This window comes from Myotis nattereri (genome assembly GCF_964212035.1).
Source record: "Myotis nattereri genome assembly, chromosome: 3".
Taxonomy (NCBI): domain Eukaryota; kingdom Metazoa; phylum Chordata; class Mammalia; order Chiroptera; family Vespertilionidae; genus Myotis; species Myotis nattereri.
Genome location: NC_138077.1, coordinates 110,730,467 through 110,874,645, shown reverse-complemented (window position 1 = coordinate 110,874,645; position 144,179 = coordinate 110,730,467). Strand labels below are relative to the sequence as shown.

At 39.9% G+C, this 144,179-nt stretch overlaps 1 protein-coding gene across 1 annotated transcript; it reads right to left on the bottom strand.

The window, feature by feature from the left end:
* Positions 1 to 41,007: 41,007 nt before the first annotated feature.
* Positions 41,008 to 131,882, bottom strand: LOC308515452 (phospholipid scramblase 2-like; the record flags this gene model as incomplete). The annotated part of the gene is made up of 7 exons (XM_081086032.1): positions 41,008 to 41,079; positions 44,038 to 44,199; positions 83,011 to 83,172; positions 85,639 to 85,859; positions 128,397 to 128,439; positions 130,809 to 131,032; positions 131,816 to 131,882. The coding sequence occupies 7 exons, from the start codon at positions 131,880 to 131,882 to the stop codon at positions 41,008 to 41,010; spliced, it is 951 nt and encodes a 316-aa protein (XP_080942158.1).
* Between the last annotated feature and the right edge of the window lie 12,297 nt (positions 131,883 to 144,179).

Sequence of the window (144,179 nt, the reverse complement as noted above, 5' to 3'; positions counted from 1 at the left end):
GTGTTTGTTTGCATTTTTTGGATTAGTTGATATTTTGGAGTTTTCTCCCCATATACATATATTTTTCTCCTTCTTTTGTCTTCTCTTTCTTTTCTCTCTTACAATTTTTTTTCTTTTTCTCAATATCATTTGGTGCCCTGTGCATTGTGTCTTGTTGTGTTGCAGGAGAGAGAGAGCTACATAACTAGACACCCTGAGAGGAGCAAAAATGAGGAGACAAAGAAACAGCCCGCATGCAAAGAAAAGGAAGAATCACTGGAAGAGGAAGTAAAGGAAATAGAGGCAAGCAATATGTCAGAGAAAGAATTTAGAACAATGGTCATAAGGATGCTGAAAAGGATGGAAGACATATTCAACAATATGTGTAAGAACTAAGAGGAAACGAGGAACAACCAAGAAGAAATGAAAAATGACATCACTGCAACAAAGAACACAATATAAAGCATCAACAGTAGACTAGAAGAAGTGGAGGACTACATCTGTGAGCTAGAAGACAAGGTAGGAAAAAATACCTACAAGCAGAGCAGCAACTAGAAAACAAACCTTAAAAAATAGAAGGAGAGCCTAAGGAAACTTTGGGACAACATGAAACGAAACAACATCTGCATAATAGGGGTGCCAGAAGGAGAGGAAACTGAGCAAGGAATGCAAAACCTCTTTGAAGCAATAATGACAGAAAGCTTCCCTGATATTGGGAATAAAAAACTCACACAAGTCCAAAAAGCTCACAGAGTCCTAAACAAGATGCACCCCAAAAGACCAACACCAAGACACATTATAATTAAATTGGCAAATACCAAAGACAAAGTAAGAATCTTAAAGGCTGCCGGAGAGAGACAGAAAGTTACCTACCAGGGATCTCCCTTCAGACTATAGACTGATTTCTCAACAGAAACACATCAGGCAAGAAGTGAATGGAATGAAATATAAAAAGACATGCAAACCAAGGGTCTGAATCCAAGAATACTGTACCCAGCAAGGCTATCAATGAAAGTTGACGGTGAAATCAGGAGATTCACAGACAAAAAAGGACTAAGGGATTTTATTACCAGAAAACCAGCAATGCAAGAAATGCTGAAGGGTCTGCTGTAAAAGGAAGAAATATGTAGGAACGAAGGAACACTTGCATAAAGAATAAAAATGGCTGTATGTGTTTGGCTGGGGAGCCAATGGGGTGAAACTACCATCTGTGGGATTATGACTGAATGCCTGTAAGTCAGACTCCCACCCAGGAAGAACAATAAGGGAGCACCGTCGAGCCTTGGTTGGCCTTGGATAGACTGTCCCTCACTTTCCCTGCCAGCAGGCCATCATGACCCCACCCCATCCTCCCCTTGTTGGGACCAGGGTTTGGTGCAGAGAGCCCTTCATCCTGGGAAATGGGGTGTGGCCTGAATGGGGGCTGCTCCTTTCCCCTTTATGCAACACACCTCTGTGGGGAACCTGGTGCTAAACCATTTGTGGACAACCTGATTCTGTGTCAGAGTTTCATACGTAGCAGAGCACCTCCCTCGCTGCAATCTATCAAAAGTCAGCCCTCGACACCAGGGTTTGTCTTGCTCCTGGCCTCTCTCCTTCCCTGGGGCACAGTTAGCTGCCCAGCTGCTGCGAAGGCAGCAGCGCAGTGGTGGAGGGAAGGAAAGGGAGGGGGGGAAATGCACATGCGGAGCCAACAGCAGCAGCTTCAGTTCCTTCCTTTCACGTCCTGGCATGGTGACAGTCACTTCCTCTTGCGACCACACTGGGGCCTTTAGAGCCCCAGAATGGGATGGAGAAGTGGGGGTGGGTGGTGGTGGATACAGCCCCTGTCTCAGGGGGGTCTGAGGGCTGGCACCCTCTTCTCCATTTTTTCTTTCCCCCTAAAAAAAAGGGGAAAAAAAGGAAGAAGAAAAAATGGCGACAAACAAGTACCTATCAATAATATCTTTAAATATAAATCGATTAAATGCCTCAATAAAAAGAGACAGGGTAGTTGAGTGGATAAAAACATGACCCACATATCTGCTGTCTACAGGAGACCCACCTCAGGACAAAGGACTCACACAGACTGAGAGTAAAAGGATGGAAAAAGGTTTTTCAGGCAAGTGGAAATAAAGAAAAAGCTTGGCTAGCAATACTTATATCTGACAAATTAGACCTCAAAGTGAAGGCCATAACAAGAGATAAGGAAGGCCACTTCATAATACTAAAGGGAGCAATTCAACAAGAAGATATAACTCTGGTAAACATATATGCACCCAATATAGGAGCACCCAAATACATAAAAAAAAAACCAAAAAAAACTACTGGAGGATATCAAGGGAGAGATTGACAGCACTACAGTCATAGTAGGGGACATAAATACCCCATTAACACCACTGGACAAATCATCTAAACAAAAAAATCAGCAAAGAAACATCAATCCTAAATGATTCACTAGATCAGATGGAATTAATTGACATCTTTGAACATTTCACCCCAAAGTCAAAGAATGTACATTCTTCTCAAGTGCACATGGGTCATTTTCAAATATAGACCACATATTGGGACACAGGTAAAGTCTCTTTAAATTCAAGAAGATAGAAATCATAACAAGAACCTTCTCAAATCACAGTGGCATAAAATTAGAAATCATCTACAATAAAAACAATAAAAAAATCTAACACCTGTAGGCTAAATAGCAAACTATTAAACAATGATTGGGTTTCCAAAGAGAACAAAGAACAAATAAAAAGCAGCCTGGAAAAAAATGACAATGAAAACACAACAATCCAAAATCTATGGGACACAGTGAAAGCAGTCTTGAGAGAGAAGTTCATAGCTCTACAAGCCTATGTCAAAAAACAAGTTTTGCTAATAAATTATGTAACCCTATGATTCAAAGATTTAGAAAGAGAGCAAAATAAAAAGCCCAGTGTTAGCAGAAGAAAGAAAATAATAAAGATCAGAGTGGAAATAAATGACATAAAGACCAAATACTACTACTACTACTACTACTACTACTAATAATAATAATAATAATAATACAAAATATCAATAAAACCAAGAGCTGGTTCTTTGAAAGGATAAAGAAGATTCATGAATCTCTAGCCAGGCTCACCCTGAGGCAAAGAGAGAGGACACAAATAAACAAAATCAGAAATGAAAAAGATGAAATAACAACGGATCCCACAGAAATACAAATGATTATGAAAAAATACTATGAACAACTCTATTCCAACAAAATGTACAACCCAAATGAAATGGACATAATCTTAAGAAAAATACAAACTTTCAAAACTCAATTAGGAGAGTCAAAAAACCTGAATAGCCTGATAACTAACAAAGAAATTAAATCAGTGATCAAAAATCTTCCAGCAAACAAAAGCCCTGGTACAGATGCTTTACAGGGGAGTTCTACCAAGCACTGAAAGAACTAAAACCTATCCTACTCAGACTAATTCCAAAAAATTTGAGAGGAAGGCACACTTCAAAGCTCTTTCTATGAAGCCAGCATTACCCTAATCCAAAAACCAGATAAAGACACCACAAAAAAGAGAACTAAAGGCCAATATCTTTGATGAACATAAATGCTAAAATCCTCAAGAAAATTCTAGCAAATTGGATTCAGAATTACATTAGAAAGATCATACATCATGACCAAGTGGGATTTATTCCCAGGATGCAAGGATGGTACAATATCCACAAATCAATAAATGTGATACATCACATAAACAAATTGAGATACAAAAATCACATAATCATATCAATCCATGCAGGAAAAGCATTTGACAAAATCCAACACCCTTTCTTTCTTTTCTTTCTTTTTATTTTTTGTGAATGATTTTTTAAAATTCTTTTTCTTTTCTTTTTTCTTTTTTTTTAATTTCTTAAAGTATTACAAAGAGTATTATATATGTCTCCTCCCCCCCCCCCGCCCTTGACAATCAATCCCCTGGCCTCCCCTACCCCCCAGTGTCTTATGTCCATTGGTTATGCTTATATGCATGCATACAAGTCCTTTACCAATACCCTTTCTTGATAAAAAAAACAAAACTCTCAACAATGTGGGAATAGAGGGATCATACCTCAACATAATATAGCCTTATATGACATAACTACAGCTAACATCATACTCAATGGGCAAAAACTAAACTCATTTCCCCTGAGAACGAGAATAAGACAGAGATGCCCACTTTCACCACTCCTGTTGATAGTACTGGAAGTGCTAGCCATAGCTATTAGATAAGAAGAAGAAATAAAAGGCATCCAAATTTGAAAAGAATAAATTAAACTGTCCTTATTCGCAGATGACATGATACTATACATAGAAAACTGTGGGAAACTGATATAGGCTTGAGCCTCGGACTGACCTGCTGGCAAAGTCACAAACAAGTCCAAGCTTAGAGGGCTCAGTCCTCTTAGCATAATTAGGCTTGACCTTATAACACTCCCCAGATCTTACCTGGGAAGCTAATGGGCCGAGGGAAGTGCAGGGAGTGTAAACATGATCAAAACAGGTGAAACAAGAACTGTAACTATGGTAACCACTGCATTGTTTACCTCAGACTATAAAAGGTCGGTGTGGACTGAGCACGGGTGGAAGTCCTTCCTCTTGAGTTGGACTTACCCGCCTGGTCCCCCAATATTTCCAAATTATCTCTTGTCTTTTCTATTTCATTTGTGTGTGGCTCCTCTTCCAGATATTGAACCCTGAACCACACAGGATGTGGAAGGAAACATTTACCAACACACATGATCTCCCTCATGTGTGGGATATAAACGCAAAAGACTCCATCAAAAAAACTACAAGACCTAATAAATGAATTTGGAAATGTAGCAGGATACAAAATTGACACCCATCAATCTATGGCCTTTTATACACCAATAATGAACTCACAGAAAGAGAAATGGAAAAAAAATCCCATTTACTATTGCACCAGAAAAATTAAGATACCTAGGAATAAACTAAGGAGGTAAAAGACTTGTACTCAGAAAACTACAGGACATTGAAAAAAAAAGATAGAGGAAGTCATCAACAAATGGAAGAATATACCATGTTCATGGATTGGTAGACTCAACATCATTAAAATTTCCATACTACCCAAAGCAATCAACAGATTCAATGCAGTCCCCAATAAAATACCAATGGCATATTTCAAAGATCTAGAACAAACTCTCCAAAAATTCATCTGGAATAAGAAAAATACCCCAAGTAGCCACAGCAATCCTGCAAAAGAATAACAAACTTGGAGGGATAACAATACCAGATATCAAGCTATATGACCAAGCCACAGTTCTCAAAACTGACTGGTACTGGCACAAGAGAGACATAAAGATCAATGGAACAGAATAGAGAACCCAGAAATAGACCCAAGCCATTATGCTCAATTAATATTTGACAAAGGAGGCTAGAGCATACAATGGAGTCAAGACAGTCTCTCCAATAAATGGTTCTAGAAAATTTGGTAATATGCATGCAAAGAAATGAAACTATTCACCAACTTACACCATACACAAAAACAAACTCAAAATGGCTGAAGGACTTAAACATTAGACGAAAAACCATAAAAATCCTACAAGACACCATAGGCAGCAAAATAGCAGACATATGCTGCAGCAATATAAAGATACAAATGTAGCAATATACAGACACAAATCCTGGGGCTATGTAGACTACGGAGAAAATAAACAAATGGGACTACAACAAAATCAAAAGCTTCTGCACAGCAAAAGAAACCATCAACAAAACAACAAGAAAGTCCACTGCATGGGAGAACATATTTGCCAATGATATTCCTGATAAGGGTTTAATCTCCAAAATTTACAGGGAACTCATACACTTAACAAAAGGAAGGTAAACAATCCAATCAAAGTTGGGCAAAGGATCTAAATAGACCCCTTTCAAAAGAGGACATACAGAACCCAGAGACATATGAAAACATGCTCAAAGTCACTAATCATCTGAGAGATGCAAATCAAAACAACAATGAGGTACCACCTCACACTTGTCAGAAGGACTATCATCAACTACATGCTGGTGGGAATGCAGACTGGTGCAGCCACTGTGGAAGATAGTATGGAGTTTTCTCAAAAAGTTAAAAATGGAACTCCCATTTGACCCAGTAATCCCACTTCTAGGAATATATCCCAAGAAACCAGAAACACCAATCAGAAAGGATATATGCACACCTATGTTCATAGCAGCACAATTTACCATAGCTAAGATTTGGAAACCGCCTAAGTGCTCATCAGCAGATGAGTGGATTAAAAAACATCTACACAATGAAATACTATGCCGCTATAAAAAAGAAGGTACTTTTACCATTTGCAACAGCATGGATGGAAGTGGAGAGCATTATGCTAAACGAAATAAGCCAGGTGGAGAAAAATAAATATCACATTATGCAAGACCACCTATTGTCTTCACCTGCTGATAAGCATAGACATAGAACCCAGAAGGCTGGTGATCCTTGAAGCCCTTGCAAAGGCCGGAGCTGGATGCCACCTCTGTTTGTCCAGACAGTGGTAGCTGAAGAAACTTCCCCATTTATTATTATGTAAATCCTTGCTGATGGGCTAGTCTGCCTGTTGCTGGGGGTCGCCTGCCTAAGGGCTATGCTATGGGTGTATCCCAGTTGAATAAAAGCTTGGTGAGGCCTGAGCACCAGAGGAAGAAGTCCTTCTCCTTGAGTGGGACTTGTCTGCCTGGTCCCCCAATATTTCCAAATTATCTCATGTCTTTTCTCTTTCATTTGTGTGCGGCTCTTCTTCCAGATCCCAAACGCTGAACCATGCAGGACGTGGATGGAAACATTTACCAACACACATGATCTCCCTCATGTGTGGGATATAATGATCAACATAATTTGATGAAAAAGAATGGATCCAGAGACAAATGGCAGTTAAGGAGGGGAGGTTAGAGTGCTACCAAAGAACTTGTATGCATGCATATTAGCATAACCAATGGGGTGGTGGGGGCTTTCCTGGGGTGGGAATGGCTGGGGTGTGGAGGGTCAATTGGGGAAAAAGGAAACTTATGTAAAACTGTAGACAATAAAAAAGATAAGGAAATACAATAATCAGTATCAGCTTAAATAGTTTTTTATTGCTTGAAGCACCAAGTTTTTCATATTCCCAATCTTATTTCCCTCCTACATTTGTGATAAGTAATGGTCACAAATGTACTGTATCTGGTAAAATGAGTCAATTCCTGCTATGAGTACCTACTGCCAATTTTACAATAGCTGGAAAAGTAAATTTTTAAAATGTTATTCTGTGTTTTAACTTAGGCATAACTTTAGGTAAGGAAAACTTATTTACAAAATACAAGCCATTTCAAAAGTAATACCATTTTTTTAAAAGAAAATCTAAGAAAATATCATACACACATACACACAAAAACCCAAATCACATTTGGAACCAAGAAAAGGTGTTTTTTATTTGTTGATTTTTTTAAAACTGGAATTTTACCAAGGAGAAAGGGAGAAATGGGCATAAAGGAGGATATCCAGGACACTTTCTTGCCCTGAATGAGCAGTGATCATATAGAGACCTATCAGATAAATACACATGGATGGGTTAGTGGTCTTGCAAAAATAAAAACCCATGTTTGTAAAATAATATATTTTAAAAACATTTCAACATTGAAACATATGTAGAAATGTTACATGAATGATAAATTTCCTAAATATTTATACTTACATAATTGTTTAATGTCTTACCTTTTAACTACATGGTAAATGATGTTAACAAACTAATACATCTTTTAAATTATATGTGTGTATGTAGTAATGTAGAGAAATAAATTTACATTTTCAAACTTCTTTCCATCAAGAAATATTACATCTCATTTGGTAAGACCATGGTTTTCAAGTGTGAAGGCCAGATGAGTGGGATCAGTACCACATTAGAAAAGATTAGAATGCAAATTCTCAGGCAGCAACTTGGGTCTACTGATCATAAACTCTGAGAATGTGCCCAGCAATCCCTATTTTATCAAGCTCTCTTGGAAGTTCTTATGCATGTTGATGCTTGACAATAATCACTGTGCCAAATACCCTTAGCTAATGGGTTAGGTGTAGTGAATAAGATGTTTCAAAGTGAACTAGAAATTACATTTTTAAGGCTTTCTTAAAGAGCGAAGCAATTGAATAATTTCCAAAAAAAAACACACACAAAATATGTAGGTATGATAGACAATATCAGATACTAACTTAAAAACAGCATTTGACTTGAAAAGGGAAAAGTCAGTAACACCATTGTAGTGTGAACTACAACAGCAGGGCATGGTTCTAGGAACTTTGCATACAGTTACTCATTTCATCCTCACAACATCCCACTGAGGTGCATGGAGATTATTTAGAGTGATAGCCACAAATGAATGAATAGATTCTTCCTATTAATACTCCCATTTTATAGATGGGGATACTGAGACAAAAAGCAGTTACATGACTTGCCCAAATCCAGAGCTGGTAAAAAGAAACAGAGGCACAGAGTTAATAAGTGGCAGAGGTGGGTTACTACTAACTCTAATTGGAAATTTCCATAGTCTGCACATTTAATAACAAGGAAATGCTGATGCTAATAATAAATTGTTTTAACTACTTAAATTTTATTCATGGACACTTTGCTTCTGAAAAGTAAGTAGTGCTTAGTCGTGAAAACACTATTAGTAGGTGGGTGCAAATGGAAACTTTTTGACCTAATTAGGTGAGGGTTTGGCTAACAAAGTAGTTTCTTTGTTTTTAATTTGAGAAATATTAGGGTGGGCTGCACTGCCAATCCCTCTTCTATCCCTCATTCCTTGAGGTCTTATACCTGCAGCCCCACAACTTTATCTTACTTGCCTAGTCCCAGGAGGCAGTTGAGCAATGACTACTGGCAAACTGGTCAGTATTCACCTTAAACAAAGTTCTAAAAGTCACAGCACAGATGATGGAATATTTGTCCTTTATTCATCTCCTGGCATGAAACTTACTTTATGTGTGGCTACTACTCATTCACATGAGGAGTTTCTCTGTGGGAACTTCATGCTATTCTCCCTAGAAGTCTGAGTGGGATTTCATATGAGTAACAGTGAACAAGAAAACAAAGAAGAATCAGCAGGAGCTGATTGACAATTCAAGTCCATAATGTATATATTTTATATTTTGAGTCATGGATTGAAAAATGAGCCTAGCCAGTTTTGCTCAGTGTATAGAGCATCAGCCTGTGCACCGAAGGGTACCAGTTCAATTCTGGTCAAGGGCACATACTTCGGTTGCAGGCTCCTCCACGGCCCAGGCCCTGGTTGGGGCTCGTGCAGGAGGCAAATAGTTGAGGTGTTTCTCTCACATTGATATTTCTCTCTTCCACTCTCCCTAAAAAACCAATGGAAAAATATCTTTGGGTGTGGATTAACTAAAAAATAAAAAATAAAAAAAATAAAGAAACAAACAAAGAAACAAAGAAAAATGAGCCATGGGCATACCTGATGCAAATCTCACGTGTTTTTTTTCCTAGTGATGGATAAAGGGGTGTTTATGAATATTTGTTTTCCTTCTTTTCCTATCCTTTACTAAGATATAGGTGATAAATAACATTGTGTAAGATTAAGGTGTGCAATGTAATCATTTGATATATGTATACTTAGAGGCCTGATGCACAAAATTCATTCACTGGGGGGGAGGGTGTCCCTCAGCCCAGCCTGCACCCTCTCCAATCTGGGATCCCTCAGGGGATGTCCGCTGCCGGTTTAGGCCCGATACCACACACACAAGAATTGGGCCTATACCCAATAACCACTGTGCTAAAATACCCTTAACTAATGGGTTAGGTGTAGTGAATAAGATGTTTCAAAGTGAACTAGAAATTACATTTTAAGGACATTCTTCTCACAATCTGGTATTGCTGGCTCCCAACCACTTGCGTGCCTGCCTGACTGAATGCCCCTAACCGCTTCTGCCTGCCAGCCTGATCACCCCTTAACCACTCCCTGCCAGCCTGATCGATGCCTAACTGCTCCCCTGCTGGCCCGATCGCCCCCAACTGCCCTCCCCTGCAGGCCTGGTTGCCCCCAACTGCCCTCCCCTGCTGGCCTGGTCATCCCTAACTGCCCTCCCCTACAGGCCTGGTCACACCAACTTCCCTCCCCTGCCAGCCTGGTCACCCCTAACTGCCATCCCCTGCCAGCCTGGTCCCCCCAACTGCCCTCTGTTGCAGGCCCGGTTGCCCCCAACTGCCCTCCCCTCCTGGCTTGATTGCCCACAACTGCCCTCCCCTACTGGCCATCTGTGGTGGCTGTCTTGTGACAACATGGGCACAGCCACCATATGACCATGCGGGCGGCCATCTTGTGACCACATGGGCATGGCCATCTTGTGCAAGGGCATGATGGTCAATTTGCATATCACCTCCTTATTATATAGGATTGTTATTCAATTTTATTTTATTTTTCATTTTCACCTTTTTCTTCCTCAGGTCTCCCTCTTTCATGCTGATTTTCTTCTCTTTTCTCTGCTTTAGCTTTTCCTTTTTGTTTCTTTTTACTCCTTGTTAAAAAGTGATCTTCCTTATCTGCATTATTGATGTGTTATTATTATAGTCTCTGTTGGCTTATTCATATATCTAATTTCCTCTTCCCTGCCCTTATTTCATTTCTCTTTCTCTTTTCTCTTCTTTGCTACTCAAATTTGTTTCTCTTTCTTCCCTATCCTCTCTTGCTCTTTTCTGCTCCTAATTTTTTAGTGTCACTTCCCAAATTCAGGCCTATCTGCTCTCTCCTCTATTTGCTTTTTCAATACATAGATAAATAATTTTATTTATTTTTTCCTCATAATCACTCATTCTCTTTCTCCCTCCTCTATGCTAAACTGTGGTCCTTCCCATATTTATTAAATTCCTTAACCTTATTTTCTGTCTTTAAGCTCTGCCTCTACAGATTCTATTCTCCACCTTACCGCCTCTTCTGGATGTTTCTTTATTTGCACTTTTTGGCTTGTTTGTTTTATTGTGCTGTCTCCCCATATTCATTCTTTTTTCTCTTTTCCCTTTCCTTTTTTTTTTTTTCCTTTTCTCACGATCATTTTGCTCTCCTTTCTCTCTCCTAAATGTCTCTTTTCTGGTGGTCACTTCTATTGGTGTTATAGGTGTCATGAGTACATTTGTGTTCCATTTATTTTGTGTCATATCTTGTGTTGTATTTTGTGCTGTTCAGTCAGCACCTCCACAACAGTTGACACAATGGGGTAGAGACTGAGCCACATAACCAGACACCCTGAGAGGAGACTCCATACACAAAAGGGAAAATAACATTAAAGACCCAACTACATCAAGAGAAGCCAAATCTCAAGTAGGGGAAATTACTAGAAAAGCTAGCCTAGAAGACCTGAGAGATTAAACCACTGGGTCCCACAAAACATCCACTATTCAAAAAATCCAGGTGGCCCTAACTGGTTTGGCTCAATGGATAGAGCATCAGCTTGTGGATTGAAAGGTCCCAGTTTCTATTCCAGTCAAGGCCATGTACCTTGGTTGTGGGCACATCCCCAGTAGGAGGTGTGCAGGAGGCAGCTGATTGATGTTTCTCTTTCATCGATGTTTCTAATTCTCTATCTCTCTCCCTTCCTCTCTGTAAAAAATCAATAAAATATATTTAAAAAATATCCAGGTGGCATAGCAGTTTGATGTAATACATAGAAACAATTACAAAGGTACAGCAAAAATGGGGAAAGAAACAACCTACATATGAAAGAAAAGGGGGATTCACCAGAAAAGGAAATAAATAAAATGGGAGCAAGCAGTATGTCAGAGAAATAATTCAGAATGATGGTTATAAGGATGCTGAAAAGGCTGGATGAGAAATTCAGCAACATGTGTAAAAATCAAGAGGAAAAGAAGGTGACATCGCTGCCATAAAGAACCCAAGGGAAGGTTTCAACAGTAGACTAGAAGGCTGAGGACCAGATTGGCGAGATAGAAGACAAGGTAGAAAAAAACACCCAAGCAGAGCAACAACTGGAAAAAAAAATGAAAAAGCAGGAGAGGCTAAGGGAGATAAGGGATAACACGAAATGAAGCAACATCTGCATAATAGGGGTGCCAGAAGGAAAAGAAGCTGAACAAGGCATAAAAAACTTGTTTGATGAAATACTGACAGAAAACTTCCCTGATTTTGGGAAGAAAAAATTTCACACCAGTTCAAGAAGCATACCGAATTTGAGAGCGGACTCTCATAGCCAGTTAGCCTGGAGGTCAAATCACCCCCGGTATTGCTGACAACAATCAAGGCTTAACTACAACAAGACTGCGCACAAAGACCACTAGGGGGTGTACCAAGAAAGCATAAAAAAATGCGGAGACAAAGAAACAGGACAAAACTGTCAATGGAGGATATTGAGTTCAGAACCACACTTTTAAGGTCTCTTAAGAACTGTCTAGAAGCCGCCGATAAATGTAGTGAGATCTTCAAGAAAACTAATGAGACCCTCGATGTTATGATAAAGAACCAACTAGAAATTAAGCATACACGGACTGAAATAACAAATACTATACAGACTCCCAACAGCAGACCAGAGGAGTGCAAGAATCAAGGCAAAGATTTGAAATGCGAAGAAGCAAAAAACACCCAACCAGAAAAGCAAAATGAAAAAAGAATCCGAAAATGTGAAGATAGTGTAAGGAGCCTCTGGGACAGCTTCAAGTGTACCAACATCCGAATTATAGGGGTGCCAGAAGATGAGAGAGAGCAAGATATTGAAAACCTATTTGAAGAAATAATGACAGAAAACTTCCCCTACCTGGTCAAAGAAATAGACTTCCAAGTCCAGGAAGCGCAGAGAACCCCAAATAAAAGGAATCCAAAGAGGACCACACCAAGACACATCATAATTAAAATGCCAAGGGCAAAAGACAAAGAGAGAATCTTAAAAGCAGCAAGAGAAAGAAACTCAGTTACCTACAAGGGAATACCCATACGATTGTCAGCTGATTTCTCAACAGAAACTTTGCAGGCCAGAAGGGAATGGCAAGAAATATTCAAAGTGATGAATACCAAGAACCTACAACCAAGATTACTTTATCCAGCAAAGCTATCATTCAGAACTCAAGGTCAGATAAAGAGCTTCACAGATAAGGAAAAGCTAAAGGAGTTCATCACCACCAAACCAGTATTATATGAAATGCTGAAAGGTATCCTTTAAGAAGATGATGAAGAAAAAAAAGGTAAAGATACAAATTATGAACAACAAACATGCATCTATCAACAAGTGAATCTAAGAATCAAGTGAATAAATAATATGGTGATCATAATAGAATCAGGGACATAGAAAGGGAATGGACTGACTATTCTTGTGGGGGAAAGGGGTGTGGGAGATGAGGGAAGAGACTGGACAAAAAATCGTGCACCTATGGATGAGGACAGTGGGTGGGGAGTGAGGGCGGAGGGTGGGGCGGGAACTGGGAGGAGGGGAGTTATGGGGGGAAAAAAGAGGAACAAATGTAATAATCTGAACAATAAAGATTTAATTAAAAAAAAAAAGAATTTGAAACAAGATGAACCCAAAAAGACCTACACCAAGACATATTGTAATTAAATTGGCAAACGTCAATGATAAAGTAAAAATTTTAAGGCTACCAGAGAGAGACAATTAGTTACCTAAAAGGGATCTCCCATTAGACCAGCGGTCACCAACTGGTGGTCTGTGGACCACTAGTGGTCCATGAGGTCTGAAAGGTTGACAACTGCTGGTTTAAGGAAACCTTGGGAGCAGTGGTCACCAACAACTGGTGGTTCGTGAGGTCCGAAAAGTTGGCAACCACTGCATTAAACTGATTTCTCAACAGAAAAAGTCAAGCAAAAAGGGACTAGAATGAAGTATACAAAGTGATGCAAAGCAAGGAACTGAATCTAAGAATACTCTATCCAGTAAGGCTATCATTCAAAATTGAAAGTGAAATCTGGAACAACACAAACAAATAAGGCTAAGGGAGTTTATTAACACAAAGCCTGAAATGCTAAAGATAAAGCTCTAAAAAGGGTAAATAGAACAAGAAAAAGGAACGTAGGCATAAAGAACAAAAATGGAAACAAATGAGTACCTATCAATAATAACCTTAAATGTAAATGGATTAAATACTCCAATCTAAAGACATAAGGTGGTTGAATTGATAAGAACACACACACACACACACACACACACACACACACACACACACACACATATATATATATATATATATATATATATATATATATATATATACTAGAGGCCCGGTGCACAAAAATTTGTGCACTTGGGGGGGAGGGGGGGTCCTTCAGCCTGGCCTGTGCCCTCTCGCAGTCTGGGATACCTTGGGAGATAATGCCCTGCTGGCTTAGGCCTGCTCCCGGGTGGCAGAAGGCAGGCCCAATCCCTAGGTGCAGCCCCTGGTCGGGCTCAGAGCAGGGCCGATTCGGGAGTTGGGGTGCCGCCCCCTGTCATGCACAGAGCAGGGCGGATCGGGAGGTTGCGATGCCACCCTCAGTCACGCACAGGGTAGGGCCGATTAGGGGGTTGGGGCACCACCCCCTATCACACTCAAGGCAGGGTCGATGGGGAGGTTGCGGCGCCACCCCCTGTCATGCACAGAGCAGGGCCAACCCGGGGATTGGGGCGCTGCCCCCTGTCACTCACAGAGCAGGGCCCATCAGGGGGGTTGGGGTCCCTTACCCTGTCACGCACAGATCAGGGTCGATCAGGGATTTGTGGAGCTCCCCCCTGTCACTCACAGATTAGGGCCGATAGGGGAGTTGGGGCACTGCCACCTGTCACACACAGAGCAGGGCCGATCAGGGGGTTGGGGTACCAACACTGTCACACTCAGGGCAGGACTGATGGGGAGGTTATGGCTCTACCCCATCACACACAGAGCAGGGCCCATGGGGCGGGTGGGTTTGGGGCACTGCCCTCTATTACCCACAGAGCAGGGCGATCAGGGGGTTAGGGAGCTCCCCCATATCAGGCACAGAGCAGGGCTGATCAGGAGGTTGGGGTGCCTTCCCCTGTCACGAACAGAGCAGGGCGGTTAGGGAGGTTGTGGCCCCGCCCCCTGTCACACACATAGCGGAAGGGCAGTCAGGGGTTTGGGGCGCTGCCACCTGTCACGCTGATCCCGGTGCCGGGAGACCTCTCAGCTCCTCTGATCCCAGTGCTGGGAGGCCTCACGGCTCCGCTGATCCCGGTGCTGGGAGGCATATTACCCTTTTACTATATAGGATAAAGGCCTGGTGCATGGGTGGGGCTGGCTGGTTTGCCCTGAAGGATGTCCTGGATCAGGGTGGGGGTCCCCACTGGTGTACCTGGCCAGCCTGGGTGAGGGGCTGATTGCTGTTTGCAGCTGGTCACACCCCTTCAGGGTGGGGGTCCCCACTGGTGTGCCTGGAAAGCCTGGGTGAGGGGATGATGGCTGTTTGCAGCTGGTCACACACCCTTCAGGGTAGGGGTCCCCACTGGGGTGCCAGTTCGGTCTGGGTGAGGGGCTGAGGGCTGAAGATTCCAACTGCTCCTTTTTTTTTTTATTCTGGGCCAGCTTTAGCTCTGGCTCCAGCTCTGAGGCCTCTGCTGCTGAAAGCAGGTATCTGGTGTGTTTGGGTTCTATAATCAAAACAATGTATAACTCCAGCTCTGAGATCCCGGCTCGCTGAAAACAGGTTTCTGGGGTTTTGTTTAGCTTCTATATTTGTTACAATGTTTCCAACTGTAGGCTCAGAGGCTGGCAAGGCAGGCGGGGAACGTTGGTTTCCTCTGTCACTGAAGCAAGCAAGCCTCATGTTAGTTTCAAGCTGCCTGGCTGCCAGCCGCCATCTTGGCTGGCAGTTAATTTGCATATCTCCCTGATTAGCCAATGGGAAGGGTAGCGGTCGTATGCTAATTACCATGTTTCTCTTTTGTTAGATAGGATAGTTTGCAGGAGACCCACCTCAAAACAAGGGACTCACATAGACTGAAAGTGAAGGACTGCTCAATTTTTTCAGGAAAATGGAAATGAAAGAAAAAACAAAACTGGTATAGTAATACTTATATCTGACAAAATTGACCTCAAAGTGAAGGTCATAACAAGAAATAAGAAGGCCAATTCATGATACTAAATGGATCAATTCATCAAGAGGATATAACTCTGATAAACATATATGCAGCTAATACAGAAGTACCCAAATACATTTTTAAAAAAAATTTTGGAAGATATCAAGGGAGAGATTGAGAGCAATACAATCATAGTAGGGGACTTCAATACCCCATTGACACCACTGGATAAATCCTCTAGACAAAATATCAGCAAAGAAATAGCAATCCTAAATGACTCACTAGATCTAAGGGAATTAATTGACATCTTTAGAACATTCCACCCCATAGCTAAGGAATATACATTCTTCTCAAGTGCACATGGAACATTTGTAAAGATCACATATTAGGACACAGGATAAGTCTCTACAAATTCAAGAAAATTGAAATCATATCAAGCATCTTCTCAGATCACAATGGCATAAAATTAGTTCTCAACTACAATAAAAACAATAAAAAACAATAAAATATGTGGAGGCTAAATTGCATGCTATTAAACAATTAATGGGTTACGAAAGAGATCAAAGAATAAACAAAAAACATTCTGGAAACAAATGAAAGTGAAAACACAACAATCCAAAATCTATGGGACACAATGAAAGCAGTCCTGAGAGGAAAGTTCTTAGCAGTACAGGCCTAACTCAAAAAACTGATAATAATTTAGCTAACTCAACAACTGAAAAACCTAGAAAGAAAACAACAATAAAAGCCCAGAGTAAGTAGAAAGAAGGAAACAATAAAGATCAGAGCAGACATAAATGAAATAGAGACCAAAGAAACAATACAAAAGATCAATAAAACCAAGAGCTGGTTTTTTGAAAGGAAAAACAACTATGATGAGCCTCTAGCCAGGCTCACCAAGTAACAGAGGGAGAGGACCCAAATAAACAAAATCGGAAATGAAAGAGGTGAAATAATAACTGACCCCACAGACATACAAAGGATTGTAAAAAAAAATACCAATGGCATATTTCAAAGACCTAGAACAAACTCTCCAAAAATTCATCTGGAATAAAAAAAGACCCCGAATAGCCAGAGCAACCCTGAGAAAGAACAAAATTGGAGGGATCACAATACCAGATATCAAGCTATATTTCAAAACAACTCTTCTGAAAACTGCCTGGTACTATCATAAGAACAGACATATAGACCAATGGAATAGAACGGAGAACCCAGAAATTAACTAAAGCCATTATGCTCAAATAATATATATTTTTAAAATTATGTTTTATGGATTTCAGAGAGAAAGTGAGAGGGAGAGAGAGATAGAAACATCAATGATGAAAGAAAATCATTGATGGGTTGCCCCCTGCACACCTCCTAGTGGGAATTAAGCCTGCAACTGGGGCATGTGCCCTTTACTGGAATCGAACTTGGGACCCCTCAGTCCCTAGGCCAATACTCTATCCACTGAGCCAAACTAGCTAGGGCATGCTCAATTAATATTTGACAAAGGAGACAAGAGCATACAATAGAGTTAAGACAGTCTCTTCAATAAATGTTGTTGGGAGAACTGGACAGATACATGCAAAAAAAAAAATGAAATTAGATCACCAACTTACACCATACATAAAAATAAACTCAAAATGGATAAAAGCCTTAAAACATAATATGGGAAACTATAAATATATTAGAAGAATCCATAGGCAGCAAAATATCAGACATATGTAGTAGTAATATCTTTACTGATACAGCTCCTAGGACAATGGAAATTACGGAGAAAATAAACAAATGAGAATACATCAAAATAAAAAGCTTCTGCACAGCAAAATACATCATCAACAAAACAAAAAGGGAGTCCACTTCACGGGAGAATATATTTTCCAATGTTACATCTGATAAGGGCTTAATCTCCACAATTTATAGGGAACTCATACAACCTTAACAAAAGGAAGATAAACAATGCAATCAAAAAATGGGTAACAGACCTAAATAGAGACTTCTCAAAAGTGAACATACAGAAGAGCAAGAGACATATGAAAACATGCTCCAAGTCACTAATCATAGGAGAGATGCAAATAAAAATTACAACAAGGTAACATCTCACACCTGTCAGAATGGCTATCATCAACAAATCAAAAAACAAGTGCTGGCCAGGATGTGGAGAAAAAGGAACCTTCTTGCACTGCTGGTGAGAATGCAGACTGGTACAGACACTGTGGAAAACAGTATGGAGTTTCCTCAAAAATTAAAAATGGAATTCCCATTTTATATAGTACTCCCACTTCTAGAAATATATCCCAAAAAATCAGAAACACCAGTCAGAAAGGACATATGCACCCCTGTGTTTATAACAGCACAATATACAGTTGTTAATATTTGGAAACAGCCTTAAGTTCCCATCAGCAGATAAATGGATTAAAAAACCATGGTACATCTATACAATGGAATACTATTATGCTGGAAAAAAGAAATAACTCTTACAATTTGCAATAGCTTGGATGGATCTGGAGAGCATTTATGCTAAGCGAAATAAGCCAGTCAGTGAAAGATAAATATCATATGATCTCACTCATTTGTGGAATTTAATGAACAACATAAACTAATGAACAAAAATAGATCCAGAGACATAGAAACATGGAACAGACTGAGGGAATGCAGGGGAGGGTGGGAGAGGATAAGAGATGAACCAAAGTACTGGTATCCGTGGATATGATGGACATAGACAATTGGTGGGTAGGAGAGGGAGAGGAGAGGTCAATGGGGGGGGGGGCGGGAGGGGAGGAGACATATGTAAAATTTTCAACAATAAAGAATTTTTTAAAAATGAAAGATCTGCCTTGGCTGGTGTGGCTTAGTTTGTTGGGCATTGTCCTGTGCACCAAAAAAACTCTCCAAGAAAAAAAGAAATAAAACAAAAGAGAAAATGTAAGGGGAGATATTATAACTAATATCACAGAAATACAAAAACTAATGAAACTACAATGAACTACTGTATACTATAGAAGTGGATAAATCCCTAAAGCATACAAACTACTGTGCCTAAATCATGAAGAAATAGAAAATCTGAGCAGATTAATTTCTAGTGAGGAGACTGAGTCAGTTAACAACCTCTCAACATACAAAAGTCTAGGACCAAATGGTTTCACTGGTGAATTCTACCAAACATACAAAGAGTAATGAATACACATACTTCTAAAATAAAAAGGAAGAAAGAAAGAAAGAAGGAAAGAAGAAAGAAAGAAAGAAAGAAAGAAAGAAAGAAAGAAAGAAAGAGAGAGAGAAAGAAAGAAAGAGAGAGAGAAAGAGAGAAACAACCCAAAACAATTACCATCAACAACAAAACCCCCTGGAAGATATGGAATACATACAAACTCATTTTATATAGAAAGCATTACCATGATACCAAAACCAGATAAAAACACTACAAGAAAAGAAAGTTACAAATCAATATATCGAATGAACATAGACAGAACAGTTATGAAAAAAATATTAGCAAACCAAATTCAATAATACATTAAAAATTATACACCATGATCAAGTAAGATTTATTCCAGGGATACAAGGATAATTCAAAATCCACATATCATCTGGCTGGCGTAGCTTAGTGGTTGAGCATCAACCCATTAGCCAACAGGTTACTGGTTAGATTCCTGGGCAGGGCACATGTCCGGGTTTTGGTTTCAATCCCCAGTAGGGAGTGTATAGGAAGCACCTGATGAATGTCGCTCTCTGATCCATGTTTCTATTTCTCTAACTCTATCCCTTCCCCCCTCTCTCTCTAAAAAAAAGAAAAGGAATAACAATCTGAAAATTAATCCATATGATACACACATTAATAAAATAAAGGGTGAAAACTTTGTGATAATCTCAATAGATGTAAAAAGCATTTGACAAAATTCAATATCCACTCCTGGTGAAAACTCTCAAATATAGAGGAGATGTACCTCAACATAACAAAGGCCATAATGGCAAACCCATAGCTAATATACTCAATGGTGAAAAACTTAAAGCATTTCCTTTAATATCAGGAACAGGACAAGGATGTCCACTCTTGCCACTTTTATTCAAAATAGACTGGAAATTAGAACAATTTAGGTAAGATAATAAAAGGCATTTAAATCAAAGAAAGAAGTAAAACAGTCTCTATTTGCAGATGACATGATTATCCTAAGGAAAACCTAACACTACATAACTGAAATGTTATAACACTATTCAATGAAAAGGTTAAATTGCAGGATTCAAAATCAACATGCAAAAATCACTTCCATTTCTAAACATTAATAAAAAACTATCAGAATGAGCAGTTAAAAAACAATCCATTTACAATTGAATAAAAAAATACCTAAATTAGATTTAACCAAGGAGGTGAAATACCTGCACACTGAAAACTATAAGATACTGAAAAAAGAAACAGAGAAAGACAGAAAAATGGAAAGATTTTCTTATGAATTGGAAGAATTGATATTGTTCAAATGTCACCATACTACACAAAACAATGCAACCCCTATCAAAATACCAATGGCACTTTTCACTGAAAGAAAAAAAAATTCTAAAATTTGTATAGAACCACAGAGGATACCAATAGCCAAAGCAATCTGAAGAAAGAAGAACAAAACTGGAGGCATTACCTTTTCAAATTTCAAACTATATTACAAAGCCATAGTAATCAAAAGAGTATGGTGTTGGCATAAAATCAAACACATAGATTAACGGAACACAATAGAGAGCCCATAAATAAACCCACACATATATATTCATTTGATATATGACAAAGGAGCCAAGAATATATAATGAGAAAAGGACAGTCTCTTCAATAAATGGTGCTGGGAAGACTGTATTACAACATTCAAAAGAATGAAACTAGACCTCTATCTTATACCATATACCAAAATCAACTAAAAATGGATTAAAGACTTGAATGTAAGACCTGAAACCATAAAACCCCTAGAAGAAAACACAGAAGGTAAGCTTCTTGACGTAGGTATTGGCAATAAATTTTTGTATTTGACACCAAAAGAAAAAAAATTTAAGTAGTATTTTATCCAACTAGAAGTTTCGTAAAGGAAACCATTGATAAAATAAAAATACAATGTACGAAATGGGAGAAAATATTTTCAAATCATATATATGATAAGGTGTTAATACCCAAAATATATAAAGAAATCCTGCAACTCAGTAAGAAAAAACAATTGATTAAAAAATGGGCAGAGAAGAAGAGGAACCAAGATGGCAGCATAGGTAAACGCCTGTACTTGCTGCCTCCCACAACTACATCAAAATTACAACTAAAATACAGAAACAACTATCATCCAGAACCATGGGAAAGCTGGATGAGTGGAAGTACTACAACTACAGAGGTAAAGAAGAAAATGCATTGAGACTGGTAGGAGGTGCAGAGGCGCAGAACGAGCTGGTCCGGCACCCATGTGTCACTTTGCTTTTTTTAATTGGGAGGGAGATTGCCTCTTTGGAAACCAGCCTCACACCAGACCCCAGCCCAGGGTTCTAGAGTTGGGGAAAGAAGTGCCTATGGGCAGTAAGAACTATGGACTGTAAAAACAAGTGTGGATTATGGCTGAGTGACACACAGGCTGTTGGAGACCCAGCTGCTCCTCTTAAAAGGCCAGCACTGCCACCTGAATTTAAATGCTCCCACTTGCTTTGAGCTCCATGCTGGGCAAGGCGCCGGGGGACCCAGAAACATATGGGGAGAAACTGGACTGTCTGGCATCAGGGCAGGAATGCGGGGGCAACTTTCTTCCTGATGGAGGTACTCTCAGTGGTCATTGTTCCCATGCTGGGACCTCCCCAGTTCTGACTTTGCACTTCCTTGGAGATACAAGAGCTAGTGCACCCATTAGTCAGTGTGAGACCATACAAGATTACAACTCTTCACATCCATAAGTGACACACTCAAGGGGAAGACTCAGTGAGCACCAAAGCCCCACTGAAGCAATCCTGCTCCTTCATAGCAGCTCTCCCACTGTATTCACAGCTGCCCTCCACATCCAATTGTCCTAGAGGTTAATTCTTCCCGGTTATACCAACAGCAATCAAGGCTCAAGTATAAGACTGAGCACACAGCCCACAAAGGAGTGCACCAAGAGTGGCCACTTCAGGTGACTGGGGAAGCTGATCCACTGGGCCCTGTAGGGCACCTACTACACAAGGCCGCTCTATCAATTCAAGGAGACTTAGCAGCTACCCAATACGTAGAAACAAACACAGGGAAGTATCCAAAATGTGGAGACAAAGAAACATGTCACAAATGAAAGAAATGGAAGAAAGCAAACTACTGGATATAGAGTTAAAAACCACAGTTATAAGGTTACTCAAGAATTTTCTGGAAATCTCTGAGGAACTTAGTGAGACCTTCAAGGATCTTAGTGAGAATGCCAAAAAAAAAAAAAAAAAAAAGGAAAAGGAAAAGGACCAGCCAGCAATTAAGCATACACTGACTGAAATAAAGAATAATATACAGGGATTCAACAGTAGACTAGAGGATCCCAAGAATAAAGTCAATGATTTGAAATGTGAGGAAGAAAAAAACATCCAACAAGAAGAGCAAAAACAAAAAGAATAAAAAAATATGAAGATAGGACAACTTCAATGTACCAACATCCGAATTATGGGGGTACCAGAAGAAGAGAGAGAACAAGATATTGAAAACCTATTTGAAGAAATAATGACAGAAAACCTCCCCTACCTGGTGAAAGAGACTTACAAGTCCAAAAAGTGCAGAGAACTCCAAACAAGAGGAATCCAAAGAGGACCACACCAAGACACATCATAATTAAAATGCCAAGGGCAAAAGACAAAGAGAGAATCTTAAAAGCAGGAAGAAAAAAACAGTCAGTTACCTACAAGGGAGGACCCATACGACTATCAGCTGATTTCTCAACAGAAACTGTGCAGACCAGAAGGGAGTGGCAAGAAATATTCAAAGTGATGAATAGCAAGAACCTACAACCAAGATTACTCTACCCTGCAAAGCTATTATTTAGAATTGAAGGTCAGATAAAGAGCTTCACAGACAAGAAAATGCTAAAGGAGTTCATCACCACCAAACTAGTATTATATAAAATGCTGAAGGGTATTCTTTTTTAAAAAAATATATTTTATTGATTTTTTACAGAGAGGAAGGGAGAGGGATAGTTAGAAACATCGATGAGAGAGAAACATCGATCAGCTGCCTCCTGCACACTTGATCAGCTGTCTCCTGCACACTCCCTACCTGGGATGTGCCCGCAACCAAGGTACATGCCCTTGACCAGAATCGAACCTGGAACCCTTCAGTCCACAGGTTGACACTCTATCCACTGAGCCAAACCGGTTAGGGCTGAAGGGTATTCTTTAAGAAGAGGGAGAAGAAAAAAGTAAAGATAAAAAATTATGAACAACAAAGTGACAACAAATACATATCTTATCAACAAGTGAATCTAAAAATCAAATGAATAAAGAATCCGATGAACAGGATAAACTGGTGAATGGAATAGAATCAGGGGCATGGAAATGGAACAGACTGGCGATTCTCAGAGGGAAGGGGGTGCGGGGAGCCTGCGGGAGGAGATTAGACAAAGATCTTATATGCATGTATGCAGTGCCTATGGACACAGACAATAGGGTGGTGAGGGCCTGGGGTGGGGTGGGAACCTGGTGGAGAGGAGCTATAGGGGTGGGGGGAAGATGGACATCTGTAATAATCTCAACAATAAAGATTTTTTTAAAAAAAGGGCAGAGGATCTGTATAAACATTTTTCAAAATAACACATACAAATGGTCAACAGGCATATGAAAATCTACTCAGCATCACTAATCAAGTAGATGCACATCATAACCACAATGAGATATCACCTCATACCTATTAGAATGGGCAATTCAAAAAGACAAGAAATAACATGTTAGCAAGGATATGGAAAAAAGGAAACCCTTGTGCACTGTTATTTGGAATGTAAATTGGTATGACCGCAAAGAAAAACAGTATGGAGATTACTCAAAAAAAAAAAAAAATACCATATCACCTAGCAATTCCAGTTCTGGGTTGTTGTTTTTTCTTTTAAAATCAAAATTATTATCACCATATATTTTGAAATTTAGCTTATTTTAAATTTACCAAATGATACAAGAATACACTGCTAAAAAATTCCAGGTACACTAATAAACCTGAAGTTCCCTTTAGAAAATCCTAATTTCAGTCTCCTTCCAACGTAAGTACACAATACTAGCCAGATTTTTATTATTTTCATTTTTTTGTTAATCCTTACCCAAGGGTATTTTTTCCATTGATTTTTAGAGAGAGTAGAATGAAAGAAGGAAAGGTGGGAGGGAGAAACATCAATGTGAAAAAGACATATCAATTGGTTGCTTCCTGCATGTTCCCCAAATGAGCTGGGCATCAAACCTGCAACCCAGGTACCCCAGAACAACGATCTAACCACTTAGCAACAACAGCCAGGGCACTAGCCATATTTTTAGATGTGTGTATTTTATACAACTACAAAACAGTTCTGGATATTTATCCAAAGGAACACATCATTATCTTGAAAAGATATAGGCATGCCCATGTTTATTGCAGTGCTACTTAAAATAGCCAAGACATGAAAGCAACCTAAGTATCCATGGACAGATGAATGGGTATGAATGTTATATGTATGCAGGGTGGGGTAAAAGTAGGTTTATACTTTGTGAGTTCTGTGAGTATATTAAACACAGAGTTTACTCTTTTATTATTTTTTATTACTACATTATTTTTCATATGAACAACTATAAGTTTACTTTTGCGTCACCGTGTGTGTGTGTGTGTGTGTGTGTGTGTAATTATTCAGCCATAAAAAAGAAAGCAATCCTACTATTTGCAACAACATGGATGAACCCTGAGTGCATTATGCTAAATTAAATGAGATAGAGAAAGGCAAATACTATATGCTCTCACTTTCATGTGGAATCTAAACAAAAATAGAATTTATGCATTGATAAAGAAAACAGATTTTTGATTTCCAGAGGTCATGGTTAGGGGATTGAACAAATAGGCGAAGGTGGACTGATGGTACAAACTTCAAGTTATAAAACAAATAAGTCCCGGGATGTAATGTACATCATGGTGAGTATAGTTAACAATACCGTATTGTGTATACGAAAGTTCCTACTTTTCAGAGTAAGTCTGGAAAGTTCTCATCACAAAGAAAAGAATTGTAATGTTATGAGGTGATAGATGTTGATTGAATATTGTGATAAACTTTTTGCAATATATACACACTAGAGGCCTGATGTATGAAATTCGTGCAAGGGGCTCGGCCCCCTGCCCCGCTGGCAGCTGCCTCTGCCTCAGCCCTGCCGCTGTGGCTTAGTCTGGAAGGTTTTCTGGTCTAATTAGCATATTACACTTTGATTATTTAGATATAAAATCATATTTATACTAAATCTAATAAAATATTATTTATTAATTATGTTTCAATAAAACTTGGGACACATTACTTCACCAAGTGCTGTCCTAAAGGATGTGTCAAGATTCTGGTGATGCTGTGACTTACTGCATCCTATCAGATGGTACTCAGTTACACTTTTCCCACTACTGAAGATGAACACTTCAATCACCTGATCACTAGGCTCTGCTGTAAAAGTTACTCTTTCACCTGGCTGGTGTGAATCAGTGGTTGAGCATCCACCCATGAACCAGGAAGTCACAGTTGAATTCCCAGTCAGTGCACATGCCTGGGTTGCATCCCGCCCCTGAATCCCCAGTAGGGGGCGAGCAGAAGGCAGCCGATCAATGATTATCTCTCATCATTGATGTTTCTTTCCCTATCTCCCTTTCCCTTCTCTCTGAAACTAATAAAAACATATTTTTTTAAAAAAGTTTCTCTTTCCCTCTTTAAAATTAAAAGAATATTGTGAGGATGTAATTTGAAATTATATGTATGTTTTACTCATCAATCTTTTAATTTATGCATTTCTATCAGTAGGGATGTGTGGTGTCCTAATTTATTCAATAGGTAATGATCTCTTCCTATAAATATTTTGCTGCTCATATTTCCTTAATTTTCCTGATGGGAGCCCTTTCAATTTGGTATCTTCACCCCTTTAATACCCCACCATTATTCCTTGAACATCTCCTTGGCTTTTCCATAAGTTTTTCGAGATTCATCTTATACTTGTGCCTGACTCATTTCTGAGTATGACCAGAGAGTCCAATTCTAGTGGAGAATGGTATTTAGACCCAAGATCTAGGACTTGGTGGGCAGACAATGATTTGAGATATGCTTTTTCTTTATTCTCTTCAGGGTAGAAAAGACAGGGAAATGGAGCCCCTGTTCTGAGTCCATGACACCACATCTCTATATGTCACATCATTCTGAGGTAAGACTCCCCTCAAAGGCAGGCGTAGAAAATGGGAGCAAGGCATTAAGCACTGTTGTAGGATTTACCTTTTTTGTTTCACATCGTTTGGTCCTTTTAAATGCCTGTGATTACAGTACTAAATTGATTAAGCACTTTTGGTGAGGTAAGAAAAAATGAGCTAGTCTGGGGACAATCATGGACATTAGGCCGTAGAAACCATTCTACTAAGGCCTAACAGTGTCTGCATAGGGAAGGCATGTAGTAATTGTTTTATAAAAAATAATCATAAATAGGCATTTTAATGAATTTTTCTGATATATGCTAAATCTATTCACCTAGAGAGTGTAGTCTGTACTTTTTTCAAATAAGTTTTCTTACTTTTTATTTTATTATTATTCTCTTGGCTCCATTGATTTCTGCTTCTGGAATTCCTGCTGTGCGTAAATTGAAGTTGATGTATTTGTTCATCCAGAATTACCTTTCTCTCTGTACATTGTGTTTATCTGACTTCTGGAAGAATTTTGAAAATATTTTACTTTCTTGTGTTATCTTTATAATTTATGCAATAATTTTTCTTCATTACAATTTGAAATGTGGTAATAATATTTTTCAAATTCATTAAAATGGTATTACAGCAGAGCATTCCTTTTTCTGAATAGCCTGTTCCAGAAACAAATATGCAATGTTCCCTCAAACCTCATTGAGATTATTAATTTTCAGACATTTGTGGCAATTCATGATAATTTTTTCATTTAAATTCTAATTTCTCATGTTTGAGGATTTTTCTCTTTGTAAATATTTAATGAGATTTGTTGAATATTTGAACTTAAATGGATTCTGAAGAAACTATGTAGCTCAGATCTTCTTCACATAGTTGAAGAAGGGTGCACCTGTTTATATTGGTTGCAGTTTTATTTTGCTAAATAAGAGTTGCTGGATCCAATACAAAGAGGGTGAAGGCAGGAGGGAGTGAATGAAAGCAAGATGTAGCTGTCACAGAGATAATCTCAATACCTTTCGTCTTATTTTGAGTATGTGTGGTACCAGATAGATACCCTGGAAAGCCCTCTCCTTCTTCAACTGGCATAAATAATGCCACTAGGATCCTGCTATGCAAGGACCTCACTTTACCTGGCATGCTTGTCTGTACCAACTACAAACACAATGTGAGTGCATGGTAACTTTTCATTGGCGTTTGTCATCTGGTGAATTATTTGACTAATTAGACTTAGCTTTTCCTATAGCGCCCCTGACATCCCAATGTTCTCAACATTAGGAGCTAGTGGTGTTGGTTGTATGTTGTTGTTGCTGATGTTTACCATTAAGAGTGGTGCCTATTAGTGGAGTTCTGCTAAAGATGAAAGGGAATCTCTCCCCAAGGCTCTGATTTTCTAAGCACACTTTTCCTTTGCATGAGGGAAATTGTGGGTTGGACTTCTCTCTTAATGCAATCTTCCACACAAAATAGATTACAAAATTTCCTTTAATTTTTAATAGGTAGAACTGGTATTGGTTTTACTAAGTGGTATCACAAGTTTTTCTCTTTTAAAGAAAGTTTGAAAGGGAAAAGGGGGTAAATATGCAGGGTTCATAACACCACCTGAATTGATTGTTCATTTTTTTTTTCAATCAAAAAATACAAGATGGAGAACAAGACAGGGATGTCTGGTTTCACCACTTTTTTTTTTTTTAACTTTGTAAAGTATTTTACTATATTTTATTGTTGACAGCATTACAGATGTCCCTCAATACCCACCCCCCTTAGGACTCCTCCTCCCAGGCCCTGGCCCACCCCAGGCCTTCACCACACTACTTGTTTTCATCACTCTTATTCAACATACTACTGGAAGTTCTAGCCTCAGCAATCAGGCAAGAAGAAGAAATAAAAGCATCCAAATTGGAAAGGAAGAAATAAAACTATCATTATTTGAAGATGACATGATACTGTATGTAGAATACCCTAAAGATTCTTCCCCAAAATTACTAGAACTGATGAATGAATTCAGTAAAGTAGCTGGATACAAAATAAATATCCCAAAATAAGTTGCATTTCTATACAACAATGAACTATCAGAAAGGAAAACTAAGATAATGATCCTATTCATAATTGCTCCAAAAATAATAAAATACCTAGGAATAAATTTAACAAAGGATGTAGAAGACCTGTACTCAGAAAATTATAAGACACTGAAGAAAGAAACTGAAAATGATACAAATAACTGGAAGCACATACTGTTTTCATGAATAGGAAGAATTAATATCATTAAAATGTCCTTACTAACCAAAGCAATCTAGCCAAAGCTACCGATGGCATATTTCACAGAACTAGAACAAATATTCTAAAAATTTATGGAACACAAAAGACCCTGAATAGCAACAGTGATCTTGAGAAAGAAGAATAAAGTTGGAGGAATCATGCTACCTGATATCAAGCTATAATACAAGGCCTAAGTAATCAAAACAGGATAGTTCTGGCATAAAAACAGACATATAAATCAATGGGACAGAATAGAGAGCCCAAAAATAAACCAATGCCTCTATGGTCAATTAATATTTGATACAAAAGGCTAAAATGTACACTGGAGAAGATGGCGACCGGCAGGAAGGTAGGGAGGGAGAGAGTGTGAGAGCGCGAGGGAGTGATAGAGGAGTGTGTGGACATGTGTGGTGTGTGTGTGTATGAGCTAGGGACAGTTAGATTCTTCAGGTCTTCTAAGGGGCTGCTAAACCAGGCAGTCTTAGACAGTGGAGCCCCGCTCCAAGCTTGGACACTCCTGGGAGGCCAGCGTGGGCACAGAGATCATGCCATCTTGAGAAACAGAGCTGCTTAATACTAGGATCCTGGCCTCAGAACCACCCAGTCTGGTCTCAGATGCAAACCAGGACCCTGCAGCCACTGGGGACAAAGACCTGTGACCACAGCTACAGACCCACGGACAACAAGAATCCAGACATCCCCCGGCAGATCTCTGTGAGTAACAGAGCCCACCCTCCTCCCTGCAGGCTCACAGGCAGCGCCATAGTAACTGATAGACCCACCGCTTGCCAGGCCTTAGTGCTGCTACAGGAACTTTAGCCTGGAAACGCGTAAACACCAGGAACTTGTCCCGCACAACACGGGCTACAGGAACCTTAGCCAGGGAGCTAACGCACGAACACCAGGAACTTGTTCCCCGCAGCACGGGTCCTGGGACCCCGATTGTTTGAGCAGGAGGCAGCACCAAGCATCAGTGACTTCTCTGTGTTTCTTCTAACCTGCGCCTGGGATTCCTGATTCCCTGTGCATTCACATAAAGAGCCAGTGACTCCAATTCTTGGTACATGTGCATACAGGAACCCTGATTCTCAATGTGAGGCCATGCGAAGCAACAAAGACTCTGATACTGGATTCTTGGGGAACTCTGACTCCAGGCGCACACTAGGGGGCTCTGATTTTCAACACACTCCAGGGGGGTTTCTGTTTCAGCATGGTGCAGGCAGGGTCCCTGATTCTAAGTTTGCACATGAGCCCATATTGAGTGCTGGTAATGCTGACTCTGAGCGAGCCTGGTTCCCACCAACCCACAACAACCACACATCTTAGTGTCAGAGCTCTTCAGTGACACTAGGGTGGTGTGAAGCTTCCACTGCATATGGCCCAGGCCGATGCAACTCGACGTTTGAACCATCTGGAGATAGTCAGAATGGGGAGACGACCCAACCCCCAGAGCAAAGAAAATGAAGAGTCGCCAAGAAAGGAAATTAATGAAATTGAAGCATGCAACATGACAGAAAAAGAATTCAGAGTAATGGTTGTACAATTCATTCACCAGATGGATGAGAAAATCAACAACTTATGCTAGAATCAGGAAGAAATGAAAAGTGATATAGCTACAATCAAAAACACGATGGAAGGTTTCAACAGTAGACTAGAAGAAGCAGAGGACCAAATTAGTGAGTTAGACGATAAGGTAGAGAAAGCAGCTCAATCTGAATAGCAACTGGATAAAAAATTAAAAAGCAGGAGGAAAGCCTAAGGGAGCTTTGGGACAACATGAAACAAAGTAACATACACATAATAGGGCTGCCAGAAGGACAAGAAGAGCAGCAAGGATTAGAAAATCTATTTGAAGAACTAATGACAGAAAACTTCCCAGATATTGGGAAGAAAAAAGTTACACAAGTACAGAGAGTCCCAAGCAAGATGAACCCCAGAAGACCAACACCAAGACACATCATAATAATGATGGCAAATGTACACAACAAAGAGAGAATCTTAAAGGCTGCAAGAGAGAGACAGAGACTTACCTACAAGGGATCCCCCATCATATAATCAAATGATTTCTCAACAGAAACACATCAAGCTAGAAGGGAATGGAAGGAGGTACACAAAGTGTTGCAAAGCAAAGGTCTGAATCCAAGAATACTATACCCAGCAAGACTATCAATCAAAATTGAAGGGGAAATCAGGATCTTTGCAGACAAAAAAAGGCTAAGGGAGTTTATCACTACCAAGCCAGCAATGCAATAAATGCTAAAGGGAATGCTGTAAAAAGAAGAAATATAAAGGTAAGAAAGAACACAGGCACAACAATAGAAATGACTACAAGCAAGTACCTTTCAATAATAACTTTAAATGTAAATGGACTAACTGCTCCAATCAAAAGACATTGAACGGCTGAATGGATAAAAAGACATGACCTATATATATATTGTCTACAAGAGACCCACCACAGAACAAGGGACTCACACAAACTGAAAGTGAAGGAATGGAAAAATATCTTTCAGGCAAATGGAAGAAAAAAAAACCCTGGGGTACCAATACTTATATCAGGCAAAAAAGACCTCAAAGAGAAGGCCATAACAAGAGATAAGGAAGGCCACTTCATAATACTAAAGGGATCGATACAACAAGAGGATATAACCCTGATAAACATATATGCACCCAATGCAGGAGCACCCAAATACATAAAAAACCTCCTGGAAGATAACAAGGGAGAGATCAACAACAACACAATCATAGTAGGGGACTTAAACACACCACTGGCATCACTGGATAAATACTCTAGAAAAAAAAAATCAGCAAAGAAACAGCAATCCTAAATGACTCACTAGATCAGATGGACTTAATTGACATCTTCAGAATATTTCTCCCCAAAGCCATGGGATATACGTTCTTCTCAAGTGCACATGGGTCATTTTCAAAAATAGACCACATATTGGGTCACAAGCAAAGTCTCCCCAAGCTAAAGAAGATGGAAATCATACCAAGCATCTTCTCAGACCACAATAGCATAATATTAGAAATAAACTACAATAAAAACAATCCAAAAAATTCAAACACTTGGAAGCTGAATAGAATGCTACTACATAATGATTGAGTTACCAATGAGATCAAAGAAGAAATGAAAAACACCCTGGAAACTAATGACAATAAAAGCACAACAATCCAAACTCTATGGGACACAAGGAAAGCAGTCCTGAGAAGGAAGTTTATAGTACTACAGGCCTACCTGAAAAAAAACAAGAAAAAATGGTAGTAAATCATCTAACTCTACAACTCAAAGAATTAGAAAGAGAGCAACAAGAAAAGCCCAGAGTGAGTACAAAGAAGGAGATAATAAAGATCAGAGCAGAAATAAATGACATAGAGACCAAAAAAAACAATACAAAAGTTCAATGAAACAAAGAGTTGGTTCTTTGAGAGGATAAACAAGATTGATGAACCTCTAGCCAGACTCACCAAGAAGCAAAGATAGAGGACTCAAATAAACAAAATCAGACATGAAAGAGGCAAAATATCAACAGACCCCAAAGAAATTCCAGGAATTGTTAAAAAAAATACTATGAACAACTCTACTATAACAAGCTAGACAACCGGGAGGAAATGGACATATTCCTAGAAAAATACAATATTCCAAATCTCAATCCGGAAGATTTTAAAAATCTCAATAGGCCAATAACTATGGAAGAAATTGAAGCCATCAACAAAAAGCTCCCAGCAAACAAAAGCCGGGGCCTGACAGCTTCACAGGGTAATTTTACCGAACATTCAAGGAAGAACTGAAACCTATCCTCCTCATACTATTCCAAAAAATTCAAGAAGAAGGAACACTTCCAAGCTCATTCTATGAAGCCAGCGTTGCCCTAATACCAAAACCAGATAAAGACAACACAATGAAAGAGAATTATAGGCCAATATCCCTCATGAACATAGACGCCAAAATACTCAACAAAATACTAGCAAATCAGATCCAGCAATACATCAGAAAGATCATACACTATGACCAAGTAGGATTTATCCCGCGATGCAAGGATGGTACAATATCTGAAAATCAATAAACGTGATATATCACATAAACAAATTGAGAAATAAAAATCACATAGTCATATCAATTGACGCAGAAAAAGCATTTAACAAAATTAAACCCCGATTCTTGATAAAAACTCTCAGCAAGGTGAGAATAGAAGGATCATACCTCAACACAATAAAAGTCATATATGACAAACCCACAGCCAACATCATAATCAATGGGCCAAAACTAAAACAATTTCCCCTAAGAACAAGAACAAGTCAGAGATGCCCCCTCTCACCACTCCTGTTCAACATACTACTGGAAGAACTAGCCATTGTGATCAGACAAGAAGAAGGAAACAAAGGCATCCAAATTGGAAAAGAAGAAGTAAAACTGTCCTTATTTGCAGATGACATGATACTGTACATAGAGAACCCTAAAGACTCCATCAAAAAAATCATTAGACTTAATAAATGAATTCGGCAATGTAGCAGGATACAAAATTAATGCCAAGAAATCTAAGGCATTTCTTTACACCAAGAGTGAACTTACAGAAAGAGAGACTAAAAAATCAATCCCATTTATCATTACACCAAAAAAATTAAGATACCTAGGAATAAAAACTAAGGATGTAAAAGACTTATATGCAAAAAACTACAGGACACTGAAAAAAGAGATAGAGGAAGACATAAACAGATGGAAGAACATACCGTGTTCATGGGTTGGTAGAATCAACATCATCAAAATGTCCATACTACCCAAACCAATCTATAGATTCAATGCAATCCCCAATAAATTACCAATGGCATATTTCACAGATCTATAATGAACGTTTCAAAAATTTATCTGGAATAAACAAAAACCTTGAATAGCTGCAACAGTCCTGAGAAAGAAGAACAAAGTAGGTGGGATCTCAATACCAGATATCAAGCTGTATTACAAAGCCACTGTTCTTAAAACAGCTTGGTACCGGCACAAGAACAGACATATAGATCAATGGAATAGAATAGAGAACCCAAAAATTGACCCAAACCACTACGCCCAATTAATGTTCGACAAAGCAGGCAAGAGTATACAATGGAGTCAAAACAGTCTCTTCAATAAATGGTGTTGGGAAAATTGGACAGATGCATGTAAAAAGATGAAACTAGACCACCAACTCACACCATACACAAAAATAAACTCAAAATGGATAAAGGACTTAAACATAAGACAGGAAACCATAAAAATACTAGAGGAATGCACAGACAGTGAAATCGCAAACATATGCCAAAGGAATTTCTTCTCTGATACTGCTCCTAGGGCAATGGAAACTAAAAAGAAAATAAACAAATGGAACTATTTCAAATTAAAAAGCTTTTGCACAGCAAAGGAAACCATCAACAAAACAACAAGAAATCCCACTGCATGGGAGAACATATTTGCCAATGATATCACCAATAAGGGTTTAATCTCCAACATTTACAGGGAACTCATGCAACTTAACAAAAGGAAGATAAACAGTCCAATCAACAAATGGGCAACGGACCTAAATAGACACTTTTCTAAAGAGGACATACAGAAGGCCAAAAGACATATTATGACTTGCTCAAAGTCACTAATTATACAAGAGATGCAAATCAAAATGACAATGCAGTATCATCTCCCCCTGTCAGAATGGCTATCATCAACAAATCAACAAATAACAAGTGTTGGAGAGGATGTGGAGAAAAAGGAACCCTTGTGCACTGCTGGTGGGAATGCAGACTGGTGCAGCCACTGTGGAGAACAGTATGGAGTTTCCTCAAAAAACTAAAAGTGGAACTCCCATTTGACCCAGCTATCCCACTTCTAGGAATATATCCCAAGAAGCCAGAAACACCAATCAGAAAGGATATATGCACCTCTATGTTCATAGCAGCACAATTCACCATAGCTAAGATTAGGAAACAGCCTTAGTGCCCATCAGCAGATGAGTGGATTAAAAAACTTTGGTACATCTACAGAATGGAATACTACGCTGCAGTAAAAAAGAAGGTACTCTTGCCATTTGCAACAGCATGGATGGAACTGGAGAGCATTATGCTAAGTGAAATAAGCCAGTCAGAGAAAGATAAATACCACATGATCTCACTCATTTGTGGAATATAGAGAACAACATAGACTGATGAACAGGGACAGATCCAAAGACAGTGAAACAGTGATCAGACTATCAATCCCCAGAGGGAAAGTAGGGGAGGATGGGGGTAAGGGGAAGAGATCAACCAAAGGACTTGTATGCATGCATATAAGCCAAACCAATGGACATGGACAACAGGGGGATGAGAGCATGAGTCGGTGGGGGGGAGGGATGTTGGGGGTTAGTGGGGGGAGGAGGACACATTTGTAATACCTTAACTAATAAAGAAATTTAAAAAAAATGTAACAAATGCAGACACAGGAGAAAATGCAGTGAGCTTATTGTAAACAAGGCCTTTTCCCACTTAAAAAAGATAATAGTTCATTATTTTGATTATTGTAGAGTGGGAGATGCAGATAAGCCTTTCATGTCTCTGAAATAGAATTTTTCTGACCCATATCTCCCTCATTGCTTGCCCTCAATTCTTTAAAAAGAAAAAAAAAACCTTCCTACCTTTTCTTCTGGAATAATTGTAATAATAACTGTAATAATAATGTAATGTGATAAACAGTGCAAGTAACTTTTAAAAAAGAATGTACAGTGGAGTAAAAATAGTCTATTCAATAAATAGTTTTGGAAAAATTGGACAGATATATGCAAAAAATGAAACTAGACCACTGTCTTACACCATACACAAGAATAAAGTCAAAATGGATTAAAGACTTAAATGTTAGACTCAAAACCATAACAATCCTAGAAGAAACATATGCATTAAAATCTTGGACTTTTTTGTAGCATTTTTTTCTCATATATCTTCTCAACCAAGGGAAACAAAATTAAAAAAAAAAAATGGAGTATGCCTGGGTGGTGCTCAGTTGGTTGAGTGTTGACCCATGTAGCAAGACATCACTGGTTTGATTCCCAATGAAGATACATGCTTCGATTATGGGCTCAATCCTCAGTAGGGGGCATGTAGGAGGCAGCCAATAGATCATCCATGTTTCAATCTCTGTCTCCTTCTTCCTTCCTCTCTCTCTGAAATCAATAATAATAAATAATATAGAAAATAAATGAGCAAAGGACCTTAATAAAATACATCTCTAAAGAGGATATACAGATGTCCAATAGACATAAGAGGAGATGTTCAGCAAACCCAAGGAATCAGCCAAAGTGCAGAGATAAATAAACAAGTTACAAATGAAAGAACAGAAGAAATCTCCAGACAAAGAACTAAGTGAAATGGAAGCAAGCAAACTACTACTAGATACAGAGTTCAAAACAATGCTTATAAGGTTGCTCAAGGATCTTAATGAGAGCTTCAAGGGACTTAGTGAGAATTTCAAGGAAATAAGTCAGAACATCAAATACATGAAAAAGTACCAGTCAGAAATGAAGGACATACTAACTGAAATGAAGAATAATTTACAGGGAATCAACAGTAGAATAGTGGATACCAAGAATCAAATCAGTGATTAGGAATATGAAGAAGTAAAAAACACCCAACTAGAAGAGCAAAAAGAAAAAGGAATAAAAAAAAAAAAAGTGAGGATAGTGTAAGGAACTTCTTAGACAACTTCAAGCATACCAACATTTGCAACATGGGGGTGCCAGAAGGAGAAGAGAGAGAGCTAAATATTAAAAATCTATCTGAAGAAATAATGACAGAAAACTTCCCCTACCTAGTGAAAGAAATAGACCTACAAGTCCAGGAAGCAGAGTCCCAAACAAGAGGAACCCAAAGAAGCCCACACTAAGACACATCACAATTAAAATGCCAAGGGCTAAAGACAAAAGAAAATCTTTTTTTTTTTTTTTAGCTAATCATTAAAATAATGAAATTTTTATTTTTATGTACTTGTGTGAAATAAATGTAAAGCTATATTATTCAGTGACAAAAGCAAAGTATATACAAAGATATACACACAGTATGCTGCCATCTTACCTAATAATAAACAAACATATAAATTGACCATACCTTCATTATGCTAACCAGCCAATCAGGAGAGCATGCAAATTAACCTAACAAAGATGGTGGTTAATTTGCATACATAGGCTCCAAGAGGTGGAGTGAAGCCTGACGGCTCAGGGGCCAGAGAAGCGATGGTCCCGGGGTTGGGAGAGCAGCAAAAGTCTCATGGCCCCTAGGCCGGCTCCGGCTGGAGGCCGGCCAGAGCGAAGGCCTGGGTGCTGGGTGCTGGAGGAAAACCGGCGCCAGAAGCCAGGGTAAAGGAAAGCCTATTACATGAATCTCTTCATGCAACAGGCCTCTAGTGTATTAATAAAAGTTATCTCTGACAAAGAGAAAATCTTAAACACAGCAAGAGAAAAACAGTTAGTTACCTACAGGGAGTGACCTTACAACCAGCAGCTGATTTCTCAACAAAAATTTTCCAGGTCAGAAGGGAGTGGCAAGAAATATTCAAAGTGTTGAATAGCAAAGAACCAAGATTACTGTACCCAGCAAAGCTCTCATTTAGAAATGAAGGACAGATAAAGAGCTTCACAGACAAGAAAAAGCTAAAGGAGTTCATCACCACCAAACCAGTATTACATTAAATATTGAAGGTATTTTTTAAGAAGAGGGAAAAGAAGATAAAAAATATGAGCCATAAGATGGCAATAAATACATATCTATCAATGATTGAATCTATAAATCAAAATAGGCCTGGATAGGTGTCGGCTCACAAACTGAATGGTCCTGGGTTCAATTCCAGTCAAGGACATATACCTTGGTTGCAGGCTTGATTCCCCGGGCGCCCTGGTCCAGGCATGTGTGGGGGGCAACCAATTGATGTGTCTCTTTCACATAGATGTTTCTATTTCTCTGTCTCTCCCTCTCCCTTCCACTTTCTCTAAAAATCAATGGAAAATTATCCTTAGGTGAGGATTAACAACAACAAAAATAAAAATAAATGAACAAGCAATGTAATGAACAAAATAAACTAATGAATAAAATAGAACCAGAGGCATGTAAACAGCAATAGATTAATAAATCACAGAGGGAGGATGGGATGGTGGGAAGGAATTAAATAAAGAATTTATATGCATAAATGCATTACCCGTGGACACAAACAATAGGGTGGTGAAGACCTGGGGTGTGGCAGGAACCTGGTGGAGAAGGGCAATGGGAGGGAGGGAAGCCTCTATAATACTCTCAATCATAAATATTTTGGGGGAAAAACAAAAAATAGAAATACAAAATAAAACCACAATGAGATATCACCTCACACCTGTCAGCAATATATATATAAGCCTAATATGCAAATTGTTCCTGTGGGAGTTCAACTGATCGCTTGCTATGACATGCGCTGACTGCCAGAGGGTGGCGCAGAATGAAGGAAGGCCCCGGCCGGCAGCCAGAAGTCCTCCATTGGCCCTGATCACCGGCCATGTCTAGGGACCCTACCCATGCATGAATTTTGTGCTCTGGGCCTCTTGTCATCAATAAATCAACAAACAACAAATATTGGTAAGGATGTGGAGAAAAAGGAACTCTAGTGCACTGTTGGTGGGAATGCAGACTGGTATAACCACTGTGGAAAGCATTGTGGAGTTACCTCAAAAAATTAAAAATGGAACTGTCTTATCACCCAGTGATTCCACTTCTGGGAATATATCCGAAGAAACCTGAAACACTAATTCAAAAAATATATACCCACCCCTATGTTCACTGCAGTGTTATGTATAAGAGCCAAGATTTGGAAGCAGCCCAAGTGTCCATCAGTAGATAAATAGTTAAAAAAGCTGTGACCCTGGCTGGTGTGTCTCAGTTGGTTGTGCATGGTCCTATGCACCAAAGAGACACCAGTTCAATTCCTGCTCAGGGCACATACCCAGGTTTCAGGTTGAATCCCCAGTGGTGTGCCTGCGGGAGATAACTGATCAGTGTTTCTCTTTCATATTGATGTTTCTCTCTTTCTGTCTCCCTCTCCCTTCCAGTCACTTTAAAATCAACACACACACACACACACACACACACACACACACACACACACTTTTTTTAAGCGTTGGTACATTAATATAATGGAAAGGAAATCTGACCCTTTGTGATAGCATGGATGGACCTGGAGAGCATTATGCTAAGTGAAATAAGCCAGTCAGAGAAAGACAAGTACCATATGATTTCATTCATATGGTGGAATCTAATGAAAAAAAAAAAAAAAAAACTAGCAAGCACAGTAAAAACAGACTCATAGATAGAAGGCAGTCTGACAGCTGTTGAGAAGAGGTTGTGGGGCTAGGTATAGGGGATGGGATTGAGCAAAAAAGAAAAATAAAAGAGAAAAAAAACTCATGGACAAGGACAAGTCTGGTGATTTCCTGGGGCAGGGGTCCTCAAACTATGGCCCGCGGGCCACATGCAAATACAAATATTGTATTTGTTCCTGTTTTGTTTTTTTACTTCAAAATAAGATATGTGCAGTGTGCATAGGAATTTGTTCATAGTTTTTTTTTTTTTTTAAACTATAGTCTGGCCCTCCAATGGTCTGAGAGACAGTGAACTGGCCCCCTGTTTAAAAAGTTTGAGGACCCCTGGGGGGGAAGGAGTGAGGTGGAAGAAGGTTATAGGGGGAATAAATAGTCATGGAATGAGACTTGATTTGGGGTGCTGAACACAGTATAGTTTAAGCAGATTATGTGTTGTGAAATTTTGCACCTGAATCCTGTATTATTTTGTTAACCAGTGTCACCCCAATAAATTAAATAAAAAATAAAATATATTATGAAATATGTCATCAATTTTTTATTTCAGTTATTTGATTATTATAAACTAGAGGTCCAGGGCATGGAGTTTGTGGGTGGGTACAGTCCCTAGGCCTAGCCTGTGATCAGGGCCATCTTCCCTGGCTGCTGGCATCCAGCCACGCCCCCTGCTGCCACCCACCCAGGTTCCCAGTTTGCCAACAGGCTATTGGAGCCTTATGGCTGGGGGAGAGGGACCAGAGGTTGGCCGGTCCTGCCTGCTCCTGGCCCACCCCCTGCCACAGGTCATTCTCTGTGAGTGGGGCAACTGGCGGGGCGGGGCCTTGGTCTGGCACAGCCCACATACCCTGCCACCCATCCTGGCTCCCCGTACACCATCAGGTGATCGGAGCCTGACGGCTAGGAGGAGGGACTGAGAGGTCAACCATTCCAACCGCTCGCTGGCCCCGCTACCCACCGCCACCCATTCTGGTTCCCTGTTTGCCATCGGGCAATTAGAGCCTGCCAGCCAGCGGGAGGGAAGAAGAGGTTGGCTGTTCTGCCTGCACACCGTCTCAACTCCCACTATGGGTTGTCCTCTTTGTGTGGGGCGACTTGGCAGGGCAGGGGCCTTGGCCTGGCGCCGCCTGCATCCCCCGCCACCCACCTCCAGGTCCCTGTTCGCCATCTAGGAATTGGAGCCTGCCGACTGGGGAAAGGGACCAAGAGATGGTCAGTGCACCTCATAGTGACTGGTCAAGCAGTAGTTCTGGTCATTCTGCCATTATGGTTGCTAGGCTTTTATTATATAGGTAATAATAGACTACTATTGAAGTTTTTACTCTGTGAAAGAATATGCATATCTATTAACACGTAGAGTTTTTTATGTTCAATGGATGATAGAATGTAGGAGCTAATCATTCCATATTAAAAATTACTTCAAAAATTATAACAATACCCCAGTTTTAGAGTGAGTCTTTAAAATGTGTCCTTCTTTGGAACAGAATCATGTTTTTGTCCACTAAAAACCATAAAAAATTGGTAACTTACTGTCATGTCAGTATGAAAATTTTATTTATAATACCAGATTAGATTATAGAAGAAGTTAAATATAGTGAAAATTCTGAATTTTATTTTGTTGATAATATGTATATTAAGTATTATTTGAACATAATTATAAAGGAGACTAAAATTTTGTTAAATATTTAACTCTTGAATATGCATGATTTGCAAAATAATATTACTTGTTATAAATGAAGTAAATTATAACGATTTAATAAAGTATAATTTTATAAATTAGTAATAATCTATTTTTTATTATAAAAGTGGAAAATAAATTAGACTATAATTCAAAGTAGTTTTGCATAAGAAGTTTCATGTTCAAAGGTAAAATATCCTATGTCATTTCTCCTGAATACATAATGGACATTCAAAGAAAATGTATAAATCTTATATAAGCAATAATACAGAAAATAAACTATATAATTTAAAAGTGAAATCACATACCTGGACTATAGGAATCACAGAGTAATTCACATATTGTATAATTATTTTTAAAAAATCACTGATTTTTCTTTTAGACAGTCCCAATGAGTATAGAACTTCAACTTTTTAGATACTCATTAAAACACTAACACAATCTTGCTTTCAGGAATGAACCCAGTATTTGAGGACATGAATTATTTTCAAAAAACATAAAATCCTAGATAAAAACAAAAATACAGAAATGAGTTTTCAGCAGCAAAACAGGTAATCATTTGATGTAGAAATGCTAAATGTTCTGAGGAAAACAGTAATATGTCTGTTAAATAAGAAAATTTAACTGTAATAATTAAATCTGTGAAAAGTCCATAGCTATATAAGCTCTACCGTCAACACTTTATTTTATTAGCAATTAAATCCTGTAATTCTACTCATTTGTTGATATCTGCATTAATTTAATGATCTGGTAATTTCAATATATTTCCTTTTTTCTAGTTCCCTAGAAATCTTCCTCTTTCAATTTTTCTTACTCAACTTTTTTAGTCCCTCTCTATTAACAGAACTTTTTCTATGACTAGAGATCCATGTAAAATTTTAAAAAAATTGTCATAAGAATGACAGCTTTCTTAAGAGATAGAATGTTTGTGTTAGTTTCATTTGTCTTCCAATTTTTCCACTGTGTTCCCAGCTTATTTTATTTCATTAGTATCAATACAGACCCTACCCTGATGGCTTCAGCCAAACCCTGTGGAATTCACAATTCCTAAATCTATCATTTTCCTTTATACCTTCAACAGAAATAATTTTATCCTTATTGTCAATTACTAGCGATTACACTATTGCAATTTTACCTCTCAAATTCATTTCTCACACAGACACCAAGATTTATATTTGATTTACATTATTACATTATACCTAGCTTAAAATCAACATTTAATGAAACAATTTTAATGAATTACAACTCTATAAAAAGTTGCCTGATCTTTGAAGGCCCTTTAGAGGAAGCCCTTAGTAATTTACTAATAAACCCACCACCACCCCAGTCTCATTTCCCATCAACCCAAACATCTAAGACTCTCTTCCTCAAACACATCATATATTTCACATTACCCAGCTGTTAGTTGAACTGTTTCCACAAGGTTAGATTTGACTTTTTATGTGAAATGAACGCTTATTGGAAAATTTTTTACAAAGAACCTTGGTTATATTAAGATTAATAGAAAATATTAAGCATATCCCAAATTAGGTGGAATACCATAATAAAGTCCCAACAACCCTTTGAATAATCTTTACTGATTAACATGACCAATATTGGTTCAACAATTACTGCACCCCCTATGTCTCCCTGCCCTCACCCCATTATTAAAAAAACAAACCCTGATATACCATTTTATACTGGTTTACTTCAATATGTGCCCCTCAAATATGTGGATGGTGTTTTGCTTTCACACAACCACAATGTCATCACCACAGCTTAAAAAAGACCTTAATTTTTAGGGGAGGTTGGAAGGATGAGCGATAAACATGAAAGGGATTGAGTACAAATTGCTAGTTATACAAATGGTCATGGACATGTAGAGTACAGTATAGGTAATATAGACAATAATATTCTAATAAATATATATGGTGCCAGCAGGGTACTAGACTTATTGTGAAAGTCACATCATCCTATCTAATAAAAGACAAAAAGGGTAATTGACCGTACCTTCGCTACACTTCCCATTGGCTAATCATGTAGATATGCAAATTAACCACCAACAAAGATGGCGGTTAATTTGCATATGTAGGCTCCAAGCGGTCGAGCCAAGCCAAACGGCCCCAAAGCCTGCCGAACAGCGAGGCCTCATGGCCCCAGGATCAGAGGAGCAGTGAAGCCTGACAGCTGGAGGGGGGCTCTGGCCGGAGCCCAGCCGGAGCGAAGTCCTGGGTCCCGGGTGCCAGAGGAAAACTGGTGCCAGCAGCCAAGGGAAGGGAAGGCCTATTGCACAAATCTCTTCGTGCAACAGGCCTCTAGTTAAGTATATAAATGTCTAATAAGTATATTGTACACCTGAAACTAATATAATATTGTATGTCAACTATATTTGAAAAATAAATTTAAAAACTTTTAAAGTTAAAAATAAGAACCAAAAAAATTCAACCTTAATTCATTATCATTAAATCGCCAAGGTTCAAATTTCCCTAAATGCATTGTAAATGTTTTTTAAATTGATTTATTCAAATCAATATGCAAACATGGTCAACAAATTTTACTAGGCTGAATTTTATTTTTATCTTTTTATTTTCCTGACATTTATTTGTTGAAGGAACTGGATCCTTTTGTTGTAAATTCTCTCATGTTTTATCTTTTTTTCTGAGTGCATCCCCAAATAAATATTTCAGATATTCATTTAGTGGTTCCAAACCATGCTTGAGTGATTAAACCAGTGGTGCCAACCAGTAGTCCGCGAGGTTTGTGAGGTCTGAAAGGTTAACAGCTTAAAGCTTGGTCCCATCTCCAGAGATTTTGATTCACTATTTGGGTGCAGTCTTGATACAGGGAGTTTAAAAAGCTACCCAGGTGTTTTTATTGTGCAGCTAAGTTTGAGAACTGTTGCTCTCTCCCAGGTGTCCTTGATTTTGACTGCATATTGAATCACCTTCGGAGCAAAACAACAAATGTGTGAGCTTCTGACTTAATAGAATGGGGGTCTGATTTGGTACTTGAGGTTTTTAAATTTTCCCTAAGTCATGGAAGACAAGTGTAGAATCACTGCTTTATCCCATGTGTGTCAACTGGCAGTTCCATCTGATGGCCGGATTGGATGCACTTTTAAGCAGTTTTCACTTAAATAGTAGAGCATTTAATTTAATAACGAACCAGGGTGAAATCTCCCCATTTCAATGGGTTCTACTCCACCTTAGTCCATATCTGAGTGCACCTATTTTGATTTTTAAATAGAAGCCCCAAAGACCAGAGCCTCTTCTATTGCCATGTGAAACTATAGAATTTCCAGAGGAACTAGTCACCTGTGAATCCAGACCATCAGGAGAAAATGGAATTTCAGAGCTAGGATTAAATGGGGCACCCTTTGAATAAAACCTATAAGTTTAAGCAGTTCATTTAAAAAGATACACTTTACTGAATCTTTCAGAGTGATATTTAAAAAATACCCAAGATTACCAAGAATAGACTTACAATGAGGAAACACGCACCAAGCATCACAGCTTTCATTTTCACGTCAAGGTCTAAAGGGAACTGGATGTCAAAGTCACTGTAATCTGTACATGCTTCTCTCACAAAACCAGTCCACTTCTTGGAAATCTTGCCAATCACATTTTCTTCATTAAGAGATTTGATCTAAATTGAAAAAAATGACAGTCTTAAAAAATTCTAGAAAATACTAAATCAACTTTCAAATTTGGAATAAAATGAAACAAGTATTTTATTAAATTTACATGCAATATTTTATATCACTCATTAGATGCATATAAATTCCTGTGCCTATAGATACATCAAAAAAAATTGTTTCTTTGCTATAGAAAACTTACATGAAAGTTGTTTCACTGAAATATGTAACATTTTATATTGTACATTAAGACACAGTACTAAATCCTTTGAAGTGATCTAAAACAAAATTTAAGCAGGAAAAGATACAAACATGAAATGTTTCTTAGATTACATTTCTGAAGCTATCAGGAGGGTAGCAAACTAAACCCCATGTGACATCTGCTTTAAGACAAGCACAGAGTTTACATAGGCTGAGTGATTACCTGTGATGGGAAGAACATTACCACTCAATGTCAGTAGACAAACAAAAAGTGCTAAGGGCCTGGGAAAGGGGACTGGCAGTTTTGAGTGAAGGAAAGTATGTAATAAGTAACTTAAAGGGATGCCACAGGTTGAGTGAAGGAAAGTATGTAATAAGTAACTTAAAGGGATGCCACAGGTTCAGGTAAGACTGGACAACATGCGAGTGAGGGAACAACAAAATAGGAAAGGTGTATGAAAAAAAGCTCTGAAGTTATTTTTTTTTTTATTAGTGTCACCTGGAAATCTTTTTAAAATCCTGATTTCTGGGCCTCATTCTGGAGGATTCCCAGGTGATTCTAATGTGCAGCCAAGGTTGAGAACCACTGTTCTAAATAAATGTGGGGAAACTAAAAACAGTTGACTCATTTCATTCCGGTGTGTGCGCTTAAGTTCTTAAACCTGAAATATGCTTTTAATATGAAAACTGTGATAGCATGGGTTGCTGTTCATCAATATTCATCCACCCCTCCCACTGTAGGCCCAGTATTCTTCTCTGAACATTGATACTTAGGGTTGGCCATGTGACTTGTTTGACCAATGGAATGTTAGTGTATATGACAGTGAGCAGAGACCTTAAACATGGCTAAGCGGTTTGGCCTGGCTCTTGCTCTCCAGTGATCAGCCACCATAAAATCATGTAGTTCTTGCTAGAGCTCTAGAATGAGCATACTTGGAGCAGGCCCGAGGCCAACTTCAAGCCTAAATCAGTGCCATCTAGCTGAGCCTATGTGTATCCACTGAGACACAATTGACCTGCAGACTCACAAGCATGATAGCAAATGCCTGTTGTTTTAAGCCACTGATCTTTAGGGGTTTTATGTTATACAACACTGTTTTGGGAAAACAGACTAAATCTTGTGCACCCTTTAGTGTTTTATCTGCTAATAGCTGTAATCTAAATATTTGTAGCTTGTAAAGTAATCTTATTTTGTTTTTTAAGTTTATTTTTAATTTTGAAAATGAACAATACAGAGGATAACTTATGAGACACAATAATGCTGCACTAGATTTAACAGATATTAATATTTCCCTTTTTTATTCCTATAGCAAGAAATTTCAAACTTTACCAATAATCATGCAAAAAAGTAAAAAAACAGAGGGTTTTTTTGATGGGAAGAATAAGAAATATGAATAGTGACAACTGAAAAGATATCAGAACTAGGTAATCTTAAACTAAGTTCTAGTTAACCTTTTAAAAACAGAAAATCCATATAATAAAGTTATTTCCACCTTGAAATAGTAAATTCATATTTGTGTCACAATAAAAAATATATTTTTATTTTTATTTTTAAATATATTTTATTGATTTTTTACAGAGAGGAAGGGAGAGGGATAGAGAGTTAGAAACATCGATGAGAGAGAAACATCGACCAGCTGCCTCCTGCACACTCCCCACTGGGGATATGCCCGCAACCAAGGTACATGCCCTTGACCGGAATCAAACCTGGGACCCTTCAGTCCGCAGGCCGATGCTCTATCCACTGAGCAAAACTGGTTAGGGCAAGAAATATATTTTTAGTTTTTGTTTTTGGTTCCTGAGATAAAGCTCTAAAACACTTATAACTTTTTGAGATAAGAATTATAGGAGAGCCTTTTGTTATATTTGGTCTTTCTCAGTTTCCTGGCACACAGATCCTAAAACTTGTGGATTCTCTGAGAATCTTTTGAGGGTAATGAAATGACTGGTGGCTACAGGCCCTTGATAGCTTCAGGATGGGGGCTGGTCACCAGATAGTTCAAGCAATGATTAGAGACTTGACACTTTGACCCCTTCCTTGACCAGTGGGGAGGAGACAGGGGCTTAGAGATTGACCTAATCAACAATGACCAATGATCTAATTATTCATGCCTATGTAATGAAACCTATATAAAAGCTCTAGATGATAGGGTTTGGAAAGCTTCCATATTGGTGAATGTATCTATGTTCTGGAAGGGTGGTGCACCCCAACGCCACGGGACATAAGCTCCTGAACTCAGGATGTTTCCAGACCTCACCCTATATATTTCTCCATCTTGCTGTTCATCTGCATACTTATAATATCCTTTATAAAAACCTGTAAACATGAGTGAATTATAGTTTTGAGCTCTGCCATCTATTCTAGCAAATTATTGAATCTGATATGGGGGTCACAGGAACTCTAGACTTATAGCTAAGTCAGAAGTGCACAATGTCTAGGACTTGTGATTAGCATCTGGAAAGGGGGGCAATCAGTGGGACCAAGCCTGTAACCTGTGGGGTTTGCATCAACTCCGAGTAGTATTAGTGTCAAAATTGAATTGAGTTGTAGGACATCCATTTTATGTCCAGGAAGTCGGAAAATTGTTAGGTATGGGAACTAGGGCCACCATACATTTTGTATCAGTAGTGTGGACACCATTATGGTATATTATATTTGAATTAAATGTATAAATACATAAACTTAATACCAATAATCCTATCTAATAATAGACAAATATGGTAATTAACCATACCTCCAACACACTTCCCATTGGCTAATCAAGGCGATATGCAAATTAACTGCCAGCCAAGAAAGGCGGCCAGCAGCCAGTCAGCTTGAAGCGAAAATGAGGCTTGCTTGCTTCAATGACAGAGGACCCCAACGCTCCCTGCCTGCTGCTGCCGGCCTCTGAGCTGCACTCTAAGAAACACTGTTGCAATTATAGAAGCCAAACAAACCCAGATACCTGCTTTCAGCAGCTGAGGTCTCAGAGCTGTAGCCGAGCCTCAGAGCTAAAGCTGGCTCTCAGCTCCAGTGACAGCCATAGAAGGTAAATAAATCCCAGAATAAAAAAAAAAGAAAAAAAGGAGAGGTTGGTTGCTTTAGTCACCCGCCAGCCTGAAAACGGCCCTCAGCCCCTCACCCAGACTGGGCAGGCACCCCAGTGGGGACCCCCACACTGAAGGGAGTGTGACCAGCTGCAAGCAGCCATCATCCCCTCATCCAGGCTGGCCAGGCACCCAAGCAGGACCCCCACCCTGATCCGGGACATCCTTCAGGGCAAACCAGACGCCCCCACCTGTACACCAGGCGTCTATCTTATATAGTAAAAGGGTAATATGCAAACTGACCCTAACAGCAGAAAGACTGGGAATGACTGGTCACTATGACACACACTGACAACCAGGGGGCAGACGCTCAATGCATGAGCTGCCCTCTGGTGGTCAGTACGCTCTCACAGAGGGGAGCTCTGCTCAGCCACAAGCCAGGCTGATGGCTGCCAGTATAGCAGTGGTGGTGGGAGCCTCTTCTGCCTCCTCAGCAGCGCTAAGGGTGTCTGACTGCAGCTTAGGTCTGCTCCTTGCTCGCAAGTGGGCATCCCCCGAGGGCTGCTGGGCTGCCAGAGGGATGTCTGATTTCCATTTTAGGCCCAATCCCCCAGGGAGCAGGCCTAAGCTAGCAAGTGGTCACCCCCGAGGGATCCCAAACTGTGAAAGGGCATAGGCCGGGCTGAGGGACCCCCTACCCCCGAGGGCACAAATTTTTGTGCACCAGCCTCTAGTCTTATATAATAAAAGCCTAATATGCAAACCGACTGAACTGCAGAATGACTAGGGGAATGACTGGTTGCTATGACACACACTTACCACCAGGGGGCAGATGCTTAACACAGGAGTTGCCCCCAGCCTGCAAGGCCCCAGGCCAGCCAAGGTGGGTGCCAGCAGGGCCCCTCCACCCGGTTGCCCTTCTGGTCACTCCACAGATCGGCCCTGATCGCCAGCCAGACCTACAGACCCTACCCATTCACAAATTTCATGCACCGGGCCTCTAGTTTAACAATAATTGTTAAAAATATTCTTTTTATTTATTGTCTAAAGTTTTACTAGTACATATTCTCCATTTTCCCTGATTGACCTCCCCAATGTTAAAGGTATTTTTAAAAGAATAGTGTAGATTCACCTATAATGTAAATACAATGCAACCCCCCAAAACAAACCCAAATATGGCACTAGCACATATACCTAGATTAGCATCAAAACAATATACTGTATAAAGTATAAAATACTAGAAAATTGATGCAATTCAAAACAAATGCTCATATCACTGGCTGCTGAAAAGATATTTTATTATTTACTAATTAAGGATTTATATAACATTTAACATATGCATGACATACAAAGACTTTATGATTGACAGGTAATTTAATGCTCAAAATAATCTTGCAAAGTATTTATTATTATTAGTTGAAAATTTCACAAAACAATTGAAAAAGAAAGGTTAAGTACTTTATCCAACATTACACAGATAAGAAATTGTGGAGATGGGTTTCAAACCCAGGCATTCTATCTTCAAAGTCTGAACTCTTGACCACTATAATATTCTTCCTTTTAAAAAGTTAAGTTTCAATTCCTAATAAAAATCTCAGTTGGGAGTCAGCAAATAATGGTCAGTGGGACAAATCTTCTTTCCTTGTGTTTTTAAATAAAGTTTTATTAGCAGACAAATATGTCCATTCATTCATATATTGTCTATGACTGCTTTCATGCTACAATGGTAGAATGAGTAGCTGTGGCAATAGCCATATGTCTTACAAAACCTTAAATATTGTCTACATGGCCCTATACAGAAAAAAGGTATGTTGATTCTTGCTCTAGGCAAAGTAGGAAAAGGAAAATGACATGAAAAACAATAGAAATGTCTTTTTAAATTATGAAATATTTTAAAAGTAATATTTTTCTAAATTATGGAATATTTGCTACTGTGAAATCATCAACTTGATAGGTATTCTCACTATTGTCATCATCATTATAATTTTGCAGTATAAGTAGGCTGAAAAAAACCAAGTCTATTTTATATAATAAAAACATAATATGCAAATTGTCCACTCAGGTGGTAATTCGACCAAGAGACCAGGAGTTCGACCTCTCGCTATGATGTGCGCTGACCACCAGGGGGCTGAGCGGAACATGGCGGGCATTGGCAACACAGTGCTGGCAGTGGGCAGCAGTGGAGGCGCTGCTGGCCCCAATGGGCCCTAATGAGAGCCGGACCATGGGAGGATAATGAAGCAGGCCAAGGCGGGTGCAAGTGGGAGCCCAATTGCCCTGCTGATCGATCTGTAGACAGTGACCAGTGGTGGTGCAGGGAGCGGGGCTGCTTCCCGAATCCCAGGTGCTGAGGGAGCTGGGTGGAGGCCTAGCTCTGATTAATCGCCCTACAGGTGGGATGGTAGAGCAGGTGAGGGGACAGTGCCAGGCCTCGGTAGAGTGCCAAGCCTTGGCAGGGTGCCAGGTGGGGCTGCAGGACTGCCAGGCTGGGGGTGCAAACTGGGACCTGATCCCCACAGCCACCCTGAGGCACCCCACCTGTGCATGAATTCATGCATCGGGCCTCTAGTTGGTATATAATTAATATAAGAGTTACCATAATCTCATTTGCACTGTGATTTTATACTTAGAAAACCCACGTAAATTAAGCACAAACACCTAAATTTAATACTAGAATACTGTTAAATAACTAGATAGAAGGTAAATAGAAATAAATAGCTTTTCTTAAGTAATCAGCCCCTAAAAATACACGTATTCTTCCCTATTGGTAATAAATGGCTATAAATTACTCAAGATTAAGCTTAACAAAAAAGGCAGAACTTCTAGATGATGAATCCATATTGTTTTATGAAGAATACAATCAGATAAAAATAAAAGACATAACACTCTGAGGAGCAGGATTCAAAATGGCAGCCTAATAGGCAGCTGTGTCCTACACCTTGTCACAGAGCAGATAGATGGAACAAGTAAATCGAATAACATCCACCCGGAATTGGTGAATTAGACATAACTGACGAGACAATCAATAGCTGGAAAGGGCAGAGGATGCCTGGAGAATGGTAGGATGGGGATGTGGGCTGAAGAGAGACATGCGGCCACCTGGAATGAGAGGGTCAGAAGGAACCTGCGCTGCACCACGTCTGCATCCCTTGGGGACAGGCGTAACACCTGATTGTGGAAGGGAGGTCCACAGGGCTTCTGGCGGCTGGGGAATCTAGATCTAGGTCCAGAGCCGTGAGAGGCTGTGCCCAGAAAGGCAGCATGAAGAGGTACCTGAGCTGCGTGGTGCTCGTGGGGAGAGAAACTCGCAGCTGCATGGTTGTTTTGCCTCTGTTTTGTCCTTGCTTTTATTTGTTAAATCCAGTTCATGGAACCTTTCAATTACAAACACTCATTGAGGCTGCAGTGATGGTGGAGGTGCAGTTTTGTGGAGGCTGGGGAGTGGCTGTGAAAGGGAGCAGACAGGGAGAGGTGACCAGGAATCTGGCACTGAGACATTTGGGACCCTCCAAACCTAAGCAGCCATTTTTCTCCTGAAGAGCCAGCTCCTCCCAGCAGCCTCAGGCAGGTAGTGCTGCTGCACTCAGCCATGAGCTTTGCAGAGAAAATAAAGACTCTGAATAGCCCCAGGGAACTCTTGGGGACTGGGTTGAGGAGGGACCATTCAGACCCCAAAAACAATACGGAAACACCGCCAATTAAAGCTCTTGTCAGAAACAGACAATTTTTTTTAAATTTATTGGTTAAGGTATTACAAATGTGTCTTCATCCCCCATTAACCCCTAACCTCCCCTCCCCCACTCATGCTCTCATCCCCCTGTTGTCCATGTCCATTGGTTTGGCTTATATGCATGCATACAAGTCCTTTGGTTGATCTCTTCCGCTTACCCCTACCCTCCCCTACATTCCTTCTGGGGATTGATAGTCTGATCACTGTTTCTCTGTTTTTGGATCTGTCCCTGTTCATCAGTCTTTGCTGTTCTCTATATTCCACAAATGAGTGAGATCATGTGGTGAGTTATTAAGACTGACAGCAGGCAGACAGGCAAAGCGGGCAGATTGGTCCTGCCAACTTGTAGCCAAGGCTGTGGAGATAGACAAAGAGAAGCAGTGGATCACTTGGAACTTCAACAGAGTGCTGACTACCTAACAGGAAACTGAGAAATGCCAGACAAAACAGAAGAGTGGGGTCTCACTCTTCTATTTGTTAAATCCACTTCATGTTTTATTAACAAATAAAACCAGCCCACCTGGGGCATTAAAACTCGGCTGAAGCGAACGACACTTCACTATTTTATTTTTTTTCTTTTATTTAAATTTTTTTCCTTTACTTGTTGTTTTATCTTTTATTTTCTTTGTATTATTTTTCTTCATTCTATATTTTATCATTATTTTATTTTATCTTGTTTTTTTTTCTTTTTCCCCACCCTTTTCTTCCTCACTTCTCTATTTCATCCTGTTTTCTCCTCTCCTGTACTGCTTTACATTTTATCTCTCCTTTCTTTTTACCCCTTGTTAAAAATTGATCTTTATCTTTTTTTTTTGACGTGTTATTATTATTTTGGTTTCTGTTAGCTTACTCATATACCTAATTTCCTCTCTCATGCTCCAAATCCATGCAACCTTCTCTTTTCTCTTTCTTGGCTAGCCAATTTCTTTATCCTTTTTTTTTTCTAATTCTCCTCTCTTGCTCTCTTCTTCTCTTAATTGTTTAATTAGTTTCACTCACTAAACTCAAGCCTATTTGCTCTCTCCTTTATTCTCCTTTTCCAAAAATAAATTAATAAATAGATAAATTTTTTATTTTATCTTTGAATTTTTAAATTTTTTATTTATTGATTATTTTGTTTGTTTGTTTTTAATTTTCTTCTTATCCAATTATTCTTTTCCTACCTCCTCTAAACTGAAACATTGTCCTTCTCATATTCATTCAATTCCTTAACCTTACTTTCTATAAATAAGCTCTGCCTCTTCAGATTATTTCCTCCCCTTTTTCTGGGTATTTGTTGTTTGCATTTTATGGTTCACTAGAGGCCCAATGCACAAAATCCGTGCAAGAGTAGGCCTTCCTTCCCCCGGCTGCCAGCACCAGCTTCCCTTTGGCACCCGAGACCCAAGCTTCCCTCCAGTCATAGGCAGGCACCTGGGAACTGGGCTTCCCTTGCAGCCCCGGCTTCATCTGGAAGGTGGTCAGGAAGGACATCCAGATTAATTAGCTATTATACTTTTATTATTATAGGTTTGTTTGTTTTATTGTGTTTCCTCCACATTAATATTTTTCTTCTTTTTTATTTTTCTTTTTAAAATTTAAATTCTTTATTGTTTAAAGTATTAAATAGTCTTTTCCCCCCATTAACCAATCCCTGACCACTTCAAACCCCCAGTATATACCCTCACCTCCCTCTTCTTTTTTCTTTTCTCAAATATCTTTTCTCCATTCTAAATCATTTTTACTCTCTTCTCTCTCTCCTAATTCTCTTTTCTCTGGTGGTCACTTTTATTGGGGTTTCAATGTCATGAGTACATTTGTGTTTTGTTCCCTTTGTGTAGTGTCTTATTGAGTTGTATATCATGCTATTTGGTAAATGTGGTAGAGAGTGAGCTACATAAACAGACACCCAGACAGGAGACTCTATCCACGAATGGGACAATAAAACTCAAGACCTAACTACACCAAGAGAATCCAAATATCCCAAGTAGGGGGCACCCCTAGAATATCCAGCCCAGAAGACACAAGAGATCACACCACTGGGTCCCAAAAAACATCTAGTATATAAGACAAAATTACAAAAAATCTGGGTGGTATAGAAGTTTGATCTAATACATAGAAAAAAACAAAAAGAAACAACAATTATGGGAGAAAAAGAAACAACACCCATAAGAAAGTAAAGGAAGAATCACCAGGAAAGGGAATAAATGAAATCGAGGTAAGTAATTTGTCAAAGAAATAATTCAGAGCAATGGTTATAAGGATGCTGAGAAGAATAGAAGACAAATTCAACAACATGTGTAAGAATCAAAAGGAAATGAAGAATAATCAAGAGGAAATGAAAAATGGCATTTCTGTAATTAAGATTATAATGGAAAGTTTCAATGGTAGATTAGAAGAAGCTAAGGACCACATCAGCGAGTTAGAGACAATGTAGAAAAAAGAACCCACAAGAAGAGTAGCAACTGGAAAAAAACAAAAACTTAAAAAGCAGGAGAGCCTAAGGGAGCTTTGGGAAAACATGAAATAAAACAACATCCACATAATAGGGGTTCCAGAGGAGAGGAAACTGAGCAAGGAATAGAAAACCTGTTTGAAGAAATCATAACAGGAAACTTCCCTGACTTTGGGAAGGAAACAACTCCCACAAGTCCAAGAAGCACACAGATTGCCAAACAAGATAAACCCAAAAAGACAGATACCAAGATACATCAATTAAGTTGGCAAACATCAATGACAAAGTAAGAATCTTAACGGCTGCCAGAGAGAGAGACAAAAAGTTAACTACAAGGGATCTCTCATTAGACTATCAACTGATTTCTCTACAGAAAGATATCAGGTAGGAAGGGAATGGAATGAAATATACAAAGTGATGCAAAGCAATGGACTGAATCCAAGAATGCTATACCCAGCCAGGTTATCATTCATAATTGAAGGTGAAATCAGGAGCTTCACAGACAAATATAAGCTAAAGGATTTTATTACGACCAAACCAGCAATGAAAGAAATGATAAGGAAACTGCTGTAAAAAGAAGTAATAGAGGAAACCAAGATGGCAGCATAGGTAAACACCGGAAATTGCTGCCTAGCACAACCACTTCAAAAATACAACTAAAAGACAAAACGGACATCATCCAGAACCACAGGAAGGCTGGCTGAGTGGAAATTCTACAACTAGAAGAAAAGAGTAAAGCACTCTGAGACTCAGAGGAGGTGCGGAAGTAAAGTGCAGAGGTACAGAGGTGCATGTCGAAAGGGCTGGCAGCTGAGGACACGGCGCCAGTGGAGGGGGCTGGCAGCTGAAGATGTGGTGCATGTGGAGAGGGCTGGAAACTGAGGACACGGTTGTCTTTTTCAATTGGGAGGGAGTCTCAAGCTCCCGACTGCTCTGAACTCCAGTTCCAGGTGAGTCTCTGGGGACCCAAACTCATATGGGGAGAAACTGGACTCTCTGGCATCAGGCAGAACTCGAGGGCAGCTTTCTCTAAGAGGTGCTTGCAGCGATTACCGGGAATCTGAGACATGGGGCCTCGTAGGGTAGGACTGGGGAGCAGGCATAGCTGCTTGCTCTGCCCTGTTGATCCCCTGAGACCCCTCCCCACCCAAGCTGTGCACAGAGGCTTTTGCATATGAAAGGCCTGGCACTTTGCAACCTGAAAATTACCTAACAAACTGCAACTGAATCAGAGAGACACAGAACTTCCAAAAGAAGGTCCAAGGCCCTACAGCAACTTGCATTGCTTCACAACTTGACCTCATCTGGGCACCTCCAAACCCCAAACAAAGAAGAGGAATCTCTCCATAGCTCCTGCTGGGTAGCCTCATGCAGAGCTAAATTAGCACCTCCTTAGAAATCCAAGAGCCAGTGTATCCAGTGGTCAGAGTGGGACCATCCAGATTACAACTCCTCAGATCCATAAGGGACACACTCAGGGGGCAGACTCAGTGAGCACCAAAGCCCCACTGAAGCAAGTCTTGCCCCATAAGGGTGTCTCCAGCACAGAAGTTCTCCCACTGCAGACACAGCTGATTCTCACAGTCAATTGGCCTGGAGGTCAATTCCTCCCAGTGATACCTACAACAATCAAGGCTTAACTACAACAAGACTGTGCACAAAGCCCACAAAGGGGTGCACCAAGAGTGTCCACCTCAGGTAATTGGGGATGTTGAGCCACTGCGCCCTATAGGACACCTAACACAGAAAGCCACTCTATCAACACAGGGAAGCATAAAAAATGTGGAGACAAAAAAACAGGTCACAAATGACAGAAATGGAGGAAAGCAAACTACTGGATATAGAGTTCAAAAACACACTTGTTAGGTTTTTCAAGAATTTTCTAGAAACCGCTGATAAATTTAGTGAGACCCTCAAGAAATCTAGTGAGACCCTGGAGGTTATGAAAAAGGACCAAATAGAAATTAAGCATACACTGACGGAAATAAAGGATATTATATAGACTCCCAACAGCAGACTAGAGGAACTCAAGGATCAAGTCAACGATTTCAAATACGAAGAAGCAAAAAACACCCAACCAGATAAGCGAAATGAAAAACAGTTACTTACCTACAAGGGAGTACCCATACGACTGTCAGCTGATTTCTCAACAGAAACTATGCAGGCCAGAAGGGAGTGGCAAGAAATATTCAAAGTGATGAATAGCAAGAACCAACAACCTAGATTACTTTACCCAGAAAGCTATCATTCAGAATTGAAGGTCAGATAAAGAGCTTCACAGATAAGAAAATGCTAAAGGAGTTCATCACCACCAAACCAGTATTATATGAAATGCTGAAAGGTATCCTTTAAGGAGAGGAAGAAGAAGAAAAAGGTAAAGATACAAATTATGAACAACAAATACACATTTATCAATAAGTGAATCTAAAAATCAAGTGAATATATAATCTGATGAACAGAATAAACTGGTGAATATAATAGAATCAGGGGCATAGAAATGGAGTGGACTGACTATTCTCTGGGGGGGGGAATGGGGTGTGGGGGGTGTGGGAAGAGACTGGACAAAAATTGTACACCTATGGATGAGAATACTGGGTGGCAGGGGTAAGGGCAGAGGGTGGGGTGGGAACAGGGTGGAGGGGAGCTATGGCGGAAAAAAGAGGAACAACTGTAATAATCTGAACAATAAATATTTAATTTAAAAAAATAATTAATAGAGAGGGAAGAAGGAACAAAGGCATGAAGAATAAAAATGGCAACAAACAAGTACCTATCAATAATAATCTTAAAAGTAAATGGATTAAATGCTCTAATCAAAAGAGATAGGGTAACTGAATGGATAAAAAAAATGAGCCATGTATTTTCTGTCTACAAGAAACCCACCTCAGAACAAAGGGCTCACACAGAATAAAAGTGAAGAGATTGAAAAAATTTTTTCAGGCAAATGGAAATAAAACAAAAACTGGTGTAGCAATACTTATATCTGACAAAATAGACCTCAAAGTGAAGTCCGTAACAAGAGATAAGGAGGGCCACTGAATAATACTAAAGGGAGCAATTCAATAACAGAATATAACTCTGCTAGACATATATGCATCCAATACAGGAGCACCCAAATACTTAAAAAATCTTTTGGAAGATATCAAAGGGGAGATCGGCAACAACACAATCATAGTAAGGGACATTTTTTTGTTTTTACTTTTTAAAATTCTCCATCAAGGAAAGAGAGGGAAAGACCAAGAGAAAAATTGATGTGAGAGAAACATATCTATTGGTTTCCTCCTGCATGAACCCCACCAGTTACCTGGGCCGAGGAGGAGCCCATAACTGACGTAAGTCTTCTCGATCGGAATAGATGCTGGAACCCGTTAGTCCACATACTGATACTCTATCCACTGAGCCACATGGGCCAGGGCATAGTAGGGGACTTTCATACCCCATTGACACCACTGGATAATACTCTAAATAAAAAATCAGCAAAGAAACAGCAATCCTAAATGACTCACTAGATCAAGTGGAATTAATTGACGTCTTCAGAACATTTCACCCCAAAGCTACAGAATATACATTCTTTGCTAGTGCACATGGGACATTTTAAAAATAGACCACATATTGGGTCACAGGCAAAGTCTCTCCAAATTAAAAAAAGATTGAAATAATATCAAGCATCTTCTCAGACCTGGCATAAAATTAGAAATCAACTACAATAAAAACAATGAAAAAAATCAAACACTTGGTGAATAAATAGCATGCTCTTAAACAATGGTTGGGTTACCAAAGAGATCAACGAAAAAGTAAAAAGCATCCTGGAAACCAATGACAATGAAAACACAGCAATCCAAAATCTATGGGACACAGTGAAAGCAGCCCTGAGAGTGAAGTTCATAAAGAGTGTCCCAAAATTCATGCAAGAAGTAATTTTGATAGTAAACATAGGTTTATAATTAAAAATTGTAAATTTTTTATTGATTCATAAAGTATACAGTATAAGGTTATGTAAGGAATAGCATATAGGGTAAATGGCCTCCACGGCTTTGCTGGCACATACGTACTCTTTTGTTGAAATTTTCTTTCTTTCTTTTTTTTTTTAAATATATTTTATTGATTTTTTACAGAGAGGAAGGGAAAGAGATAGATAGTTAGAAACATCGATGGGAGAGAAACATTGATCAGCTGCCTCCTGCACATCTCCCACTGGGGATGTGCCCACAACCCAGGTACATGCCCTTGACCAGAATCGAACCTGGGACCTTTCAGTCTGCAGGCCAACGCTCTATCCACTGAGCCAAACCGGTTTCAGCTTTTGTAGAAATTTTCCATGACCGTTTTGCATAAATGTGGCTGAATTTCTATGAGGCTCATTTTCATCTTGATGACTTTGTTAATTGACAAAATTGTCACATTTAAGGTACATAAAATCCACGAGTAATTGTTGAGGAACAAATGCATCCACAATGTGTCACTGTTTGGTGCGGATTTTGGGCTGGAGACATCATCAGACCATTCTTTTTTGAAAATGCGGCTGCTCAGACAATAACAAAAGAGTGCGTATGTGCCAGCAAAGCTGTGGAGGCCATTTGCCCGATATGCTATTCTTTACATAACCCTATACCGTATACTTTATGAATCAACAAAATTTACAATTTTTAATTATAAACCTGTGTTTTCTATCAAAATTATTTCTTGTGTGAATTTTGGGACACCCTTTAGTTCTACAGGCCTACCTCAAAACACAAGAAAAAGTGGTAATAAATTATCTAACCCTACAACTTAAAGAATTAGGAAGAGGGCAAGAAGAAAAGCCCATTTTGAAAAAAAAAAAAGAAGAAGAAAAGCCCAAAGTAGGCAGAAAGAAGGAAATAATAATGATTGGAACAGAAATAAATAACATAGAGACCAAGACAACAACAATAATAAAAAATACTCGAAACAAACAAACAAACAAAACCCTACAAAAGATAAAACCAAAAGCTTGTTCTTTGAAAGGAAAAACAAGATTGATGAACCTCTAGCCATGCTCACCAAGAAGCAAAGAGAGGACCCAAATAAACAAATTCAGAAATGAAAGAGGTAAAGTAACCACTGAGCCCACAGACATACCAAGTATTGTAAAAATAAAATTCTATGAACAACTCTACTCCAACAAACTGGAAAACTTAAATGAAATGGATGTAATCTTAGAAGAATACAAGCTTCCAAAATCAATCAGGAAGAATAAAAAAAAAAAACCCAGAATAGGCATATAACTACTGATGAAATTAAATCAGTAAACAAAAACTTCCAACAAACAAAAACCCTAGTCTGGACAGTTTCATAGGGGAGTTTTACCAAACTCAAAGAAGAACTAAAACCCAGCCTCCTCAGACTAGTCCAAAAAATTCAAGAGGAAGGCACACTTCCAAATTCTTTCTATGAAGCCAGCATTGCCCTAATCCCCAAATCAGAAAAAAAAAACAACAACACACTACAAAGAAAGAGAATTACAGGCCAATATCCCTGATGAACATAGATGCTAAAATCCTCAACAACATTCTAGCAAATCGGATTTAGCATTACATTAGAAAGGTCATATATATACCATGGTCCAGTGTGATTTTTTTCTGGGGATGCAATATCCACAAATCAATAGACTTTACACATCACATAAACAAGTTGAGAGACAAAAATTACGTAAGCATATCAATTGATACAGAAAAAACATTTGACATAATCCAATCACTTGATAAGAAATTCTCAGCCAAATGGGAATAGTGCGATCATACCTCAATATAATAAAAGCCTTATACAACAAACCTACAGCCAATATCATACTGAATGGACAAAAACTAAAACCATTTCCCCTAAGAACAGGAACAAGAAAGGGATGCCCACTTTCACCAATCCTGTTCAATATATTACTGGAAGTGCTAGCCATAGTGATCAGACTAGAAGAAGAAATAAAAGGCATCCAAATTGGAAAAGAAGAAGTAAAACTGTCATTATTTGCAGATGACATGATATTGCACATAGATAACCCTAAAGACTCCATCTAAAACTATTAGACTTGAATAATTCTCCATTGATTCCAAGATGGTAGGTGGGAGGACAGCAGTGAGGGAGAGAGTGTGAGTGAGGGAGGGAGCAAAAGGGGAGTGTGTGGACATGTAGTGTGTGTGTGTGTGTGACTGAGAGGGACAGCTAGATCTTGCAAGAACTTCAGGGGCTGGCAGACCAGGTTTGAATAACCAGGAAGCCCCTGCTACTGCTGTTATCTCTCCTAGAGTGCCGGCTCTGCTGCAGAGGCCACACCATCTTGAAAGGGAGAGTTGCTGTGACTGGAAGCCCAGCCTCACTTCCACCCTGGGTTCTCTCAAACACCACCCAGGATTCTACAGCCACTCTACCAGGCACCTGCTGCCTTCGCTGCTGACTCAAAGACACCAGGAATACAGCCCCCCCCCCCCAACTGAGGGCTACTGTGAGTTCCAGAGCACACTCCTTTCCCAGCAACAAGATGCTTTAACCCTAAGAACAACGACCACATGCGTGCTTGCGAACAGCTGAGCCTTGCGCAGCAAACCCGTTGTCTGAGACTGAATGCGGATGCAGCTGAGCTTTACGCAGGAGCTCTGGGCTCCAAGACCAAGTACATGATCAGCTGAGCCTTACACAACAACCCCAGGAGCAGTAACTGCATGTGTGAACAACCGAGCCTTATGCAGCAGCCCCAGGCACCATGACCACTCCAGCAGCCAAGTGAGCAGCTGCCGCCCATGACCGCATAAGGAGCAGTGCCCCGCACCCCCCACCCAAGTAGCACCCACCCTGTGACCACCTGAGGAGCAGCTGCCCAAAACCACATGAGGGGCAGCAGCCCCACAATCTCACAAGGAGCAGCCACCACTCACGACCACTCAAGGAGCAGCTGCTGCCCATGACCACAAGTGGAGCTGCTGCCACCCATGACACGTGATGAGTGGCTGCTGCCTGTGACCATATGATGAGTGACCACCCTGTGACCATGCAGATTGGCCACCCCTCAACCACACAATGATAGGCCGCTGCCAGTAACCCTCTGAGGAGAGGCCATGACCCACACACAAGAGAGGAGCAGCTCCCTTGCAACTGCACGAGGAGTGGCCACCCCACAACCACCTGAGGAGTGGATGCCACCTGAGATTGCCCAAAGAGCAGATGCTGCTTGTGACCACCTGAGGTGCAGTTGCCACACATGACTGCACAACCTACCACCAAGCCCACTACTGCAGCCACACACCCTGTGCTACTCAACACCTAGATCTTTTGGTGAGAGTGAAAATGGGGAGACAGTGCAACCCCCAAAGGAAAGGAAAGGGAGAAATCACCAGAAAAAGAACAATATGAAATAGAGGCATGTGATATGTCAGAAAAAAAGAATTCATACTAAGGACCATACAGTTCATAAACCAGATGGATGAGAAAATAAACAACCTCTGTAAGAATCAGGAACAAATAAAGAATTATATAGCAGCAATAAAAAAAAAAACAATATTGAAGCTTTCAACAGTAGACTAGGAGAAGCAGAGGACAGAATTAGCGAATTAGAAGACAGGAAAGCAAAACACACACAATCTGAAATAGGAGAAAAAATCAAAAGACAGGAGGAGAGCCTAAGGAAGTTTTGGGACAACATGAAATGAAGCAATATACATATAATAGGGATTCCAGAATGACAGGAAGAGGAACGAGATTTAGAAAACCTATTTGAAGAAATAATGTCAGAAAACTTACCTGATTTGGGGAAGAAGAAAGTCACACAAGCACAGAGAGTCCCAAACGAGATGAAGCAAAAAAATATCTACACCAGGAAATGTTGTAATTACATTGGCAAACATTATAAATAAAGAGAGAATCTTCAAGGCTACAATAGAGAAACAGAAAGTTACCTACAAGGGATCTCCCATTAGTTTATCAAATTATTTCTCAACAGAAAAATATCAGGCCAGAAAGGAATGGAAAGAACTAAACATAGTGATGCAAAGCAAGGGACTGATTCCAAGAATATTCTATCCAGAAAGGCAATAATTCAAAACTGAAGGGAAAATCGGGAGCTTCACAGAGATAAAAAGGATAATGGAGTTTATCACTACCAAGCCAGCAATGCAAGAAATTCTAGAGAGACTGTTGAAAAAAAGAAGGGAAAAAAAGAGAAGAAGGAAGATAGGCTTAAAAAATAAAAATGGCTACAAACAAGTACCTATCAATAATAATTTTAAATGAAAATGCCCTATATACTCCAATCAAAAGACATTGAGTGGCTGAATGGATAAGAAAACATGACTCATATATCTGCTCTCTATAAGAGACCCACCTCAGAACAAGAGACTCACACGGAATGAAAGTGAAGGGATGGGAAAATATCTTTTAGGCAAATGGAAATGAAAAAAAAGCTGGGGTAGCAATACTTGTATCTGAAAAAAATAGAACTCAGAGTGAAAGCCATAACAAGAGATAAGGAAGACCACTTCATAATACTAAAGGGATCGATACAACAATAGGATATAACTCTGGTAATCATATATGCAACCAATGCAAGAACACCCAAATACATAAAAAAAGTTATGGACAATATCAAGGAAGAGATCAACAGCAATACAACCATATCAGGGGAATTTAATACCCCACTGACATCACCGGATAATACTCTAGACAAAAAATCAGCAAAGAAACAGCAGTCCTAAACAACTCACTAGATCAGATGAACCTAATTGACATCTTCAGAACATTTCAACCCAAAGCTACAGAATATACATTCTTCTAAAGTGCACATGGGACATTTTCAAAGATAGACCACATATTGGGTCACAGGCAATGTCTCTCCAAATTCAAGAAGATGAAATCATATCAAGCATCTTCTCAGATCACAATGGCATAAAATTAGAAATCAACTACAATAAAAACAATAAAAATTCAAACACTTGGATGCTGAATAGCATGCTATTAAACAATGATTGGGTTACCAAACAAATCAAAGAAGAAATTAAAAACAACCTGGAAGTGAATGACAATGAAAACACAACAATCCAAAACCTATGGGACACAGTAAAAGCAAACTTGAGAGGGAATTTCATAGCATTACAGGCCTACCTCAAGAAACAAAACTGGTAATAAATTATCTAACTCTACAACTTAAAGAATTAGAAAGAAAGCATCAAGAAAAGCCCAGAGTGAGCAGAAGGAAGGAGATAATAAAGATCAGAGAAGAAACAAATGGTATAAAGACAAAAAAATACCAAAGGCCAGTGAAACCAAGAGCTGTTTATTTTTGTGTTTTTTTTTTGTGTTTTTTTTTTTGACAGGATACACAAGATTGATGAACCTCTAGCAAGGCTCACCAAGAACCTGAAAGACAGGACCCACATAAACAAAATCAGAAATGAAAGAGGCAAAATAAGAACAGATCCCACAGAAATACAAAAGGTTGTAAAAAAAAATACTATGAAAAACTCTATTCCAACAAACTGGAAAACCTAGAGGATATGGACATATTCCTAGAAAAATACAAGCTTCCAAAACTCAATAAAGAAGAATAAAATATCTCAACAGGATGGTAACTAAGGAGGACATTGAAGCAGTCATCAAAAACCTTCCAGCAAACAAAAGCCTGAGGCCAGACAGCTTCACAGGACAGTTTTACCAAACATTCAAAGAAGAACTAAAACTTATTCTTCTCAGACTATTCCAAAGCATTAAAGAGGAAGGCACACTTCCAAGCTCTTTCCAAAACCAGATAAAGACATTACAAAGAATGAGAATTACAGGCCAATATCTCTCATGAACATAGATGCTAAAAACCTCAACAAAATTCTAGCATAACAGATCCAGCATTACATAAGAAAGATCATACACCATGCCCAAGTGGGATTTATTCCAGGAATGCAATGCTGGTACAATATACACAAAGCTGAAGCAATCTTGAGAAAGAAATCTGCCTGGTACTGACACAAGAACAGACATATAGACCAATGGAATAGAACAGAGAACCCAGAGATCAAGCTAAGTCATTATGCTCAATTAATATTTGACAAAGAAGGCAAGAAAATACAATGGAGTCAAGAGAGTCTCTTCAATAAATGGTGTTTGGAAAACTGGTCAGATACATGCAAAAAAAAAAAAAGAGGAGAAACTAAGATGGCAGCATAGATAAACACCGGGAAATTGCCGCCTCCCACAACAATTGAAAAATACCGCAAAGGACAGAGCAGACATCACCCAGAACAACCGGAAGGCTGGCTGAGTGTAAATTCTACAACTAGAAGGAAAGAAAAGCATGCTGAGAGCCAGAGGAGCTGCGGAGGTGAAGTGCAGAGGTATGGCTGCTCGCACTCGTGGAAAGGGGGTGGCACCTGAGGACATGGCTGTCTTTTTGAATCACAAGCTCCCGACTGCTCTGAACTCCGGTTCCGGGAAGTCTCTGGGGACCCAGGACTCATACGGAGAGAAGCTGGTCTGTCGGGCAGCAGGTGAACTTGAGGGCGGCTTTCCCTCAGAGGTGCTTGCAGCCATTACCTGGACACTGAGACGCGCGACTCCGGGTGGAGAATCAGCCATAGCTGCTTTCTCCGCCCTTTGATTCCCTGAGACCCCGCCCCACCCAGGCTGCAGCAGAGGCTTTTGCATGTGAATGTACCTAACTGCAGCCGAGCCAGGAAGACCCAGAACTTCCAAGAGAAGGCCCAAGGCCCCGCAGCGGCTTGCATTGCTTCACAGCTGAGCCTCTTCGTGGCTCCTGCTGTGTGACCTCAGGCAGAGGCTGAATTAGCACCTCCTTAGATCCAGGAGCCACTGTACCCAGTGGTCAGAGGGGGACCATCCAGATTGCAACTCCTCAGATCCATAAGGGACACACTCAGGGAGCAGACTCAGTGAGCACCAAAGCCCCACTGAAGCAAGTCTTGCCCCAGAAGGGTGTCTTCAGCACAGAAGTTCTCCCACTTCAGACACAGCTGATTCTCACAGCCAATTGGCCTGGAGGTCAATTCCTCCCAGTGATCTTACAAGGCACCAAGAGTGCACCAAGAGTGTCCACCCCAGGTAACTGGGGAGGCTGAGCCACTGGGCCCTACAGGACACCTGGCACACAGGGCCACTCTATCAACACAGGGAAGCAGCCAAAATGCGGAGACAAAGAAACAGGTCATAAATGGCAGAAATGGAGGAAAGCAAAGGACTGGATATAGAGTACAATGCCACATTTATAAGGTTTGTCAAGAATTTTATGGAAACCGCCGATAAATTTAATGATTCCCTCAATAAGTATAGTGAGACCATGGAGGACATGAAAAAGGACCAACTAGAAATTAAGCATACACTGACTGAAATAAAGAATAATTTATAGAGATCCAACAGCAGACAAGAGGATCCCAAGAATCAAGTCAAAGATTTGAAATACAAAGAAACAAAAAATACACAACCGAAAAAGAAAAAAGAAAAGAGATTCCAAAAATATGAAGATAGTGTAAAGAACCTCTGGGACAACTTCAAGCGTACCAACATCAGAATTATGGGGGTACCAGAAGGAGAGAGAGGGCAAGATATTGAAAGCCTTTTTGAAGAAATAATGACAGAAAACTTCCCCTACCTGGTGAAAGAAATGGACTTACAAGTCCAGGAAGTGCAGAGAACCCCAAACAAAAGGAATCCAAAGAGTACCACACCAAGACACATCATAATTAAAATGCCAAGAGCAAAAGATAAAGAGAGAATCTTAAAAGCAGCAAGAGAAAGACAGTCAGTTACCTACAAGGGAGTACCCATACGACTGTCAGCTGATTTCTCAACAGAAACCATGCAGGCCAGAAGGGAGTGGCAAGATATATTCAAAGTGATGAATGCCAAGAACCTGCAACCAAGATTACTTTATCCAGCAAAGCTATCATTCAGAATAGAAGGTCAGATAAAGAGCTTCATGGATAAGAAAAAGCTAAAGGAGTTCATCACCACCAAACCAGCATTATATGAAATGCTGAAAGGTATTCTTTAAGAAGAGGAAGAAGAAAAAGGAACTCTTACCATTTGCCACAGCATGGATGGAACTGGAGAGCGGATATATACCACAGGATCTCACTCATTTGTGGAATATAATGAACAACATAAACTGATGAACAAGGACTGATCCAGAAACGGAGAGGCATTGACTGGAAGGTAGGGGAGGGTGGGGGTAAGGGGGATAGATCAACCAAAGGACTTATATGCAAGCATATAGGCCTAACCAATGGAAATGGACAACGGGGGGGGGGGGTGAGGGCATGAGCGGGGTGCGGGGGGTAGAGGGTAACGTGGGGACATGGACACATATGTAATATCTTAATCAATAAAAAATATATTAAAAAAATAGAAAACACACACACACACAAAAAAAAGGAAACTAGAGCACCAACTCACACCATACACAAAAAAAATCTCAAAATGCATAAAGGACCTAAACATAAGACAGGAAACCATAAAAATCCTAGAAGAATCCATAGGCAGCAAATTAGCAGACATTTGTCATATCTTTACCAGTACAGGTCCTAGGGCAATGGAAACTAAGGAGAAAATAAACAAATGGGACTATATCAAAATAAAACGCTTCCGTACAGCAAAAGAAACCATCAACAAAACAACAAGAAAGCCCACTGCATGGGAGAATATATTTGCCAATGTTATTTCCGATAAGGGTTTATTCTACAAAATGTATAGGGAAATCATACAACTTAACAAAAAAACCCACAAAAACATAAACAATCCAATCAAAAAATGGTCAAAGGACCTAATAGACCCTTTTGGAAGCAAGGCATACAGAAGGCCAAGAGACATATGAAAACATGCTCGAAGTCACTAATCATCCAAGAGATGCAAATCAAAACAACAATGGGGTACCATCTCACGCCTGTCAGAATGGCTATCATCAACAAATCAACAAACAACAAGTGCTGGCGAGGATATGAAGAAAAAGGAACCCTTTTGCACTGCTGGTGGGAATGCAGATTGGCGCAGCCACTGTGGAAAACAGTATGGAGATTCCTCAAAAAATTAAAAATGGAAATTCCATTTGACTCAGAATCCCACTTCTAGGAATATGTCCCAAGAAAACAGAAACACCAATCAGAAAGGACATATGCACCCCTATGTTCATAGCAGCACAATTTATAATAGCTAAGTTTTGGAAACAACCTAAGTGCCCATCAGCAGATGAGTGGATTAGAAAGCTGTGGTACATCTACACGATGGAATACTATACTGCTATAAAAAAGAAGGAATTTTTACCATTTGTAACAGCATGGATGGAACTGTTGAACATATGATAATCGAAATAAGCCCGTCAGAGAAAGCAAATGTCACGTGATCTCACTCATTTGTGGAATATAATGAACAACATAATCTGATGAACATAAATAGAACCAGAGACATAGAAGCATCGACCAGCATGGGCTGGGGGGTGGGAGTGGCCGGGAAGAGATCAATGGGGGAAAAAGATTTATGTAATACTTTAAACAATAAAGAATTTTTTAAAAAGACAAAACACTCTAGGATAGCATAGTTTTAGTATCATAAATATGTTAGCTAAAAAATAATATATTTCACATAATCTGATTATATTCTAACTTCTCAAAAATTGAATGAAAAGAACTTTATGCTCATAAAAAGGAACAGAAGATAATAGCAAGAAAATATGATGAAGAAGAATGAGTGATCATTTTGCTATAACAGAGAACATATCATTAAGTCACCATAATCATATCATAAGGTACTGTTTATAAAACCATATAGTTAGGTCAATGCAACAGAGGAGGGAATTTAGAAATACATTCCATTATTTGTGGAATTTAATGTACGGCAAGCATAGTATTTCAATTTAGCAAAGAATAAATAGTTCACTTAATAAATTCTGATGATAAACTGTCTAGTCATTGAAAGAAAATAGTTTGTTCCTATCCTTTGCTAATAAATTTCCTGGTGGGTTATAGATTTAATTATAAAAATAAATAAGAACCGTTTTAATAAATAGAAGGTTTGGGGAGGACCTTCATAATTAAGATAACTGAAAGCCATAAAAAATAGATATACATGACCATACAAGATTTAAAATTTTTGTATGGAGATATATATATATATATATATATATATATATATATATATATATAATTAAGTTTAAAAACAAGGGTTAGATTTGTTTAAAATGTAAATCAGAGGATAGATGCAGGATTGTCTACAATAAACAAATTAATTTTTATAAATTGAGAAGAAAAATGTAAACAATGCAACAGATAAATGGATATTAATAGACAATACAAAAAGAAGAAAATCAATTAGTAAACCTATAGTAAAATGCCACAAATCCCTAGAGATAAGATTTGCCCTTTACACTTGCATATTTTATTTTATTTATACACTAGAGACCTGGTGCACAAATTCATGCACAGGTAAGGTCCCTAGCCTTAGCCAGTGATTAAGGCTGTTCTCTGGGGCAACCAGCAGGTGATCAGGGTCCCTGCTCGCACCCATCTTGGCCTGACACCACCTGCTTTCCAGCCCCAACCCCCACTACTACCGCCGTCTTCAGGGAGACTGGTGGGTGATTGGGGCCCTTGTTCACATTTGCCTTGGCCTGGCACAGCCCACTCACCTGCTCCACCATCACATCATGGTTGCACTCTCCTTGGGGCCAATGGGGCCGGCAGCATCACCATTTCCACCTGCTGCCAGTGCCATGTAGATGATGCCTGCCATGTTATGCGCCACCCCCTGGTGGTCAGCGCACATCTAACTCCCGGTCAGTCGAACTCCTGCTCATGGAGATAATTTGCATATTAGCCTTTTATTATATAAGACTAGAGGCCCGGTGCACAAAAATTTGTGCACTCCGGGGGGAGGGGGGTCCTTCAGACAGGTCTGTGCCCTCTCGCTGTCTGGGACCACTCGGGAGATAACGACCTGCTGGCTTAGGCCTGCTCCCGGGTGGCAGAGGGCAGGCCCAATCCCTAGGTGCAGCCCCTGGTCAGGCTCAGAGCAGGGCTGATTCGGGAGTTGGGGTGCTGCCCCCTGTCATGCACAGAGCAGGGCGGATCGGGAGGTTGCGATGCCAGCCTCAGTCACGCTCAGGGTAGGGCCAATTAGGGGGTTGGGACACCCCCCCATCACACTCAAGGCAGGATCGATGGGGAGGTTGCGGCGCCACCCCCTGTCAGGCACAGAGCAGGGCCAATCAGGGGGTTGGGGTGCTGCCCCCTGTCACACACAGAGCAGGGCCCATCAGAGGGGTTGGGGAGCTCCCCCCTGTCATGCACAGAGCAGGGCTGATCAGGGGGTTGGGATGCCTTCCCCTGTTACGAACAGATCAGGGCGGATTGGGAGATTGTGGCCCAGGCCCCTGTCACACACATAGCCGCAGGGCGATCAGGGGGTTTGGGCACTGCCCCCTGTCACGCTGATCCCGGTGCTGGGAGGCATATTACCCTTTTACTATAAAGGTTAGAGGCCTGGTGCATGGGTGGGGCCGGCTGGTTTGCCCTGAAGGATGTCCTGGATCAGGGTGGGGGTCCCCACTGGGGTGCCTGGCCAGCCTTGGTGAGGGGATGATGGCTGTTTGCAGCTAGTCACACACCCTTCAGGGTGAGGGTCCCCACTGGGGTGCCTGGCCAGTCTCAGTGAGGGTCTGAGGGCTGTTTTCAGGCTGGCGGGTGACTGAAGCTCCCAACCTCTCCTTTTTTTCTTTTTATTTTTTTATTCTTGGATGGCTTTAGCTCTGAGACTTGGCTCCAGCTCTTAGGCCTCTGCTGCTGAAAGCAGGTATCTGCTTTGTTTGGGTTCTATAAACGAAACTCTTTTTCAACTCCAGCTCTGAGATCCTGGCTGCTGAAAGCAGGTTTCTGGGGTTTTGTTTAGCTTCTATATTTGTAACAATGTTTCAAACTGCAAGCTCAGAGCCTGGCAGCAGCAGGCGGGAACGTTGGAGTCTTCTGTCACTGAAGCAAGCATGCCTCATGTTAGCTTCAAGCCGCCTGGTTGCCGACCGCCATCTTGGCTGGCAGTTAATTTGCATATCACTCTGATTAGCGAATGGGAAGAGTAGCGGATGTACGGCTAATTACCGTTTCTCTTTTATTAGATAGGATTACATTTTGTTTATTCATTTGTTGATGGACATTTGAATTGTTTCTACTTTTTGGCTATTGTGACTAGAGCTGCTGTCTACATTGGCTAGTATTATTCATATTTTTAAAATATATATTTTTTATTGATTTCAGAGAGGAAGAGAAAGGGAGAGATAGAAACATCAATGATGAGAGAGAATCATTGATTGGCTGCTTCCTGCATGTTCCCCACTGGGGACTGAACCCACAACCAGGGTATGTGCCCTTGACTAGAATCACACCTGGGACCTTGTAGTCTGCAGACTGACACTCTATCAGCTGAGTCAAGCCAGCTAGGTCTTATTCCTTTTTATTAATTTCTTTTCAAATAATTTCTTTTATTTATATTTGACATACAATATTCTATTAGTTTCAGGTGTATGAGCCACTGATTAAACATTATTTAACGTACTAAGTGATCACCCCAGTAAATCTAGTACCATCTGACAACATACATAGCTATCAGAATACTTGAGGCCCGGTGCACAAAAATTTGTGCACTCGGGAAGGTCCCTCAGCCTGGCCTATGCCCTCTTGTAGTCTGGGACCCCTCAGAGGATGTCCACCTGCTGGTGTAGGCCTGTTCCCTGGGGGATCGGGCCCAAGATGGCAGTCAGACATTCCTCTGGCAGCCTGGAAGCCATTGGGGGATGCCCACTTGTCAGCAGAGAGCAGACCTAAGCTGCAGTCGGACATCCTTAGCGCTGCTGAGGAGGCAGGAGAGGCTCCCCCCACCACCGCTGTGCTGGCAGCCATCAGTCTGGTTTGTGGCTGAGCAGAGCTCCCCCTGTGGGAGCACACTGACCAACAGGGGCCAGCTCCTGCATTGAGCATCTGCCCCCTGCTGGTCAGTGTGTGTCATAGTGACCAGTCATTCCCAGTCATTCTACTGTTAGGGTCAATTTGCATATTACCCTTTTATTATATAGAATAGAGGCCTGGTGCACAGGTGGGGGCCAACTGCTTTGCCCTGAAGGGTGTCCCGGATTAGGGTGGGGGTCCCGCTGGGGTGCCTGGCCAGCCTGGTTGAGGGGCTGAGGGCCATTTTCAGTCTGTCCAAACCTCCTTCCAGGTGAGGGTCCCCACTTGGGTGCCTGGCCAGTCTGGGTGAGGGGCTGATGGCTGTTTTCAGACTGACCAAGCCCCCAGCGACTGAAGCTCCCAGCCTTTCCTTTTTTTTTATTCTCTCCAACTCCGTGGCCATGGTGACTGGAAGCAGGTATCTGAGGTTTATTTACCTTCTATAATTGAAACTTCGTTGCCTTGAGAGGAGGCAGCAGCTGGCCAGGAACCCTGGCTTCTTCCATCGCTGGGGCAACCAAGCCTCCTGCTCACTCCAACTCTGTGGCTGCCGGCCCCCATCTTGGTTGGATTAATTTGCATACAGTCACCCCGATTGGCTGGTGGGTGTGGCTTAAGGTGCAGTGAGGGTATGGTCAATTTGCATGTTTATCTTTTATTAGTGTAGATTACTGACTATACTCTCCCTATGCTGTACTTTACATCTTCATGACATTTCGTAACTATCAACTTGTACTTCTTAATCCTTTCACCTTTTTCACCCATACTTCCAACACCCTTCTGGGAACTATCAAAATATTCTCTGTATCTATGAGTCTGTTTCTATTCTGTTTGTCCATTTATTTTATTTTTATTTTTTAGGTCTATTTTGTCTGGTGTAACTATTGCTACCCCAGCTTTTGTTTGTTTATTTCCATTTTTATGAAATACCTTTTTTCATCCTTTTACTTTCAGTGTGTGTGTCTTTTGATCTGAAGAAAGCCTCTTGTAGACAGAATATGTAAGGGCCTTGTTTTGTTATCCATTCAGCCACGGTATGTCTTCTCATTGGAGCATTTAATCCGTTTGTGCTTAAAGTAATTATTGATAGGTATGTATTTATTGTTATTTTATTATTATATTTTTAATCTTTCTTCTTTTTTTTTAAAATATTTTATTGATTTTTTACAGAGAGGAAGGGAGAGAGATAGAGAGTTAGAAACATCGATGAGAGAGAATCATCGATCAGCTGCCTCCTGCACATCTCCCACTGGGGATATGCCCGCAACCCAGGTACATGCCCTTGACCGGAATCGAACCTGGGACCTCTCAGTCCGCAGGCTGACGCTCTATCCACTGAGCCAAACCGGTTTCGGCATCTTTCTTCTTTTTAAAGAAGATCCTTTAACATTTCTTGTAATACTGTTTTTATGGTAATGAACTATGTGAAAATAAGCAAATCATCTTTTCTGTCAAAGAACAGTTTAGACAGCTGACATTTTGGACTGTATGACTTGGCAGCTGCCATGTTGGCCACATGGCTTGCAGCTCCCCTGGGGGCCACCATCTTGAAACATCAAAGGCCAACCCCTCCCTTTGAATTAGCCAATAGGGAAAGACGGTGTGCCTGAGCTCCAATCAAGAGTAAAGTACAGGTCTATGTAGAAGTAAAGATATTTGCCTCTCTGCCTGGCTCCCGAGTATGTTTTGTGTTTCTACCAGGACCCCTGAACTGGGGGGCTCACCTTATTTCTTACAATCTGGGGTCTCATCCGGGATACCATTTGTCATCACAGGGAAATTGGACCCCTCTCCTGAGGAGGTGCACCCCACTACCAAGTTGCAGCAGCCTCAGAGGGAGGGACATCCATCCACCCTGGGCCACCTATGATTTCAGGATCAAGAGTCAGCCAGCAACACATGCAGGGCCCAAGCAAGACCTGTGGCAATCAGGTAAGCATGAGCCAAGGTGGGAAATTCGACTGAGTAATACTTTGGTGATTGGGTATCCTCGGAGGTCGGTCATATGTGACTGGGATGTGTCTTGGACATAAAGTGAGTGTGGAGTTCTGATCTGTGGTTCCATTCTCCTGCGAGGGAAGTGGCCAGAGAAGGATGAAGCAGATCTCAGGGAATACGAGAAACCTCCAATATGGGGGGTTGAGTACATAGTCACAAGCAACCTGCTGAGGATGGGAATCAGAAATTCTAAGCCTAGGGAATACATTCCCCAAAATAGTCCATTGGGAGAATGCTGAGATTCTGGGGAGAGGTAGTGCCCCAAACCAGGGACAAAAGACATTGCTCTGCAGTGTAAACTTTCAGTGTGGCGCATGCCTGTATGAGAGTATTTGTTGATGTTTTATGTCTTTTAGTTGTTTCTTTAGTCTGTTTAAATATGGGGAAATTCCTGCTTTCGGGAAGCCCAGTTACGCGTGGTGAGGCTGAACACGTGACAGAGATTGCAGGATGCCCCAGCAGCTGCCAAGAATCCTTATTTTTGGGGATTCATCCTGCTCTCCCTGGCAGGGTGTTGGCCAGCCAGAAACTTTTAGCTAGAGAGATTTCTGTCTGTATGTCTGTAATGTAATGTTGACTTTCGATCTTTTAGGGACTTTGCTTTCCCCTGGTTTATGAATATAGGGAACCCTCCCTGTAGGCTTTGTGCCACTCAGAACCAAAGGTCATTTTGCTGTGCTGGGTTAAGATTTTAATATTCTAAGGCAGCTTTGAAAATGGCTTTTAAATTTGAAAGCTTCAGAATAAAAGGCACACTCGTGAAACTTGTGCAGGTGCTCTGAAAGGGGCAGGGTGGAGGAATTTGCAAAGCCCCTCCTTACATCATGTCCATTAAACATCCAACAGGCAGTGTTGGTATTACAGGGGACTGGGTGGTTCAGCGCCTGCCTGTGACATCACAAACCTGCACAGGCTGGTGGAAACGAAACTGAGGTTATGGGGTGGGCACAGCTTGCCACTCCTGCGCCCTTGCAACAAGGAAATGGGCGGGAGGTAGGCATGTCCTTCCAGCATTTTCTCTGAGACATTCAAAGTATATCATATCTGTGACATTATTAAAATATAAAAATTTAATAGCCAAATTGAAAATAATTAATTCTGTGGTCAAGACCAAATCTTTAATCTTACAACTGGTTTAAGTTTTAATATTTAAATTGGGTTTATTTGACAGATTTTCTTAATGCAATGTTTTGAGAATTTAACTGAGAGACAGCTTTGTGACATCTCAAGGGCCCTGAGGTGACACAAAGATCTACTCTCTCTCCCTAAAATGAAATATTTTTGAACTAAATTAGACCAATACAATATACTTGAAATTGCATAAGGAAGTAAGCTATGCAGGTTGGGTTGGGTAACAAGATCAATGCTTCCATGAAAATGGGCAGTTCTTGCTCGGGGGCATACGACTTCCAGCCAGATTAGCATGTCCTTTCCTTGAACAGAAAAGGCAATCATGGTTATTGGTCAAGAAAATGCTTTAGGTAATGATTGGCTTTAAAATCTCAAAGTTGTTAAGATATAATAAATAAACGTAACTAAAATAAAGAATTTGTGAAAAAGCTTTTCAGTAATAATTATAAATACGTTAGTAATAAAAGTCTAGTCACTCAAGAAGAGACTGATTGCTCTCTGTTGGAGGAAGCGGCCAGCCTGTAAAAGAAAAAAAAAAAAAAAAAAAAAAGCCTGAAAAAGAACAAGGGCAGACAGAAATGAAATGCTATGGCTATCTGGGAAAGAGAGCACCTGGCTGGCCCTGGTGTGCTTACAGCAGTGTAAGATTTCCAAACCCAGGAGCCCCAGTTGACTCAGAACCTAAGTAAAGCCTTCAATATTCAGCAAGGCAAAGAAGAAGGACCTTCTGAATTTTACCAAGACTAAAAGATCAAATGAGAAAGTACTCTGGGCCAGATCCTGAGGACCTGTTGGGCCAAGAAATATTAAAAATTACATTTTGTCATCAATAGTTGACCTGACATCTCAAGAGAACTGAAAAGTTAAAGAACTGGAAGGATAAAGTTAAAGAAGTGCAGAAAAGCCGTTAAAAGAGGCTCAGAAAATCTATGTTCATAAAAATAAGAAAGGCAAAAACAGAAAACTAACATAATGTTCACGATTGTAGTACAAGTGGCCTAGGGAAGGACTGGCCTGGAGGGCCAGAAACAGAAGCCACAGCAGTAACCTTAACATGTTATCGCTAAGGAAAAATCTGGCAGTTTAAATCCAAGCGGCTAGAGCCTAGGAACAGCCTGCTCCCTCCTCTCCCTGCATTTTCTCTAGCTTCATATGCCTATACATAATTTTCCAAAAATCTTAATTAACTTAAAGGCTTTGGAGCATTGCGGGGTTAAATGATAAACATCTAAATATTTTTTAAAAAAATGAAACATTAATTGCTAGACACAGTTTAATTTGCCTGCTCTTAGTTTTTATTACAGAAGATCTCTTGTACTTTGTTGAAGGTATATTTTCTTGAAAGTAAAAGTGCATTTAAAGTATGTCATAAATGTTAATCTAAGAAATGTTGGCTGTTTACTTTTTGGTAATCATTGAAAAATTAAGATTTCTAAGAGTGAAGAATTCTAATACATTAAAAAAAGAAAGAAAAGGTCTGTACAACTTGCTGATGGTATGACAGAAAGAAAGACTATTAGAGTAGAAATATGTAATGGAAAGACTGAGGCATGATTATGCATTTTAAAGGGAAAAAAAGTGGTTTATAGAGGTGATTATTTCTGGAAGTTGTAAACATGTTTTTGAAAGTTGTAAGAATGTCTGTGGAAGTTATAAGAAGCTTATAAAAAGAAATGTTAAAAGGAAATTGATTAAATGATATAGGCAAATAAACCAGTACAAGCAGAACAGGAAAGCTGAAATAGTAAAACAGCAATTTGGAGCCATCTAGAAAATATCTTCCCTAAACCAAGGACACTTAAAGAGTCAATGATTTGTATTTTGCCTCCCTAAACAGAGGGTAAATAGCTTATGCCAAAGTACTCAGGGAGACTGATGGGAGAAATCCAATTAGTGTCATTTGCTGTCCACACCCAAGGACAAATGAAGTTAGAAAATAAGCTTTATTTTGGTCAGTTCTTTTCTAATAAAACTAGAGGCCCAGTGTACAAAATTAGTGCACTGGGGTTGTCCCTCAGCCCAGCCTGCACCCTCTCCAATCTGGGACCCCTCAGGGGATGTCTGACCGGCAGTCAGACATCCCTCTCATAATCTGGTACTGCTGGCTCCCAACCGCTTGCCTGCCTGCCTGCCTGCCTGATTGCCTCTACCTGCTTCTGCCTGCCAGCCTGATTGATGCCTAACTGCTCCCCTGCTGGCCCGATTGCCCCCAACTGCCCTCCCCTGCTGACCTGGTTGCCCCTAACTGCCCTCCCCTGCTGGTCTGATTGCCCACAAGTGCCCTCCCCTGCTGGCCATCTTGTGGTGGCCATCTTTTGACCACATGGGTAAGGCCATCTTGTGCGAGGGTGTGGTGGTCAATTTACATATTACCTCTTTATTATATAAAATAATTATGTTATATTAAACAGGTATTTAATAAATAAGAGACCATCTTTTAATCATGGGAACTGAAGTTTGCTAGCCTCTGTTTCTGTCTAATACACTTTAATATTTAATCTGGTAAAATCAAGTTTGACAACCTTCCTAAGGTTTGAATTTTAAGAAAAGTCTTATTGTTTTTTTAACCTGGAGTTGGGTGTAGGTGATTCTAATAGACACTGGAATGCCTCAAGATCTTCCTACAATGGAAACTAGGGACCAATTTCTTAAGAAATATGTACTGGGTATCACTTCTACTTTAATCTCTCTCAGGTTAGAAGGCCTCCTGACCCAAAGCCCTCTTGAGTTTCTGGTTCATCGCCATTGACTGGAAGACTACATTTGTTCTAATCAAGATTTGTAAGGGAAGCAAGTTGAAACCCTTCTGGGAAGGACCCAACATGTGTTGTTTACCACAGAGACTGCTATTCAGACTGCAGAGAAAGGTTGGACCCATCACACCGAGGTTAAGGGCAGACACGCCTCAACTTGAACAGCCATATAGGACATATCCCCTTGAAATTGACACTAAAAACTGTGAGTTTTCTTAATACCCATCATGTACAGGGCTCTATTTGCTTTAGGAATCTGGAAAATTACAGAGGCTTACAATGTGGGCTGGAGAAATGTGTACAACCTGGATCATGCTTACCCAGTTATTTATTATAGATAACTTGAATGACTTGGATATTTCAACCTTTAGGTCAAAAGATTGGCTAGAACTAGATTTAGGGGTAGAGATCACAGGAGAAGATCCCCTAGGCCACGGCCACCACCATGCAAGAGAAGTAGGATATAAGGGAACGAATGCCAGGGTGGAATGGACTAAATATTCTGTACGCTCTCTAAATAAAAGTGGCTGTTACACTGGTGCAGCAAGAAGGCTAGAGGCCCAAGTGGTCCCATTTCCATTCATATGGATCTCAGACAGTAACGGGATGGAATGTGTGCTTGCTTTGTACCAGGAAGAAACCACCTGGGGAAACGCTTCCTGTAAGACTCTTTCCCTATTCTTCTCATTCAACAGAGGTAAAGAGCAAGGACCCACCTTCCCCCTCCAAATCATCTAGCCCTGTCCTCTGACATAAACTATACATTCTGCCTCTCAAAGGAGGAAACAGTGCTTGGGATTTATGAGAAATTTATCTGGATGCATAAATGGCCGAGTATCCTCAGAAGGCAATCATGCTGCAATGTCAATACCCCGTGCTGATGTCTGGTGGTGTCATGAGGGACTCTGATTTGTGGCCTTGCCCAGCAGTTGGAGTGGAACTTGCGCTCTGATACAATTGGCTATTGCTTTCACTTTGGCATATCATAAACCTTTTTCAATGGACAGACAGACTACGAAGAGGAGAGAGAGTCCAGGGGGTTGCTTTGATCCTCACATATACACAGATTCCATTGTGGTTCCAGGAGGCGTGCCAAAGGAGTTTAAGGCTAGAAATCAGATTGCTGCAGGATTTGAGTCTGTCCTGTTCTGGTGGCCCACTGTAAACAAGAATGTGGCTGGATTAATTATATTTACTATAACCAGCAAAGGCTCATTATCTATACTTGAGACGCAGTTAAAGGGATAGCTGAGCAGCCAGATGCTAGCAGCAGGATGACCTGGGAGAGTAGGTTGGCCTTGGATCTGATTTCGACAGAAAAAGGAGAAATATGTGTAATGTTGGGGGCCAGTGTTGTACATTCATCCCTGACAACACAGCAGATGGACCATCACTGAGGCCCCACAGGCACTGACAGCTTTAGTGATGAGTGAGCTGGAACCTGGGATCAAGGTCTTTTCTCTGATGCACTAGAACAGTGATGGGGAACCTTTTGAGCTCAGCGTGTCAGCATTTTGAAAAACCCTAACTTAACTCTGGTGCCATGTCACATATAGAAATTTTTTTATATTTGCAACCATAGTAAAACAAAGATTTATATTTTTGATATTTATTTTATATATTTAAATGCCATTTAACAAAGAAAAATCAACCAAAAAAATGAGTTCGTATGTCACCTCTGACATGCATGTCATAGATTCGCCATCACTGCACTAGAGCAATGGTGTCCACATTCACCCCTTTGATTAGAAGTTATAGTGATGGGATGTTACATCATCCCATGTATGGGGATAGGGGTTCTTATCCAAGGGTTAATTGAAACCGCATTGACCAAACAGCAAATTTGTCTGCTCCTAGACACTGTAAAGCATGAAAGTCAATGAATGTCAGTCAATTTTGAAGAAAAGAGTTTAAATAAAGGAAAGGGGGAGTTGTGAGAAAAAACAAATCATCTTCCCTGCCAAAGAACAGTTTAGACAGCTACCATTTTGGACTGCATGACTTGGCAGCCACCATGTTGGCCACTGGCTTGCAGCACCCCTGGAAGCCGCCATCTTGAAACAGCAAAAGCCAACCACTCCCTTTGAACTAGCCAATCAGGAAAGACTGTGCGCCTGAGCTCCAATCAAGAGTAAGGGACAGGTCATGCACGTCAGAGACTATAAAGCCGAACAGACCACCTGCTCGGTGTGCACGTGCTTTCATACCATGTGTGCACACCCTTCTACGTAGAAGTAAAGATATTTGCCTTGCTGCCTGGCTCCCGAGTATGTTTTGTGTTCTATCAGGACCCCTGGATTGGGGGGCTTGCCTTATTTCTTACAGCTACTTTAGCTTTTTCTTGTCTGTGAAGCTCTTTATCTGTCCTTCAATTCTAAATGACAGCTTTGCTGGGTAGAGTAACTTCTTAATCATTTTGAATATTTATTGCCACTGCTTGCTGTTGAGAAATCAGCTGACAGTCTTATGGAAGCTCCCTTGTAGGTAACACTGCTTTTCTCTTGCTGCTTTAAAGATACTCTCTTTGTCTTTAACCTTTAGCATTTTAATTATGTGTCTTGGTGTAGGCCTCTTTGGGTTCATCTCTGTGCTTCCTAGACTTGTATGACTATTTCCTTCAGCAAGTTAGGAAAGTTTTCTGTCATCATTTTTTATATTCCTTGACCTTTCTCTTCTCCTTCTGGCACTCCCATGATTTGAACATTGGTACACTTGAAGTTGTCCCAAGCCTCCATATACTATCCTCATTTAGTGGATTCCCTTTTATTTTTGACGTTCTAATTGGCTGTTTTCTGTTTCCTTATCTTCCAAATCTCTAATTTGATCCTATGCTTAATCCACTCTATTGTTGATTTCCTGTAATGTACTCTTCATCTCAGCCAGTGCATTTTTCGTTTCTGACTGCTTCTTTTTCATGTTTTCTATCTTTGTTGAACTTCTCATTAAGTCCATCTATTCTTCCCCTAAATTCATTGAGCATCCTTATAACCAGTGTTTTGAACTCTGAATTTCATAAACTGCTGTCTCTATTATTAGTTCTTTTTCTGGAATTTTGTTATGCTTTTTCATTTGGGACATATTTATTTGTCTCCTCATTTTTCCTGCCTACTTGTGTTTCCTTCTATGTACTGGCTATATTACCTGGGGTTGGTAGAGTCACCTTATGTAGCTGGTGTTCTGCAGGGTCCAGTGGCAGAGCCTCCCTGATCACCCCAGTCTGGCACTCCAGATGTGCCCTCTGTGTGGCTGTGTACACCCTCTTGTTGTAGTTGAGCCTTGATTGCTGTTCATACGTAGTGGGAGGGATTTGTCCCCAAACTTATCAGTTGCAAAGATTCTCTGCTCCTCCTCAATGTGGCTTCTTCTTTATATCTTTAGTTGCAGGACTTATATTCTGCTAGATTTCAAATTGTTGTGAATGATGGTTTTATTCTAATTTAGTTATAATTTTGATATAATTGTGGGAGGATTCAAGTACCATGTTTACTTAAGCCACCATCTTGATTGGAACCCCACAGTTGCATATTTTATATTTTCTTTTATAATTTGAAGTTTCCTGTTTACCTTAGTTATATATGAGTGTCAGGTTTTTGTGTGTTTTTTTTTTCACACACAGAACTCTTTGTACTTTTTGAATCTGAGGGTGCATGGTATCAAGTTAGCAACTTTCTGTCATTTATCTCTTTGAATAGCATCTCAGTGCATTCTCTTTCACTGTAGCTCCTCTTTGACATATGGAAGAGTAGTTTTTTCTTCTATCTCCCTTCAGTTTTATTTTGTCCCTTCAAATTTATAATGCTTTCCTCACCTATTTATTTTCCAAATATGGATAATCCAGTTCTCTTCACCTGTATCTAGTTTGCAGCTCAATCTTTCCAATGAGGTTTTATTAATGACTATTTTTCTTTTTCAGAGGTTCTATTTGGTTTATCTTCAAATACTCCTGTCCTTTATTATTGGTATAATTCTTCCCTTTTTTGTTTAGTCTCTTTACTGTTTAAGTGTTTTTGTATGCTTGCAAGCTATTCTATTGCATGCAGTTTATTCTTGGTTCCTAGGGAATTATGCAATTTTTAAATATGTTAATGTAAAGATAGATTCCCCCTCCTCTGTAAGAATAGCAGGTTTATTTGGTGATTAATCTCCTTCTAGAGTGCTTTCCCATTTGATCCTGCCACTCAGGATCTATTTCTATGTATTAAGACTCCTAAACATACCATAATAATGGTGTGGATTCAGATTTCAAATTCATAAAGGGGCCTGGATTGGGATATCAGTTTAATGTGTACATGTTTTTCCCTTACCAAGAGTCTTGGAAGGAGACAGATTCCCTTGTCATCTCTACAGGATATAGGTGAGAATCTATTGTCTTCTCCACACCATTGGGATAATCTTCTCATGGCTTAAACTACTATGTGTATGTGAAAACACTCCAATATTTTTCTTTACATACCTAAAACTCAACTTGACTCAAATAAAAATCAGTAGCTTGAAGGAGAAACTCAACTGTTTCTCCTTCAAGATTCTTATCATTGCCAAACACATTATTTCAGCTTCTTAATTCTCAGACATAGATTCATCTCCAGATGTTTTTTCATTCTCAATTGACATCAAATTTATGAGGCAGTCCATTCAATATATTTATAAAATATCACTGAGTTATTTCTTCCTATGGAACAACCCCTGCTGTGTTCAGGCTTTTATCTCTTTTCTACCCCAAGTTTTCATAACCACTGACACCATGATGTAGTCCATATTCCATTGTGGTCCCTCATACTCAAAAATCCTAATTTAAGTGTCAAGGGTAGGATAGAGAGGGGACTGGTTGAAAGAAGGTGAATGGCTTAGCCAAAGAACATGTATGTATAACCCATAAATACAGACAACAGTGTGGTGGTGGCCAGAGGGTAGGGGACTGGGTGGAGGTGGGCAAAGGAGGGGAAAATGAGGACATCTGTAATAGTGTCAACAATAAAAAAATAAAGTTAAAAAGAAAACATAAAAAATAGAGTCTATTTTGTTTGATATAAAAAAAGAAATTGACTCAAATGATCATTTCTCAAATCTCTGAAAGATGGTACCTAGTTCGCATCATTCTAGATGCATAGAAGTTAATTTATTACATATAATAAATGCTCTAATGATTCTATTGCAAATGCATGCTGGATGAAATCTAAATTCCTTAGCATTAACTATAATAATTTCACATATTTTTAGTTTCACCAATTTCTCCAAAATAAATACATGACAGCTAAACTTCCATTAATATTGTTCCCCAAATGAGTAATTATCTTTCCACTCCTCTGGATCTTTGATACATATGCCATATCCTACATAAGGAATGATCATTTTACATACATCTATATAAAGTTCTTACACATGCATATTACACACACACAAACATAAACATTATATATATTCCACATAGGGGATGGGAAGAGATTCCTCAGAGAATTTATATGCATGTATGCCTAACCCATGGACACAAACAAAAGTGCAGTGAAGGCCTGGTGGGTGGGTGCAGGGCGAAGGGGGCAGTGGGGAAAAAAGGGGGACATCTGTGATACTTCCGATAATAAAGATACATTTTTTTAAAAGAGCCTTTACATTGTGTGTGTCTTCTTAGAATTGTCCATTTCTGTCATGAGCCTGTTAAATCCATGGAGGAAATAATTAATATTTACATAACCAGGATCTAACAGAAGAATTGAAAAATCACATAGCTGGGGAAGTCAGCCAAGAAATATAAAAAATGAAGGGAATATTGGAAAGCCTGTGGAAGTTGGGAAAGTGGCAGAGCATCCATGCTCAGTTAGTTGTAGGATATTTTTGCCCCTTCTGTGAAAATGTGAGCCCAGTTTAACAGATTTTTATGATTTTCCAAGAGAATCATGTCAAGATTAGCTCATAAAATTTCCTGATTTTTAAATATTTGCTACTAAATAATTTGGACTTAAGGCTAGACCATCTGTTGGAAAACTGCTGTGATGAAATTGCTCCATGTAGTAAGTATACAGATATATTGTGGTTTCTAACAATCAAATTTAATACAAAGGTAAAGGAGAGAACACAGAGAAGCATAACTGGGTAGCACATCTTACACTATATTTCTGAAAACTCTCTTTGCATAATTGGGCTTTTTGTAGGAACTCAAAGATGTCAGACCTTCTGAAGAGGGCCAAGAGCACTGGCAGCCTGTGTTTCAGACTAAGGAAGGATCATTAAGGCTTTGTCAGTCAGACAAAGGTTAGATGACAAGGCTAACATTCTATTCAAAACGGATAATGTATAGGACCTCTATACAGAAACCACCACATTGAAATATTAGTTGTTTTGTTTATATTTATTTGAGTGCAGGGTTCCACTTTTCTTTTTTTGACTTAGCATAATCAATACTGAAGCTCAATGAGATTAATAACTTCCTTTCTGACCAAAGTTAAATATATGAGCACATTGTCTCCCGCTTGAGAATTAGTATACACATTTTTAAAAATATATTTGTAACTTCCCACAAAATTATATTTTCCCTACATTTGGAAAATGTAAGGAAATCCTGTAAAAATTATCACATCTCTTACCTCAAATCTTATAAAAATTATCATATCTCTTACCTCAAAATCAACATCTCCACAACATTTGCATGCAAAAAATGGACCGATAATTCTTAGTATATCCTTTTTATTCTCATTTTGAATTGTAAACTTAGGCACATACGGGTGCTTGGTCTGAATAACATAACCTATTGGTGTACCAGGAGGAGCATAGATTTTTATCTGTAAAATAATATATGTAATGTGTAATCACTGCTGTCATAATCATCGTCACTCATGTCTAATAAGAGCTTTCATTCATTAAGTGCATTTTTTGGAATGGGCAATAATTTTCTTTTCCAGTTTTATTGAGGTATAATTGACAAGTACAGTTGTGATATATTTAAAGTGTACAATGTGATGATTTGATATACATATACATTGTGAAATGATTACCACAATCAGGTTAGTTAACACATCAGTAACCTCATATAGTGATGCTTGAGACCTACTCTCTTGGCAAATTTCAAGTATACAACATAGTATTATTATACTCACTATGCTGTACATTTGAGCCTCAGGACTTATTCCTCTTATAACTAAAAGTTGGTGTAGTTTGTCCAACATTTCCCTATCCTCATCTCCCCAGTCCTAGGCAACCACTATTTAAATCTCTATTTTGATGAATTAGTGTTTTTTGTTTTTGTTTTTAGATTCCATATGTAAGTGATACCATACTGCATTTGTCTGTTTCTCTCTTACCTGTTTCACTCAGCACAATGGCCTCTAGGTGCATCCATGTTGTCTCAATGGCAAGGTTTTCTTCTTTTATTTGGCTGAATAATATCCCATTGTGTATATCTATATATCTATATCTATATCATGTTTCTTACCCATGAATCCATCAACCAAAACTTAGGTTATTTCCATATCTTGTTTATTGTAATTGATGCTGCAATTAACATGGAAATGTAGATATCTCTTTGAAAACCTGACCTCATTTCCTTTGCATATATACCCAGAAGAGGGATTGGTGGATCATATGCTGTTTTTTCATAATGGCTGTAACAATTAATATTCCTACCAACAGTGTATGAGTGTTCCCTTATCTTCACACCCTTGCCAAATTATGTCTTGTTTTTGGATAACAACCATTCTAATAGGGGTAATGTGACATCTCATAGTGGTTTTGGTTTTAATTTTATTAATGATTAGTTATGTTGAATACTTTTCAAACATCTTTGGGCCACTTTTATTAATTCTTTGGAAAAGATGTCTATTCACCTCCCTTGCCGACTTCTAAGTAAAAGATACTGTTCTACGCAATACTTAATTGACAACAAACACCAGATTGGTGCTATTATTCATATTTATGGAGAAAGTAACTGAAGAACAGAGAGTTAACTAACTTGTATCAGATTCTCTAGCTGCAAAGTAGACAAGATGAGTCACACAGTCGGACAGGCTGCATGCATAGACTCCACTCTTAAGCATTGCTCTCCCGACCTGTACATTTAAAAATTTCCATACTTATGAAACTTGTTGAAATTTTTAAGGAACTCTTTTCTCAAACTCCTATAAAAACAGTGGTTTAGATGTATGAATAGAATCGTGATTGCTGGTGAAATTTTCAAATCTGAGTGGCGATGGCTCTATAATGGAAAGGAACTGGGGCCTGAAAATTTGGCTCTGCTATTAGCGGGGTGACCTAGGGAGTTCCTCAGCATGCTCATGTGTAAGTGACATTGTCCTAAACTATTTTCTAAGGTCAATAATATGATGTTTATTATTGTGCGCTTTACATTCAGAGCATATTCCACCAAACTCTGTTTTTCCTCAGGTATTCCTATGGATAGATACTGTTATACCTAAGCTAAATGACAAAACACAACATAATTCAGTAGGAATAACTTCAGTTATCTTTAGAAAATAAATGCAGTCTTAGAATTCAAATATCTATGTGCCTGTAACTCAGTCTGTGACCTGGTCTTACAGCTACTTGTCTGGAATGACTGACCAGGCAAGGGCTGGTCTCAGGCCAGTAGGGATACAAGCAAAAACCAACTTTCCTGTACGCGCTCAGTTCCCTGGTGCCTCCCCTGAGATCCATGTTCTGTACCAGTGAGCTGACAAGTAATGTGAAATAGACACCTGGCCTTTATAGAACTGAAGGTACCCACACCTAGCATATACCTATTACAGGTGCACAAATATATTATTTTTTAAATGGGGAACTTAAGAACACAGGAGTTGGCATTTCTCAAAGGTGGTATCTCCTAGGTTTCTTCCATAATAGGTTGGCCAAAATTGTGAGATGGACATATCTGTTCTTTTCTTCATTCTTCTGTACACTTGATCCTGGAATTGTATCCTAGGATATTCTCTGTGGTGCCCTCCTCTGGCTTTAGCCAGACCTCTCATGGTCATTTAAAGTAATGGACTTTACGAACATGCTTTATCTTCTCAACTCTCCCCAAAGTCTGACTCTGAGCAGAACCTCATTCCCATGAGATGAACTTCTCAGGGCCAGGGGCCTAACTGCTCGCTATTTTTCACCTGCCACCCTTCCTCTCCCAATTACTCTCAAGCATAAAACAATAGTTCACGGACCAAATTTTAGAAAATCTCATTTGATTATACAGGTTCAATGAAAGGGTGATAATTTTTGTCGAACTACTTTACATATTACCTGGATAAATACTCACTGACCTCCTGAAGGCAGCAGGGGCAACAACAATAGCCACATCTTAGTGGTCTCTCCAGAGTTACAACTTCTTGGCCCATAAGATCAAGAATCCTCATGGTAAAAGGCCTATGAGCCCCACAAGTATTTCGGGTACAGCAATTATTATCCTCGGTGACAAAGTAAATCTTCTGTCCAAGGCTGTTCTTAATTTCATATTTGTTATTTGTTTCAATATGTATGATGACTGAAAATAAAGAAGAGGACATCTTAATCACTTTATGTTTAAAAATATAATTAATCTAAATATTTAAAATCAAATATTTTCAGATATTACTTTAGATGATACTTCATGTCACATTGGGAGATTGAAAAGAAAAGGTGTTTAGAGATGATCTAGGCAGAGAAAAATAGCCAAGGAAGAGAACTAGGAGAGGGTATGAAAGTATAAAATATGAGATCTATGTAAGACATAGAAAAGAAAACCCATATCCTCCTAATTCCATAGAGTCATGTCAGAAAGGGAGACTTAGCTGCTAAGGAATGGGCTGCGCTGCAGATGGTCACAATCGTGCTTAGGTGTATGCAGAATATGTCCACTTGCTTGATACAGTTTTCAGATATTCAATTAAGGAGGGAACAGAGGATTATTGCTATGTTTATGCTCTGTAAAATAGGATATAAAATAAATTGGCTGTGGTTTTACTTTATACCATATTCATTGCTTAGTGTTTGCACTGTGTGAGGGAAGGTAATGAAGGTGTTTAGTCTCAATGCACATGTGAAAGTAGAAGGTGAATCAAAACATCACACTGGGCCCAGGGCACCCTTGTTTAATGCAGCAGTTGTTCAGAAGTGGGAGGTGGTATAAGACAAGGGCGTAAGGTGCTTGGCAACCAGGCTGCAACTCATAGGATATCTAGATCACTGGCATCTTAAGTGAACACTGTATCTTATAGGGGCTAATCTTTTCACAGGAGAAAAATAAATATGTTAAATACTGACACCTGCCTGGTATCTTAGTGAAATCTTCACAGCTGAACCACACAATGGAAACCTCTCCTTGCTTAGAGCCAGGAAGGAGCAATTCTTGGTCCCACTTGTTCAGAGCCCTCATTAACTTGGGTCATAGGATGTCAGAAGCCATCCAAATAACAAGTGATTAAAATAAATATATGGAGACAAAATTACTCTCTAATATGTGTGTGGATGGACTTTCATTCAGATAGAGACATGCTGTGCAAGTCTAGCACCATGACCTCCCTCAGGTGTCTTTCTTCTGACTCACATAGGCCCTGGATTATCTATACTAATAAAAGCCTAGGTGGCCCTCAGGCCCTCGTGCGATGCCCTCACATCATCACAAAATGGCTCCCCCCACGTCATCCCAAGATGGCTGCCCCCACGTTGTCACAAGATGGCCACCACAAGAAGGCCACCACAAGATAGCCGGCAGGGGAGGGCAGTTCTGGGCGACCAGGCCTGCAGGGGAGAGCAGTTGTAGGTGACCGTGCCTGCAGAAGAGGGCAGTTGTGGGTGATTGGGTCAGCAGGGGAAGGCAGTTGGGGACAATCAGGCAGGCAGGGGAGCCTTTAGGGGACAATCAGTCTGGCAGGCAGAAGAAGTTAGGGGCAATCAGGCAGGCAGGCAGGCGAGTGGTTAGGAGTCAGGGGTCCCATATTGTGAGAGGGATGTCCGACTGCCGGATTTGGCCCGATCCCTGCAGGATCAGCAGTCAGGCATCCCTTGAGTGGTCCCAGATTGGAGAGGGTGCAGGCAGGCTGAGGAACCCCCCTTCCCATGCACGAATTTCATGCACTGGGCCTCTCATGCCTTTATAAGAACAACCCTTGATTTCAACATCTGCCAGTCAAATGTTTCATGAAACAAACAAACAAACAAACAAACAGTTTTATGACTTGGGATCTATTATCTATGTGTTTCATTAAGTAGCTAAATCGCAAAAATCTGCTTGTTTATCTGTAAAATGAGATCAATGGTGTTACACAATCTCTAAATATCTTTCCAGTTACTTAAAAATAAATAAATAAAAACAACATAGAATTCTATGGTTGGTTATATTTTTAAGGTATATTAAATATATTTTGTTTTTATCTTTTTATTTTTATTAAGTGCATTAGGGTTACCTTGGTTAATAAGATTATATAGGTTTCAAATGCACATTTCTCTGATACATGATCTTCATATTGCATTGTGTGCCCACAACTTAAAATCAAATCATCTTCCATCACCATATATTAGGCCAACTTTTCCCTTTGCTACCCACCTTTCTTCTGGTAACCACTATACTGTTATCCGGGTCTATGAACTTTTGTTTGTTTGCTTTTCTTGTTTGTTCATTTTCTGTTTTCAGTTTTATATCCCACATATAAGTGAAATAATATGAGTCTTCAACATTTCTGTCTGACTTATTTCATTTAACATGATATTCTCAAGGTCCATCCATGTCGTCTCCAATGGGAGTATTTAATCTTTTCTTATGTCTGAATAGTATTCCACTGTATATATGTACCAACTTTTATCTATTGAAGTAAATTTTGTCTGTTTCCATGTCTCAGCCACCATGAATAATGCTTCAATGGACATAGTGGTGCATGTGACTTTGAGAATAAATGTTCAAAAATTTCAGGTTGATACAAAAAAGAGGGGTTGTTGGGTCATATGATATCTTTATCCTTAATTTTTTAAAGAACCTCCATCTGTTTTCCATAGTGGCTGTACCAGTTTACATTTACATGAGCAGTGAATGAGGGTTTCTTTTTCTTCACAACTCCCCAACACTTGTTATTTATTGTCTTGTTGATAATAGCCATTCTAACAGGGATGAGGTGGTATCTAATTGTAGTTTTTTAATTTGCATTTCCATAATAGCTAGTGAAGTTGAGCATCTTTTCATATATCTGTGGCCATTTGTGTGTCTTCTTGGGAGAAGTGTCTGTTCATTTCCTCTGCCCATTTTAAAATTAGGTAATTTGTTTGGTGTTGAGATATATGAGTTGTTTTATTAATTTATCCTTATTGTTGAAAATATTACAGATGTTCCCTTTTTTCCCCATTGACCCTCTCCACCCTACCTCCCAGTCCTCTTCCACACTATTTTCTGTGTCCATAGGTTATGCATTCATGCATATAAGCTCTTTGGCTAATCTCTCCCCACACACCTCTCTCCACCCTGCCTTCCCTCTGAGATTCATCAGTCTGTTCTATGCTTCGAGTCCCTGGATCTATTTTGTTCATCAGTTTATTTTGTTCATTAGATTTCACATATGAGTGAGATCATGTGATACTGGCCTTTCTCTGATGGGCTTATTTCACTTAGCATAATGCTTGCCAGGTCTCTCAATGCTGTCTCAAAGGGTAAGAGATTCTTCTTCTTCTTCTTCGTTTTTTTTTTTTTTTTTTTTTTACAGCTCCATAGTATTGTATTTTGTAATATTTCATTCAGTTTTTAACTTTAAATACTTGTTTATATTTCATATACAGGTTTTTTTGTTTGTTTTTTGGTTTTATATTTTATTTTTAAATCTATATTGTAGCAAGTATTATATATGTCCCCTTTGTTCCCCCATTGACCTCTTCTAGCCTGACCTGCCCCCTACGCCAGGCCTTCAGCATTCTATTGTCTGTGTCCATGGGTTATGCATATATGTATACATGCATAATACTCTCCAGATCATCCATACTATTGCAAATGAAAAGAGTTCTTTCTTTATTACAGCTGGTAGTATTCCATTGTGTAAATGTTTTTATAACCACTCATCTGCTAATGGGCACTTGGGCTATTTCCAAATCTTAGCTATTATAAATTGTGCTGTTATGAACATAGGGGTGCATATATTATTTTTGATTGGTGTTTCCTATTTCTTAGGATAATAAACTCCATACTGTTTTCTATAGAGGCTGCACCAGTCTGCAGCAGTGTACTTGGATTTCCTTTTCTCCACATCCTCACCAACACTTGTAATTTGTTGGTTTGTTGATGATAGCCATTCTGACAGGTGTGAGTGATAACTCATTGTTGTTTTGATTTGCATCTCTTAGATTATTAGTGACTTTAAGCAACTTTTCAAATGCCACTTGGCCTTCTGTATGTCCACTTTGGATAAATGTCTATTTAGGTCCTTTGCACATTTTTAAATTGGATTTCTTGTCTTCCTTTTGTTAAGTTGTATGAGTTCCCTATATATTTTGGAAATTAACCCCTTATCGCATGTATGATTGGCAAATACATTCTCCCATGCAGTGGACTCTCTTCTTTTTTTGTTGATGGTTGGTTTTAGTGTGCCAAAGGAATTTATCTTGATGGAGATCAATTTGTTTATTTTCTTCTTAGTTTCCATGTCCTAGGAGATATATCAGTAAACATATTGCTCTGGGAGATGTCTGATATTTTGCTGCCTATGGTTTCTCTAAGACTATAATAGCTTTACAACTTACATTTAATTTTTTATCCAATTTGAGTTTATTCTTGTATATGGTATGAGTTGGTGGTCTAGTTTCATTTTTTGTGGGTGTACCTGTCCAATTTTCCCAATACCATTTGTTGAAGAGACTTTCTTTACTCCATTGTATGCTCTTGCCTCCTTTGTCGAATTTTAACTGAGCATAATGTCTTGGGTCAATTTCTGGGTTCTGTTTCATTGACCCATATGCCTGTTCTGATGCCAATACCAGGCTGTTTTGAGTACAGTGGCTTTGTAATATAACTTTATATCTGGCATTGTGATTCCTCCAACTTCGTTCTTCTTTCTGAAGATTGCTGCACATATTCTGGGTCTTTTTTGGTTCCATGTAAATTTTTGGACTGTGTGTTCTAGATCTGTGAAATATATCATTGGTATTTTAATGGGGATTGCTGAATTTATAGATAGCTTTGGATAGTGTGGACATTTTAATGATGGTTATTGTACCATTCCATGAACATGGTATATTCTTCCACTTGTTATTATCTTCATTTGTTTCTTTTTTCAACATCCTGTAGTTTTCCCAGTACAGGATTTTTACATCCTTGGTTAAGTTTATTCCTAAGTATCTTAATTTTTTGTTGCAATGGTAAATGGGATTGCTATTTTAGTTTCTCTTTCTGAGATATCTTTATTGGGTGTATAAAAATGCCATCAATTTCTCAGTGTTAATTTTGTATCTTGCTATGTTGCCTATTTCATTTATTGAACTTAGTAGTTTTTTATGGAGTATTTAGGGTTTTCTTTGTACAATATCATGTTATCTGTGAATAATGAGAGTTTTACTTCTTCCTTTCCAATTTGGATGCCTTTGATTTCTTTTAGTGTCTGATTGCTGAGGTTAGGACTTCCAGTACTATGCTGAACAAGAATGGTGAAAGTGGGCAACCCTGTCTTGTTCCTGTACTTAAGAAAAATGGTTTTAGTTTTTGCCCATTGAGTATGATGTTGTCTGTCATTATGTTAAGGTATGCCCCCACTAGTTCCACTTTGCTGAGAGTGGTGTTTTTTTTTTTTTTTTTAATCAAAAATTGGTGTTGGAATTTATTGAATGTTCTTCTTGCATTAATTGGTATGATCATGTGACTTTTTGTCTTTCAATTTGTTTATGTGATGTATCACACTTATTAATTTGTGAATATTGTTTCAGCCTTGCATCCCTGGAGTAAATCCCACTTGGTGTATGATCTTTTTAATATGTTTCTAGCTCAGATTTGCTTATAATTTGTTGAGGAGTTTAATATCTATGTTCATCAGGGATATTGGCCTGTAATTGTCTTTTTTGTAGTGTCTATTTGATTTTGGAATTAGGGTAATGCTGGCCTCATAAAAAAAAAGGTTGGAAGTATTCCTGCTTCTTGAATTTTTTGGAATAATTAGAGGATAGGGATTAATTCCTTTTTTTTTTTTTTGCTGTTTTTATTTGTTTGCTTTTTTTTTTAAATTAAATCTTTATTGTTCAGATTATTACATTTGTTCCTCTTTCCCCCCCCCCATAACTCCCCTCCTCCCAGTTCGTGCCCCACCCTCCGCCCTCACTCCCCACCCACTGTCCTCATCCATAGGTGCACGATTTTTGTCCAGTCTCTTCCCTCATCTCCCACACCCCTTTCCCCCCCAAGAATAGTCAGTCCATTCCCTTTCTATGTCCCTGATTCTATTATAATCACCAGTTCATTCTGTTCATCAGATTATTTATTCACTTGATTCTTAGATTCACTTGTTGATAGATGCATATTTGTTGTTCATAATTTGTATCTTTACCGTTTTCTTCCTCTTCCTCTTCTTAAAGGATACCTTTCAGCATTTCATATAATCATGGTTTGGTGGTGATGAGCTCCTTTAGCTTTTCCTTATCTGTGAAGCTCTTTATCTGACCTTCAATTCTGAATGATAGCTTTGCTGGATAAAGTAATCTTGGTTGTAGGTTCTTGGTATTCATCACTTTGAATATTTCTTGCCACTCCCTTCTGGCCTGCAAAGTTTCTGTTGAGAAATCAGCTGACAGTCGTATGGGTATTCCTTTGTAGGTAACTGAGTTTCTTTCTCTTACTGCTTTTAAGATTCTCTCTTTATCATTTGCTCTTGGCATTTTAATTATGATGTGTCTTGGTGTGGTCCTCTTTGGATTCCTTTTGTTTGGGGTTCTCTGCGCTTCCTGGACTTGGAAGTCTATTTCTTTCACCAGGTAGGGGAAGTTTTCTGTCATTATTTCTTCAAATAGGTTTTCAATATCTTGCTCTCTCTCATCTTCTGGCACCCCTATAATTCTGATGTTGGTACGCTTGAAGCTGTCCCAGAGGCTCCTTACACTATCCTCGCATTTTTGGATTCTTTTTTCATTTTGCTTTTCCGGTTGGGTGTTTTTTGCTTCCTCGCATTTCAAATCATTGACTTGATTCTTGCGCTCCTCTGGTCTGCTGTCGGGAGTCTGTATAATATTCGTTATTTCAGTCCGTGTATGCTTAATTTCTAGTTGGTTCCCCAATATAACATCGAGGGTCTCATTAGTTTTCTTGTTGATCTCATTAAGTTTATCGGCGGCTTCTAAACAGTTCTTGAGAGACCTTAAAAGTGTGGTTCTGAACTCTATATCTTCCATTGACAATTTTGTCCTGTTTCTTTGTCTCCGCATTTTGTTATGCTTCCTTGGTGCACCTCCTACTGGTCTTTGTGCGCCGTCTTATAGTTAAACCTTGATTGTTGCAGCTAATACCAGGGAGGGTTTGACCTCCAGGCCAAGTGGCTATGAGAATCAGCTGTGTCTGCAGTGAGAGAACTTCTGTCCTCTAGGGAGGTGCTAATCTAGCTTTTGCCTGAGGCTATCTGGCAAATGGCTCTGTGCAGGGCTTGGGCGGGGCGGGTTGCACAGGATCAACAGGGTGGGCCAGAGAGAGCAGTTATGGCGGCTCTCAGTCCTGTCCCCAGGGGCTCTGCCTCTCAGAGTCCCAGCACCCGCTGCAAACCTCGGAGAGAAAGCTGCACTCGCTCTGACCGAAGCCAGACAGTCCCGCTTCTTCCGTTTGAGTCTGTGTCCCTAAAGACTCGCCTGTATCTGGAGTTCAGAGTCTTCGACTCCCTCCCGATTGAAAACGCCAACCATGCCCTCCACCGCCAGCCCGCTCCGCGCACTCCGCACCTCAGAATTTGACTTCAGCACTGCGCCTCCTCTGAGTGTCCGTATGCGTTTCTCTTTCCTCCTAGTTGTAGGACTTCCACTCAGCCAGCGTTCCAGTGGTTCTGGGTGATGTCCGTTCCGTTTTTTAGTTTCACTTTTGAAGTAGTTGTTCAAGGCAGCAAACTCCGGTGTTAACCTATGCCGCCATCTTGGTTCCCTCGGGATTAATTCTTACAATGTTTCGTAAAACTCCCCTGTGAAACTGGACCAAAGTTTTTGTTTGCTGGCAGGTTTTTTTTTTTTTTTAAATTACTGCTTCAATTTCATCTGTAGTTATCAGCCTCTTCAGGTTTTCTGATTCTTCCAGATTGAGTTTTGGAAGCTTGTATTTTTCTAGGAATATGTCCATTTTGTCCAGGTTGTTCAGTTTCTTGGAAAAAAGTCGTTCATAGCATTTTATTATAGTCAATTGTATTTCTGTGGGGTCAGTTGTTACTTCAGCTATTTTTATTTTATTTTGTATATTTGAGTCCTCTGTTTGTTTTCTGAGGAGTCTGGCTAAATGTTTACCAATCTGTTTTATCTTTGAAAGAAACAGCTGTTGGTTTTACTTACTTTTGTATTGTCTTTTTTGTCTCTATGTGGTTTATTGTGATCCTGCTATTTATTACTTACTTCCTTTTACTTATCCTGATATTTTCTTATTCTTCTCTTCCTAATTATATATGTTGTAAGGTTACATAACATATTAAATATTTTTCTAGTTTTTTGAGGTAGGCCTATATAGTGCTATGAGCTTCCCTCTCAGGACTGCTTTTGATGTTCCATAGATTTTGGGTTCGTGTGTGCTAATTTTCATTTGTTATCAGGTGTTTTTTTATTTCTTCCGTGATCTCTTTGGTAACCCATTCATTGTTTAAAAGAATGGTACTGAGCCTCCATGTGTTTTAATATTTTTGAGTGTTTTTATTGTATTTGGTTTCTAATTTTATGCTATTGTGGTAAAAGAAGATGCTTTGAAATGGAAGAACATACCATGTTCATGGATTGGTAGAACCAACATCATTAAAATGTCCATACTACCCAAAGCAATTTATAGATTCAATGCAATCCCCATTAAAATACCAATGGCACATTACACACAGACTTTGAAAAAACTGTCCAAAAATTCATCTGGAATAAAGAAAGGCCACGAATAACAACAGCAATCTAGAGAAAGAAGAACAAAGTTGGAGAGATCACAATACCAGATATCAAGCTATATTTCAAAGCCACTGTTCTCAAAACTGTCTGCTACTGGCACAAGAACAGACATATAGACCAATGGAACCGAAGAGATAACCCAGAAATCAACCCAAGCCATTAAGCTCAATTAATATTTGACAAAAGAAGCAAGAGCATACAATGGAATCAAGACAGTCTCTTCAATAAACGGTGCTGAGAAAATTGTTAAGATACATGCAAAAAAAAAAATGGAACTAGATCACCAACTCACACCATACATAAAAATATACTCAAAATGGTTAAAGGACTTAAATGTAAGTTGGGAAGCCATAAAAATCTTAGAAGACTTCACAGGTAGTAAAATATCAGACATTTATCATAGCAATGTCTTTACCAATACAACTCCTAGGGCAATGGAAACTAAGGAGAAAATAAACAAATGGGACTAAATCAAAATAAAAAGCTTCTGCACAGCAAATAAACGATCAAGAAAACAACAAGAAAGCCCACTGTATGCATGGGAGAACATATTTGCCAAATGCTATCTCAGATAAGGGTTTATCTACAAAATTTACAGGGAACTCATACAAATTAACAAAAGGAAGGTCAACAATCCAATAAAAAAACGGACAAATGACCTATATAGATCTTTTCAAAAGAGGACATTCAGAAGGCCAAGAGACATATGAAAACTTGCTGAAGGTTACTAATCATCCAAGGGATGCAAATCAAGACAGCAATGAGGTATCATCTCATCTGTCAGAATGGCTATCATCAACAAATCAACAAATGACCAGTGCTGCAGAGGATGTGGAGAAAAAGGAACACTCGTGCACTGCTGGTGGGAATTCAAACTGGTGCAGCCACTGTGGATTCCTCAAAAAATTAAAAATGGAACTCTCATTTGACCCAGTAATCCCACTTCTGGGAATATATCCCAAGAAACCAGAAACACCAATCAGAAAGGATATATGTACCCCTATGTTCATAGCAGCACAATTTACAATAGCTAAAATTTGGAAACAGTCTAAGTGCCCATCAGCAGATAAGTGGATTAGAAATCTGTGGTACATCTACACAATGGAATACTATGCTGATGTAGAAAAGAAGTAATTCTTACCATTTGCAACAGCATGGATGGAACCAGAGAGCATTATGCTAAGTGAAATAAGCCAGTAATAGAAAGATAAGTACCACATGATCTCACTCATTTGTGTAATGTAATGAACAACATAAACTGATGAATAAAAATAGAACCAGAATCATAGAATTATCAAACAGACTGTCCAACCTATGAGGGAAGGTGGGGGTGAGGGGAAATAGATCATCCAAAGGACTTGTATGTATGCATATGAGCATAACCAGTGGACACAAATTGGGGGTGGCATGAGGGCATGTGCCGGGGCATGAGGGAGGCTGCAGAGAAGTCAATGGGAAAAAAAGGAGACTTATGTAATACTTTAAACAATAAAGAATTTATTTCTTTTTTTTTTAAAAAAAAGGAACATTTACCGTTTGCAACAGCATGGATGGACCTGGAGAACATTTTGCTAAGCAAAATACGCCAGTTGGAGAAAGATAAAAATCTCACTCATATGTGGGATTTAATGAAAAACATAAACTGATGGGGGGAAAAAAATAAATCCAGTGACACAGAAATACTGAACAGACCGTCCAACCTCAAAAAGAAGGTGGAAAAGGGGGTAAGAGATCAACAAAAGGACTTGTATGCATGCATATTAGCATAACCAATGGACACAGACACTGGGGCAGTGGGGGCTTCTCCTAGGGGGTGGGAGTGGCCAATGGGGGTTAATTGGGGACAATGGAGACATGTAATACTTTAAACAATAATGATCTTATATAATAAAAGCCTAATATGCTAAGTGTCCAGTCATCTGGTCGTCCGTTCAACCAATCAAAGAGCAATATGCTAATGATATGCTAAGGCCACTCAGACACTTGCTATGCCGTACACTGACCATCAGAGGGCAGTCACCTGGTCAACCAGTTGTTATGATGCACACAGACCACAAGGGGGCAGACGCTATGACTGGTAGGTTACCTTGTTCCTTGGTCAGGCTGATCAGGACTGCGGGATATAGGCTGCACATGCTCTGGAGCACTCCTTGGCTGGCCAACGGCCCGCGTCTGTCCCCAGCTCCTATTTTGTACCAGTGAGGTTCCTTGGCCTGGCCTGCACCCTCTTGCAATCTGGGACCCCTCAAGGGATGTCAGGGTGCTGGATTCAGCCTGATCTTGCAGGCCAGGCCGAGGGACCCCACTGGTGCATGATTTTGTGCACTGAGCCTCTAGTAATAATAATAACAAACCATGCTGGTACTTGCACAGGAACAGGCGTATAGATCAATGAAACAGAATTGTGAACCCAGAAATCAACTCAAGCAATTACACTCAATTAATATTTGACAACAAAGGCAAGAGCATATAATGGAGTCAAGACAGTCTTTTCAATAAATGGTGTTGGGAAAACAGGTCAAATACATGCAAAATAATGAAACTAGACCACCAACTTACACCATACACAAAAATAAACTCAAAATGGATAACAGACTTAAATGTAAGCCATGAAGCCATAAAAATTCCAGAAGAAACCATAGGGAGCAAAATATCAGACATCTCTTGTAGCAATATGTTTATAGATACACTTCCTAAGGCAAAGGAAATTAAGGAGAAAATAAACAAATGGAACTATATCAAAATAAAAAGCTTCTGCACAGCAAAAGAAACCATCAACAAAACAAAAAGGGGTCCCACTGTATGGAAGAACATATTTGGCAATGATACATTTGATAAAGTATTAATATCTAAAATATATAAATAACTCCTGCAACTTAACAAAAGGGAGACAAACAATCCAATTAAAAAATAATAAAAGGACCTAAATAGACACTTTTCCAAAGAGGACATACAGATTGCAAAGTAACATATGAAAAAATTTTCAAAGTCACTGATCATCAGAGAGATGCAAATTGAAATGACAATGAGGTATCACATCACACCTGTCAGAATGGCTACCATCAACAAATTAGCAAAGAACAAGTGCTGGAGAGGATGAGGAGAAAAGGGAACCCTAGTACACTGCTGGTGGGAATGCAGACTGATGCAGCCGTTATGGAAAACAGTATGGAATTTTGGAAAAATAAATTAAATATGGAACTTACATTTGACCCAGTGATCCTCCTTCTAGGCATATATACTAAGTAACCCAATACACCAATCAGAAAGAATGTATGCACCCCTATGTTCATAGCAGTACAATTTACAATAGCTAAGATCTGGACACAGCCTAAGTGCCCATTAGTAGGTAAGTGGATAAAAAAGCTGTGGCACATTTATACCATGGGATACTATGCTGCAGTAAAAAACGAGAAGAATCTCATACCCTTTGAGACAGCATGGAGGGACTTGGAAAGTATCATGCTAAGTGAAATAAGTCAGTCAGAGAAAGACAAGTATCACATGAATGCACTCATATGTGGAATCTAAATAACAAAATAAACTGATGAATGGAGTGGATTTAGAGACATGGAAGCATCGAACAGAGTGCAGAATGCCACAGGGAAGGTGGAGGAGGTTGGGTGGGTGGGAGATAATCAACCAGAGATGATGTACATATATATGCATAACACATGGATAGACAATATGGTGCTGAAGGCATGGGGCAGGGATGTGGGGTCAGGCTGGAGGAGGTCAATGGGGGAAAATAGGTGACATATGTAATACTTTCAAAATTACAAGATTATTTATCTTTTTTAAACAGGAAAATATGACCCATGTATATGCTGTCTATAAGAAACCCACCTTAGAACAAAGGACTCACACAGACTGAAGGGATGGGAAAAATTTTTCAGGCAAGTGGAAATGAAAAATAAAGCTGGTGTAGCAATATTTATATCTGACAAAATAGACCTCTAAATGAAGGCCATAACAAAAGATAAAGAAAGCCACTTCATAATACTATCGTGGCCGATACAAGACACTATAATTCTGGTAAATATATATGCACCCAAGACAGGAGCATCTAAATATATTTAAAAAAAAAAACTTCTGGAGGATATCAAAGGAGAGATCAACAGCAATGCAATCATAGAAGAGGACTTTAATACTCCACTGACATCACTTCTAGATAAAGCATCAACAAGGAAATAGCAATCCTAAATGACACTCTAGGATAGATGGAACTAATTGACATCACCAGAACATTCCACCCCAAATGTATGGAATATACATTCCTCTCAAGTTCACATGGGATATTTTTAAAGCTAGACTACATGTTAGGACACAAGCTAAGTCTCTACAAATTCAAGAAGATAGAAATCATATGAAGCATCTTCTCAGACAACAATGGCATAATATTAGCTATCAGCTACAATAAAAACACTCAAAACAATCAAATACATGGAGGCTAAATACCATGCTATTAAACAATGAATGGGTTACCAAAGAGATCAAAGAAGAAATAAAAAAGAATCCTGTAAATAAATAAAAATAAACAAACAACAATCCAAAACCTATGGGACACAGTGAAACCAGTTCTAAGAGGAAAGTTCATAGCACTTCAGACCTACCTCAAAAAACAAGAAAAACTGGTAATAAGTTGTCTAACATTACAACTTAAAGAATTAGAAAGAGAGCAACAAGAACAACCCAGAACAGGTAAGAGGAAGGAAATAATAAAGGTCAAAGTGGAAATAAATGACTTAGAGATTTAAAAACACACAACAATCAATAAAACCAAGAGCTGGTTCTTTGAAAGGATAAACAAGATTGATAAACCTCTATCCAGGCTCACCAGAAAACAAAAAGAGAAATCCAAATAAATAAAATCAAAAACAAAAGAGCTGAAGTGACAACTGACCCCATAGAAATACAAACCTATCTAATAATAGACAAACATGCTAATTAACCATACCTCCACGATGCTTCCCATTGGCTAATCAGCAGGATATGCAAATTAACTGCCAACAAAGATGGCGGCCGACAGCCAGGCAGCTGAAGCGAACATGAGGCTTGCTTGCTCCAATGATGGAGGAAACCAAGGTTCCTCACCTGCCATGGCTGGGCTCTGAGCTGCACTCTAAGCAACAATGTTTCAATTATAGAAGCTAAACAAACCACAGATACCTGCTTCCAGCCAGCCGGCCTCAGAGCTGGAGCCGCAGCAAAGTTTCAATTATAGAAGATAAATAAATCCCAGAATAAAAGAAAAAAAGAAAAATAGGAGAGACTTGGAACTTCAGTTGCAGGTTGGCCCACCTGAAATGGCCCTCAGCCCCTCATCCAGGTTAGCCAGGCACCCCAGTGGGGACCCCCACCCTGAAGGGGGTGTGACAAGCTGCAAACAGCCATCATCCCCTCATCCAGGCTGGCCAAGCACCCAAGAGGGACCCCCACCCTGATCCGGGACACCATTCAGGGCAAACCAGCTGGCCCCCACCCATGCACCTAGCCTCTATCCTATATAGTAAAAGGATAATATGAAAACTGACCCTAACAGCAGAAAGACTGGAAATGACTGGTCACTATGACATACACTGACCACCATGGGGCAGACACTCAATGCAGGAGCTGCCCTGTGGTGGTCAGTGAGCTCCCACATGGAGAAGCTCTGCTCAACCACAAGTCAGGCTGATGGTTGCCAGTACAGCGATGGTGGTGGGAGCCTTTCCTGCCTCCTCAGCAGCACTAAGGATGTCCGACTGCAGCTTAGGTCTGCTCCCTGCTGGCAAGTGGACATCCCCTGATGGCTGCCGGGCTGCCAGAGGGATGTCTGATTGTCAGCGTAGGCCCAATCCCCTGGGGAGCAGACCTAAGCCAGCAGGTGGACAACCCCTGAGGGGTCCCAGACTGCGAGAGGGCACAGGCTGGGCTGAGGGACATCCCCCCCCCGCCCCAAATGCACAAATTTTTGTGCACCGGGCCTCTAGTAGATTATAATAAATGCTATGAATGACTTTATGTCAACAAACATGACAACCTAGACAAAATGGACATATTCCTAGAAAAATACAACCTTGCAAAACTCACTCAAGAAGAATCAGAAAACCTGAATAGGCTGATAACTCTTGATGAAATTGAAGCAATAAAAAAAAAAAAAACTCAAAGTAAACAAAAGCCCTGGTCCAGACGGATTCACAGGGGACTTTCACCAAATATTCAAAGAAGAACTAACACCTCTACTTCTCAAACTATTCCAATAAATTCAAGAGGAAAGAACACTTCCAAACTCTTTTTATGAGGCTACAATTACCCTAATTCAGTGGTCGGCAAACTGCGGCCGCTTGAGTGTGACTCTTCCACAAAATACCAAGTGTGGGCATGCATGTACAGTGGATTGAAACTTTGTGGCCACACTCAAGGGGCCAAAGAGCCACATGTGGCTCGCGAGCCGCAGTTTGCCGACCTTGGCCCTAATTCCAATACCAGATAAAGACATGAGAAAGAAAGACAACTACAGGCCAATATCTCTGATGAACATAGATATTAAAATCCTCAACAAATTTAGCAAACCAGATCCAGGAACACATCAAAAAGATAATTCATCATGACCAAGTGGAATTTATTACAGGATGCAAAGCTGGTATGATATTTGTAAATCAATAAATGTGTTACAGTACATAAACCGATTGCAAAACAAAAATTACATGATCATATCAATTGAAGCAGAAAAAGAATTCGACAAAATCCAATACCCTTTCTTTTTTTAAAAATATATATTTTATTGATTTTTTTACAGAGAGGGAGAGGGATAGAGAGTTAGAAACATCGATGAGAGAGAAACATCTAACAGCTGCCTCCTGAACAGCCCCTACTGGGGATGTGCCTGCAACCAAGGTACATGCCCTTGAGTGGAATTGACCCTGAGACCCTTCAGTCCACAGGCCGACTCTCTATCCACTGAGCCAATCCGGTCAGGGCCCAACACCCTTGCTTTATTTATTTATTTATTTTTTATCTAGAGAATACTTTATTAGTTTCTGTAATCAAACCCAACACCCTTTCTTGATAAAAACTCAGCAAAGTGGTAATAGAGGAAATGTACCTCAACCTAAGGCCATATATGACAAACCTACAGCCAGCATCATACTCAGTGGGCAACAACAAACCATTTCCCCTAAGAATGGGAATAAGACAGGGATGCCCTCTTTCACCACTCTTGTTCAACATAGTTCTTGAAGTCCTGGTCATAGTGATAAGATAAGAAGAAATAAAAGGCATCCACATTGACAAGGAGGATGTAAAACTGTCATTATTTGTAGATGGCATGATACTGTACATAGAAAACCCTAAAGATTCCATAAAAAACTACTAGATTTAATTAGTGAATTTGGAAACATAGCAGGATACAAAATTAACACCCAAAAATCCATAGCATTTTTATACACCAATAGTGAACTCTCAGAAAGAGAAATTAAAAACAGACAAACAAACAAACAAAACAAACATTTACCATTGTTACAAAGAAATGAAGATACTTTGGAATAAACTTACTCAAGGAGGTAAAAGCCCTGTACTCTGAAAACTACAGGATCTTCACAAAAGAGATAGAGGAAGATATAGACAAGTGGAAGAATATACCATGTTCATAGATTGATAGAATCAACATCATTAAAATGTCTATATTACCCAGAGCAATCTACAGATTCAATGCAATCCCTATTGAAATACCAACAGAGGGATTTAAGATGGTGGCCAGCAGGACAGCAGGAGGAAGAGAGTGTGAGTGAGGGAGGGAGAGAAAAGGGAGTGTGTGGACATGTGGTGTGTGTGTGTGTGTGTGTGTGTGTGTGTGTGTGTGTGTGATTGAAGGGAAGTTATATCCAGCAGGAACCTCAGGAGGTGGCAGACCAGGTTCTTCTAAATGAGGAGCCCCTGCAAGCACTCCTGGGGTAGCCAGCTCTGGCACAGAAACCACACCATCTTGAAGGGGAGAGCTGCTGTGACTAGAAGCCCAGACTCATCACCACCCAGACTGTCATCAGACACCACTCTGGACCCTGCAGCCACTCTGGCCAAAGTCCTGCTACTTCATCTGCAGACCCACAGACTCCGTGACTTCAGCCTCTCCAGCTGCAGGCTCCTGTGAGCCCCAGAGTGTGCTCCCCTTCTGCCAAGCCTGTTGGTACAGCTTCAGATTCCATACAACTCGGTGCCTGGACCCCTCAATGAGTCTTAGAGTGCACACCTCTCCTGCTAAGCCCACTGCTTTAGTCGCAGACCACATGCAACCCGTGCCTCAGCAACTGGACCCCTTGGTGAGACTTGGAGTGCATGCCTCGCCTGCCAAATGTACTGCTTGTGGCATAGACTCAATTCAATTCATGTCTGGGTGCCTGGACCCCTCAGAAAGTTTTGGTGTGTGCACTTCTCCTGCCAAACCCACCAATTCAGCTGCTTACCCCAAACCCCTCAAAGCCTGGCCACCTAGGTGAGTCTCAGGGTGCATGCTCCTCCTGCCAAGCCCACTGCTTCATCCACAGACCCCATGCAACACATGTCTCAGCACCTGGCTCCCTTCAGAATTGCAGTGGATGGAAACCCACACCAGGTTGTAGAGGAGAGCAATGGATGCCAGAAGTGCAGCCACACAAACACTCAGACCAACCTCAGTTACCACACCTGGATCTGTGCAGGGAGCCGCTTGAAGATATAACCTGCATGGAACCACCACTGTGCCCCGGAAGTAAGCAGCATGGTACCACTCCACGGGTCTGTAGTGAGTGTCACCAGAGAGACATTCTGAGCTGTGCCTCATCACCAGAGCCCAAACTCAGCTTCACAGGATCCCATTCTACAAGTCCCCATGCTGTGAGTGCAAGCCAAGGGTGCCCACTCCTGCTCTATACCCCATCCCAGTACATAGCCACAGATCAGTGTACGCTCTGCCCCCAGGCACAGACATAGCCTTCAGGCCAGTGCAGGATCCACTCCCCAGCAAGTAGAGAGCCCTCAGGCCAAGGCAAGCTCCATCCCCCAGCACAGACAGAGCTGTCACCTGGTAGATGCCCTACCCCTGGCCCAGGTCAGATCTGCTGGTGTGCCCTGGTGAGTTCAGCCAAAGGTCACAGGACCACACTGCATGTGTGCTTCCAGAAGGTCTTAGGGTGCCATTCTGCCTTGGGTGCCAGGGCTGCACAGTGAATTGCATGTCAGAGGACTCTGGGCTCCATGTGGCCCACGTGACCTGCATTTCAGTGACTCCCTGGACAGGGAGTCACACACCATAGGAACTGTGTACAGGTCCCTGCCAACCTTGAGAATCTTTAGTGGACAACCAAGGGACCAGAACTCGGTAGAATGGGGGTACAACACAGAGCAGAGACAATAAAGGTGTAAAACTCAAGGTAGACCCAGCCTCTGATCTAGTGAGTCCAAGATCATTTAACTGCTAGTGGCTTTAGCCCCTCAGACCCCAAGCAGGGCGCCTAGGGCGAGAAAGAGACAGAAAAATGGGGAGACAAAGAAACAACCCCTCAAGGAAAGAAAAGGAGGAATCACCAGAAAATTAACTAAATGAAATGAAGGCAAGCAATATGTCAGAGAAATAATTAAGAGTAAGAGTCATACAGTTACTAAACCGGCTGGATGAGAAAATTACCAACATATATAAGAATTGGGAGAAAATGAAGAATGATATAGCTGCAATAAAAAACACAATGGAAGATTTTAACAATAGGCTAGAAGAAGAGAAGGATCGAATCAGTGAGTTTGAAGAAAGGGTATCAAAAACACCTAATCTGAACAGCAATTGGAGAAAAAAAAAACTATAAAGCAGCAGGAGAGCCTTAAGGGAGCTTTGGGACAACATGAAACGAAGTAACATACATATAATAGGGGTGCCAGAGGGACAAGAGGAGAAAAGATTAGGAAAACTATTTGAAGAAATAATGACAGAAAACTTCACTGATTTGAGGAAGAAAAAGTCACATAAACACAGAGTCCCAAACAAGATGAACCCAAAAGACCCACAACAAAACACGTTGTAATTATGATGACAAACGTTAACAGAAAAGAGAGAACCTTAAGGGATGCAAGAGGGAAACAGAAAGTTACATAAAAGGGATCTCCCATTAGACTATCAACTTATTTCTCAACAGAAACACATCAGGCCAGAAGATAATGGAATGAAGTACACAAAGTGATGCAAAGCAAGGGACTGAATCCAAGAATACTCTATCCAGCAAGGCTATCATTCAAAATTGAAAGAGAAATCAGGAGCTTAACAGACAAAAAAAAAGGCTAAGGGAGTTTCTTACCACCAAGCCAGCAATGCAAGACATGCTAAAGGGACTGTTGTAAAAAGAATAAATAGAAAGGAAAAAGGAACACAGGCATAAAGAATAAAAATGGTTGCAAACAAGTACTTATCAATAATAACCTTAAATATAAATGGATTAAATGCTTCAATCAAAAGACGTCGGGTGGCTGAATGGATAAGAAAACGTGACCCATATATACGCTGTCTACAAAAGACCCACCTCAGAACAAGGGACTCACACAGACTGAAAATGAAGGGATGGAAAAATATTTTTCAGGAAAACAAAAGTGAAAAACAAGCTGGGGTAGCTATACTTATATCTGACAAAATAGACTTCAAAGGGAAGGCCGTAACAAGAGATTAGGATGGCTTCTTCATAATACTAAAGGGATTGATTGATACAAGAGGATATAACTCTGGTGAATGCAGACTGGTGCAGCCAGTGTGAAAAACAGTTTGGAGTTTCATCAAGAAATTAAAAATGGAACTCCCATTTGACCCAGTCATCCCATTTATATGACTATATCTTATATCCTAAGAAACCTGTTACCATCATCAGAAAGAATGTATGCACCTCTGTATTCATAGCTGCACAATTTATATTAGCTAAGTCTTGGAAACATCCTAAGTGCCCATCAGCAGATCAGTGGATACAAAATCATGATAAATTTACACAATGGAATACTATTTAGAAACAAAAATGATAGAACATTACCATTTGTAATGGCATGGATGGACCTGGAGAGTATTATGTGGAGTGAAATAAGCCATTCAGAGAAAGATAAGTATCACATGATTTCACTCATATGTGGAAGCAAATGAACAAAAATAAACTGATGATAAAAAATAGACCTAGAGTCATAGAACCATGAACAGACTGTTGAACCTCACTGGGAAGGCAGCAGAGGGTGGGTAGGAAGAGAACAACCAATGAACTTGTACACATATATGCATAACCCATGGACACAAAAAATGGGGTGTTGAGGGCCTGTTATGGGGACAGGAGCGGGCTGGAAGAGATTAGTGGGGGGGAAAGGGGGACCCATGTCATACTTTCAATAGCAAATCCTATCTAATAAAAGAGTAATATTCAAATTAACCCCTATTCCATGACAAAGATGGCAGTGCCCATAGTGTCTGGGCAGGACGCTGGTGGCATCACCCTGGCAACGTGAGCCCAGCAGGCAATTGGGACCCAAAGGCAGCACCCAGCAGGTCCTGCTGGGCAGTGGCAGTGGTGACTGGGTAGCAGGCAATCAGGCCCGCAGACAGCACCCCAAAGGGCCTCCTGGGAGGTGCCATCACAATTTACAATAGCTAATATCTGAAAATAGACCAAATGCCCATCAGTATGTGGGTGGATATAAAAGCTGTGGTTCATTTATACCATGGAATACTACACAGCAGTGAAAAAGAAGACTCTTACCCTTTGACACAGCATGGATGGACCTGGAGAGTATCATGCTAAGTGAAAATACATCAGTCAGAGAAAGGCAAGTATCACATACTCTCACTCAGATGTGGAATCTAATCAACAAAATAAACTGATGAACAGAGTGGATCCAGAGACATGGAATTATGGAACAGAGTGTGGAATCTCAGAGGGAAGGCGGGAGAGGGTGGGAAGCAATTAGTCAAAGACCTTGTATGTATATAAGCATAACCCATGAACACAGAAAATAGGGTGTTGAAGGCATGGGATGGGGAGGTTGGGGCAGCCTAGAGGGAGTTAATGGGGGAATTAGGCATATTTAATACTTCCAACAAGTATTAAAAGAAATAAATTGCTGTTTTCCAACTGAATTGTATGAGTTCATTATATATTTTGTGTATTCATTATATAATTATGAGATATATAATTTGCAAATATTTTGTCCCATTGCAAAGGTTGCTTTTTAATTTTTTTCATGGTTTCCTGTGTTGTAAAGAAGATATTTAGTTTAATGTCATTCCACTTGCTTTAGTTTTTATTACCTGTGCTTTTCTAAAGTGTCCAAATAACCATTGCTCAGGCCAATGTCAAGGAGCTTATCCCGTATGTTGTTTTTTATTCTCAGAGTTTTATGGTTTCTGGTCTTATGTTCAAATACTTAATGTATTTTGAGTTTATTTTTGTATATGGTGTAAGATATTGTTCCAGTTTCATTATTTTACATGTGATAATCCAGTTCTCCCAGTACCTTTAATTGAAGAGCTTATCCTTTCCAATTGTATATTTTTGTTCTTTGTCATAAATCAAGTGGCCATGTATGTATGGGTTTATTTCTGGGCTCTCTATTCTGTCCCATTAATCTCTGTGTCTGCTATTATGCCAATACCATGCTGTTTGGGTTACTATAGCTTTGTAATTTAGTTTAAAATCAGGAAGTGTAATGCCACCAGATTTGTTCTTCTTTCTCAAAACTGTTTTGGCTATTGATACTTTTTGTGACTCCATACAATTTTAGGATTGTTCTTTTCTTTCAATGAAAACTGCCATTAGAATTGTAGTCTGAAGATTGCTTTGTGTAGTATGGACATTTGAACAATATGTATTCTTCCAATCCATGCAATTTTTTTTTTCTTTTTTGTGTGTCTTCTTCAATTTCTTTCATCAGTCTCATAGTTTTAAGTGTATAGGTATTTCCCCATCTTGGTTAAATTAATTGCTATGTATTTAATTCTTGTTGATGCAATTATAAGTGGGATTGTTTTTCTTTCTTTTTTCTTTTTTTAATCCTTACCTGAGATTATGTTTTAATTTATTTGTTTATTTATTTATTTATAGAGAGGGAGGAAGAGAGAGCAAGAGAGAGAGAGAGAGAGAGAGAGAGAGAGAGAGAGAGAGAGAGAATGTAAGAAAGAAACATTGACCAGTTGCCTCCCACATGTGCCCTGACCACAGATTGAACCCACACACTAGATATGTGTTCTAACCAGGAATCGAACCCACAAACTTTTGGTGTACAGAGCGATGCTCCAACCAACTGAGCCACCCAGCCAGCATGGGATTGTCTTCTTCTCTTACTGATAGTTCATCAATAACATATAAAAACACAACTTACTTTTATATATTAACTAGAGGCCCGGTGCACAAAAATTTGTGCACTCGGGGGGGTCCCTCAGACCGACCTATGCCCTCTTGAAGTTTGGGACCACTCAGAGGATGTCCACCTGCTGATTTAGGCTTGCTCCCTGGGGAATTAGGCCCAAGCTGGCAGTCAGACATCCCTTCAGCAGCCTGGCAGCCCTCAGGGATATCAACTTGCCAGCGGGGAGCAGACCTAAGCTGTAGTTGGACACACTTAGTGCTGCTGAGGAGGCGGGAGAGGCTCCCGCCACCACCGCTGTGCTGGCAACCATCAGCCTAGCTTGTGGCTGAGCAGAACTCCCCTTGTGGGAGCACACTGACCACCAGGGGGCAGCTCCTGAATTGAACATCTGCCCCCTGGTGGTCAGTGTGTGTCATAGTGACCAGTCATTCCCAGTAATTTTGCTGTTAGGGTCAGTTTGCATATTACCCTTTTATTATATAGGATAGAGGCTTGGTGCATGGGTGAAGGCTGGCTGGTTTGCCCTGAAGGGTACCCTGGATCAGGGTGGGGGTCCCGCTGGGGTGCCTGGCCAGCCTGGGTGAGGAGCTAATGGCTGTTTGCAGGCTGGTCAAGCCGCCCCCCTAGTGGGGACCTTCACCCCATGGAGGTTTGGCCAGCCTGGGTGAGGGGCTGATGGCTGTTTTCAGGCTGGCCAAGCCCCCCAGTGACGGAAGCTCCCAGCCTTTCCTTTTTTTCTTTTCTTTTTATTCTGGGATTTATTTACCTTCTATAATTGAAACTTTGTAGCCTTAAGAGGAGCTCAGAGCTGGCCAGGGTGGGTGGAAGGGAAGCCTCCTGCTCGCTCCAGCTCTGTGGTCATGGCCGGCTGAAAGCAGGTATCTGGGGTTTATTTACCATCTTTAATTGAAACTTTGTTGCTTTGAGTGTAGCTCAGAGCCCGCTGCAGCAAGTGGGAAGCTTGGCTTCTTCCATCATTGGGGCAACCAAGCCTCCTGTTTGCTCCAGCTCCGTGGCTGCTAGCTGCCATCTTGGCTGGATTAATTTGCATATAGTCGCTCTGATTGGCTGGTGGGCATGGCTTAAGGTGTGGCAAAGGTACAGTCAATTTGCATGTTTGCCTTTTATTAGTGTAGATTTTGAACTTGCAAGTGCAGTGGAGCCTTGTTTCTAGAACTGAATTCATTCTGAGGACTTAAAAAAAGTATCATTTTTTCACATTAGAAATAATGTAAATTGAATTAATCTGTTCCAGACCCCCAAATAATTTCCTGCTTTAACCATTCTTATATACAGTTCATATCTAATGTACTGTTTAATCTAAAAATAAACACTTTTTAAAAAAATAACATGAAATGTAAATGAAACTTTAACAAAAAGGAAATGAAAAGTTTAATAATAAACAGCAAACAAATATTCACAGCACAACTTCCTGAGATGTTAACAACGTGAAGTTTAGTGGTAAACTGATGCATACGTGCACATTCTCTCCTTTGTTTCCTAAGAGATGTGTGATTGATCATACAGGTATCAGAATGAAAGGGTTGTCAGGTTGAGAAGTGAATTATTCAAGACTAGAGGCCCTGCATGAAATATGTACAACAGTAGGCCTTCATTCCCCCAGCTGCTGGCACCAGCTTCCTTCTGGCACTTGGGACCCGGGCTTCCCTCACAGCCCTGGCTTTGTCTGAAAGGTCATCCAGAAGGTTATTATATCACATATATGAGTGAGATCATGTGATATTTATCTTTCCCTGGCTAACTTATTTTGCTTAGCATAATGCTCTCCAGTTCCATCCATGCTGTTGCAATTGGTAAAAGTTCCGATTTTTTTATAGCAGCATAGTATTCTATTGTGTAGGTGTACCATAGTTTTAATCCACTCATCTGCTGATAGGCACTTAGGCTGTTTCCAAATCTTAGCTATTGTAAATTGTGCTGCTATGAACATAGGGGTGCATATATCCTTTCTGATTGGAGTTTCTTGCTTTTTGGGATATAGTCCTAGAAGTGGGATTACTGGGTCAAATGGGAGTTCCATTTTTAACTTTTTGAGGAATCTCCATACTGTCTTCCACAGTGGCTGCACCAGTCTGCATTCCCTCCAGCAGTACACAGGGATTCCATTTTCTTCACAACCTCGCCAGCACTTGTTTTTTGTTGATTATTGAAGATAGCCATTCTGACAGGTGTGAGATGATATCTCATTGTTGTTTTGATTAGCATCTCTCGGGTGATTAGTGACTTTGAGCATGTTTTAATATGTCTCTTAGCCTTCGGTATGTCCTCTTTTGAAAAGTGTCTATTTGGTTCATTTGCCCATTTTTTGATTGGATTGTTTATCTTCCTTTTGTTAAGTTGTATGAGTTCTCTGTAAATGTTGGAGATTAAACCGTTATCTGAAATATCATTGGCAAATATGTTCTCCCATGCAGGATGCATTCTAGTTATTTTGTTGATGCTCTCTTGCTGTGCAGAAGCTTTTTATTTTGATGTAGTCCCATTTGTTTATTTTCTCCTTAGTTTCCTTTGACATAGGAGATGTATCTGCAAACATATTGCTACGAGAGATGTCTGAGATTTTGCTGCCTATTGTTTCTTCTAGAATTTTATGGTTTTCCATCTTACATTTAAGTCCTTTAACCAATATGAGTTTGTTTTTGTGTATGGTGTAATTTGGTGATCTAGTTTCATTTTTTTGTATGTATCTGACCAAATTCCCAGCACTGTTTATTAAAAACACTGTCTTGACTCTACTGTATGCTCTTGCTTCCTTTGTCAAATATTAATTGAGCATAATGGCTTGGGTCTATTTCTGGGTTCTCTGTTCCTTTCCATTGGTTTATATGTCTGTTCTTGTGAGTACCAGGCAATTTTGAGAACAGTGGCTTGGTCATATAGCTTGATATTTGGTGCTATGATCCCTCCAACTTTGTTGTTCTTTCTCAGGATTGCTGTGGCTATTCAGGGTCTTTTTTATTCCAAATTAATTTTTGGACAGTTTGTTCTATATCTTGGAAGTATGCCGTTGCTATTTTAATGGGGATTGCATTGAATCTGTAGTCTGCTTTGGTTAGTATGGACATTTTAATGATCTTGATTCTACCAGTCTATGAACATGGTATGTTTTTGCATGTGTTTATGACTCCCCTATCTCTTTTTTTCAATGTCCTTAAGTTTTCCAAGTACAGGTTTTTTACCTTCTTAGTTAAGTTTATTCCTCGGTATCTTAATTATTTGGTGCGATCTTGATTCTACCAGTCTATGAACATGGTATGTTTTTGCATGTGTTTATGACTCCCCTATCTCTTTTTTTCAATATCCTTAAGTTTTCCAAGTACAGGTTTTTTACCTTCTTAGTTAAGTTTATTCCACGGTATCTTAATTATTTGGTGCAATAGTAAATGATTTTGTTTTTTCATTTCTCTTTCTATGAGTTAATTATTGGTGTATAAAAAAGCCATAGATTTCTGGGTGTTAATTTTGTATCATGCTAAATTTTCAAATTCACATATTAGGTCTAGTAATTTTTTGATGGAGTCTTTTGGGTTTTCAATATGTAGTATCATGTCATCTGCGAATAAGGACAGTTTTACTTCTTCTTTTCCAATTTGGATGTTTTTTATTTCTTCTTTTTGTCTGATAACAATGGCTAGCACTTCCAGTACTATATCCAACAGGAGTGGTGAAAGTGGGCATCACTGTCTGGTTCCTCTTCTCAGGTGAAATGAGTTTAGTTTTTTCCCACTGAGTATTATGTTGGCTGTAGGTTTGTCATATAAGGCTTTTATTCAGTTGAGGGATGATCCCTCTATTCTCACTTTGCTGAGAGTTTTTATCAAGAACGGGTGTTGGATTTTGTCAAATGCTTTTTCTGCATCAATTGATATGATTATGTGATTTTTGTCTCTCATTTTGTTTATGTGATGTATCACATTTATTGATTTATGGATATTGTACCATTCTTGCATATCCAGGATAAATCCCACTTGTTCATGGTGTATGATCTTTCTAATGTAATGCTGAATCTAATTTGCTAGATTTTATTTGAGGATTTTGGCATCTATGTTCATCAAGAATATTGGCCTGTAGTTCTTTTTGTATGTGTGTGTGTGTGTGTGTGTGTGTGTGTGTGTGTGTGTGTGGTGTCTTCATCTGGTTTTAGAATTAGGATAATGCTGGCTTCATAGAAAAAACTTGAAAGTCTTTCTTTATTTCATTTTTTTTTTAGGAGTACTTTCCAAGTATATTCTCTTTTTTTATTATTATTATTTTTTTTATTGCTTAAAGTATTACAAAGGGTATTACATATGTGTTCATTTTATCCCCACGCCCTAGACAGTCCCCTAGACTCCCCTATTCCCCAGTGTCTTATGTCCACTGGTTATGCTTATATGCATGCATACAAGTCCTTTAGTTGATCTCTTACCCTCCTACCTCCTGTCCCCCAACCCTCCCCAGCCTTCGCGCTGCAGTTTGACAATCTGTTTGAGGCAGCTCTGCCTCTGTATCTATTATTGTTCAAAAGTTTATAATGGTCTCTATTATCCATGAATGAGTGAGATCATGTGGTATTTTTCCTTCATTGACTGGCTTATTTCACTTAGCATAATGCTCTCCAGTTCCATCCATGACGTTGCAAATGGTAAGAGTTCCTTCCTTTTTACAGCAGCATAGTATTCCATCGTGTAGATGTACCACTGTTTTCTAATCCATTCATCTACTGATGGGCACTTAGGTTGTTTCCAGATCTTAGCTATGGTGAATTGTGCTGCTATGAACATAGGGGTGCACATATCCTTTCTGATTGATGTTTCTGGTTTCTTGGGATATATTCCTAGAAGTGGGATCACAGGGTCAAATGGGAGTTCCATCTTCAGTTTTTTAAGGAAACTCCATACTGTCTTCCATAGTGGCTGCACCAGTCTGCATTCCCACCAGCAGTGCACAAGTGTTCCTTTTCCTCCACTTCCTCTCCAGCACTTGTCGTTTGTTGATTTGTTGATGATAGCCAGTCTGACAGGTGTGAGATGGTACCTCATTGTTGTTTTGATTTGCATCTCTCGGATGATTAGTGACTTTGAGCATGTTTTCATATGTCTCTTGGCTTTCTGAATGTCCTCTTTTGAAAGGTGTCTATTTAGGTCCTTTGCCCATTTTTTGATTGGATTGTTTATCTCCCTTTTCTTAAGTTGTACGAGTTCCTAGAAATTTTGGAGATTAGGCCCTTATCAGATATGACATTGGCAAATATGTTTTCCCACACAGTGGGTTTTCTCGTTCTTTTGTTGATGGTTTCTTTTGCTGTGCAGAAGCTTTTTATTTTTATGTAGTACCATTTGTTCATTTTCTCTTTAGTTTCAAGTGCCCTAGGAGCTGTGTCAGTGAAAAAATTGCTTTGGCATATGTCTGATATTTTGTTGCCTTCGATTCTTCTAGAATTTTTATGGTTTCCTGTCGTATATTTAAGTCCTTTATCCATTTTGAGTTTATTTTTGTGTATGGTGTAAGTTGGTGGTCTAGTTTCATTTTCTTGCATGTATCTGTCCAATTTTCCCAACACCATTTACTGAAGAGACTATCTTGGCTCCATTGTATGTTCTTGCCTCCTTTGTCAAATATTAACTGAGCATATTGGTTCGGGCCGATTTCTGGGCTCTCTATTCTATTCCATTGATCTATATGCCTATTCTTGTGCCTGTACCAGGCAGTTTTGAGAACAGTGGCTTTGTAATACAACTTGATATCTGGTATTGAGATCCCACCTACTTTGTTCTTTTTCAGGATTGCTGCAGCTATTCGGCGTCTTTTTTTATTCCAGATGAATTTTTGGAGAGTTCGTTCTAGATCTCTGAAGTATGCCGTTGGTATTTTAATGGGAAGTGCGTTGAATTTATAGATTGCTTTGGGTAGTATGGACATTTTAATGATGTTGATTCTACCAATCCATGAACACGGTATGTTCTTCCATCTGTTTATGTCTTCCTCTATATCTCTTTTCAACGTCCTGTAGTTTTCTGAGTAGAGGTCTTTTACCTCTTTAGTTAAGATTATTCCTAGGTAGCTTAGTTTTTTTGGTGCGATGGTAAACGGGATTGTTTTTATAATCTCTCTTTCTGAAAGTTCACTATTGGTGTATAGAAATGCCTCAGATTTCTTGGGGTTAATTTTGTATCCTGCTACATTGCCAAATTCATGTATTAAGTCTAGTAGGTTTTTGATGGAGTCTCTAGGGTTTTGTATGTATAATATCTTGTCGTCTGCAAATAAGGACAGTTTTACTTCCTCTTTTCCAATTCGGATGCCTTTTATTTCTTCTTCTTGCCGAATTGCAATGGCTAACACTTCCAGTACTATGTTGAACAGGAGTGGTGAGAGGGGACATCCCTGTCTTGTTCCTGTTCTTAACGGAAATGGTGTTAGTTTTTGTCCATTGAGTATGATGTTGGCTGTGGGCCTGTCATATATGGCTTTCATTATGTTGTGGTATGATCCTTCTACTCTCGCCTTACTGAGAGTTTTTATCAAACATGGGTGTTGAATTTGTCAAATGCTTTTTCTGCATCAATTGATATGACCATGTGGTTTTTTTTCTTTCAATTTGTTTATGTGATGTATCACGTTCATTGAGTTGCGGATATTGTACCATCCTTGCATCCCTGGGATAAATACTACTTGGTCATGGTTTATGATCTTTCTGATGTACTGCTGGATCCAATTTGATAAGATTTTGTTGAGGATTTTGGCATCTATGTTCATGAGGGATATTGGCCTCTAATTCTCTTTCATTGTGTTGTCTTTACCTGGTTTTGGTATTAGGGTGATACTGGCTTCATAGAATGAGCTTGGAAGTGTACCTTCCTCTTGAATTTTTTGTAGTAGTCTGAGGAGGATAGGTTTTAGTTCTTCCTTGAATGTTTGGTAAAACTCCCCTGTGAAGCCGTCTGGTCCTGGGCTTTTGTTTGCTGGAAGCTTTTTGATGACTGCTTCACTTTCTTCCATAGTTATTGGCCTGTTCAGATTTTTACATTCTTCGTGATTGAGTTTTGGATTGTTGTATTTTTCTAGTAATTTGTCCATTTCCTCCATGTTGTCTAGTTTGTTGGATTAGAGCTGTCCATAGTATTTTTTAACAATCATTTGTATTTCTGTGGGAGTCTGTTGTTATTTCACCTTTATCTTTCTGATTTTGTTTATTTGGGTCCTCTCTCTTTGCTTCTTAGTCTGGCTAGAGGTTTGTCAATCTTGTCTATCCTTTCAAAGAACCAGCTCTTGGTTTCATTGATTTTCTGTATTGTTTTTTTGGTTTCTATGTCATTTATTTCTGCTCTAAACTTTATTATCTCCTTCCTTCTGCTCACTCTGGGGTTTTCTTGTTGCTCTCTTTCTAATTCTTTGATATGTAGAGTTAGATGATTTACTACCATTTTTTCTTGTTCTTTGAGATAGACCTGTAGAGCTATAAACTTCCCTCTCAGGACTGCTTTCATTGTGTCCATAGGTTTTGAATTTTTGTGTTGTCATTGTAATTAGTTTCCAGGATGTTTTTAATTTCTTCTTTGATCTCATTGGTAACCCAATCAATATTTAATAGCATCCTATTCAGCTTCCAGGTGTTTGAGTATTTTGGGTTGTTTTTATTGTAGTTTATGTCTAATATTATGCCATCGTGGTCTTTGAAGATGCTTTTTATGATTTCAATCTTCTTGAATTTGGGGATACTTTGCTTGTGACCCAATATATGTTCTATTTTTGAGTATGTGTTATGAGCACTTGAGTAGAATGTATATTCCGTGGCACTGGGGTGAAGTGTTCTGAAGATGTCTATTAAGTCAGTCTGATCTAGTGAGTCATTTAGGATTGCTCTATCTTTGCTGACTGTTTGTCTAGAGGACTTATCCAGCGCCGTCAGTGGTGTATTAAAGTCCCCTACTATGATTGTATTGTTGTCGATCTCTCCTTTGATATCTTCCAGGAGTATTTTTATGAATTTGGGTGCTCCTGCAATGGGTGAATATATGTTTACCAGGGTTATATCTTCTTGTTATATTGATCCCTTTAGTATTATGAAGTGGCCTTCCTTATCTCTTGTTATGGCCTTCACTTTGAGGTCTATTTTGTCCGATATTAGTATTGCTACCCCAGCTTTCTTTTCCTTTCCATTTACCTGAAAGATGTTTTTCCATCCTTTCACTTTCAGTCTGTGTGAGTCCCTTCTAATGAGGTGGGTTTCTTGTAGACAGCAGATGTATGGGTCATGTTTTTTTATCAATTCAGCCACTCGATGTCTTCTGGTTGGAGCATTTAGTCCATTTACGTTTAAAGTTATTATTGAAAGGTATTTGTTTGTAGCCATTTCTTTTTTTTGTGTGGCTGTTTTCTTTCTGAGCTTTTTATTTCTTCTTTTTATACCAGTCCCTTTAGCATTCCTTGCATTGCTGGCTTGGTGGTGATAAACTCCCTTAGCCTTTTTTGTCTGTGAAGCTTCTTATTTCCCCTTCAAGTTTGAATGATAGCCTTGCTGGATAGAGTATTCTTGGATTCAGTCCTTTGCTTTGCATCACTTTGTAAATTTCTGTCCATTCTTTTCTGGCCTGATGTGTTTCTGTTGAGAAATCATTTAACAATCTAATGGGAGATCCCTTGTATGTAACTTTCCGTCTCTCTCTTGCAGCCTGTAAGATTCTCTCTTTGTCCTGAACATTTGCCATGGTAATTATGATGTGACTTGGTTTGGGTTTTTTCGGGTTCACCTTGTTTGGGACTCTCTGGGCTTCTGTGACTTTTTTCTTCCCCACCTCAGGGAAGTTTTCTGATATTATTTCTTCGAATAGGTTTTCTAATCCTTGTTCACCTTTCTGTTGTTCTGGTACCCCTATTATTCGTATGTTGTTTCCTTTCATGTTTTCCCAAAGCTCCCTTAGGCTCTCCTCCTGTCTTTTAATTTTTATCTCCAATTGCAGTACATTTTGGGTGTGTTTTGCTTCCTTGTCTTCTAATTCACTTATTCGGTCCTCCACTTCTCCTAGTCTACTGTTGATACTTTCAATGGAGTTTTTCATTGCAGCTATATCACTCTTCATTTCTTCTTGAGTCTTACTTAAGTTGTTGATTTTTTCATCTGTTTCTTCTAGCTTCTTCCATATGTTATTGATTTTTCATCTGTTTCTTCTTGCTTCTTGCAGAGGTTGTCGATTTTTTTCTCCATCCGGTTTATGCACTCTAGGACCCTTATTCTGAATTCTTTTTCTGTCATGTTGCATGCCTCTGTATTACTTAGCTGCTTTTCTGAAGAGTCCTCCTTCTCTTTCCTTTGGGCGTTTCTTTGTCTACCCATGTTTGATCTCACTGACATATCTAGATGCTGAGTCGTTCAGTGGTTGCTTCCTTGGTGACAGTGACTCCTTGGTCTGTGGTTGCTCTTCGGGTGGTTGTGGTAGCAGCTGCTCTTCAGTTGGCAGCAGCTCCTCTGGTGGGTGCTGTTCACAGCTGTGGTGGCTCTTCTGGCTGGTGGGGGGAGGTTTCACATACAGCTGCTGTTCCTCAGCAGAAGGTGTGGTGCTCAGGAGGTTGCTGTTTCTTGGATCTGCTGTGTTGATTTAAAGGCACAAAATCCAACACAACAAGGCACCACGTACCAGGCACTATACACAAATATATTCACGATATTAATAACCCCAAATAAAGTAGACCACCCAAATTAAGAGAATTAGGGGATAAGGAAGAAGGAAGAGAAAAAGATAAAAGAGAAAAAAGAAAAGAAAAGTAGGGACCAAAAAAAGGAGTGCAAAAATGAAATTGGGAAAACGTAGGGGGGAAAATAAAAGCGAGAAAAGAGAAGAAAAGAAAAAAAGAGAGCGAAAAGAGAGAATGAAGTGGAAGAGGGGAAGAAACTTTTTATATGAGGAGAATACTCCTATAGAACCGACACCAATCCCAACAAATTCCAGCAACAGCTCCCTGGAGATGAATGCAAACTAGAAACAACCAATAATATAGTGATGAAAATAGAATGGAGAACACTAATCCCAAAATAAAATAAAGAGAAAATAAAATGGCACTTTAAAAAATGGTAAAATGGTAGCAGTAATAATACTGGTTAAAAATAAGAAGGTAGTAATTAAAAGGGTAAAATCAGGCGATGGAAAAAGAAGGAAAAAAAAGAAAAGAAAAAAAAGAAGAAAGAGAAAAAAAAGAAAAAAAATTGGTTTCTTAGTTAAAAGGTGAAAAAAGAAAAAAAAATTGCAATATTGAAGGTCCTTCGGTTCTTCTATTCTTCACTGTGGCTCGCCTTAGACCTGCCAGGTATTCAAGAGAGTGTTGAGTTTCCCTGTGATACACTGTTCCTCTGTGTTGTAAACCACAGTCTTTATTTTAAAGCAGGCCGTATTTATTTCCCAGACTTCCTTATTTTGTGTTTAGCAAAGAGTCAGTTTGTGGGTCATCCTCTGGGTGGCAGTGTTCTGGGGTTGGCCTCTGAGGCTATAGGGCCTGTCTCTCCAGTGGAAGTTCACTGCCCAGAGCTGGCTGCGTAATAGTTAGTTACCGGCGCTGTGTTGTTGCTGGGATTGAAAATCCCTCTATAGGCCAGACCCTGTTAACTCCCAGGGACTGATCAGGATATTTTAATCCTTGATCTCATTCAGGGTGGAATCTGGGTGTGGCTGTGCTCCTTGCCTGGGGGCTGGGGGGAGGAGTCTCACTTTCCGGAGAGAATGACTGCCCCATTCCTGGGCTCAGGGGTGTCTCAGCACTCAATTCGCTGCCACCTCTCCCGGCCCCCCTTCTCTCCTCAGTCTCTCCCCAGATTCCACTCCTCTGCACACTCTCCCTCTCTTCAGCACAGGTGAGTGTCTGAAATGTCCCATGTACAGCACAGGTGAGTATCCGAAATGTCCCTTGAACAGGATTCAGTGAAAACAAACAAACAAACGCCGGGCGTGGAAACGGGGAAGGCTTGGTTACTGTAAGCTTCTTGTCTTACTGGCACTGCATGGTCTGGTCAGCTCTTCAGGCTGTCCCCTTTAGGCTCAGTCCTCCGTGATCACAGAACCCAGCTCTCAATTTCCCCGGCAGTGCCAGGAATCCCGCGGTTCTCTTTTCCCCCGTCAGGGGCTGTGACTGTCCCAAGGGACACGGCTGTCTGCCACGCGGTCTCCCTCCGACTCTCTGGGCTCAGAGGTCTGGCAAACTTTCCTGCCCAAATCCCTGGGTTTTTTTTCCTTTCCAGGGGAGTTCTGCTCTTCCCGGCTGCAAACCGTCTCACCAGCTGAGCAATTTCGCCAATTCAGGGTGGGTGTTATTAGTTTCAGCTGCTCACTCCATTTGCTCTGGGACACGACCTGGGATGCGTCTGCCTATATCGCCACCATCTTCCATCCCACTTGATATGATTTCAATCTTCTTGAATTTGAAAAGTCTTTGTCTATGTCCCAATATGTGGTCTATCATTGAAATGGACCCATGTACACTGGAGAAGAATGTGTATTCTGTGGCTTTGGGATGAAATGTTCTGAAGATGTCAATTAAGTTTATCTGATCTAGTGAGCCATTTAGGATTGATATTTCTTTGCTGATTTTTTGTTTAGAGGATTTATCTAGTGGTGTTAGTGAGGTTTCAAAGACCCCTTCTATGACTGTATTGCTGTGAACATCTCCTGTGATATCTTCCAGAATTTTTTATGTATTTGGGTGCTCCTGTATTGTGTGCATATATGTTTACCAGAGTTATATCTTCTTGTTCAATTGCTCCCTTTAGTATTGTGAAATGGCCTTCGTTACCTCTTGTTATGGCCTTTACTTTGAGGTCTAATTTGTCAGATATAAATATTGCTACCCCAGCTTTTTTTTTTTCATTTCCATTCACCTAAAAATCCTTTTTCCATCCCTTCACTCTCAATCTGTGTGTATCCTTTGTTCTGAGTTGGGTCTCCTATAGACAGTAGACATATGGGTCATGTTTTCTTATTCACTCAGCTACCCTATGTCTTTTTGTTGGGACATTTAATCCATTTACATTTAAAATTATTATTGATAGGTGCTTGTTTGCCACCATTTTTATTCTTTATGCCTGTGTTCCCTCTTCCCTTCTTATTTCTTATTTTTACAGCAGTCCCTATAGCATTTCTTGCATTCCTTTTTTGGTGGTAATAAACTCCCTTAGCCCTTGTCTGTGAAGCTCATGATTTCACCTCAGCTTTGATTGATAGCCTTACTGAGTACAGTATTCTTAGATTCAGACCCTTATTTTACATGACTTTTTATATTTCAGTCCAGGGAATCTTCTGGGCTGTTGTGTTTCTGTTGAGAAATCAGTCAATAGACTGTTGGGAGATCCCTTGTAGGTAATTGTCTGTCTCTCTCTGGCAGCCTTTAAGATTCTTACTTTGTCATTGGTGTTTGCCAATTTAATTATAATGTGTTTTTGCATCAGTCCTTTTGGGTACATTATTTTGGGGACTCTGTGAGCTTCTTGGACTTGTGTGAGTTTTTTCTTCTTCCCAGTATCAATGAAGTTTTCTGTCATTATTTCTTCCTATAGGTTTGCTATTCTTTGCTCAGTTCCCTCTCCTTCTGTGATCTCTATTATGAGGATGTTGTTTCATTTAGTGTTGTCCCAAAGTTCCCTTAGGCACTACTCCTATTTTTTAAGTTTTTCCAGTTGCTGCTCCACTTGGGTATTTTTTCCTACCTTTTCTTATAGCTCACTGATGTGGTCCTTTGTTTCTTCTAGTCTACTGTTGATGCTCTCTATTGTGTTCTTTATTCCAGTGATGTCATTTTCATTTCTTCTGGGTTCTTCTTCACTTCCTCTTGGTCTTACACATATTGTTGAATTTGTCTTCCATCCTTTTCAATGTCCTTATATTTTATGACCATTGCTCTGAATTCTTTCCCTGACATATTGCTTGCCTCCATTTCATTTACTTCCCTTTCTGGTGATTCCTCCTTTTCTTTCATATGGGTGTTTCTTTGTCTTTCCATGTTCGATCCTCTCAGGGTGTCTGGGTATGTAGCTCTATCTCTCCTGCATTGTCTTAAAGGCACAAAATAAAACACAACAAGATACAATGCACAGGGCACCAAACACAAATGTATTCACCAATAACCCCAAACAATGGTGACCACCAGAGAAAAGAGAATTAGGGGAGAGATAAGAGTGCAAAAATGATTTTGAGAAAACGTAAAAATATAAGAGAGAAAAGAAATAAGAAAAAGAAGGGAAAATATATGTATATGGGGAGAAAATTTTAAAAAGAACAACTAATCAAAAAAATGCAAACAACAAACACCCAGCTGAATCTGAGGAGGTAGAGCTCTCTCTAGATCAGTGGTTCTCAACCTTTCTATTGCTGCGACCCTTTAATACAGTTCCTCATGTTGGTGACCCCAACCATAAAATTATTTTTGTTGCTACTTCATAACTGTAATTTTGCTACTGTTATGAATCGTAATGTAAATATCTGATATGCAGGATGTATTTTTATTGTTACAAATTGAACATAATTAAAGCATAGTGATTAGTCACAAAAACAAATGTAATTATATATGTGTTTTCCGATGGTCTTGGGCGACCCCTGTGAAAGTTGTTCGACCCCCAAAGGGGTTGCGACCCACAGGTTGAGAACTGCTGCTCTGGGTGATCTCTGACCTTTCTATCCATGGATTGCCTTACCAGCTGTGTTTAATTTGCCAATTCCAGGTGGATGTTTTTTGATTCAGCTGTTTCTTCTCTCTTCTCTGTGAGAAAGCACAGGGCCCATCTGCATATTTGGCACCGATTTGTCTCCCCCTGCACAAACTTTTTAGGCACCTGTGGTCAGGGTGGCTGGAGTCTCAGTATTTGTGCGTTCTCAGCTGAGGCAGCTGGTCCCTGGGTATTGTGTTTTTAGGGTCCAGAGAGTTATCCAAGATCTTTCTGGGTGAAGGTAACACTGGGCTTCTGATCACAGCTGCTCTTCCCTTCAAGATCCAAACCAGAATTTCTTATTGAAATTCTCTGAGTCTTAGATCTAGATGTCTGTGTCTTTCTCTATATTACAGAAGCTTTCAGTCATTATTCTTTAGATAAGATTTCAGCCTCTTTATCTTTCTTCTCTTTCTCAGATCTCTATAATGCAAATATTGTTCTGTTGTTGGAGGTAATAAAAAAATCAAACTTGCCCTAGCCGGCTTGGCTCAGTGGATAGAGCATCAGCCTGCGGACTGAAGGGTCCCAGGTTCGATTCCGGCCAAGGGCACATGCCTGGGTTGCAGGCTCGTTCCCCAGTAGGGGGTGTGCAGGAGGCAGCCAATCAATGATTCTCTCTCATCATTGGTGTTCCTATCTCTCTCTCCTTCTCCCTTACTCTCTGAAATCAATAAATATATTTAAAGTTATTTAAAAAAAAATCAAACTGCTGGTTGACTCACAAGCTGGACCCAGTGTTTTAACCTGTCTTTGGAATGTAAGATCTACCTATCTTTCCCACAGTGGGAGCTGTTTCAAGGACATAACATTGAGAGAATAAGTTAAAACCATTTGATATATATATATATATATATATATATATATATATATGCACTAAATTAAGGTCTCTATATAAATTTTTCAGATTCTAGAAGCAAATGAGATCTACTCATCTTGTGGGAACCAAGGAAACCAAGTTTCCTTACTTATTAAATCTATTACCTATCAATCTGTTGTCACCTGCCTCTTAGGCCTCTCCTTGCCCTCTGAGTAAGGAGCCAGTTTGCTAACCAGCATGGTCGACCTGATGCTATCCCATAAGACTACCTTCACTCTTTTTCATTCTTTTTTCTTTATGCTCCTATGATTGGATAAATTCTACTGTCCTATCTTAAAATGTTCCAAGTTGTTTTTCTGTTTCATATTTTCTTATGTTAAATCCCTATATTGAAATTTTCAGTTCAGTTCCTGTATTCTTCAGCTATCTATTTGTGTTTGGTACTTTCTGTCCCTTGTTTAAATTTTCACTTTGTTCATTCATTGTTCTCGGGACCTCAGTGAGCATCTTTGGACCCTTATTTTGAACCCTTTTTCAGGTAAATCACTTACCTCTGTTTCATTAATGTCTTTTCTGAGTTTTTATTTATTTATTTTTGTTTATTTGGAATATAATTCTTTGTTTTTCATTTTCCTTGACTCCCTGTGTTGGTTTCTGAAAATTAAATAAAACAGCCACCTCTCTCAGTTTTAAAGAAGTAGCTTTTGTAGCAGATAAAACCTCCCATTCGACTCTGACTTACCTCTTAGTTGTTTCTCAGACCTTATAATTGTCCAAGCAGTCTTCTTATTCTTAATGGCTACCAGTAGTTTAGAATATTCCAAGACCTTTTAATCTCCCAAAGGACAGAGTCTCAGTCAATGCCTAGATACAGGCTGATTGGAAGGCAGACTTTCAGGTAACAACTTTTAAAGTATGCAAACATACTTTTTTTAGGTGAAGATTGGAAAATGGGAGTTTCTCTCTTCTATTTGAACTGATTCCTGGGGGAATGGGCAGCTAAGAACTCTTTCTTTGTATGACACCTTCTCCTTGAATCCATAAACACAAGCTCTGCTGGCTATCAGAGGCAGGCTACCAATGGATGTGTATCATGAATGACAGCCACAACAGCTAGGGATACCAGACAAGTACACAAGCTCCTTTTGGGGGATATCAGTGACCTGGGGTGGGACAGAGGAAAATCATGAAGTTGGCTTCCATTGGCCTCTGTGATCTCTGGAGAGTATTGCTGTTGGCTCCTAGGTGTGTGTTAAATTAGAAACCTGTGCCCCAAATTTAGAAATACACTTTTTTTCCAAAAACAAATATGCTACTTTCACATAAAGACTGGCTTGTGTCAATCTGTTGCCGCTGTGTGTTGAGCCATGGTAAGTCACATAGGACCTTTATTAACTGTCTCTGTGTTTGCTGTAGCATTGTGGGACATGAACACAAGCCCCCTTGGCTTTCAAAGCTAGGTGTTTTGGCAACTCATCCTGTACATAGAAATCTTAAAAGTTGGAGCATCACATGTGATGTACATACCCATTGCTACTCAGGGAGAAGCTGGGAGTTCTGAGTTCCCTCCTGGTTGTGTGTCACTATACCAGGTGTGGAGTTTATGATAACATAGTGTTACGGCCTTTCTTATCTGTTTCAATATGAGTTTTCTCTCATTTTCCCAGTGTATAGAAGTCACACAGCTAGTTTCTGGATTTCTTTCAGAGGAAATTGTTCTGTATGTAGCTGTAGATTCAGTGTGTCCATCACTATCTTGGACTAGACCATTATAACTAATTTAGATGTAATAGGTGGTGATTTTATATTTTAATCAAATCCATTAGTCTGCTAGTACAATTAATGTTCTAAATCTACAAATATAAAGGAACTTTGTAGAGAGATAAAGGTGGATTCTCTGATGAACAAAATAGATCCAAAATCATAGAAGCATGGAAAACTGATACATCTCAGAGGGAAGGCGGGGGTGGGTGGGGAAAGATTAACCAAAAAACTTATATGAATTTAGGCATAGCCATGGACACAAACAATAGTGTGGTGAAGGCCTGGCAGGGTGGGGGGTATGGGATGGAGGAGATCAGTGGGGAAAAATAGGGGCCTTCTGTAATAATTTCAACAATAAAGATAAATTTTTTAAAAAGATGGATTCAACAGGTATATTCTAAAATTTAGCAGTTTTCTCAAAACGTCTTATATCTAGAAGTAAGACACTATAGTTACTGAAACTATCCAGGTCTTTGTCCTCTGTTGGTGGTCCTGAAACATCTAGTGGCTTCCAAAGTTTATTTTTGCATTTGGGGAGCACTGGAAGCATCTTGTAGGGTCAAAGGTGTCATTTAAAATGATCAGGAGTACTCTTCTAGGAAGCTAGGCTAATGGATTTGCTGGTTAGCACAATCCAACATTGTAGGGTTGCTTAATCTAAGCTGGTAATTCACAATCCATGGAACAAAGGTTTTTCAGGGTTCATCTCAATTTTGAAGAGAAAGTGTGGGCAGGAATATGATTTTCCAAAACATACCCATCCAAATTTTAAAAGTTCACTTACTTTGGAAATATACTAATGCAACTATTAATACATGGTACTAAGGTAACATGAACTCTTGCATGTGGTTCTGTGTCAATCTCAAGGTTATCACAAATTGGGGAGAAAATAGCTGAAGTGATACAAGTCAGATAAAGTAATAGAATCACTGAAGTGAAGGAGGAACAAAAATAAGGTTTGATTGTTGTCCTTCTAAATTAGGCTCAGTGTCATGAGGACAGATGCCCAAAGAAATAGCATTTTAACACTTGACTCCTAATTTCAAGGAATGAGATGATGATAATCTTTATTATTTTATTATCAGGAAGAGAGACAATTGTAAATAATGAGGCTTAATGAACACATAACAAAAGTTGTTATGTTTGTGGTTGTTGATGTGCTTTTATCTGCATAAATGTCTTCTTTTTATGAAAATACTAGTGTCCTGGTGCACAGATTTGTGCACATGAAAGGAAATTAATTAGAAGAAATATTTTAATATGACTATTCGCCCTTTCTTTATAATAGAAGTGTCAACCAAATTCACGATCTACAATGACGGATTGAAATACACATATGCGATTGGCGCTAACAAGAGCTTTATATGTATCACGCATGTGTGAGTCATATAGACTTTTATATATATATCGATAAACTTGCTTAATTAGACCTGCTTTCTGATTTAGCTAAACTTTTTCCAGCTCAATGAAGCACCCAAATTTTGTTTCAGGTAATTTTCAACAACACAGCAGTATATATCAATAAGAAGCAGATTATTATGGTAGATCATGCAGGTAGAAAAAAATGGTAAAATATTTAACTGTAGCAGTGTTAGACTATATTCTGAGCAGTGAGAAAACCTGAAGTCATTTTCAAGTTACACTGTTTCTTATTTCTCTTCAGTTGGGTCAAGTTTCTAAACTTTCTAAATCTCCATTGTCTTGCTAATGAAAAGAAAATAAGATTCTACTAAGTCTTCTATCTACCTAACCCAGGACTTCTGTGAGTATCAAATGAGATGAGGCATGGAAAAATGTTTCAAAAAGATTTGGTTGAACTGTAAATGTTTGCACCTGGCTATAAAGCAAGTCAGGTTCCTGGGCTGAAGAAACTCCAAGGAAGCTAGTTGCTAGGGAGAGGATGCCAGGCATTGCTACATGACATCATTACCCAGGGCCCTTAGTGACCATTTCTGGCCTGGGCTGGGCTGTGGTTGCATTTTGTGCCTTGGGGTCTTGACAGCTTTGGCTGCGATTTGGTGGGGTGTCGCTCTGGGGTGGTGGTAGGTCCTGTGTCCTACTTGGGGGAAGCCGAGTGTTGGTTTGTCAGCACCAGGTCCGTGGTGCCATTTATTTTTAAATGGCCAGTGCACATCATGGCAGCTCCTGCATTGAGCGTCTGCCCCCTGGTGGTCAGTGCATGTCATAGCTACTGATTGGAGGGAAGGACAGACACTTAGCCTTTTATATATACTAGAGGTTTGGTGCACGAAATTAATGCACGGGGGGAAAAGAGGGGGTCCTTCAACCTGGTCTGCCACCAATCACAATCCAGGAGCCCTCAGGGCATCTCCTCTTCAGCAGGAGGTGATCAGATGATCAGGAAAAGGCGCTGCCCCCATCACCCTGCTGCTGCTGCCACTGCCAGCCGCTGCAGCTGCCAGCCCTCACCCCTCACTTCTTAGCGCTGGCCCTGCCCCCCACCCACTGGTGGGTGGGGGGTGATCTGGGGCCAGGCCAAGTGGGGGAGGAGCTGTGGGAGGTTGAGGTACAGCAGGTTGCACCCTGTCCAGCCTCTGTGGAGGCTTGGCACCTGGACCAGGCCCACATTGCTGCCTCTGTGGCTTTGTCCTGGATGGATGTCCAGATGGACATCCAGAACATGTCTGCCCTAATTAACATATTACCCTTTTATTAGTATAGATAAGGGCAGCACTGGGACCAGGCCGCCCTGTGGCCTGTCCTGCACCACCTTTGCGAAAGGGGGTGAGTCAATGCCTTCTCACCATCTCTGCAAAAGGGGCCCACCCTGGCCTGCCCCTCCCCTCCCGCACTAGCACCGAACTGGCCTGCCCTTCCCGCACGAGTGCTGGACCAGCCTGCCTCTCCCACATGGCGCTGGCCCTAGGCCCTTGCAGCGGCTATGGCTTTGTCCTGGATGAATGTCCAGATGGACATCCAGAAGATATCCACCCTAATTAGCATATTACCCTTTTACTAGTATAGATAAACTAGAAACCCAGTGCACGAAATTCATGCATGAGTAGGGTCCCTGGGCCTGGCTTAAGTGCCCATCAGTAGGCAGATTGGGGCCTTCCCGCTGCCAGGGGGACCATCCTTCATTCTATGCCAACCCCTGGTTGTCAGTGCATGTCATGATGAGCGATTGAACTCCCACTCTCCCAGTTGAACTCCCAAGGGGACAGTTTGCATGTTAGGCTTTTATATATTTAGACTAGAGGCCCAGTGCACAAAAATTTGTGCACTCAGGGATAGGGGGTCCCTCAGTCTGGCCTGTGCCCTCTCATAGTCTGGGACCCCTCGGGGGAGACCACTTGCTAGCTTAGGCCTGCTCCCTGGGGGATTGGGCCTAAGATGGCAATCAGACATCCCTCTGGCAGCCCGGCAGCCCTCGGGGGATGTCCACTTGCCAGCAGGGAGCACACCAAAGCTGCAGTCAGACATCCTTAATGCTGCTGAGGAGGCAAGAAAGGCTCCCACCACCATCGCTGTACTGGCAGCCATCAGCCTGACTTGTGGTTGAGCAGAGCTCCCCCTGTGGGAGTGCACTGACCACCAGGGGGCAGCTCCTGCATTGAGCATCTGCCCCCTGGTGGTCAGTGTGTGTCATAGTGACCAGTCATTCCCAGTCTTTCTGCTATTAGGGTCAGTTTGCATGTTATCCTTTTACTATATAGGATAGAGGCCAGGTGCATGGGAGGGGGCCAGCTGGTTTGCTCTGAGGGGTGTCCCCGATCAGGGTGGGGGTCCCACTTGGGTGCCTGGCCAACCTCTGTGAGGGGCTGATGGCTGTTTGCAGCTGGTCACACCCCCTTCAGGGTGGGGGTCCGCACTGGGGTGCCTGGCCAGTCTGGGTGAGGTGCTGAGGGCCATTTTCAGGCTGGCAGGCAATTGAAGCCTCCAGCCTCTTTTTTTTTTTTTTTCAAATTCTGGGATTTATTTACCTTCTATAGCTGTCACTGGAGCTGAGAGCCAGCTCAAGCTCTGAGGCCGTTGCCAGCTGAAAACAGGTATCTGGGTTTGTTTAGCTTCTATAATTAAAACTCTGTTGCCATCACTGGCACTCTAAACTCTGAGGCCCTGGCTGGCTGAAAGCAGGTATCTGGGGGTTTGCTTAGCTTCTATAATTGCAACATTGTTGCATCCAGAGCTTAGAGCTGGCTGCGGCAGGCCAGGCTGAGAACCTTGGCTTCCTCCATTGCCGGGGCAACCAAACCTCATGTTCACTTCAGCTGCATGGCTGCTGGCCGCCATCTTTGTTGGCAGTTAATTTGCATATCCTGCTTTTTAGCCAATGGGAAGCGTTGCGGAGGTATGGTTAATTACCATGTTTGTCTATTATTAGATAGGATGATAGTAGAATAAATGCATACCTTCCAGAAGATCAATTTGCTGATGGATCAGTATCTCATCTACCTAATATCATAAAAAAATTAAGCTGTTAGTATACATCATGATTTTTTAAGTTAACCAAATTAAGAATCATTTTTATATTTTAAAATGTATGTAAATAGCAATATTTGTCAATATCAATATTTAATAATTGTATTAATTTAAAGTGTAAAACTAAGGTTAAATAGTTTATAATTTATAAAGAATGTTGAGTATGTTTACTATTAAGCTGAGCAAATTACTTTGACAGAAATACCTATAAAAATGAGAAAACACTATTCATTCTAAAAGATGTTTAGAAATTAGTGAGACCTTTTCATCCATTTAAAAACTTTTTTCTATAAATTTCAAAATTACTTTCTATGTATACTTGATATCATTATTTGTAGTAAGAAATAGCTTCCTTCTGAGATGTATCAGTCTGTTTCATGCTTCTATGTCTCTGGATCTGTTTTTTTCACCAGTGAATCCATCTTTATCTCTCTACAAAGTTCCTTTCTATTTGTAGATTTAGAACATAAATTGTACTAGCAAAGTAATGGATTTGATTAAAATATACAATTACCACCTATTATATTTAAATTACTTATAATAGTTTAGTTCAAGATGGTGATGGACACTCTGAATCTATAGCTACATATAGAACAATTTCCTCTGAGTCCCTGATTTTAAAAAAATCTACTTAGTTATTTCTTGAATATGTGAACTACTAAAATTCTTATATGCTGCTCAAGTGCATTATGAGAAATTAAATTAGTAAAGAGAGTAGTGATTGGCTATTATAGGAATATTTATTTATTTATAAATTGATACATTAGAACTTCTGTTTCTACTTTATCTATGAGATTCCTAATACCAAACAAATATAAAGTCTCATATTGCTGATAAACTATTTTGTAGTACATAAAGTCCAGGATTTTATTTTTTTATTGGTAGTGTTAACCCTCAGGAAGAAGATACCTATCAAGAAGGGATCCTGATGACTAACTGGGCTCAAATTTTTAAAAAGATCCTAGTAGCCATTTCTAAACAGAGGCCTCTTATGCAAGCCACACTTCAGGGAGAAGTCTGCACTAAGCTGCATGCCTCCTGCACTGAACTGCCTGCCTTCACTGTGTTCCTGTCATCTGGGCCAGCCTGTTTAAAGGAGTTCCTGGAATTGTATTTCAACCAATAGGACTGAGACTTTCCCTGTCCATTCAGAGCTGTGCAGCTTTGTTCTTATCAATATCTTTACTGATCAATCAGAGCAGTTTCATTCTGATGAATTAGGACAGGACAGCTTTTAGGATCAATCAAACTGTGAGGATTTAAAGTCCTCATTTGCATGAGGACAGACCAATCAGCAATGAGGGATAGGGAATTTATTTCTATATAAGTCAGCTCCCCTTGACTCAGGGAGCATAATTTCCCTTTCCACATACACTGAAGATTGAGTTTCCCTGGCTGGAGCTGCAATACCAAAGATGTTTCACCAGACCAGAATGGAGCAGCCAGGAGTAGTGTGGAACAGAGAAGAACAGGTGGAGCACTTTGGACCAGAGTAGATTGGGGAAGAGCACAGCTGTCTAGTTGGAGAGAGGCCTCACCCTTGGGGTGCCTCACTTAAGAGCTGCCTCACACTGGGATGTTCCACAGCCATGCTATTTCATAATTAATTGCAACAAAATTGAGCTGTTCCACAGCCATGCTGAATCTCAATTGAGTTGTTGGCACTGATCAAAGTTTCCTTCTTCACTGTACCTTAAATAGGGAATTCCTATAGGCATTGAACTGGCACTAACAACTATTGGTTGACAATAGTTTCTATAAAACTGGGTTTTCTGAAGAAGAAAAGCATCATAAAAATGTAATTTTATTAATTAAAATAAAAAGTGAGTCATATTATATAAAATATTCAAACTCTTTTCTTGGTACCACTTATTGAAACTCAGCACTAAACTTTGTTGTTTATTATTTCCTACGCCTAGGAAATTATTAAGTATTGGGATTAGGGAACCAAGATACAGAACCAAAGTTCAAGAAGTAAAAAGCCATTCTTACTTCCTTGGCATTTTGATGCTGAACATTTCATGTAACTTCTCTGGACCTCAGTTTCTTCTTTCATAAAATGTTAATAATTATAGCACCTAAATATCATAGCATTTCTAAAAGGATTAAAGTAGTTAATACTTGTATTAGAAACAAAGCCTGGAAAATGGTGCTTAATAAATGTTTGCTATTGACTGGTATCACAGATTATATTCAAGATCATAGAAAATACATTTGCTTTAAAAGTAAACCTGACCTAGAAGAATTAGAGTAATTTGTTAATAAAAAAAAAATGTTGTGAATTAGCCATTTATAAATAAGTAAACTGGAAGCACAGTTTTATTTGAGGTATTTGTAATTACCTGACTTAAATATTCCAACCCTGGTGGACAGTCTGATGGAGGTGGTGATGCTGGCATCCATGGTACCCCTTCTGGTCCACCTGGCTGATTATACACTGGCTGGTGTTGGACAGGAAAGCCCACTGGACCAGCACCTGAATAGCCAGGGAGTGGAACTGAGTAGTCAGCCTCGGGGTGAGGATAGGCATTCTGGAGGCCAGGTTGGCCACTATATACTGGAGGTCCTGAAATATGAACAAGTAAAATAGTTTGTATCTGGACAGAAAAACAGAAACATTAATCAATACATTTAGAATTTCCCCAGTTATCTACAAACTGAAATTTCAAATTAAGAAGTATATATGCAACCCTATGTTCATAGCAGCACAATTTACAATAGCTAAGATTTGGAAACAGCTCAAGTGTTAACAATTGTATAAAAAGGCTGTGGTACATTTACACAATGAAGTACTATGCAGCTGTAAAAAAAAGAAGGAACTCTTACTATTTGCAACAGTATGGAGGGACCTAGAAAGTATTATGCTAAGCAAAATAAGCCAGTCAGAGAAAGATAAGTATCACATGATCTCACTCATATGTGGAATCTGATGAACAACATAAACTGATGAACAAAATAGATCCAGAGACATAAAAGCATGGAACAAACTGAAAATTTTCAGAGGGAAAGTGAGTGTGTGTGTGGGTAGGGAGAGATTAACCATGGAACTTATATGCATACATGCATAGCCCATGAACATAGAAAATAGCATGGTGGATCCATTTTTTATGTTTTCTATCTTTTTCTTAAACTTCTCACTGAGGTCATCTACTCTTTCTGTAAGTTCATTGAACATCCTTGTAACCAGTGTTTTGAACTTTGCATTTGGTAGATTGCTGGTCTCCATTTTGTTTAGTTCTTTTTCTTGAGTTTTGTTCTTTTTTTTTTTTTCCAGTTGGGACATATTTTTGGTCTTCTCATTTTGGCTTCCTACCTGTGTTTGTTTCTGTGTATTAGGTATATCTGATACCTCTCCCAGCCTTGCTAGTGTTCTTATGTAGTAGGTGTCCTATGGGGCTCAGGGGCACAATCTCCATGCTCACTTGAGTCCAGTGTGTGTGCCCTCTGTTGTAGTTGAGCCTTTATTGCTGTTGTAACGTCAGTCAGAAGGACTTACTCTCAGCCTGATTGATTGGCTATCAGGAATTGCTGTGACTGCAGCAGAGGAACTGTTGTTGTGCAGGGGCTGACCCCACAGAGCAGAATTCACTTTAGGGGCATCTGATGCCTGCTGAAGTCAATTGTTGTCTTCAATTGCTGTCTTCACCTGGTGTGAGCGACATAGCTCCATGCCCCAAATTCTTAAAATGATGTAAGACTTGATTCATTTGGATGAAACATTCAAAATTAGTCACATGAAATTCTGTGTAAAACTAAGGTTAATGTTACAGAAATATTTTATAGTCTATCACCCAGCACTTCCCAAAGTGATGTGATCACAAAGCATTTATGTGGGAATATGTATAACATGCTAATATCTCAATAGCTAGGGATCCTTGAAAAATGTTGTGTGAGATAAAGTCATCTATATCCTCCACTGAATTACCCTCATCCTGAGTTTCTGTCAATTGCTTCTATAATGTTCACCAACACATTCCTTAATTAGGAGCTATAGAGGAAATTAACATTTCAATAATTTCCTTGAGAATGTGATATATTTTAAATTATATATTTTGCTCTCAAAAATATCTATACTTTTAGTCCTCTAATACACAATCCCTTAATATTATTTTGCCACTTATTATTTTTTAAACATTACAACTTCTTTTGTAAATCAGTTAAGTCACATTGTTACATTATTTTGACTTGCTAGTTAGTAGAGAGAGAAACCAATATTACTTGGAGAGATACAATGAAATGTTCCAGGAGGGCATTTAAAGATGAAAATTATTTCCAAAAATAAAAGTACAGATCACTTTTAAGCTACTTTTGACTGCCAAGCTAAATTTGAAATAGCTTCAGAAAGTGGAATAGATTGCCTAAAGAAAGTAAACACAGAACTTCAGAATTAATCGTCAATGTATATTTTCATCCTAATGGTGCAGCAGAGTGCTTTTAAAAGCATGCACACTAGCTGTTTGTGAGGCATTGTGCTATTTTCATTAGAATAAGAGACTTTACAGGATTAATAAGGCAATTATATCTTATGCTGCTTTCTTTGAATTCCCCATTATAATTTCTTTGAGGAATTATCTGGCTCCCTAGAGGTTAAACTGAACATCAGCCTGAAACCATTTGAGTTCCTCTGCAACACATACCATTAAGCATTACCATCAAATCTCATGGTGGAAGATAAAAGACATGCTAACTACTGAGGAGGCTGAAGTATAAATCTGGAATTAAATATGCTTCTTTCAATACCACAAAATCTATCAAGCCACTTATCAACCAGAACACAAAAGCATTTTGTGAGCTACATAAAATAAAATTTAAGACAGATTAAAAAAAAGAAAAGAAAATAGCATGGTGAAGGCCTGGGAGGGGCAGGTGCAGGGTGGAGGTAGTTAATGGGGGAAAAAAAAACAAGAAAGGGGACATATGTAATACTTTCAACAATAAAGGTAAAAGAAAAATAAATAATTGAAACACCAAAAGCTCACTGGGAAAAAGAAAGAATACTGTTTCAACAAAGCTTAAGGTTTGTGTTTTTGTCTTTCAGCAAGTTTTCTATTAAATATCTGTGGTTTCATATATACTTCTATTATGAGGGTGGTGGAATGTGAGTCAAGTCAACTTGCAGCCTTACCATTATTGTTAAAAATTTAGATATAAATGTTAGAAACCCGAGGAAAATAAATAAAGTCAACAATGATCTAGAGTCGCCTACATAAAGATTCTGGAATTTCTTCATGGAAAAGAGAGATGGCATTGGGAAGAAGGCCAATCATAGAAATTGTGAGCCAGTGTTTCCAGAACCAAAACAGACTGCAAAAAATGATATTTTAGAACTCTAACAAATAGTAGCTCTTTGATGTATAGAATTGGGGCCAGTTGTGTCCCCTCAAGGGATATTTGGCAAAATCTGAACATGTTTTTGGTTGTCACAATGGGAGGGGATAGTGATATTGACCAGGAATGCTGATAAATATCCTAAAATGCCTAAAACAATCCCGAGGAAAAGAATTTTCCATCCAAAAATATAATGCCACTATTTAAAAACCCAGGTACAGAGGAAAAGGCCTGTCATTCCATTCAGTACTATCCAGATACTTGTGTGAGTTAACATTTGCAAGAAGTTTTTGAGACCCTCTAAATGAAAAAAAAATCCACTATGATCCTATATAACAAAGAAGTAATAGGCAAATTGACCATCATGCCCTCGCAAAAGATGGCCACCCCCATGTGGCCACATGATGGCTAGAAGGGGAGGGCAGTTGTTGGTGATCATGTCTGCAGGGGAGGGAGGGCAGTTGGGGGGACCAGGTTTGCAGGGGAGGGGAATTGGGGGCGATCAGGCCAGCAGGGGAGCAGTTAGGCATTGATCAGGCTGGCAGGGGAGTGGTTAGGGGGTGATCAGGCTGGCAGGCAGAAGTGGTTAGGGGCAATCAGGTAGGCAGGCAGGCAGGTGAGCAGTTAGGAGCCAGCAGTCTCAGATTGTGAGAGGGATCCCAGATTGGAGAGGGTGCAGGCTGGGCGGAGGGACACCCCCCAATGTATGAATTTCATGCACTGGGCCTCTAGTATTGAGATAAATTTAAATTTCACAATTTAGTACCCTCAGCTCCCTTGAAATACAATTTGAGAACCAAGGTAGGCAAAACATTTATAATGAGCAAAACTGTCTTAATTACATAATAGGCACAGTGTATATTCTCTATTCCATGCGAATTTTGATGACAATGAAGCTTCATAAGCTTATATGTATAGTGCATAGAATAATAATTTCATAGAAAGAGAATATAATTTTAAAGTACTGAGCTCCAAAATATTTTAAAAGTCAGGGCTATGCAAAATTTAACTTAGAATATGCAATTTATAAAAACTGAATGGGAGACTCCTGATCACCACACCCTCTGTATGAGGAACAGCAGCTGTGAGTGAAGCCTCCCCCCACAAGCCAAGGAGCCACAACAACTGTGAACAGCACCCACCAGAGGAGCTTCTACCAACTGAGGAGCTGCTGCTACTACAACCGCCTGAAGAGCAACCACAGCCCAAGAAGCCACTGCCACCCAAGGAGCAGCCACTGGATGACTCAACATCTCGATATGGTGGTATGATCAAACATGGGTAGACAAAGAAACCCCCAAAGGAAAGAAAAGGAGACCTTGCCAGAAAAGCAGCTAAGTGATACAGAGGCATGCAACATGATAGAAAAAGAATTCAGATTAAGGGTCCTAGAGTGCATAAACCGGATGGAGGAAAAAATCAACAACTTATGCAAGAAGCAAAAAGAAACAAATGAAAAAAATCAATAAATTATGTAAGAACCAAGAAGAAATGAAGAGTGATATAGCTGCAATAAAAAACACCATAGAAAGTTTCAACAGGAGACTAAGAGGAGCGGAGGACCGAATAAGCGAATTAGAAGACAGGGGGGGAAAAACACACCCAAACTGAACAACAATTGGAGAAAAAAAAATTAAAAGACAGGACGAGAGCCTAAGGGAGCTATGGGATAACATGAAACGAAATAACATACTAATAATAGGTGCCAGAACAACAGAAAGAGGAACAAGGGTTAGAAAACCTAACTGAAGAAATAATATCAGAAAACTTCCCAGAAGTGGGGAAGAAAAAATAACACAAGCACAGAGAGTCCCAAACAAGGTGAACCCCAAAAGGCCCACACCAAGACACATCATAATTACCATGGCAAATGTTCAGGACAAAGAGAGAATCATACAGGCTGCAGGAGAGAGACGAAAAGTTACATTCAAGGGATCTCCCAGTAGATTATCAAATGATTTCTCAACAGAAACACATCAGGCCAGAAAAGAATGGACGGAAATTTACAAAGTGATGCAAAGCAAAGGACTGAATCCAAGATTACTCTATCCAGCAAGACTAACATTCAAAATTGAAGGGAAAATAAGAAGCTGCACAGACAAAAAAAGACTAAGGGAGTTTATCACTACCAAGCCAGCAATGCAAGAAATGCTAAAGGGACTGGTGTAAAAAGAAAAAATAAAAAGCTCAGAAAGAAAACAGCCACACAAAAAAAGAAATGGCTACAAACAAGTACCTTTCAATAATAACTTTAAACTTAAACGGACTAAAAGCTCCAACCAAAAGACATCGAGTGGCTGAATGGACAAAAAACATGACCCATATATTTGCTGTCTAAAAGAAACCCACCTCAGAATAAGGAACTCACACAGACTGAAAGTGAAGGGATGGAAAAATATCTTTCAGCAAATGGAAATGAAAAAAAAGTGGGGTAGCAATACTTATATCTGACAAAATAGACCTCAAAGTGAAGGCCATGACAAGAGATAAGGAAGTCCACTTCATAATACTAAAGGGATCAATACAACAAGAGGATATAACCCTGATAAACATATATGCACCCAATGCAGGAGCACCCAAATACATAAAAAAAAGCTCCTGGAAGATATCAAAGGAGAGATCGACAACAATACAATCATAGTAAGGGACTTTAATATACCACTGACATCACTGGATAAATCCTCTAGACAAAAAATCAGCAAAGAAACAGCAATCCTAAATGACTCACTAGATAACATGGACTTATTTGCATCTTCAGAACACTTCAACCCAAAGCCATGAACATACATACTTCTCAAGTGCTCATGGGACATTTTCACAAGAAGACCACATATTGGGTCACAAACAAAGTATCCCCAAATTCAAGATATTGAAATCATACCAAGCAACGTTTCAGACCACGATGGCATAATATTAGAAATAAACTACAATAAAAATAACCCAAAATACTCAGACATTTGGAAGCTGAATAGCATGTTATTAAATATTGATTGGGTTACCAATGAGATCAAAGAAGAAATTAAAAACATCCTGGAAACTAATTACAATGACAACACAACAATCCAAAACCTATGGGAAACAATGAAAGCAATCCTGATAGAGAAGTTAATAGATCTACAGGCCTATCTCAAAAAACAAGAAAAAATGATAGTAAATCATCTAACTATACAACTCAAAGATTTAGAAAGAGAGCAACAAAAAAACCCCAGAGTGAGCAGAAGGAAGGAGATAATAAAGATTAGAGCAGATATAAATGACATAAGACAAAAAAAAAATACATAAAATCAATGAAACCAGGAGCTGGCTCTTTGAAAGGATAAACAAGATTGATGAACCTCTAGCCAGGCTCACCAAGAAGCAAAGAGAGAGGACCCAAATAAACAAAATCAGAAATGATAGAGGCGAAATAACAAGAGACCCCACAGAAATACAAATGATTGTTAAACAATAGTATGGACAAATTTACTCCAACTAATTAGACAACCTGGAGGAAATGGACATATTCCTAGAAAAATAAAACATTCCAAAACTCTATCAGGAAGAATCTAAAAATCTCAAAAGGCCAATAATTATGGAAGAAATTGAAGCAGTCATCACAAAGCTTCCAGCAAACAAAAGCCCAGGGCCAGACGGCTTCACAGGGGAGTTTTACCAAACATTCAAGGAGAAACTAAAACCTATCCTCCTCAAACTATTCCAAAAAATTCAAGAAGAAGGCACACTTCCAAGCTCATTCTATGAAGCCAGCATCACCCTAATACCAAAACCAAGTAAACACAACACAATGAAAGAGAATTGCAGGCCAATATCCCTCATGAACATAGATGCCAAAATCCTCAACAAAATCTTAGCAAATCAGATCCAGCAGTACATCAGAAAGATCATTCACCATGACAAGGTAGGATTTATCCCAGGGATGCAAGGATGGTACAATATCCGCAAATCAATAAACGTGATACATCACATAAACAAATTGAAATAAAAAACCACATAGTCATATCAATTGATGCAGAAAAAGCACTTGACAAAATCCAACACCCATTTTTGATAAAAACTCTCAGCAAGGTGGGGATAGAAGGATCATACCTCAACATAATAAAAGCCATATATGACAAACCCGCAGCCAACATCATACTCAATTGACAAAAAATAACACCATTTCCACTAAGAACAGGAAAAGACAGGGATGCCACTCTCACCACTCCTGTTCAATATAATATTGGAAGTATTAGCCATTGCAATTAGACAAGTAGAAGAAATAAAGGCATCCAAATTGGAAAAGAAGTAAAACTGCCCTTATTTGCAGATGAGATGATATTATACATAAAACCCCTAAAGAATCCATCAAAAAACTATTAGACTTAATAAGTGATTTCAGCAATGTAGCAGGATACAAAATTAACGCCAAGAAATCTATGGCATTTCTATACACCAATAGTGAACTTACAGAAAGAGAGACTAAAAAAACAATCCCATTTACCATCTTACCAAGAAATTAAGCTACATAGCAATAAACTTAACTAAGGAGGTAAAAGACCTCTATCCAGAAAACTACAGGACGTTGAAAAAAGAGATAGAGGAAGAAATAAACAGATGGAAGAACATACCCTGTTCTTGGATTAGTAGAATCAACATCATTAAAATATCCATACTACCCAAAGCAATCTATAAATTCAACCCACTTCCCATTAAAATACCGACGGCATATTTCACAGTCCTAGAATGAACGCTCCAAAAATTCATCTGGAATAAAAAAAAGACCCCGAATAGCTGCAGCAATGCTGAGAAAGAAGAACAAAGCAGGTGGGATCTCAATACCAGATATCAAGCTGTATTACAAAGCCCCTGTTCTCAAAAATGCCTGATATTGGCACAAGAACAGACATATATATCAATGGAATAGAATAGAGATCCCAGAAATTGACCCGAACCTATATGCTCAATTAATATTTGACAAAGGAGGCAAGAACATACAATGGAGTCAAGACAGTCTCTTCAATAAATGGTGCTGGGAAAATTGGACAGATACATGCAAACAAATGAAACTAGACCACCAACTTACACCATACACAGAAATAAACTCAAAATGGGTAAATGACTTAAATGTACGATGGGAAACCATAAAAATACTAGAAGAATCCAAAGGCAAAAAAATCTCAGACATATGCTGAAGCAATTTCTTCACCCATACAGCTCCTAGGGCATTGGAAACCAAAGAGAATATAAACAAATGGGACTACATTAAAAAAAAGCTTCTGCACAGCAAAAGAAACCATCAGCAAAACAACAAGAAAGCCAACTGAATGGGAGAACATATTTGACAATGTCATATCTGACAAGGGCCTAATCTCCAAAATTTATACAGAACTCATACAACTTAACAAAAGGAAGATAAATAATCCAATCAAAAAAATGCGCAAAGGACCTAAATAGACAGCTTTCAAAAGAGGACATTCAGAAAGCCAAGAGACATATGAAAACTTGCTCAAAGTCACTAACCATCTGAGAGGTGCAAATCAAAACAACCATGAGGTATCATCTCACACCTGTCAGAATGGCTATCATCAACAAATGACAAGTACTGGCGGGGATATGGAGAAAAAAGAACCCTCATGCACTGCTGGTGGGAATGCAGACTGGTGCAGCCACTGTGGAGTCAGTATGGAGTTTCCTCAAAAAACTAAAAATGGAACTCCAATTTAACCCTGTCATCTCCCTTCTAGGAATATATCCCAAGAAACCAGAAACACCAATCAGAAAGGATATATGCACCTATATATTCATAGCAGTACAATTCACCATAGCTAAGATCTGGAAATAGCCTAAGTGCCCATCAGTAGATGAATGGATTAAAAAACTGTGGTACATCTACACGATGGAATACTATGCTGCTGTAAAAAAGAAGTTGCTCTTACCATTTGCAATGGCATGGATGGAACTGGAGAGCATTATGCTAAGTGAAATAAGCCAGTCAATGAAGGAGACACACCACATGATCTCACTCATTTATGGATAATAAAGACCATTATAAAATTATGAACAAAAATAGATACAGAGGTAGAGCTGCCTTGAACAGATGGTCAAACTACAGTGGGAAAGCCCGGGAGGGTTTGGGGGTGGCAGGTAAGAGATCAACTGAAGGACTTGTATGCATGCATATAAGCATAACCAATGGAAATAAGACACTGGTGGGTAGGAGAGGCCAGGGGATTGTTAAGGGCGGGAAAAAAAGGAGACACATGTAATACTCTTTCTAATACTTTAAGCAATAAAACAATTTAAAAAAAAATGAATGGAACACTGATGAGAAATGCATAACCTTGGTTTAAAAAAAATAAGGTTGTATCTTTTTTACCATGCTTGAGGATATGTTTATTGGAGAGAGAGAGAGAGAGAGAGAGAGAGAGAGAGAGAGAGATATTGATATGAGAGAAATATTGATCAGTTGCCTCCACAGTCTTTTGGTGTATGTATGGTAGTACTCTCCTACCAACTGAACCACCCAACCAAGGCACTTTTTATTTTGTTGTTTCTGTTGTATGTTTTTTAAAAAAATCTTTATTGTTGAGAGTATTACTGATGTCCCCCTTTTTTCACCTCATTGCCCTCCTCCACCTGGCTTCCACTTCACCCCATGTGTTCACCACCCCATGTATTCACTACTGTCTGTGTACATAGGTAAGATCTTTGGTTAATCTCTTTCTGGACTCCTCCCCCTTTCCATCTGAGATGCATCAGTCTGTTCCATGTTTCCATGCCTCTAATTCTGTTTTATTCACCAGTTTATTTTGTTCATTAGATTTCTTGTTGGTTTATTTTGATTTTAGATTGGATTGCTGATAGGCATATATTTGTTGCCATTTTATTGTTCAGATTTTTAATTCCTCCTCCTCTTCCTCCTCCGCCTCCTCCACCTCCTCCTCCTCCTTCCTTCCTTCCTTCCTCTTCCTTCTTCTTGTTCTCTTTTCTTCAATAATACACTTCAACATTGCATATAACACTGGTTTGGTGGTGGTGAACTCCTTTAGCTTTTTCTTGTTTGTGAAGCTCTTTATCTGACCCTCAATTTTAAATGAGAGCATTGCTGGGTAGGTCCTTACTATTCATCACTTTGAATATTTCTTGCCACTCCCTTCTGGCCTGCAAAGTTTCTGTTGAGAAATCAGCTGACTGTAGTATGGGCACTCCCTTGTAGTTAACTAACTGCTCTTCTCTTGCTGCTTTTATGATTTTCTCTTTGTCTTTGACCCTTGGCATTTTAATTATGATGTGTTTTGGCATGGGTCTCTTTGGGTTCCTCTTGTTTGGGACTCTCTGTGCTTCGTGGATTTGTAAGTCTATTTCTTTCACCAGGTAGGGGAAGTTTTATGTCATTGTTTCTTCAAATAGGTTTTTAATTTCTTGGTCTTTCCCTTCTCCTTCTGGAACCCCAATATGCGAATGTTGGTACACTTAAGTTGTCCCAGAGACTCCTTACACTATATTCATATTTTTTGGATTCTTTTTTCTTTTTGCTCTTCTGATTGGGTGTTTTTTGATTCCTCATATTTCAAATCATTGACTTGATTCTTGTAAATTGTTCTTTATTTCAGTTAGTGTATGTTTCTTACTGGTTCTTTTTCATATCATTGAAATTCTCACTAAGATCCTTTAAAGTCTCACTAAGTCCCTTGAAATACTCATGAAGATCCGTGAGTAACCTTGTAATCATGGTTTTGAACTCTGTATCCAGTAGTTTGCTTGCTTCCATTTCTTTCACTTGTAACCTTTTTCTTTGTCTCTGGATTTTGTCTGTTTCTCTATGTTTGTTCCTATATATTAGGTAGAGCTGCTATGTAGAGTGGCCTTGTGTAGTAGGTATCCTGTAGGGCTCAGTGGCTCAGCCTCCCCAGTCACCTGAGCTGTGCACTCTAGTTGTGTCCCTGTGTGGGCTGTGTGCAAGTCTTGTAGATGAGCGTTTACTAGTATTCTTGTTGGTGGCTCTGGGAGAAATTCACCTTCAGGCCAATTGGCTGTGAAAACCAGCTGCAACTATAGTGGGAGAGCTGTTGTGCAGGAGGTGAGGCCTAGCTGTGAAACAAGGCAGGCTGGTGCTAGTGTCAGGTGTTGGCCCTTTTATTGATAGGCTTGGGGCAGGCTGTCACCAGCTGCAGCTTGTTTGAGAGATTTTAGCAAAGTCTGAAGCCTGAGCCAGGACAAACCATTCACATGGAAAAGCTGCTGCAAACAGCTGCAAATGGGATGGGGTGGGGTCTCAAGGAATCCCTAGAGTGGAGCTAACAGTGTTCTCCAGGCTAATTGAGACTCAGCTCTGGCTGACAATCAGCCCTGTGACAGGGGAGGCCCCAACACAGGAACATTGACACTTGTGAGTACCCTAGTCTGGGAGAAAGCTACTCCTGGATTTCTTTCCTGATGCCAGACATTCAAGTTCTTCTCCATATGTTTGGGTTCTCCAAAACTGCCCAGTACTGGAGCTCAGAAGTATAGAGGCAAGTGCTTCCACACACAAACCCTTTAAAATGGGTCTCCAGCAGCCTCCCTGTCTCTTAGCCACAATCCTCTCTGGGTTTTACAGCCCATAGTTATGGGGACTTTTCTTCTCAGCTCTAGAACCCTGGGATGGGGTCTGGTGTGGGGCTCACCCCTTGTTCCTCATGGGTGGTCTCTGCAGAGATGATCTACCTCCAGATAAAAAAAAGAGGAACACATAGGTGCCAGACCAGTCTGTTCCATGCCCTCACCCCTCCTACCAGTCTTAGTGTGTTTTCTTCTTTACTTTTCTATTTGTAGGATTTCCATTCAGCCATCTTTCAAGTGGTTCTGAATGATGGTTGTTCTGTATTACTAAACAGTTGTAATTTTGATGTGGTTGTGGAAAGCGATGAGTACAGGTGTTTACACCACTATCCAATACTACAGCTTATATAATTCATTACTTATAGTGAACAGATATTTATAGGTGATCTATAATCTGACTCTGTTCTACAATCAGAGGATACAGCTATCAACAAGGCAACCTGCCCTCACACAGCTTACAGGCAACTTCTGGGAGATAGAAAATAAATTCTTTTAGAAAATATTTCAGATTGAACTGATGGAGAAAATGCATGGGGAGAGGGAAAGGTATCAACAAGTCACTTTTAAATAGGTGAAATTTCATTTGAGACTAAAAGATGAGAAGGGAAAAGCTTTGTGCAATGATCTGGTGAGAAATGTTCTAGGTAGAAGGAAAACTAAATGCAAAAATCCCCAATTTTAGAATGAACTTGGCATGTTTGAGGAAAAGAAGATCATTATAAGGGAGAGAAAGACTAGAAATGGCTGCCAGTAAAGAAAGGAGAGTTTCACCTTAATAAGGAGTTTGGATTCTACTCCAAGGGTGACTCACAGGCATTAGAAGATTTTGAGCAGAAGAATGAGTTAGTCCATAATTTGAATTATATCTGAAGAAGTTTTAGAAGTGTGGAGCACTGGAATTTAAAATGAGAAGCACAGATATAAACCACCGTCCTCACTGCCTAATGGGAGAGAATTTGATATTCATCCTTACAGTAAGGAGATACAACACCACTGTGATTAACTGAATGGTTAGAATTGTAGAAAAGTCATTTGAAGGAAGGAACCAGTGTTGTGACTATCTATATATATATAAAGAGCCAGGGGTTGTCACATCCGAAACAACCGAACGGATGACCAAACAGGCTGTGTAGGGTGGCCAGGCCAGCAGGGGTGTTAGTGAGGGATGACCAAACGACTGAACAGCAGGCTGTGTGGGGCGACCAGGCTGGCAAGGGGGGGGGCAGTGAGGGGCGACCAAACAACTGAACAGCAGGCTGTGTGGGGTGACCAGGCTGGCAGGGGCAGGGTAATGAGGGGTGACCAAATGACTGAATAACAGGCTGTGTGGGGTGATTAGGCCAGAAGGGGAAGCAGTGAGGGATGAGCAAACGACTGAACAGCAGGCTGTGTGGGGCCACCAGGCTGGCAGAGGGGGCAGTGAGGGGTGACTAGGCTGGAAAGGGGGGATCAGTGAAGGGCAACCAGGCTGGCGAGGGAGGGTTGTTGGGGGTGACCAGGCCAGTGGGGGGCAGCTGGGGGTGACCAGGTTGGCAGGGGGGACAGTAAGGGGAGACCAGGCCAATGGGGGCCAATCAGGCTGGCGGGGGGGGGGGGTGGTGGCAGTTACGGGCAACCAAGCTGGCAAGCTGGCAGGGGGGAAGTGAGGGGTGATCAGGCCTGCAGGCGGAGGCTAGCTGGGGGGCAGTTAGGGGTGATCGGGCAGGCAAGCAGGTGAGCAGTTAGGAGCCAGCGGTCCAGGATTGTGAGAAGGATGTCCGATTGCTGGTTTAGGCCTGATACCTGGAGGCTAAATAGCATTAACC